The sequence below is a fragment of the Bolinopsis microptera genome, chromosome 7 (assembly GCF_026151205.1).
Source record: "Bolinopsis microptera isolate Bmic1 chromosome 7, MBARI_Bmic_1.0, whole genome shotgun sequence".
NCBI classification, from domain to species: domain Eukaryota; kingdom Metazoa; phylum Ctenophora; class Tentaculata; order Lobata; family Bolinopsidae; genus Bolinopsis; species Bolinopsis microptera.
Genome location: NC_087078.1, coordinates 10,213,447 through 10,357,625, shown reverse-complemented (window position 1 = coordinate 10,357,625; position 144,179 = coordinate 10,213,447). Strand labels below are relative to the sequence as shown.

At 38.5% G+C, this 144,179-nt stretch overlaps 10 protein-coding genes and 1 non-coding gene across 11 annotated transcripts; 10 read left to right on the top strand and 1 right to left on the bottom strand.

Moving 5' to 3' along the window:
• The first annotated feature begins 82,904 nt into the window (after positions 1-82,904).
• On the top strand, positions 82,905-87,197 carry LOC134818466 (2',5'-phosphodiesterase 12-like). The gene is made up of 9 exons (XM_063828036.1): positions 82,905-83,258; positions 83,349-83,525; positions 83,657-83,785; positions 83,982-84,124; positions 84,251-84,379; positions 84,615-84,687; positions 85,511-85,824; positions 86,022-86,174; positions 86,492-87,197. The coding sequence occupies exons 1-9, from the start codon at positions 82,940-82,942 to the stop codon at positions 86,615-86,617; spliced, it is 1,563 nt and encodes a 520-aa protein (XP_063684106.1). The 5' UTR covers positions 82,905-82,939; the 3' UTR covers positions 86,618-87,197.
• A 1,418-nt stretch (positions 87,198-88,615) lies between these two features.
• On the top strand, positions 88,616-102,117 carry LOC134818680 (zinc finger protein ZFP2-like). The gene is made up of 7 exons (XM_063828320.1): positions 88,616-89,606; positions 92,007-92,136; positions 92,322-92,474; positions 92,790-92,835; positions 95,159-95,386; positions 101,678-101,761; positions 102,014-102,117. Exons 1-7 carry the CDS (start codon positions 88,627-88,629, stop codon positions 102,115-102,117), a joined length of 1,725 nt encoding a protein of 574 aa, XP_063684390.1. The 5' UTR covers positions 88,616-88,626.
• LOC134818462 (E3 SUMO-protein ligase RanBP2-like) lies at positions 93,358-141,121 on the top strand. The gene is made up of 14 exons (XM_063828031.1): positions 93,358-93,387; positions 134,628-134,737; positions 134,860-134,987; positions 135,147-135,383; positions 135,526-135,660; positions 135,999-136,157; positions 136,292-136,402; positions 136,946-137,123; positions 137,262-137,522; positions 137,684-137,861; positions 138,033-138,662; positions 138,950-139,116; positions 139,240-139,388; positions 139,520-141,121. The coding sequence occupies exons 2-14, from the start codon at positions 134,635-134,637 to the stop codon at positions 140,684-140,686; spliced, it is 3,603 nt and encodes a 1,200-aa protein (XP_063684101.1). The 5' UTR covers positions 93,358-93,387; positions 134,628-134,634; the 3' UTR covers positions 140,687-141,121.
• Positions 100,174-104,261, top strand: LOC134818465 (2',5'-phosphodiesterase 12-like). The gene is made up of 5 exons (XM_063828035.1): positions 100,174-102,243; positions 102,468-102,542; positions 102,823-103,058; positions 103,253-103,405; positions 103,737-104,261. Exons 2-5 carry the CDS (start codon positions 102,521-102,523, stop codon positions 103,869-103,871), a joined length of 546 nt encoding a protein of 181 aa, XP_063684105.1. The 5' UTR covers positions 100,174-102,243; positions 102,468-102,520; the 3' UTR covers positions 103,872-104,261.
• On the top strand, positions 112,802-114,565 carry LOC134818463 (zinc finger protein 501-like). Its single transcript, XM_063828032.1, has one exon. It carries the CDS (start codon positions 112,813-112,815, stop codon positions 114,160-114,162), a length of 1,350 nt encoding a protein of 449 aa, XP_063684102.1. The 5' UTR covers positions 112,802-112,812; the 3' UTR covers positions 114,163-114,565.
• On the top strand, positions 115,047-117,455 carry LOC134817823 (uncharacterized). The gene is made up of 3 exons (XM_063827160.1): positions 115,047-115,205; positions 115,336-115,471; positions 115,733-117,455. Exons 1-3 carry the CDS (start codon positions 115,048-115,050, stop codon positions 116,156-116,158), a joined length of 720 nt encoding a protein of 239 aa, XP_063683230.1. The 5' UTR covers position 115,047; the 3' UTR covers positions 116,159-117,455.
• Positions 119,083-121,758, top strand: LOC134817822 (tetratricopeptide repeat protein 27-like). Its single transcript, XM_063827159.1, has one exon. It carries the CDS (start codon positions 119,086-119,088, stop codon positions 121,420-121,422), a length of 2,337 nt encoding a protein of 778 aa, XP_063683229.1. The 5' UTR covers positions 119,083-119,085; the 3' UTR covers positions 121,423-121,758.
• Positions 123,174-126,639, top strand: LOC134818464 (DNA replication complex GINS protein PSF2-like). Its single transcript, XM_063828033.1, has 5 exons — positions 123,174-123,263; positions 123,522-123,636; positions 123,784-123,880; positions 124,227-124,371; positions 124,638-126,639. The coding sequence occupies exons 1-5, from the start codon at positions 123,174-123,176 to the stop codon at positions 124,758-124,760; spliced, it is 570 nt and encodes a 189-aa protein (XP_063684103.1). The 3' UTR covers positions 124,761-126,639.
• On the top strand, positions 125,878-126,210 carry LOC134818679 (uncharacterized). Its single transcript, XM_063828319.1, has one exon. The coding sequence runs from the start codon at positions 125,878-125,880 to the stop codon at positions 126,208-126,210; it is 333 nt and encodes a 110-aa protein (XP_063684389.1).
• LOC134817814 (PCNA-associated factor-like) lies at positions 131,002-133,941 on the top strand. Its single transcript, XM_063827149.1, has 4 exons — positions 131,002-131,066; positions 131,557-131,738; positions 132,761-132,908; positions 133,257-133,941. The coding sequence occupies exons 1-4, from the start codon at positions 131,033-131,035 to the stop codon at positions 133,346-133,348; spliced, it is 456 nt and encodes a 151-aa protein (XP_063683219.1). The 5' UTR covers positions 131,002-131,032; the 3' UTR covers positions 133,349-133,941.
• Positions 141,122-142,112: 991 nt separating the features above from the next.
• Trnai-aau (transfer RNA isoleucine (anticodon AAU)) lies at positions 142,113-142,186 on the bottom strand. The gene has a single exon. It is a non-coding gene; the product is annotated as a tRNA-Ile (tRNA).
• Positions 142,187-144,179: the final 1,993 nt, after the last annotated feature.

Below are 144,179 nucleotides of genomic sequence, written 5' to 3'. Positions count from 1 at the left end.
CAAGCCACGAAAAATGCCACAAGTTTACCAATTCATTTAGAGAACAGACTGGTTCCAGTTGGGTGGTGTCCATTCTGAACAGGACGAGATGTACTGCCCTCTGGGGAATTGACATTTACGCTGATCCATACATGATCCCAGTGTGTAATAACTTCCTGGACCAGACAAACTGCACAGATCCCAACCGGTCAAAAGTGACGTGTGAAGTAGGCGGGTATATCTCAACCATATCCGAATATTTTGTATGCCATGGCCAGCTGAAGGTCCCCTCGTTATGTGACAGTGGCATAGACCAAATATGTGAAACATTATCTGCAACTTGTCAGATACATAAACACAGAATGTGTGATAAAATTGAGGATTGTCTTGATGGGACCGATGAGACATTAGCCATCTGCCGCACCATGACAAATAAGGTGTGTCATCGAGCCTACAAGCACGAGCAGGCACTGCAAATACCTCTTGAGTGGGTGGGGGACGGGGTGGAGGACTGTTTAGACGGGATTGATGAGAAGGATGGGTGGCAAACTTGTGGTATTGGTCGGACTGAGCGCAATGTAGTGTCAGTTAATCAACCCTGTGAGGAGGTCCTCCTTTGCAGGAGCGACCAAACAGCCTTCGTAGAGTTTAAAGATCTCTGTGATGGTATTGATACCTGTGGGAACGAGGAAGGGATCTGTAAGAGCTCACATATTATCACATCCACATTTAACAACGCATTAACTGTTAATAAAGCAGCGGGAATTGAGAAGTTTTTCTTGTATTGCTTGCCTGGTCTTGAGAGCCTGCAGGAGATTGCAGGGCAATGCGTTGTCAGTGAAGTCAATCTATCAGGCATGGAGGTCTTCGGAATCAAATCAGTTTTAACAATTTTCCGTCCTAATAAAACCATCAACTGCGATCATACCTTTGGAGAAATCTACGTGACACTGAGTTGTGCAGGGTATTGTGAAGACTCTATTTGCCCCTTGAAAAACAAGATCCAATACAATTCTTGTCCTCAGCAATATCGTAACAGAGTATATACTGTGGCTGACAATTCTTTCATTTCGTTCGTCACTAAATCAGGTAATCATTACAAAAAACGATTACTTCCGCTGTGAGAATAGCATTTGCTTAAACTATAACCAAGTCTGCAATGTGGTGAATGATTGTGGGGACGGCTCTGATGAAGAAAACTGCACTAACGTGTTTCAGTGTAAATCTAAAGATCAGCTGATCCCCATTACTGAGAAGTGTGATGGAAACACAGATTGTCAGGACTTCTCTGATGAATGTAACTCTGACTGCGGGAAGGATATCCTACAGAACATGTTTCTCAAGGTCCTATGTTGGGTTCTAGCTCTCCTGGCCATAGGGCATAGTTCTCAACCTCACTATAATATTCAAAACTCTAACTGATTTCAATGATAAAATGTCAAAAGCAGCTCTAAACAACAAAATGCTGATACTTCTCATAAACATAGGAGATCTGCTAACAGGAGTTTACCTGATGAATATAGCGGTAATGGACACGATAGTGTACGGGAGTAGCTACTGTATTGAGAGACTGGAATGGCTCACTAGTGCTCATTGTTCCTTGATTGGTGTTATCAGCACTGTTGGTTACCAGATCTCTCTGGTTACCATGACAAATCTCGGTCTAGCTAGATTGGCGGAGATAAAGAATGGGTCTATGATTAGTTGTAAAGTGAACAAGCGAGCCATCCTCAGAATCTTCCTCCTTGTATCTATCATCGTTCTGATGTCAGTCATCATAGCTGTAGCGCCGCTGCTAGAACAGTTTGAAGACTTCTTCGTCAATGGTATGACCTATGACCCTTCAGCGAGATTGTTTATTGGAGCTCCTAGAAAAGAAATCCATCTGAGCGTGTTGCAAGGGTACTACGGGAATATAAAGGGGGATTCTCTCAAGTGGGCAGATATAAATGACCTTGTGAACGGAATGTTTTCTAATGATTACGGAGGTGATACACTCGGCCGGAGGAAGCTTGAATTCTACGGAAATGAAGGAGTCTGCCTCTTTAAATTCCTAGTTAAAGAGGATGACCCTCAGCGTATCTACACGTGGACTATCTTAACAATGAACATAATCTGCTTTGTTATAATCTCTGTGTGTTATATTCTGATAAACACGATCACTAAAGCTTCTTCCAGGGTCCTTACCCAGGATACATCCCATACAGGCCAAGAGGTAAGGAAACGGAACAGACGGTTGCAGCAGAAAATATCCGTCATTATTTCCACGAATCTGCTGTGCTGGTTACCAGTAACCATAGTTTGCAGTCTGCATTCTGGTGCTATTATTGACGCAACCCCCCACTATCCTATCATATCAATATTATTTTTACCCATCAACTCTGTAATTAACCCTGTGTTATACAGTGAGTTTTTCAGTGGCTTGTGGAGTAGATCCTGCAGAAATGTGGCATGGATTTTCACCAGAAATAGAAAACACCCGAGGATATTGCCTAATCAACTATCTACCAAACCGAAGGGGAGAGTCGTTGAAATTGAAATGAGTAACTTGAACACTATTCAAAAGAAGTAGAACTGAAATGGACTTTACTAAATGAGTTTACTTTCCTCAAACTTACAGAATGATGCAAGTTTATTAGACCGATCAAAAAGTTCGTAAGATATTGATTTGTTATACTAAATCGTTCAGCTGCGTTGAAAAAAAGTTTTGTAGATATTTTCTTTGCTTTTTTTTGGGGAATATACTTAATTCATGTACAGTGGGCTGACATATGTTTTCGTCATTTCTGATAATGATAATACAAACAGTGTTACTGACTAACTAGATCAGACTCCCTACGATCGTCCTCAATTGAGTTTTTTAAATTAGTAACCATGGTACAACAACTGTTTTAATACTTTCAACTATATTACAAATAATTTGATATCGTTAATACGATGTTGTTACATTGAAACGTAGAACATTTCCTTATCCTGATAAGGGGTCGTTCACATATTACATAATCAGCCGAGGGGGGTGGGGGGAAGGGGGTAAAAGTTGCTAAAATATTGTTAACGTAATATGTGAACGACCCCTAATACGTTAGATGGTTACTGTGATAGCGCAATGCTTTGACAAATTCATAAATTTTACTTTACTTTACTTTAGCTAAATTCCATATTTTAATTACTAAAGTAACTTTACTTTCATTAGAGTCCTCCTATAAAGGAAGGCTTGCCAGAACATGTGAAGCGTGCTCTTCTAGTAGGAGAAAGTGCACACAGGTTGACTTTCTGCTCCATCGCCGACTGTTTGGGTGGAGGTAGAAATCAAATTGACCTGCAGAATGTGAGGTGTCTTGCCTATTTTATGCTCAAACAATGTGGTGCCACGTGACGCAGTGCTGTAAGTGCTCGCTTGCCCCGTTAGAGTTAGTTCTTCGAGTAACATTTGAGGTTACGGTTATAAAAGTTACCGCTGCCAAGAACACTGTCACGTGGCCGACGAGCTACTAGTTTGATTTGTTGATCAACATTTATTATTCTTACTTTCGAGACTTATTGTTCGAATATTCTGTTTCCTTTGTACATCCCTTACTTAGGATTCAAGTCAAAGTCACTCGATCGAATTGAAAGTAATATAACTGCACCTAATTGTGTATAAGAGTTGAGAGCGATACCCGTTTATCGTGTTCATAATCCCGATACACTTACAGTACTGACTGCTTGTGAAGTTTTGTGGTTCCATTATTGTACGATACTTCATATCGTACCTTTGTATTTAACTCCTTACGATACTACATATCGTATCTTCCTGTTGTACTAGCTAATATAACTATATAACTATATAATTATTGAGTAATCACATGGATGGCCTTAATGGATCTTTCAGCTCAGCCTGATTGATTTTATATCATATTACATTGCTTTTATAAATACAACTCCGTTGCTCTAACTTGCCATGTATTATTGAACAATATCGAGCTCGTTATTCACTTATATTGGTTGTTAAAATATGCACTGAAACAGTGGATTCTCATACAAATAGTAAAGTTATATAATAAATTGTTGTAATGTAATCAGGAGACAAATACAAAATAGAAACAATTCACATACACAATCAGTCAGCGAACCTGCTACACACACGGGTCACGCACAGACTTAGGTAGCGGGGCTGGTTATATTATCACAACTGACAAAAACAACATTACACTAGAGGAAAGATCATTCAAGCTTCCCGATTATTGCACCGTTTATCAAACAGAACTCACTGCTATCATCGAAGCTTGTAAATATCTATCAACTTATACCAACACACACATCATCATATGGTCAGACAGTCTCTCCTCTATAATTCAAGCTATATCCTCACCCTCAACGAGGAGTAGAACTACTAGAGACTGTTATGACACCCTCAATACACTCGGATCCACTAACACCTTAGAGATCAGATAGATAGCAGCACACATCGGATTGTGGGGTAATGAAAAGCAGACGAGCTGGCCAAAAATGGCACAACCAGTGAATCAACTTTGAATTGCCCAATTCCACAATCTTACATCAAACGCATGATCGACGACAAAGTCACCAAACTTAATCAAGAATCATGGATTACTGATGGTCCCAGACACACTAAACTGACACTCGGACACAAAAACATCAACATCATCAAAAATCTCAACACTACAGAACTGCAGTGCACCTCATCACGCACATTGTGGCCTCAACAAACACATACACACCATTCGCAAATCAGACAAAAGTGCTTGCCCTAAATGCGGCGACGAAGAGGAGACTGTCTCACTCTTTCTCGGACAGTGCCAGGCTATTTCCCAAATAAGAGGTCAAAATTTCTGGGACTACTACCTCTCTGTCAATGACAGAGAAGACCGTGAAGGACTATAATCTTATCGTCTGACTCTAATTTCTCTAAAGACCTGCAAACCACGACCTCCGTCTCGTAATCCTGCTGTCTCTGTCTGCTACTCCTGTTGCTTTTGCTGAGATCCTCTTCCTCATCGTATTTGTCTATGTAGGGTGAGAGGTTTGGTGCGGAAGGAATCATTACAGGATGATCTGAAATGGGTAGACTGTTGAACACATCCTTACCATCTTGCTGCAGCTCTAACTTCCTTTTTTTCTCTTGTAAGAGGAATTTTGATGATCAAGAGACATCGAATTCGCAGTTTCGGCAAACACTGACATCACCTTAGTTTAAGTGTATAAATAATATGATTAAAACTGTAAGCTCCCATTAATTTACCCGGAGTAAGTTTTCGCGATCTAGTGGAGGATCTAACCCTTAAGTGGTGTCAAGACTCCAGAGACTAAACAATCTTACTATATATAAAGCGAGACGATATATATCCATACCACTTTACTGACATCACGGCATCAACTTTAACATGACTTTTCGCAAAAACTGCCACGTCTCCTGTCCCTACATTAGTACTAAATAGGAATATCGTCAAACTTATTTGTTGGAATCTTTTGAACGTTTCAAACGGTTTTTACCATTTCTTTTTAAAAGGTTCGTTCTCACTGTACGCACATTTTTTGTTCCACAATAGCCATTGCACTCTAAAGCTTCAAATAAGATATATCTCTATTTCCTTCGTAGTGTATTATAGTACTAAAATCTAAATACGAATCTCAAGCATTGTAACGAATCTTTTGAACTTTTGTCCCATCCTCAAATGCTTTAAAAGCTGGGTGCTCACCGCTCACGCCCAGCTTTTGTCCTCCTAAGTATTTAAATACTGACAAATAGTATATATTCAGACGAATGGATGCGGATGCGTGGAAGAGACTGCTGTGTTCCAAACAGTTTGGTACTGCTGCTTCGGTACCTGCTACTAGTTTACTGATAATTCTCCTGGCCATCGCTCAATTAAAGCCTTATCAGCACAACACGCACAACACGCACAATCACATATCATCAACGTAGCTGATCTCAACGCATCATAATAACAACCACGCGCACACACACCCACTTACCACTACACAGTGTTTTATTGGTTAGACGGTGCAATGATAGGCAGTAATTGTAGTGTAAAAACAGCCCCACCACTCCTATGGAGATAGATGGTTAGTCATCTTAATAAATAAATAAATGAATATAAATACAAGTACAATTCATAATAGAAATAGAAACACTGCAGCGATGTGGCCCTCGCAGCTCAGTGAGAATACTAACATCTTACCCTAATTTCTAAAACAGATTAAAACTTTTCCAAAAACTATCATCACATTCTCAATTCTTTCTTCCTTCCTTTTTCAAAAATCATAATAATACTGTTCATTTCAATTCTTTCAGTCCTTTCAATTTCTTACACTGTACTAATCATAGTCTGTATCCCGTTCTCACAACGGCCATAGATAGCAGGAGAAAGTAAAAAGTCTGTCACGTTGAGAGCAAGGTGAGAGTAGGTACTAGCCAGTAGCCAAGAGGAGAGCCACACCACCACAGAGAGATCACAAGATCCAAAAACAAAGCAGAGATGCACAGGTACCAATTCCTTGTGAAACCCTGTAAATATTGTTAGTTTTTTTTTTTTTTTTTTTTTTTTTTTTTGATGGGCTGATTCTTGACAAAGTGTCACCGGAACTTCGGATTGTCTTTTTCTTTTAATAAGCTGATCTTGACAAAGTGTCACCAGGACTTCGGATTGTTTTTTTTTTTTTTTTTTTTTTTTTTGTTGCTTTTTTTTTTTTTTTTTTTAATTTTTTTAATTTTTTTAAAGGTTAATTATACATTAAAGTCATCGTCACTTGTAATTATAAACAATTTATAAACAATTAAAAAAAACAAATGCACACTGTTTCATTGGCGTCAAAACCTACCACTAATTAAAAAACCATTAAATATCAATTAAATTGAAACAATTTCTCCTTTATTTAGCATCACTAAAAGTTTATCACTGTTACTGGTTATTTTAGTAAAGGGATCCGCAAGCTGTTTAGCTCCCTCTTCCCATTTTACTTCAATCTCATCTTTCTGCTGCATTTGTCTAATGGTAGCCAGATCAACGTTCAACCTCTTTTCTTCAACATGTTTACTTGAACGCAAAGCTTTATCTAATGATTGATTGTCTGTAAAGCCTATTACTGGAACCATTGACTTATCAAATTGATCGAAGTAGATCTCACTTATCAGATGAGAGACATACATTCCATGATCTAATGTATCTTTGAATGCCAAAGTCTCTGCGCTCAAAGTGCTGCTTACAACTCGTTTACATTTATGACTTCCCCATGATAACGGTGATATCTTTCCTTCCTCATTCATTAGGACTATTAGATGACCTTTTCCTGTGGACACCTTGTCACCGAGGTTCATAGATGATGCATCAGAGTAGATCACTATCTTTAGTGTAGAAATGTCTCCTAACTTTGAGAACTTTGTGTTGTAACAACCGTTGAGCTCTTTCATCCGTCTGAATGCTTTATTGGCCTTCTTAACAGCTTCTACTGGATCTACACTCTTTGTTACATTTAAATCATACGTCATGAATGACAAATCTGGGCGTGATTGAGCAGCTACCCAGTTCAACTGACCACATATTGTTCTAAACTTCCAGCAATCAATTCAAATAACGCCTAGCTGATTTTGATAGAATAACATCGTGATCCAGCGTGATGAATTGTTTTAATCTTAATTGAAGTTAAACGGCTGCACCCCTGACTTTTTAACTAAGAGATAAGAGACGTATATATTAGGACATTAGTAATCTGATAAAATTTAAAGTTTTGGTGTGTGAATTAAAGCTTGGTGTGTGAATTAGTGTGGAAATAAAGAGATTCATTTTATTACATCATATATCTTAATTAAGTGACAGTAAGTATTATTATTTTAACTACAGATTATATTATTTCAGTTAGTATTGACATGAATGTTACGATTTCAGTTTATTTATATATTATATTGTCAATAAACCGGTTTCAAAGCCCTTAAGGGTGGCCCTCGGGTCTTTAAAACAAACAATGGTAAGAAGTGTGAGGATCTATGTAATGCCATAGCAGGGATAGCAAGGAAACTATGTGTCAAAGATTTGGATCCAACGCTGTTGACCTCATTAACAGCTTGTCGACTTGTTCCCCTGGATAAAAAGCCTGGAGTCAGGCCTGTAGGCATAGGTGAAGTCTTACGAAAGATAATAGGGAAAACAGTAATGACCCTCCTACAGAAAGATCTGGTTGGAGCCACTGCTCCTATTCAAGTTTGTGCCGGTCTTCAGGGAGGAGTGGAAGCAGCAGTCCACGCTGCAAGGGACTGCTTTGAAGACCCTGAAACTGAACCTATCATCTTAGTGGATGCAGAGAATGCATTCAACTTGCTGAACCGAGGGGCAGCTCTCAACAACATGTACATTGTATGTCCAGAAGTTGCTACTTACATTATGAACACCTACAGAATGCCTTCTAGACTGTTCATTGCAGGAGGAGATGAGCATCTTTTTAGTGAAGAAGGGACCACACAAGGTGACCCACCGGCCATGGGATTTTATGCCTGTGGTACAATACCATTGATTGATGCAGGAAACATTGAGAGAAAGGTGACTCAGATCTGGTGTGCTGACGACTCTGCTGCTGGGGGAAAACTTGAAGAAATGAGGAAGTGGTGGGATAACCTCTGCATTAAAGGACCACTCTTTGGATACAACCCTAAATCTTCTAAAACTTGGGTGATAGTCAAGCCTGAGCACCAAGAGAAGGCAAGAAACTTATTCCCAGATGTTAATGTGACAAGCATTGGTCGACGATATCTAGGCAGCTTCATCGGATCGGATCAAGGAAAAGAGGCTTTCATCGAGGAAAAAGTTAAAGAATGGTGTCGTGATCTTAATCAGTTAAGTGATATAGCATCAAGAGAACCTCAAATAGCATACAGTGCATACATGTATGGGCTTAGTAAAAGATAGAACTATGTGTTCAGAACTACCCCAGGAGTTGCAGATAGGCTCACTCCTCTGGAACAAGTAACACGTGATGAGTTTATCACAGCTATCATCAACAGGTTGTTTAGCTGCACTGATGAACTAAGGAACATAATGGCTCTACCACTAAGATATGGAGGATTGGGTATACCAGTTATGATGGACATGGCAGACCGAGAGTACAAATTCTCATGAAAAGCCACAAAACCCCTTAAAGAAGCTATTCTCAAGCAGGTAGACAACTACACAGAGGACTGGAGACATAGCAAAGGAGTGAAAACTGAGATAACGACTGAACGAAATCTCTTCTATCGACAAAAACAAGCAGAAATATGCCAGGAGCTCGAGTCAACACCACTGGCAAAGTTGATGTTCCAACTAGCTGCTGAGAAAGGGGCAAGTGCTTGGTTAACAGCACTACCTTTAAAAGAGTTAGGACTGCCCTAAGACATGTACGTATGGCCAGAAATACTCAGCAAACCATGCACTCATCTGCAAACTCGGTGGATATGTGTCACTGCGACACAACTCGCTGAGAGACACCTTTGCAGAACTAATGAGAACTGTGAAATGCAAGGATGTGCAGACTGAGCCAGTTCTTCTTACAGTTGATGGTCTAGAGATACCAAAGGGAACAGTCCTAGGAGACCAAACTAGGCTGGACATTTCTGCAAGACCGATTTGGAATGCTTCAGAGAGGGCATTTTTTGATGTAAGGGTATTTCATGCCCCAGCCCCCTCCAATGCAAGCAAATCAATCCCAGCGATGTACCAGTCCCATGAAAATGAGAAAAAGCGATGTTACAACGCAAGGGTTCTTGAAGTGGAGAAAGGAAGCTTCACACCTTTAGTTTTCTCGACTTCTGGTGGAATGGGTGGTGAAGCTGAAAGACTGGTTAAGAAGCTGGCCAGTAAGATGGAGTACCACACTGGCCAGAGGTACTCGGATGCTGTAGGATACATTAGAAAGCGTCTTCGCTTTGAAATCCTAAGAACAGCAGTGATTTCTCTCCGTGGAGACAGAGGTGCGAGAAAAAACATTGTTGATATAAACAGTCTAGATCTTAACTTGGAGCCACAAGGCCAAGGGTAATTTTTGATTGTTTGGGAAACTTTTTTAATTCTTAAAGGGTAGATTTTATATAGGGTCATTGCTATATTATGTGTATATTGTTTGAATAATTTTATATATATATATTCAGACGACACTTTCAAAAGTCTCTATTTCTTTCGTAGGGTTCCCTACTAACAGTGTCACGATCTGATTTGCTGCAAAAATACAACCGGCTTCCAAAAAAAGCCGGTTGTATTTTAATCAGAAAAGGAAGTAAGTCAACATTTTTCTCAGAAAAGGAAGTGAGTCCAAGCAGTATGAAAAATTAGCTCAATTAATTGCCATAAAAACGGTTGTTTCTAAAAATATGGTCGGCTCAAAGCTTCAATTTTTTTGACAAATAAAATTTGACTATTTATTGATAACTCAACGACCAACGTGTTTAATTTTGATCTTAGGCAAAATCTAATCGGAGAAAAAAACCCGCAAAAGTCGTAATATCTCGAAATGGCGACGATGTGACTTACTTCAGGCTTTTCTGAGAAAACGGCAGTAATACAGGTGACCAAACTAACATGTTATACCATAACCTATATTACACTACTACGGTTTCAGTTTATTATTTGTATTTGACAGCCCCAACGTTAATGTGGCCCTTGCTATGTGTTGGATCAGCCGAATTAATTATTATATAATCAAGTTTATTTTTCTTGTTCTTCTTAGTTAGTTATTTGTCATTCAGCCACGCATTAAGCAACTTATATAATTGCAGTACTATAATTTTATCAATTTGTATATAAAAATATGTCATTGTAATTTTGCATGGCTGAAATGTAATGTTCCTAGCAGGAACCCGTCTAACCCTTAAGTGGTGTCAAGAGTCAAGACTCAAGAGACTAAATAAATTATTACCTATTCAATTCGCGTTTTTGACACCACTTGGGGGTCAACATTTTGGGCACTGAAATTGTTATTTCTTGGCCAATTTTTTAATTTTTTCATGCTGATTTGGAGGCCATTAAAGCATTTGACCCAGTCAAAAAAGTTTCAGTTGTATATCTCTTACGGTTTTTGCCGTAATTCGCGTTAAAGTTGATGCCGTGGTGTCAGAGTGGTGTGACGTCATAACACGTGGCGTGACGTCACAACACGTGTTATGACGTCACATCTCTATCCCTGTTCTGGAGTGCTCTTAGAACGGCTCTTGAGTGGCTGTCAGTGTTTGACCCACTGAGAGCCGGTATGTCGGTTCCTACTTAACACACTGGTTTTGCTCTGCCTGGGGTCTCTTTGAGAATTTTGACTAGCTAAAAACGTGGTAAAATCGCACTATATAGTGACAACACTATATAGCGACAACACTATATAGTGACAACTCCATATAGTGACATTTCACTATAAAGTGCTTGTCATAATATAGTGTTGTCACTATATAGTGCGGGAATCTAAAAACGTACGATAAACGTGTGGGACTTATGTAGCTTGTATTTGTTTTGAAATTTTGTCCAGCGATCTACTAATCAGCTTGCGGCGCAGCTTTATTTTTTATTAAATACTTTTCAAATTGTACAGAGTACAGCAATGCATGATCATAAATTTATTCATGATCATAAATATATCCATCAAGTTATTCCTTAAAGTTGTTACTTTTCGCTTCTTCAAAATCTCTTGCTAATGCTTTTTTCGCGTGATACGTCAATTCGAAACTTTAAAATTTAAAAACATAGGAGAGTTTTAATGCTCTAAATTTATTGATATTATTATTCATGATCATAAATATATCCATCAAGTTATTCCTTAAAGTTGTTACTTTTCGCTTCTTCAAAATCTCTTGCTAATGCTTTTTTTCGCGTGATGCATCAATTCGAAACTTTAAAATTTGTAAACATAGGAGAGTTTTCAGTGCTTTATAATAAACAAGAATTGCGCCCGTTAGGTACACTAAATTGTGCAATATCAGGTCTTTTAGTCAGGCGAGTAGGAATTGGAGTCAAACACCCCAGTTGTTAGTGGTAGTTACTAGTTAGAGGTAGGAAGAGTGCTTAATAATTATTTAATAATTGAAAGGTCTAGCTGCATAATACCAGAACTCCTCTGTTAAATAGGTATCAATTTCACCATGTGCATATCCCACTAGGCACTAATTGATACTTGATAGCATACTATTATTATTTTGAGTTACTATTACTATTTTGCACAGATCCGTGTCGGGTGTCAGGTTGCATAAACAATAAGTATATGGTAACATAGAAATATACACGATTTTCGAATTCAATATGGAATTATATTAACTTGGTGGCGCTCGGCCTGTCACTCCGCCATATCTGCATGCTTATAAACGGTAAAAACTGGGGTCCCCAGGTTGTATGGAATATAATAAAATACGCCGTCACGGATCGGGAAATTGAGCGGTCATCCACAAAAAAAGCGGCCGCATTTATGGCGCAAATATAGCCCGCTGGTGGATATAATAATATAGCCCGGAGATATATATAATATATTTTATTTTTGTGTCCGGTAGGGCTGCTCATGCAGCTCGTGTGCCGATGATCGCGACATGAAACTTAGTGTAGTATCTTAAACTGACGTTAAACTCACCACAAACTATACGAACACAAAAAAACAACAAATTGAAATTCCCACACTGCTCAAATTTTGGGGCCTAAACTATTAATATTCAACTATTACAAGACACGTACACCATATTTATCATTATGTCACTGACACTACATCTTAATGGTTCCCACGGCTCAAGGAATGCACTATATCACTTATTGGCCTCAGTCCCTATACCACGCAGCGCAATATGATTGGCTGACATTCCCACGGTCCAGGAATGCAGTGCCAGTATGGATCACTTATCTCCAGCCCCTATATACGACGCAGCCCAAAATTTTGTTTAACTGAACTGTTTATAGTTGACTTTTATACAAGCGCCCGCTGGTGGATATATATGTATTATATATAACAAATAGTTGTTGCTTAGTTTCCCAAAAAGAGTGCTCGACTGCAGTTATAGCAGGAGCATTATAATTCGAACAATTGAAACAAATCAAAATGGCGGGCAAACGATCCGTTTCATGATATGTATAAAACAATACTGCACTTAAAGTCCCTTAAAGACTTTAAAGACCTTAAAGACTTTGGTCCCTTTTTCGATGTTTCATATTCCACAGCAGTTTCTTTTTCAGAGTTTCAGTTTTTATTTAGAAACTAACCATACTATCTTTTAGATTTATGTCACTTATGATGGCTCCTGCTGGAAGTACTATGACTCATTTTATCTAAAAGATCGTAGTTTCATTGCTTCTTAAGTAACTATCAGTTCGCCGGTCAATGTTGGGTATAATACTCTAATAATTATTTTACTAAAATAATTTTAGTCTCTTGAGTCTTGACACCACTTTAGGGTTGGCCAGGTTCCTGCTAGTCATTCTAAATACAACTCACTCAACAGCTGGGCCTGGCCTCTTAGTCAAATCATTCATCGAAAAATTGTCCTGTAACTTATAGTAATAGCACAATAGGTGGTAGCGAAATGGTGGTAGCGAAACTATTGACCCTACTGATAAACTGATTAATATTAGACACGAGAACAAAGGATACACACAATCTACAAATGATAGTAAATAAATAGTCAATCAATACAGTCAATAAACAACTTGTAACAACTGAGTTTATCTAGATATTAGTATGCTAGGGTCACACTGCTAACGCTCTTTCTCACATACACAGCTGACTAACACAGAGATTAACTATTAATATTTATCAATGTAACAACAAATAGTTCAAGGGGGCTATATTTATGAGTCGCATTTAAACTTGATTTTTCTTGGATAAGTTATTTTGACGTAGTTACGTGGAATGATTATTTCAATTCAATAAAGTTTCTAGCCTAAAGTCTGCTTCTTCATTTTGTTCGCAATCTTAAGAGTCAAAAGATAACTTCTCCAAGAAAAACTTACAACAAATACTAATTATAAAATGGTTTAATACAACAAGACAGTTTCTTCTTCTTCTCCAAAGCTTAATCACCGCACCCACAATTGTACTACAATTGTCACTAGTCACACCGACAGTTACTATCTATACACTGATAGTAAACTAGTCACACCGACCTTTACTAAAATAAATCTCTACACCGACAGTACACGTACACTGAGAAGAGTTCTTAAACACCGAACTTTTATCTTCTCCTCTGACTATCTCTACACCGATAGTACACGTACACTGAGAAGAGTTCTTAAACACCGAACTTCTATCTTCTCCTCTGACTATCTCTACACCGATAGTACACGTACACTGATTTGCTGCAAAAATACAACTGGCTTTCAAAAAAAGCCGGTTGTATTTTAATCAGAAAAAGAAGTAATAATTATTTTACTAAAATAATTTTAGTCTCTTGAGTCTTGACACCACTTTAGGGTTGGACAGGTTCCTGCTAGTCATTCTAAATACAACTCACTCAACAGCTGGGCCTGGCCTCTTAGTCAAATCATTCATCGAAAAATTGTCCTGTAACTTATAGTTATAGGATTTAAAGTAGTCTAATCGCACGGTGGTAGCGAAATGGTGGTAGCGAAACTATTGACCCTACGGTCTACCCGTATCCAAAACCCAACCCAAAGCATAAGCCCAACCACGACCTTGACAATGATCCGACTTAACCACTTTTGCCTTGCACACGACCTCACCTACTCGACTACTGCAGAACTCTTTTCCCGACCAATCTTTGATTGTGCAACAAGGCTGCCGCAACAGCTATATATTCGTGACAGATTTTGTCCATTTCGTCAACAGATTTTGTCCGTACTCTGGAGAGTGTTTACTCGTAATGTCACGTGTTTTTTCCGATACTAATGGTTTTTAGTTAGTTAGTATTAGTAAAGTGTTTCAGCTGAATATCCTTTGATCTTCATGGCAAGTCGTGTCATGGCAAGTATTAAAATGCAGCTTAAGTGCGTGGTACTGGTAGTACTATATACAATATAGCTTGGTATTTGATATTGCACCTTAACAATTACTGGGCGGCACTCAGCCTGTCATTCCGCTGAATCTCTATTCGGCGGGAAAAGAATTGAATGGGAAAAGCGAGCGACCGATTTCATTCTCGGTATCATTTTGCATTTGCAGACAGTCATTCAAATTAATATCATTTCTTTTTGTTTGGGAAAGAGAGACACTGGCAGCGGTCCACTCTGCCCATGATTCAGATTATGGGTTTTGGTCAAATCACAAATCAAAAATTTTTGAAATTGATCTCGGACAACCCCCCGGCCTGCACCGGCCCCCGCCCCCTTATCGCAGATCTACCTTACATGATTCAGGTAGCTCAATCACGCCGGTTTGCGGTTATTGTTCAATGTCCCCATTGTCATTAGATAGAATTTACTTTACTGCACTCGCACAATGAATGCCATCAGCCCATTTATTAGCCTTTATACTGGAGAAGCAACCAACTGTAACAATTGCTCCTCTAACTCGTTTCTTGTCACAGCCGCACGCATATGCTTACTATTTAAACTTATACACTTTTATCACCAGATATGTTATTTGAAGTTTGAACTGACAGCTGCACTCCCTCTGCCCACTGAAGAGTTACGGAATTATGCTACTGATGGGGATGCTACTGATGAGGATGCTACTGATGAGGATGCTACTGATGAGGATGCTAATGATAAACTCTTGTCCCACTGTATCCAGTAGTAAGTATACCTTATTATTGTTTTATATTTGTGTGGACATATAATTCCAAATTTCGGTCATTTTAGATCCAGTTGGTTTTGACCTCCATTCCCCCTCCCGCATTTGTATATCATTTAGCAATCCGCATAAAGCTGTTGTTAGGCCGTGCGCCATTGAATGTATTTATGTAAGCTGACCAAATGAAAGCTTACGTAAACACTTATGTTTTACTGAACCGAAATTAGTTTGAGCAATTTCGATGGTCAGAATTTGAGTTATCAACGAATTTATACCTATTTTGTCATTTTCAGACCTCTTATTCAAGGCCAATCTCTCCCAACTAATTTTGGTTCGGTAGTTAAGAATGATTGGAAGGTTCTGGCAAATATTCATTTTTTTTATATATTTTTTTATTAGAGAGGCTGGGCCCAGATAGCCCACGAGAGGATAGCATTGAGATGCTCTGCCTACCTCTGGGGTGTGGCAACCTTGGGGAAGGTTGCCGGTGAGATCAGAGTGATTGGTGGAGGATGGTGTAGGATGTTATATGAGTCAAAATGATACGCTTAAATGCCAGCTGGGTTTGGAAAAGTAAAACGAGACGAGACAGCATATGAGATAATACTTTAAGTCACCCCGGTCTGATCCAGCTCTTCCAGCACAATTAAGCGTTTGGTGCGGTTTGTGAAATTGACAATTGTGGTGATGTGTTGGTTGTCGAATATGTCATTGACAGAGAGGTAGTAGTCCTTGAAATATTGACCTCTAATTTTGGCAATAGCCGGACACTGTCCAAGGAAGTGTGAGACAGTTTCCTCTCCGTCCCCGCACATAGGACAAGCACTGGTGTTTGATTTGCAAATGGTGTGAAGGTGTTTATTTAGGCCGCAGTGACCCGTGATGAGGTGAACTGCAGTTCTGTAATCTTGTTTGTTGTTGCTGAGTGTAGTGTTGAGGTTTTTGATGATTTTGGCATGCTTGTGGCCGAGTGTCAGTTTGGTGTGTCTGGGACCGTCAGTTGACCAAGTTTCCTGATTCAGTCTGTTGACTTTGTTGTCGATTTGACGCTTGATGTAGGATTGTGGAATTGGACACTTCAAAGTGGATTCACTGATAGTGCCAAGCTTGGCCAGCTCATTTGCTTTTTCGTTCCCCCACAATCCGATGTGTGCTGCAATCCATCGTATATCTAGCGTGTTGTTGGATCCGAGTGAATTAAGAGAGTCGTAACAGTCTCTTCTAGTTCTACTCCGCGTTGATTGTTCATTGTTCAGCATGATTCATGATCAGGAACCGAAGATATGACAAAATAATACGCCAAAAATCAACGAATTTCGTCAAATTACGCGACTTTTACACTTAATTTTGCTCCTAAAGCCGCGCACCATCAAATATGGCACTTAGGCGAAACTCACTGATCATTCCAAAAAGGTATGACAAATTTGGTATTCTGAAAATTCTCACAGTCTCTAGAAAACAATGGTACACACATTTTTAAAATCCGAGCAAGTTTATTTTTATCGTGCACCCGGCCCCCTACTGTTTTGTAGATATAATTATAATACCTTCCGGAAATTATATCCACTAAAACTCGGGGACACCGAGAGCTGATAATTTGCACATTTTTTCCGCAAGGAAGCGAAGGTATTATCAGCATAGACTCAGACTGGCTGGCGGCAAGTTGTAAAACAAATAACACTGGCGTTCTATATACATCTATAATCTCTGAAATTTTGGTGCAATTTGGAGACGAATTACGTGAGTTATTAAGAGGTTGCGTGTGGGTAGTCACTTATGGGCCACCCTGTATTAGACACTATATTGTATCATGCGCACGTATCACATTACACCGGCTTTTACTAATTCGCTCGCCCAAAAATTTCACGTGACTTTGGTTTTTACGGTTTTGCAGCCGTACAAAACGGTTTTACATAAACCCTAATCCCAACCCTAACCCTAACCATAACCTCGAAGCTATCCATAACCCTCACCACAACCATAACCCTAACCCGAGCCCTAAACAATCGAATTAATGTTTTACTAGCCTGTCACGTGACCAAAACAGTTTTTTGCCCATAACTCTCCAGGGAAGCATTTTTACCCTACGTCATGGGGGTGATTCAGAATCAGCGTCCAAAAATACACCGATTCAGATCAATTTTATACCCAAAGGGCCTTTTCACAATAATTTTCTTAAACTTAAAGTAAGAGCGTATTACACCCCTTTCAATCGGAACCAGAATGTATTATAAAATATAATACCGTCGCTGTTTCGTGCCCGCGCGTTCCCTCCAGCAAGCTGTCGGGAATTATCGCGCTCAGCACTCAGCAGCGAAGGTATTATAGTATTATAACAAACCTAGGATGGCTTCTAATCGGTAACACTAACCGATTAGTAATGATTTTATGACATTTGAAGAACAAAATGTTTTGAAAATTTTGAAAATGTATACGTAGAAGGGGGGACAAATAAAATTGCATAAATTTCAATGGAGAAAATAGAAAAACCTTTGGGTAAATTGACATTTATGCTATTTTATGACATCCCCCTACCCTCATCGGCATGTTACTCAAACGTATACTCACTTACAATCTGCTGTTAGAACATGAGTAGTATATGATGCATTTACTACTAATATCCTACTAACAATTAACATGTTATCGGGAGTAAATTTGAGTAATCCGACCTTCTTTTTATCGTGCCGAAATAAAGAACGAAATCAATTTCCAAAAACATCTTCACTCAGGCAAAGCAAAGTTCTATTTGCTTAACAGCAAGGGGCTCCAAACAACGAACGGTTTTGGCATGCTGATCGTTCAGATGGACCAAAGCTGGGGGCCTGTTCTGAACGGCCTTGAAGCATACGGAGAGGACTGTTTGCCTGACCACCTCTGCCAGACAATGGGATACAACCACGCAATCAGCTGGCTGGCACAACCCAGCCCCTACTCTAAGTTTACGCTAGGTAACTCCATGTTCACTTTCAACAACATCTCCTGCCCAGCGGACCACAATGTAAGCCACAATGTTAACCGCAATGTTAGCCACAATGCAAGCACGCTGTATAGCATTAACAAGATAGAACACACTTATATTAAGAACCAGATACAACGAATTACATATTTGTTTTGCGGTACATTTAGTGGATCATGTCCGATAGTTGAGAGGAATAACTTCCTTAAGAGAGTGTGCTTTGAAGATCTGGGTATGACAGTACTCCAGTGCCCCTACTCTGACACTCTCTACATAACTCTTGACCAAACAACCAACTTTGCTAATTTCGATAAAGTCTGTGACAACGACCCTCATTTCTACCAGGCCTGTGGTTTTGGAAAATCCCAGGATATAGCAATGGACTCCGCAACATTTTGCAACAAATATGTTTGTACAACTGAACAGAAAGTGAAAGAGAAAGTGTGGTACACTGGAGATCTCCCCGTCTGCACGATCTCATCTGACAGGATTTGTTTTGATCAACCATGTAAGCAATACCAGTCAATATTGATACCTAACCAATCGAAATCTAGACTAGGCTGTTATAATCTAGATCTACCAGAGGAGTTGTGTGCTCGTACGAATGAAGCAAGAACCACAGTGCAGCTGAGGAGCGGCCAGGTAGTGTACCAGTCTACTGTATGCAATGGTAAGTGTGATGCCCACTACAGATGTGAAGACGAAGCTTTCTGTGGCGGTTACCTGTACGGTGTGTACTGTGTTGGTCACCGTCATAACTTTAATTACGTTAAACCAAGTGATGTGTACGAATATGTCTGCAACGGGCAGGACTCTCACCTGTGCTTAACAAAATATGAGGTAGAAATAAAGTGTCCAGATCTTGAGTCCTCGGCAAGCCACGAAAAATGCCACAAGTTTACCGGTTCATTTAGAGAACAGACTGCTTCCAGTTGGGTGGTGTCCATTCTGAACAGGACGAGATGTACTGCCCTCTGGGGAATTGACATTTACGCTGAGCCATACATGATCCCAGTGTGTAATAACTTCCTGGACCAGACAAACTGCACAGATCCCAACCGGTCAAAAGTGACGTGTGAAGTGGGCGGGTATATCTCAACCATATCCGAATATTTTGTATGCCATGGCCAGCTGATGGTCCCCTCGTTATGTGACAGTGGCATAGACCAAATCTGTGAAACGTTATCTGCAACTTGTCAGATACATAAACACAGGATGTGTGATAAAATTGAGGATTGTCTTGATGGGACTGATGAGACATTAGCCATCTGCCGCACCATGACAAAGAAGGTGTGTCACCGAGCCTACAAGCACGAGCAGGCACTGGAAATACCTCTTGAGTGGGTGGGGGACGGGGTGGAGGACTGTTTAGACGGGATTGATGAGGAGGATGGGTGGCAAACTTGTGGTATTGGTCGGACTAAGCGCAATGTAGTGTCAGTTAATCAACCCTGTGAGGAGGTCCTCCTTTGCAGGAACGACCAGACAGCCTTCGTAGAGTTTAAAGATCTCTGTGATGGTATTGATACCTGTGGAAACGAGGAAGGGATCTGTAAGAGCTCACATATTATCACATCCACATTTAACAACGCATTGACTGTTAATGAAGCAGCGGAAATTGAGAAGGTTTTCTTGTATTGCTTGCCTGGTCTTGAGAGCCTGCAGGAGATTGCAGGGCAATGCGTTGTCAGTGAAGTCAATCTATCAGGTATGGAGGTCTTCGGAGTCAAATCAGTTTTAACAATTTTCCGTCCTAATAAAACCATCAACTGCGATCATACCTTTGGAGAAATTTACGTGACACTGAGTTGTGCAGGGTATTGTGAAGACTCTATTTGCCCCTTGAAAAACAAGATCCAATACAATTCTTGTCCTCAGCAATATCTTAACAGAGTATATACTGTGGCTGACAATTCTTTCATTTCGTTCGTCACTAAATCAGGTAATCATTACAAAAACGATTACTTCCGCTGTGAGAATAACATTTGCTTAAACTATAACCAAGTCTGCAATGTGGTGAATGATTGTGGGGACGGCTCTGATGAAGAGAACTGCACTAACGTGTTTCAGTGTAAATCTAAAGAACAGCTGATCCCCATCACTGAGAAGTGTGATGGAAACACAGATTGTCAGGACTTCTCTGATGAATGTAACTCTGACTGCGGGAAGGATATCCTACAGAACATGTTTCTCAAGGTCCTATGTTGGGTTCTAGCTCTCCTGGCCATAGTTCTCAACCTCACTACAATATTCAAAACTCTAACTGATTTCAATGATAAAATGTCAAAAGCAGCTCTAAACAACAAGATGCTGATACTTCTCATAAACATAGGAGATCTGCTAACAGGAGTTTACCTTATGAATATAGCGGTAATGGACACGATAGTGTACGGGAGTAGCTACTGTATTGAGAGACTGGAATGGCTCACTAGTGCTCATTGTTCCTTGATCGGTGTTATCAGCACTTTTGGTTACCAGATCTCTCTGGTTACCATGACAAATCTCGGTCTAGCTAGATTGGCGGAGATAAAGAATGGGTCTATGATTAGTTGCAGAGTGAACAAGCGAGCCATCCTCAGAATCTTCCTCCTTGTATCTATCATCGTTCTGATGTCAGTCATCATAGCTGTAGTGCCGCTGCTAGAACAGTTTGAAGACTTCTTCGTCAATGGTATGACCTATGACCCTTCAGCGAGATTGTTTATTGGAGCTCCTAGAAAAGAAATCCATCTGAGCGTGTTGCAAAGGTACTACGGGAATATAAAGGGGGATTCTCTCAAGTGGGCAGCTATAAATGACCTTGTGAACGGAATGTTTTCTAATGATTACGGAGGTGATACACTCGGCCGGAGGAAGCTTGAATTCTACGGAAATGAAGGAGTCTGCCTCTTTAAATTCCTAGTTAAAGAGGATGACCCTCAGCGTATCTACACGTGGACTATCTTAACAATGAACATAATCTGCTTTGTTATAATCTCTGTGTGTTATATTCTGATAAACACGATCACTAAAGCTTCTTCCAGGGTCCTTACCCAGGATACATCCCATACAGGCCAAGAGGTAAGGAAACGGAACAGACGGTTGCAGCAGAAAATATCCGTCATTATTTCCACGAATCTGCTGTGCTGGTTGCCAGTAACCATAGTTTGCTGTCTGCATTCTGGTGCTATTATTGACGCAACCCCCCACTATCCTATCATATCAATAGTATTTCTACCCATCAACTCTGTAATTAACCCTGTGTTATACAGTAAGTTTTTCAGTGACTTGTGGATTAGATCTTGCAAAAATGTGGCATGGATTTTCACCAGAAATAGAAAGGACCCGAGGATATTGCCTAATCAACTGTCTACCAAAGCGAAAGGGAGCGTCGTTGAAATTGAAATGAGTAACATAGTAACATGAACACTATTCAAAAGAAGTAGAACTGAAATGAACTTTACTAAATGAGTTTACTTTCCTCAAACTTACATAATGATGCACGTTTATTAGACCGATCAAAAAATTCGTAAGATATTTATTTGTTATACTAAATCGTTTGCAGCTGCGTTGAAAAAAATTTCGTAGATATTTTTCTTAGCTGTTTTTTTTGGGAATATACTTAATTCATGTACAGTGTGGTGACACATGTTTTCGTCATTTCTGATAATGATAATACAAACAGTGCTACTAATTAATTAGATCAGACTCCCTACGATCGTCCTCAATTGAGTTTTTAAAATTAGTAACCATGGTAACAACTGTTTTAATACTTTCAACTGTATATTAAAAAGAAATGGTAAAAACCGTTTAAAACGCTCAAAAGATTCGAACAAATAAGTTTGCCGATATTCCTATTTAGTACTTATGTAGGGACAGGACACGTGGCAGTTTTTGCGAAAAGTCACGTTAAAGTTGATGCCGTGGTGTCAGTAAAATGGTACAGATATATATCGTCTCGCTTTATATAATATATATAGTAAGATTGTTTATTCTATTATCTCTATCTGGAGTCTTGACTAAGGGGAGATACACCAAAAACGTTTTTGCTCCGAACATCGATTTTATTTTATATTATGGTTAAATAGACAAAAAGAATAAGATTGCCCACCTTCAAAATTTTCTAAAAATAGTCACTCATTGAGAAAAAATATATTTTTCTTTTTCGAAAAATTTTTAAATTTGGAGAAGTCTGTCACTGTAATACCGCTAGTTCGGCTATTTTACAAGTGTTTTGGCTGAGATTTTTACTGATTATTACTTACACTCCATACAAGACAACTCTGTAAAGGATTATATAATTGAACAATAAATGACTAAGTTACAGACCGAACAAGATGAAAAAAAGAAAAATTGGGATTTTTGCCTACCACCAAAGTTGTACATTTTACCACTCGCCCAGGTCATCAGATATCGCTTTAAAATTATTGTGAGTGTAGCTGATGATCATAGCAAATTTTTTGGAACAGGATTTCTCTCAGTTATGACTTTTAAGGTATGAAATGTGGCCTAAACGACTTAGTAAAATTCATCGTAAAAAAGGGCCAAACATGGCAGATTTCAGGCTTAAAATGCATATAACTCAAAAAGTATCAGTTTTTTTAAAATACTTTTTTTTTTTTCTCGATGAGGGACTATTTTTAGAAAATTTTGAAGGTGTGCAATCTTATTCTTTTTGTCTATTTAACCATTATATAAAATAAAATCGATGTTCGGAGCAAAAACGTTTTTAGTGTATCTCCCCTTAGTCAAGACTCCAGAGACTAAACAATCTTACTATATATAGTAAGATTGTTTATTCTTAGTAAGATTGTTTAGTCTCTGGATTGTTATCGTCTCGCTTTATATATATATAAAGCGAGACGATATATATCTGTACCATTTTACTGACACCACGGCATCAACTTTAACGTGACTTTTCGCAAAAACTGCCACGTCTCCTGTCCCTACATTAGTACTAAATAGGAATATCGTCAAACTTATTTGTTCGAAACTTTTGAACTTTTTAAACGGTTTTTACCATTTCTTTTTAAAAGGTTCGTTCTCACTGTATGCACAGTTTTTGTTCCACAATAGCCATGTAGCACTCTAAAGCTTTAAATAAGATATATCTCTATTTCCTTCGTAGTATATTATAGTACTAAAATCTAAATACGAATCTCAAGTATTGTAACGAATCTTTTGAACTTTTGTCCCATCCTTAAATACTTTAAAAGCTGGGTGCTCACCACTCCCGCCCAGCTTTTGTCCCCCTAAGTATTTAAATACTGACAAATAGTATATATTCAGATGAATGGATGCGGATGCGTGGAAGAGACTGCTGTGTTCCAAACAGTTTGGTAAGAAGTGTGAGGATCTATGTAATGCCATAGCAGGGATAGCAAGGAAACTATGTGTCAGGGATTTGGATCCAACGCTGTTGACCTCATTGACAGCTTGTCGACTTGTTCCCCTGGATAAAAAGCCTGGAGTCAGGCCTGTAGGCATAGGTGAAGTCTTACGAAAGATAATAGGGAAAACAGTAATGACCCTCCTACAGAAAGATCTGGTTGGAGCCACTGCTCCTATTCAAGTTTGTGCCGGTCTTCAGGGAGGAGTGGAAGCAGCAGTCCACGCTGCAAGGGACTGCTTTGAAGACCCTGAAACTGAACTTATCATCTTAGTGGATGCAGAGAATGCATTCAACTTGCTGAACCGAGGGGCAGCTCTCAACAACATGTACATTGTATGTCCAGAAGTTGCTACTTACATTATGAACACCTACAGAATGCCTTCTAGACTGTTCATTGCAGGAGGAGATGAGCATCTTTTTAGTGAAGAAGGGACCACACAAGGTGACCCACCGGCCATGGGATTTTATGCCTGTGGTACAATACCATTGATTGATGCTTGAAACATTGAGAGAAAGGTGACTCAGATCTGGTATGCTGACGACTCTGCTGCTGGGGGAATACTTGAAGAAATGAGGAAGTGGTGGGATAACCTCTGCATTAAAGGACCACTCTTTGGATACAACCCTAAATCTTCTAGAACTTGGGTGATAGTCAAGCCTGAGCACGAAGAGAAGGCAAGAAACTTATTCCCAGATGTTAAACTTAATGTGAGAAGCATTGGTCGACGATATCTAGGCAGCTTCATCGGAACAGATCAAGGAAAAGAGGCTTTCATCGAGGAAAAAGTTAAAAATGGTGTTGTGATCTTAAACAGTTAGGTGATATAGCATCAAGAGAACCTCAAACAGCATACAGTGCATACATGTATGGGCTTAGTAAAAGATGGAACTATGTGTGCAGAACTACCCCAGGAGTTGCAGATAGGCTCACTCCTCTGGAACAAGTAACACGTGATGAGTTTATCCCAGCTATCATCAACAAGCTGTTTAGCTGCACTGATGAACTAATGAACATAATGGCTCTACCACCAAGATATGGAGGATTGGGTATACCAGTTATGATGGACATGGTATACCGAGAGTACAAATTCTCATGTAAAGCCACAAAACCCCTTAAAGAAGCTATTCTCAAGCAGGTAGACAACTACACAGAGGACTGGAGACATAGCAAAGGAGTGAAAACTGAGATAACGACTGAACGAAATCTCTTCTATCGACAAAAACAAGCAGAAATATGCCAGGAGCTCGAGTCAACACCATTGGCAAAGTTGATGTTCCAACTAGCTGCTGAGAAAGGGACAAGTGCTTGGTTAACAGCACTACTTTTAAAAGAGTATGGATATCTGATGAATAAACAACAGTCCTCAGACGCAATAGCTCTCACATACAACCTGAACTTATAGGACTGCCCTAAGACATGTACGTATGGCCAGAAATACTCAGCAAACCATGCGCTTATCTGCAAACTCGGTGGATATGTGTCACTGCGACACAACTCGCTGAGAGACACCTTTGCAGAACTAATGAGAACTGTGAAATGCAAGGATGTGCAGACTGAGCCAGTTCTTCTTCCAGTTGATGGTCTAGAGTTACCAAAGGGAACAGTCCTAGGAGACCAAGCTAGGCTTGACATTTCTGCAAGATCGATTTGGAATGCTTCAGAGAGGGCATTTTTTGATGTAAGGTTATTTCATACCCCAGCTCCCTCCAATGCAAGCAAATCGATCCCAGCGATGTACCAGTCCCATGAAAATGAGAAAAAGCGATGTTACAACGCAAGGGTTCTTGAAGTGGAGAAAGGAAGCTTCACACCTTTAGTTTTCTCGACTTCTGGTGGAATGGGTGGTGAAGCTGAAAGACTGGTTAAGAAGCTGGCCAGTAAGATGGAGTACCACATTGGCCAGAGGTACTCGGATGCTGTAGGATACATTACAAAGCGCCTTCGCTTTGAAATCCTAAGAACAACAGTGATTTCTCTCCGTGGAGACAGAGGTGCGAGAAAAAACATTGTTGATATAAACAGTCTAGATCTTAACTTGGAGCCACAAGGCCAAGGGTAATTTTTGATTGTTTGGGAAACTTTTTTAATTCTTAAAGGGTAGATTTTATATAGGGTCATTGCTATATTATGTGTATATTGTTTGAATAATTTTATATATATATATTTCTCATTTTCATTCTCATCATTTTACTCATTCTCATCATTTTACTTTACATTACGCATCAACATTTTTGCTCGCTAATCTTTTCACAAGTGCACTGACTTGCTGATAAGAAACTGCTTGATTTTATCATGTCCGGCCATCTTAACAAGTCGACCTCTGCTGCTAACAAGACTCCTGCTTCTAAGAAGACTCCTGCTAGGAAGAACAGTATCACTAAACCCGCTGCCTCCGGGTCACCCTCAGACACGGAGGCACCCTCCCTCGGTATGTTGGGCTTTGGTGTGCCATCAATTTACACGTTTTGCGCTAAGACATGTTTAAACGTTTTACCTACCCTCTCCAAAGAAGATATTGATTTCGAGTACAACAGGCTCCGTCTTATTGACTCCACATTTAATGGCAAGGCTACTAAGCCTGACACCAAACAAGCCGCCATTAAACAGTATCTAACACGTCAAATAGTCGTTGATTTAGATCAATCCATGAATAGTCTAACTGCGGCTGCCAACTTACTTTCATGTACTGTTAATGGGGAGTGCGAGAAGGCGGTGAAACATCTAACAGAACGTGCTCTGACGGCGATCGAAGAAGTCTCTGATGAAACGAAGAAACAGACCACCCTCATCACACAGCAGACTGCAACTCTCATCTCTGAAGCCCCCTCGCAGAACCTCGACATCTCCAGAGAAGTTGCAAGTATGCCTCATTCGCCGGTAAGACTTTTAGAGTGCGATCTTTCCGAGTTAACTTTTAATGAAGTTTCAAGTGAGCTAAACTTTGACATGCACCACCCTGGAGGCCGTATTACAACTTATTATGGCTCTGTCCCCTACATGTACGGCAGAACCTCGCATCCTGTCTCTGTTGGGCCACTTCCACCCACTCTGAAACGTGTGTACGAGCAACTGCATAAACTGGACGCTGACATAACCCCAGAGAACTACACTTGCCTTTGCACGTTATACAAGGACGGATCGGTCGGCATACCGATGCATAATGACAGCGAACCTAGCATAATGGAGGATAGTCAAATTTATACAGTGTCGTTTGGAGCAACTAGAAACCTTAGGATATCAAGTACAGTAGGCCCCTTTGTCGAGTATAACATTCCACTTGAGCACGGTTCACTTTACGTCATGTCACGAGCAGATCAGGACAACTGGCGCCACGGCATTGACCGCGATATCTCGGCAAGGTTTCCACGCATTTCACTGACTTTCCGCAAACTGAAACAACAAGAGTCATGCACTGTGCCTGCACCTCCAGCTCTCCATCGGATACCACCTGTTGCCCCTCCAGCTCAGAACTCCTCCTCTCAGTCTCGTCACTCCAGGGTCCTATTCATACATGACTATATTCATCGTGAAACACCTGAATGGTTGTTCGATCAGATACCCGGCCACCGCTGTCAGAAGCGTTTAAACTACCAGCTCATAGACTCTTTGGATCATGACCTCAAACATGCCAAAACTGTGATCATTTCATGTGGCATAAACGATCTTTCACGGTATGGAAAATCTGCCAAGAGTCTGGCTGATAACTTTTGTCCCCGCCTTGTCGAAAGCTGTAAAAGCAACAAAAGCACACAGTTTGTTTTTTGTGCTTTGTCTTTAACTAGAATTGGTTGGTTGAACAGAGAAATTGATGATTTTAATCTATGTATGGTGAATCTCGCCAGGGTGATTCCCAATCTGACATTTTACGATGCCCATGCCGTTATCAAGCGGGTTCATTCATACTACGTATAGGACCGCAATGATAAGCATGGCATCCATTTACATCACGATGTCAGAAGGGCTGTTGCAAATGAACTTGTCAACTGCGTTGGCAAGTTATGTGGATCAGAACTGCCACGCCACAGGAACTGTGCGTGGCTCTACCACCATGAGCCTAACAGTCCTTTCAGATATCACCGAAGTTGAATACTAATCCATGAATGAATTAATTATATAAAAATCAACCTATTCTGTAAAGCCCTTAAATTAAGCATATCATCAAGTTATTTTCATATCTTTTTCAGTACATCCTCACTCCTCAACCAAATTCATCATTTAATTGCTACCACGATCGATTTTTGAAGAAATGATCTGGTTGGTCGAAAATGCTTATCTCCTTAAGCCTATCAGATGAACTGATGAACATTCTTTAACTATCAAGCATTTTTGTCTCTTATCATCCCACCATACATTACCTAAAACATTTTCACATTACCAAACAAAACTGTGCACATTTTATCTAATAATTATAGAAGCTTCTCTGGTAAATCAGCATCAAGCAGTTTCCTCAGTCAAAGTTCAGTGCAACAGTATTTTCGAAAACTTCACAAACAACTAAATAGCAAAAATCACCACACAAAACTACACAATTTCACACAACAACATACAAAATCACAACGATTTTAATATACACTCTAGGTAAAGTCATATTATCATACTGATAAGCCCGAGAATCGAGATAAGGGCACTATATTGTTACATCTGATTTAGCGAATATTTTTAACAAATAAGTAGATAAGACTCGGATCACGATTCTGTAGCATACAGGACCTCCGGTTCTCGTGAAAGAATCTGATTTGCACTAGTATAGATATATTTTACGTTATTTATAAATTTATACATTTTTTATTCTCTAATTCTTCCACAAGCATAAGAGTTAATTTAAAATGGCAGCGAATGGAAATGTTGCTGATACTTCTGGTCATAAAATCAAAATAAAATGTGGTAGCTGTAGCGGTTGGTGTTATTCTTCCAAAAACATCCGCAGCTGCTCATGGTGCCATAACAACGTCCACGTCAAATGTTTTAAGGAAAATTTAGGTTGTACAAGCTGTTGTGAGAGTCTTATTCCTGGATTTTACGCGACTTACTATGAAATTTACGATGACTACAATAAGCTTAATGGCGCTATTTATAATCCATACGCTCAAAATAGTCGATGTAATCTTATTGGAGACGCCATGACCAACGAAGAGCACCATGATTCAACATGGAGTGACATTTCGGCTTTCCTAACTCACTGTCAGTATAAACAGCAACGTAACGTGAAAAGGTCGACATCCTCTCAACTTAAAACATTTTCCATGAACATCAGATCCCTTTTCAAAAATATTGATCAACTACGAGAAGATATAGAAATATATGATAAGTATGATGTATTGTGTTTTAACGAAACTAACTGCACTCTAGGAAAATTGCCCAACGGAATAAACGACATCACATTAAAGGACCAGTTAACTGAAAAAAAAGTTATCCTCATATTTTGACAGATTGTGACAAATAGCAAACTAAGCAACGAGTCGAAATTCCTAAATCTCTAACTGCTCTCTAACGCGTGTAAATAGCGTTTGTATTATTTTGGCGATGACGTCACAGGTAAAAAATGGACATAATACAATCTTTTCCCCCGAATAACTCGAAAAGTAAGTAATTTAGGGTACATGTTGCTTCATAAGTTGTATATAAACATGGCCATTCTGCACAATTTGCACACATTCAAAAACCTTTAGGGCCTTCATAGCCCAATTAACCAGATACCCATAGTTTTGCATGATTTCTGGAACCGAAAATCAGTTTTTCGCCAATAACTGAAAAAATAAGCACTTTAAGGCATATGTTTGTTCGTAAGTCATATATTAATATGCTAATTGCGGTTCTTTTGCATCCTGTCTGAAGACTCCATCACGATCATATCGAAAATGGGCTTAGCACCACGCCCAAAATGGTTTTTGGCGAATTTATCGAAAAGTAAGGATTTTAGGCCATGTGTTGCTCAATAACTCCTATATAAACATGCATATGCGGCTTCGTTCAAGCCTATTTTGAAGTCTCTACGACCTTCAGAAGCAAGGGGTCGGTTACGTTATTGGGTCAATATGGGCGTGGCCCTCCTGGGTTTTCTCCACGGTCAAAAAAATGTCTCCAAACGAAAATCGTTTAATCATAACTTCGGGAAGGTCTGTGCAAAGTTTCGTGAGTATTAGAACATTTGCAGGTTAATTTCCATAAATGTCCATAAATGACTGGACTACACAACTTTAGAGTTGACTTTAGAGAAACTCATAAGTCATTTATCTCAAATTAAGCTGTTAGTGTCCATGATCAACCTCTGGCGACAATGTTTTACGTGAAATGTAAAAATCAGGAGTAATATAAAAAAGGTATTTTTAGATTAAAGTGCTAGCTCATAGTTTTAGAATTGTATAGATTAACGTTGGTCATTTAGCCATCTAACAATCGATCGTGCCGTAATATATGGCCAGAGAATAATAGGGTCTTGGAAATTCTATAGTTGTTCAGTGGGTCGATCGACTGAACACGTTTGCACTTGGTATTTAAACTTACCAGTAGTTTATTTATGTTATGCACCGATGATAATGCAATTAGGATAACAACTAGGTAAGCCGGAAGTCTTATTCAAAACACACCTCACACCGTACACACCTCCAATCAGTAATTTTACTATTTGGTAGACGGGGTATTTTGGCGGGAATTCTGTTCCCACGGCACTGTTCTGATAGAAGCTACTTCTACTAATGGTCCCAGAGGAACGGCCGTAAAGTAGCCAGACTTCTTGTCTCCTGTACTGGCAGACACTTGCAGATTAAAGTTAGAAATTTCGCTATGCTATAAATATAATTGCTCTCGGAATTGAACAAACTCCTACTTATCTGTATCCTTTCTAAATTCGTTAGAGTTTCATGGACTGGGGAAAAATAATCGGTACAGTCTCCCTGCTTGTGTAATTAAGCAATGAAAACAATCCAAAATTATCACATATGACATAAGTTGTAATAGCAGAAACTTTCTAACCGTACATTCACCCGCCACTGTTCAAGAACCTATATCACTGTTTAAAATCATGACGTGAGCACTGTACATCCAATCAGCTATTCCTTTAGTTAGGATGATAGCCAAAACTATAAGGATTTTGGAGAACTAGGGTAATAGTCATAATTCTAAAATTTGAGTGAGTTACACGTGTTTTATTGACGATGATAAACATTTGTAATGTAAATTACGCTATGCAAGCGCGCACTGAGGGACTTTATGACGTCACGAGGCCACAGCTTATTATTACAATAACACGCGTTACACCTACGCTAGAGAATTGGTTCTTTCGGCGATACGATTCTTTACCAGTTTGTCACAGCTGATTTAAATCTTAGCCAAATTGGAGACTACAAATTTTTCAGTTAACTGGTCCTTTAAATGGATTCCATGAACCGCATATCCAAGATCCCATCCGCACAACGGGTAAAGGTGGGGGGCTTGCCATATACATACACAAACGTGTAGTTGACTCTGATAAAATTGATGTTTTCAATCCCAACCCTGAACCCTCAAATACTAGCGGCGAATTTCAATTTATCAAGATCCACCAGTGTAAAGGATATAATAGAACAAAGATAATTGGAAATGTTTATCGCTCTCCCGCTAGAAAACCTGAAGCATTTCTTGAGATTTTTAAAAGTACACTTCACAACCTGGGAAGACACTCTCGCAAACATATGACGTTACATGGAGATTTTAACCTAAATTTACTGAAGCACAGTAGCAACCAGGCATGTCAAAGCATTATAGATATTGCATCCTCTTACGGTTTCATCCAAATTGTATCACGTCCAACTCGCATAACAGACCACAGTGCCACGCTTATTGATCATATCTACACGAACAATCTTGAAGATACAATAAGCTGCAACGTATTAACGACAGATCTGTCGGATCACTTAGCGATAGTTACAACAATTAATCTTGATAATACATCCACCAGCAGTTACCGCTCCGCATCTTATAATCAAAATCCAACTCAAACCAACGTACGTAGTTTTAATGAGGCCAACAACCATAAATTTAGAGATTTAATAATGGAAGAAAATTGGTCTGTAATACTAACAAATACCCATGATGCTAACCAGCAGTTTGATTGTTTAAATTCGGCTTACAACAGGATTTATAACGCTGCCTACCCGACTAAGAGACAGTCCGAGCGCAGACAAAATGAACGTGTTAATCCCAAACCATGGATACTGCCCTGGCTTGAAGAAGCTATAGAACGAAAAAATCAGGCATATCATGATTTTGTTAAGGAACCAGTTGATAGGAACCAGCTAAAATACGACCGTTTGAAAAAGTTTTGCACTAAACACGTTGACAAAGCCAAAAACATATACTACAAAAAATTCTTCGAACAACACAAAGATAATTCTAAGAAGCAGTGGCAGATGATTAACGGTCTTCTGAATAGGAAACCAGCTAAACCTACATCGATAAAACTGTCGGACGAAAACGGACAAGTCAGCACTCCGCGCGGCAGCAGTAGCAGAAAAATTTAATGATCACTTCTCAAACATCGCTCCAAAAATTAAATCTGAAATTAGTAGTAGGACCACGTTCGATCCTGGTGGGGCCCAGGGGACACTTCGCAACCCTTCTCCAAATAGTATCTACATAAAACCAGTCACAACTACCGAAGTTCAAGACGTTATTAACCTATTTAAGAATAAAGCTACTCTTGACACCAAAATCCAACCACTCAAAATTGCCAACAGCTGTCATAATTTTACCACTGTATTGGCCCACGTTGTTAACAGCTCGTTCGAACAAGGGGTCTTTCCCCAAGCCTTGAAAACGGCAAAAGTAGTTCCTGTACATAAAGGTGGATCTAAAACTGACATCAAAAATTACAGACCGATATCTCTACTTGCCACTTTCTCAAAAGTCTACGAAAAGCTTATGCACAATCGAGTCATAAATTTCTTGGATACCTACAATATACTTTGTGAAAATCAATACGGCTTCCGCCCAGGTAGGTCTTGTGAACATGCCCTTCTTAATGCTAAAGACAGAATCTTCAATTCAATGTCCAAAAAGCAAGTTACTTTGCTCCTTTTGATTGACTTTAGCAAAGCCTTTGACCTTGTAGATCACTCCATACTCCTGAATAAGCTCGAGCACTATGGCATAAGAGGTCTAGCTTTAAACTGGTTTAAATCATATCTTATGAACAGAAACCAGTATGTATCAATTGGATCCTCTGAATCCTCAGCAAACCCCATTATTTACGGTGTACCCCAAGGTTCAATTTTGGGACCTCTCCTTTTTATAATCTACATAAACGATCTTCCTCAAATTATATCCGAAATAGCTAATTTCATCATGTACGCAGATGATGCAAACATTTTCCTAACAGGAGAAAATATAAACGAGGTTTATGATAAGCTCAAAATTCTTAGCGATGTCTTAGTAAAATGGGTAGATAACAACGGATTAGCTCTAAATCTTTAAAAAACGAATTATATGATCTTTTCTCGGCAAAGAAACCTTATTTATCGCGATGTAGTAATTTCTGGTGTCACAATCGAAAAAAAAACAGAAGCCCGTTTCTTAGGAGTTATAATAGATAACAAACTGAACTGGTCGCAACATATTTCTGCCATGAAAATGAAAATGGCCAGATACATTGGAGTCATGTACAAACTTAAAAAATATTTGCCTCTGGAAGCACGTTTACAACACACATAACCCCGGCATGCGCAGGGATTATATTTCAATTTTTCCCGCGACGCGCGGGAAAAATTTATAATAATTTCGAGTGCGAAGCACGAGGGATTATTATGAAAATAACCCCGACGTGCTTTAGCACGAGGGGTTATTTTAATATAACTTAAGCGTGCCGGTGTTATGTGTTATAAACCCCTCCGGGTTAGTGCTAGGACCAACAAATTTGACATTTTACTCTTAATTCTAGCTATATGAGATCATTATGGAAAATATGAAATGGAATTGGGGACATCCAAATAAATACAACTAAGGTACTATGACTTTTGAAATTGGCGTTATATCTAAACATTATTCCTCAGTCAGAACGTTGAATGAATATGAATATCGATAAGGGGCGTCGAGTTAAGCCTGGCAAGCGATAAAAGCTAATAATGATATCGTGTCATGAAGTTCATCAAAGTAGACGACTATAATACATGGCTTATATCAAACTCGACAAAATTAACCGAACCGGACAAAATCAAATGTAACCGTCGAGACAAGTTTTGGAACTGGTCCAATTAATGTAACAGTTTAAGTAATGTAGTGTGCTGGAGTTTTGCCAGCGCCTTCAATTAGACCGATACGTAGATCGAGTGTATTTATAGTTCTTACGTTAAGCCATAGGTCACGTGACATTTTTTACCAATGCGCGTCGTAGTAGTTAGTCACGTGATACACGTCATCAAAACACGTGACAGTACGCGGTTGAAATTCTCATGGAATATCAAAACAAAACAAATCTTGTTGAGCCAAATTAGCGGGGCGGGATTATAAAAGCTGTGCCGGGGTTATTTATTCAGCGGGAAAAAACTAACAGCGGGAGCCGGGATTATCAGAATCTATTTAGCGGGAGCCGGGATTATCAGAATCTTATTCTATCCCGGAGGGGTTTATAAATATATCACAGCTTTGTGCAGTCTCACCTTAATTACTGCTCCCTCGTCTGGGGTTTTGCAGCCAAATCCCATATAGAAACACTATTTGTAAAACAAAAAATGGGTCTTAGAGCAATACTACCAGGTTTTGTTAATTACTGGTACAAAGATGGTACACCACCAGCAAGTACCAAGTCTGGTTTCTATGTACACAAAATATTGACAGTTCATAGTATCATCGTAAAGAACGCATTAGTTTTTATACATAAGCTGAAAAACTTCCCAAGTTTAGTGCCTCCCTCTATAAAGAAAACAATACCTAACAGTGCACCAATATTTAACGTCGCCAATCCGGATTCAAGTCTTACAACTACATGGTCAGATGAATATGGTAAATACCCTTACAATAATTCAGTATTCTACAAAGGTCCACTACTAGCAATAAACAGATATAGTGTCGCAACAACTTCCTTGCCAAGTCTATTCAACCTTAACATCTACAAAAGGTGCATAAAAAACATGCTCATTGATCAACAAAACGAGGGCATTGCAGACGAATGGCCCAACTTCATGTTATACAATATAACGGGACTAAGGAAATCAGAGCGCAACATCAACCGCAATGCTAATAATATCTCTGTCTCATAAGCACGCCATCACAGAATCAATTTCACTGCATACCATCTCAGTTACACTGCCATCAATTCGCCAGCTAAAAAGGCATGACGCTATGCGACTGATAACAGTCGTTAAATTTAAAAAATTTTGGAATAGCTAGCTAGCCGTAGCTATGCGCCTGTTTCCACTCTACAACTATAAAAGGGCATTAATATGATAAAGGCAACTTTATATGTGCTCAGCTATGCTTTGTTCGACAAGCTCCATGATATACATATTAATCGTTTTAATGAGATCTAATCTTTAGTGAGTTTTGAGTTTTAATTGATAACACTTATTATATATATTATTTTTTGAGTAAAACTAAACATTGGCTGGTACTTCGGGCCGGTCCCCAACAAAAAAATATATATATTCAGACGACACTTCCAAAAGTCTCTATTTCTTTCGTAGGGTGCCCTACTAACAGTGTCACGATCTGATTTGCTGCAAAAATACAACTGGCTTTCAAAAAAAGCCGGTTGTATTTTAATCAGAAAAGGAAGTAATAATTATTTTACTAAAATAATTTTAGTCTCTTGAGTCTTGACACCACTTTAGGGTTGGACAGGTTCCTGCTAGTCATTCTAAATACAACTCACTCAACAGCTGGGCCTGGCCTCTTAGTCAAATCATTCATCGAAAAATTGTCCTGTAACTTATAGTTATAGGATTTAAAGTAGTCTAATCGCACGGTGGTAGCGAAATGGTGGTAGCGAAACTATGGACCCTACGGTCTACCCGTATCCAAAACCCAACCCAAAGCATAAGCCCAACCACGACCTTGACAATGATCCGACTTAACCACTTTTGCGGTGCACACGACCTCACCTGCTCGACTACTGCATAACTCTTTTTCCGACCAATCTTTGATTGTGCAACAAGGCTGACGCAACGGTAATGTATTTGTGACAGATTTTGTCCATTTCGTCCACAGATTTTGTCCGGACTCTGGAGAGTGTTTACTCGCAATGTCACGTGTTTATTCCAATACTAATGGTTTTTAGTTACTTAGTAAAGTGTTTTAGCTGAGGATCCTTTGATCTTCATGGCAAGTCGTGTCATGGCAAGTATTAAAATGCAGCTTAACTGCGTGGTACTGGTAGACTCAGGTTTGTGAAATACGTGTTTTACGTTTTTTTGAATTAGAGCGTTTTTACGTTTTTTAACAGGTTTTTGCGTATTTATTTAAAAAATGTTGTGATTTATATGGAAATTTACAATGTTTTGACGGTCACCGATTACCAGTAAACGAACCAGCGAAGTACGAACACTGAGGCCTGGGTGTCCTCCACGAAACAGTTACGATCAAACTTAGGCTGTAATATTTACGATCGTGAGACATCCACTGTCAAAGTTACTATCAATCTGTCCACGAAACGTTAATCGATTTAAGCCTTACGATTGAACTTTAGCTACTTACGATATAACTTTACGATCTACATATGATATCCTACTACCACCTTATTAACCCAAATAAGGAGCGTGATGGTTGCGTGAGGTGAATCACGCGATCGTAGATACAAAATTTGATCGTAAGTTGAACTTTTGGTTGATCGTAGAAATGGCCACTTACGATATAACTCACGACACCTATTTGTCAACTTTTAGGGACTTACGATCAACTTAGAGGTCGATATTACGCTATTACCGAATCTTCTTCCTATATTCTTAAACGTTTAATGACTTTAAATGGTACTGATCAAAATAGTCTGTGATCGGATAAAAGTGTTTATAGTTATATTATTTCAATAACAATAGAGGACATGCTAATATACCCATTGAACGAAATTAAAAATTATTACCATTCTGCTCATACGGGTAATGATAAAAATATGATGACCTCACAGTTAACAAAATATAATTGCGCATTTAACCAAAGAATAATCATTCTGACTCTGTGCTGTACTAATTGCTCAAGTATCAGTCTGCTGCACTGCCACTGTCGCTTTGTCACTGCCTGACCCTGCGCGTAAATTTATTAGTAGATAGTAAAAATTTTACCATGATTAATATTTTGTCGAATTTTCATAGAAATATGGTTATTTTGAACCATGTGATATGATGTGTTATAGTCATCAAATAAAATACAATTATATTAAACTTAAAGGTGTATTGAAATTAACCTTTTCTTGGAGCTGAAGTGAGTAACCATTAGTTTGTTTCTTGCCACGATCCCGCGGATGCTGAGCGTCTTATCGGATTGTGAGATAGTAGGTGGTGGTCGGATCGACACATTAGCAATGTTCTCAAGTTCTATGCTCTTCTTCACTTGCTCTGAAGTTGTCATCGGGAAATTCCGCTCAATGCAATAATTATGCAACACCATGCAGCTCACGATAATAGCGCATGCCATATCAGGTGCAAACATCAGGGCACCCCCACTCTCCTTGCAGAGGCATCTGAAGCGAGATTTTAGTGCCCCAAATGCCCGCTCAATTACACACCGAGACTTCTTGTGGCGTCCATTATATTTTACCTTTGCCGTGGAGTCCGGTTCAAGATACGGTATCATCATTTCTTCTCTCTGAGCATACCCCGAATCCCCAATGAGCCAACCTTGGTAGTCAGAGGGTTTTGAAGCGAGGAAAAGCCCCAGTTCTTCTCTGAAAGAGCAATGCTCCCATATTGTAGAATCATTTACGCTCGCAGGCCACCGAACAGATGCTTCCAAAAACTTTAATCTATGGTCACAAATTGCCTGACAGTTAATGTAGTGTCCGGGATGCCGACCCACATACGCATCTTCGTCAACTGACGGGGCTCTTATCTTTATCTTAGTCCCATCAATTGCCCCAAGACACCCTGGAAACCCACCATAATCCAGGAAACCTTGTTTAGTCGCAACAACCGAGCTTGTTTCCCACGAGTTAGTGATATACTCACTCGCCAATGACGACAAGGCAACCGAAACATTCTTTACACAATTCTCGACAGAACCAAGTGACAGTTTGAGGTCGGCAGTGCTGCGAAGTGAGCGAAGTGAGTTGCCAGAGGAATAGAAGCTAAGGGCAACCATGAGCTGAGTCTCAACAGAGCAACAGGGAGGCCAGATTGAGTCTTCCGCTCAATCAACTCGTGTTTTCTGATTTTTTCTGCGAAATGATGGATTCCGACTTTGTCTAAACGAAAATTATCTATTATTGAAGTATCAGTAGAGCGGTCAAGAAAGTCAGTAACAGACTGATGAGTTCGACTGACGACCGGATGGCTCTGGACGGTGACCCTGTTGCTATACCAATGATAAAATGCCATTATTGATTTCGTGAATTCCTTAAATGCAAATAAATTAAGTTGATTGTTGAGGGAGTGTGGTGTCATAAATTATAGTCATATGTGTATTTATTAGTTAAAATTCCTTATTATATATATACAATATATATATATGAAAGAGAAATATATATAATATATAATAATTATAATAGGTAATCAACTCAGAAAGTGCTGGAACTGATCCTGGAAGTAATGTAAGAATTCAAGTAATGTAAGCAAAATCACACACACTGAATTTGGTTTGGTTTGGTTTGGTTTAGAGAGCTTAGACGTGAGGTCTAAACTGGGTCGATTGAAAAGTACAGTATACAGATTAGCGGCTGGGAAAAACAAAGAGATGGAGATTAGTGATTAACTATGCTGGTAATCAGTACAGGTGCTGAGTGAACGTTTGGCAGACCATAAAAACCGGAAGAAAAACTGTTAATGACTTAAACATCCTAGAATTAAGTGCCACAACCATGAGGTTAAAGTCAAGAAGGTCTAAAATGGATCTAATTGTATAATGTGCTACCGAGAAAAGTACTTAGCAAAGTAACATGAGGAAATTAAACTACTAGAGGATAAATGGTGATCGTGAGATAATAACTACAAACCATGCCTCATGATAGACGATAAAGTGAGTATATGAATGGAAAGAGCTAAATAATTAACTCCGGTAATTAAATACTGGTATTACATAAAATAGTGAAGTCCACACGTTTAAAATTCTGTCCATTATAGAAACTGTGCCGGGGTAATTTAAGCGGGAAAAACTAACAGCAGGAGCCGGGATTATCAGAATCTATCCCGCCCGCCCGTTCTTCGCTCAAATTTGTTTTCTGTTATAATTATCAGTTATTAACCTTCATCATGCAGACCGTATCTGATATTACCGCTATTACTCCACCTTCTGATCCTATAGACCGGCCTTCCTCATCCAATACTGAACAGATCTCATCGGATTCGACAGGACCCTCCTTTGACACTGACCTAACTACTTTAGACGCTGACCTCGCTACTTTAGACACTGAACTCGCTAGAATTACATCAGATGGCGACCTCACTACTTCGGATAATGGAATAACCCCGCCGATAACCATCATCAATGCCTCACTAGGGAAAAGGAAAAGAAAGAAACAGAAGGCGGAGCCCGTAACTGCAGTTGTCAAGAAGGAACGAGCACGGAACTTCACCTCGGAGGAGGTGCAAGTTATTATGCAGGAAGCGGGGAAGAACACAGCTATTATCAAAGGCCGATTCACGCCTACTATAACCAGCGAGGCAAAGGAGAAATTGTGGTTAGCAATAACTAAGTCGGTGAACGCGATTAACTGTAAAGGAGACAGAGAATGGAAGGATGTTAGGAAGAAATGGATCGACACTTCATGCTCTGCTAGGTCCAAGCTTCGCAACATTGAAAAGGAGCAGCGAAAGACTGGTGGTGGCGCCAGCTCAGCCCCCCCTCTCAGCAAGGTGGAAACCCTTGCTTTGGACAGTATATCAGGAACAACTGTTCGGGGTATTCCAGGAGGAATCGACACTGCAGATGTGTCACGTTCTTTTGGAATCATTGGAAGTTTGATAGCTCACTCAAACCTGGTGCTAAACGACAGTAACGACTCGGAAATATCCTTTGACCTGAACAGAAACCCGAGATCCAGCACCCCGATTCCCTCCCCCGACTCCTCTATTCAGAGTCCCTTCTCTCTATCAACACCACCATCCTCCTTTCAACTGCAACCCTCTCCACTAGCCACACAAACCTCCTCTCAGAATCCTCCTGCTAGAGCTACAACTGGCTCGATCCGCTCAAGCAGAACGGTGACAAGAGACGTCCGAAACGACGAGTTTAAGCAGTTGCTGGCAGAACAGAAACGGACAAACGACATCCACTATCCAGGAAGGCATGCTTAGACTGCAACGAGCGAAAAATAAACGATCAGTGAAATACATTTCATTGTGGTAGTTGTACATATCTCAGTGACTGAGCATATAATTATTAACGTTCGATCTATTATGGTATATATAATCTTTAATCTTACAGTTAAGTTACATGGTACGCATGGAATTTATCATATTATTTTATATTGTTGTAACATACTTGTTTATTTTTTGTCTCTAGCTCTTGATGAATGATTTAAAACGATTTAAATTACATTTTATAACACATCAATAAACTTGATAGAAATACATTAGATACACTTGAAATAAAAGTAAGAACAAGAAATAAAGACCGCCATCAATTCTATTAACACAACGCAAAAACGAGTTCAATTTATGATTAAAATGGCGTTATACAAGAGCTGCGCGTTCCGACTGCGTGAATTAACTTGTGTTGCGAATCTCCTATTGGTCAATGTACCGCGTCACGTGATAAAACAATTTGCTCTACGATCAACCTTGAACTGAGTTTCGTGGACAAGATTCCGGAGGCTAATTAAATTGATTTACATGATCTCAGATTACAAAATGTTTCGTGGACACTTTTTAGGCGCGATCGTAAAGTTACGATCGATCTTAGAGTACACGATATAACTTACGATATAACTTTCGTGGAGGACACCCTGGGCCACAATCACATAAGCTGATTGCAGTCTTCAGTTACACTGTACACTTACATTCCTATTAAAACTGCAAAGTATCGAAACGATCCATCACATATCCTCATTACTCACTTTATTATTGTATTTAAGCAAACATTCCAGACTCTGCTATATTAGTAATTATACCGTCAAAAAGAATATAAATACAAGTACAAATCATAATAGAAATAGAAACACTGCAGCGATGTGCCCTCGCAGCTCAGTGAGAATACAACCCTTACCCTAATTTCTTAAAACAGATTAAAACATTTCCAAAAACTATCATCACATTCACAATTCTTTCGTCCTTCCTATTTTTCAAAATCAATAATAATACTGTTCCTTTCATCTTTCATCCTTTCAATTTCTTACATCGGTACTAATCATAGTCAGTATCCCGTTCTCACAACTGCCATAAAAGCAGGAGAAAGTAAAAATCTGTCACGTTGAGAGCAATGTGAGAGTAGGTACACCGTAGCCAAGAGGAGAGGCCACACCCCACAGAAAGCACAAGATCCATATACAAAGCAGAGATGCACAGGTACCAATTCCTTGTGAAACCCTGTAAATAGTGTAGTTTTTTTTTTTTTTTTGTTTTTTTTTTGATGGGCTGATTCTTGACAAGTGTCACCGGAAGCTATTCGTATGTCTTTTTCTTGTTAAAAGCTGATCGTGACAAAGTGTCACCAGGACCTTCGGATTGTTGTTTTTTTATTTTTTTTTTTTTTTTTTTTGTTGCTTTTTTTTTTTTTTTTTTTTTAATTTTTTTTAATTTTTTTTAAAGTAATTAGACAGTAAAGTCATCGTCACTTGTATTTAAACAATTATAAACAAGAAAAAAAACAAATGCCACACTTGTTCATTGCGTCAAAACCGACCAAAATTAAAAAAAACCATAAATATCAATTAAATTGAAACAATTTCTCCTTTATTTAGCATACTAAAAAAGTTTATCACTGTTACAACTGTTTATTTTATACAGGATCCGCAAGCAGCTAGCTCCCACTTCCCATTTACTACAATCTCATCTTTCTGCTGCATTTGTCTAATGGTAGCCAGATCAACGTTCAACCTCTTTTCTTCAACATGTTGAACTTGACGCAAGAGCATTATCTAGATGATTGATTGTCTGTAAAGCCTATTAATGGAGATCCATTGCTTATCAAATGATCGAAGTATATCTCCACTTAACAATGAGAAGACATACATTCCATGATCTAATGTATCTTTGAATGCAAAGTCTCTGCGCCTCAAAAGTGCTAGCTTACAACTCGTTTACATTTATGGACTTCCGCCATGATAACGTGATATTCTTTCCTTCCTCATTCATTAGGACGATTAGATGACCTTTTCCTGTGGACAACCTGTCACCGAGGTTCATAGATGATGCATCAAGTAGATCACTATCTTTAGTGTAGAAATGCGCCTACTTTGAGAACTGTTGTGTTGTAACAAACGTTGAGCTCTTTCATCCGTCTGAATGCTTTATGCCTTCTTAACAGCTTCTACTGGACACACTCTTATGTTCATTTAAAACAAACGTCTGAATGAAACCAATCTGGCTATGAGCAGCTACCCAGTTACAACTGACCACGATATTGTTCAAAACTTCCAGCAATCATTCAAATAACGCCTTGCTGATTTGATAGAATAACATTCGTGATCCAGCCCGTGATGAATTGTTTTAATCTTAATTGAAGTTAAACGGCTGCAACCCCTGACTTTTTTAACTAAGAGATAGAGACGTTATTTATTAGGACATTAGTAATCTGATAAAATTTAAGTTTATTTTTGTTTGTTGAATTAAACTTGGTGTGTGAATCAGTGTGGAATAAAGAGATTCATTTTTATACATCATATATCTTAATTAAGTGACAGTAAGTATTATATAAATTTAATAATTACTACAGATTAATATTATTTCAGTTAGTAATTGACATAATGGTTTACGATTTCAGTTTTATTTTATATATTATATTGTCAATAAACCGGTTTCAAAGCCCTAAGGTGGCCCTCGGGTCTTTAAAACAAACAATGGTAAATAGTGTGAGGATTCCGAGTGATGTAATGCCATAGCAGGGATAGCAAGAAACTATGAGTCAAAGATTGGATCCAACGCTGTTGACCTCAGTTTACAGCTTGTGACTTTGTTCCCGCTGATAAAAAGCCAGGAAAAAGGTCCCCCCCCCCCCCCCCAAAAGCCTGTAGGCATAGTGAAGCTTACGAAAGATAATCGGGAAAACAGTAAGACCCTCCTACAGAAAGATCTGGGTGGAGCCACTGCTCCTATTCGAAGTTTGTGCCGGTCTTCAAGGGAGGAGTGGAAGCAGCGTCCACGCTGCAAGACTGCTTTGAAGACCCTGTAAACTGAACCTATCATCTTAGTGGGATCAGAGAATGCATTTCAAACTTGCTGAACCGAGGGGCATCTCTCAAACAACATGTACATTGTATGTCCAGAAGTTGCCACTTACATTATGAACACCTGACAGAATGCCTTCTAGACTGTTCATTGCTTGAGGAGATGAGGCATCTTTTTAGTGATAGAAGGCCACACAAGGTGACGCCACCGGCCATGGGGATTTTATGCCTGTGGTACAATACCATTGGTTGATGCGGAAACATTGAAGAGAAAGGTGACTCAACTGGTGTGCTGACGACTCTGCTAGCTGGGGAAAACTGAAGAAAAATGAGGAAGTGGTGATAACCTCTGCATTAAAAGGACCACGCTTTGGATACAACCCTAAATTCTCTCTAAAACTTGGGTGAGAGTCAAGCCTGAGCACCACGAGAAGGCCAAGAAACTTATTCCCAGAGTTAATGTGAACCGAGCATTGTCGACTATCTCTAGCAGCTAGCTTCAACGGTTCGGATCATGGAAAAGAGGCTTTCATCCGAGGAAAAAGTTAAAATGGTGTCGGTGAGCTTAATCAGTTAAGTGCCATAATACATCAAGAGAACCTCAATAGCATACAGTGCATACATGTAGGGCTTAGTAAAAGATAGAACTATGTGTTCAGAACTACGACGCCCAGGAGTTGCAGATAGCGCACATCCTCTGGAACCAGTAACACGTGATGAGTTTATCACAGCTATCACAACAGTTTGATTAGCTGCACTGAAACTAAGGAACATAATGGCACGACCACTAAGATATGGAGGATTGGGGTATACGACAGTTATGATGGAACATGGCAGACCGAGAGTACAATTTCTCATGAAAGCCACAAAACCCCGTAAAGAAGCGTATTTCAAGCAGGTAGACAAATACACAGAGACTGGAGACATAGCAAAGAGAGAAAACTGAGAAACGACTAACGAAATCTCTTCAATCGACAAAAACAACGCAGAAATATGCCAGAGCTCGAGTCAACAATACCCACGGCAATGGTGATGTTCCTACTAGCTGCGAGAAAGGGCAAGTGCTTGTTAACAGCACGACCTTTAAAAGAGTAGGACTGCCCCTAAGACAGTACGTATGGCCAGAAATACGTCAGCAAACCAGGCAACACATCTGCATACCCGGTGGTATGTGTCACTGCGACACAACTCCGCTGAGAGACACCTTCAGAAGCTATGAGAACTGTGGAATGCAAGGATGTGCCGACTGAGCCAGTTCTTCTTACATATTTGATGGTCGAGAGATACCAAGGAACAGTCCTAGAGACCAAACAAGGCTGGACATTCAGCAAGACCGATTTGGAATGCTTCAGAGAGGGCATTTTTGATGTACAGGTATTTCACATGCCCCAGCCCCCTCCAATGCAAGCAAATTCAACCCAGCGATGTACCTGTGTCCCGCATGAAAAATGAGAAAAAGCATGTACAACGCAAGGGTTCTTGAAGTGGAGAAAGGATGCTTCACACCTTTAGTTTTCTCCGACTTCTGGTGGAATGGGTGGTGTAGCTGAAAGACTGGTTAAGAAGCAGCCAGTAAGATGGAGTACCACACAGGCCAGAGTACTCGGATGCTGTAGGATACATTAGAAAGCGTCTTCAGCTTTGTAAATCCTAAGAACACAGTGGATTTCTCTCCGTGTAGACAGAGGTGCGAGAAAAAACATTGTTGATATAAGACAGTCTAGATCTTAACTTGGAGCCACAAGGCCAAGTGTAATTGTTGTTTTTTTGGGAAACTGTTTTTATTCTAAAGGGAAGATTTTATATAAGGTCATTGCTTATATTAGTGTGTATATTGTTTGAATAATTTTATATAAATATATTCAGACGACAACTTTCAAATCTCTATTTCTTTCGTGAGGGTTTCCCTACTAACAGTGTCACGATCTGATATGCTGCAAAAATACAACCGGCTTCAAAAAAACCGGTGTATTTTAATCAGACACGGAAGTAAGTCAACATTTTTCTCAAGAAAAGGAAGTGAGTCCAAGCAGTATGAAAAATTAGCTCAATTAATTGCCATAAAAACGGTTGTTTCTTAAAAATATGTCGCTTCAAAGCTTCAAATTTTTGACAAAATAAAATTTGACTAATTTATTGATAACTCAACGACCAACGTGTTAATTTTGATCTTAGCAAAATCTACGAGAAAAAAACCCGCAAAAATCGTAATATCTCGAAATGGCGAACGATGTGACATACTTCAAGGCTTTTCTGAGAAACGGCAGTAATACAGGTGACCAAACTAACATGTTATAACCAAAACCTAAATTACCTACTACGTTTCAGTTATTATTTGTAATTTGACAGCCCCAACGTTAATGTGGCCCTTGCTAGTGTTGGCTCACCGAATTTAATTATTATATAATCATGTTTAATTTTCTTGTTCTCTTAGTTAGTTATTTTTGTCATTCAGCCACGCATGAAGCAACTATATAATTGGCAGTACTATAATTTTGATCAATTTGTAAATAGAAAATCTGTCATTGTAAATTTGCATGCTAGAATGTTATGTTCATAGCAGGAACCCGTCTACCCCCTCAGTGTGTCAAGAGCAAGACTCAAGAGACTAAAAAAATTATTACCATATTCAATTCGCGTTTTTTGACACCACTGGGGTCACACATTTTGGGCACGGAAAAATGTTATTTCTTGGCCAATATTTTAATTTTTTCATGCTGATTTGGAGGCCATTAAAGCATTTGACAGTCAAAAATAGTTTCAGTGTATATCTCTTACGGTTTTTTGCCCGTAATTCGCGTAAAGTTGGATGCCGTGTGTCAGAGTGGTGTGACGTCAAACACGTGGCGTGACTTCACATCACGTGTTTATGACGTCACATCTCTATCCCTGTTTTCTGGAGTGCTCCTTAAACGGCTTCTGAGTGGCTGTCAGTGTTTTGAACCCACGAGAGCCGGTATGGTCGGTTCCTACTTAACACACTGGTTTTTGCTCTGTCCTGGGTCTCTTGAGATTTGACTACTAAAAAAAAACGTAAAATCGCACTATATAGTGACAGTCAACAACCTATATAGCGACAACCCTATTAGTGAAACTCCATATATGGTCATTTCACTATAAAAGTGCTTGTCATAATTAAGTGTTTGTCACTATATAGTGCGTATCTAAAACGTAAAAACGATAAACGTGTGGGACTTATGTAGCTTGTATTTGTTTTGAAATTTTGTCCACGATCTACTAATAGCTTGCGGCGCAGCTTTATTTTTTATTAAATACTTTTTCCAAATTGTACAGAGTACAGCAATTCATGTTCTTAAATTTATTCATGATCATAAATAATATCCATCAAGTATTCCTTAAAGTTGTTACTTTTCGCTTCTTCAAATCCTGCTAATGCTTTTTCGCGTGATACGTCAATTTCGAAACTTTAAAAATTAAAAACATAGGAGATTTTTAATGCGCTAAATTTAATAGATATTATATTTCCCATGATCATAAATATATCCATAAAAGTATTCCTTAAAGATTTACTTTCGCTTCTCAAAATTCTCTTGCTAATGCTTTTTTTTCGCGTGATGCATCACATCGAAACTTTAAAATTTGTAAAACAATAGGAAGTTTTCAGTGCTTTAAAATAAACAAGAATGCGCCCGTTAGGTACACTAAATTGTGCATCTCAGGTCTTTTAGTCAGGCGAGTAGGAATTGAGTCAAACACCCCAGTTTTTGTGGTAGTTACAAGTTAGAGGTAGAAGAGTGCTAATAATTATTAAATAATTGAAAGGTCTAGCTGCATAATACCCAGAACTCCTCTGTTAAATATGTATCAATTTCAACCAAGTGCATGATCCCACTAGACAATTGAAACTTGATAGCATACTATAAATTTGAGTACTATTACTATTTGCACGATCCGTGTCGGGTGTCAGGCGCATATACAATAAGTAATGGGAACATAGAAATATACACGATTTTCGAATTCAATATGGAATTATATGAATTTGGTGGGCGCTTCGGCCTGTCAGCTCCGCCATATCTGCATGCTTATAAACGTAAAAACTGGGTCCCCCAGGTTTGTATTGAAATAATAAGAATATACGCCGCCCGGAACGGGAAAGTGAGCTGTCATCCACAAAAAAGCGGCCGCATTTATGGCGCAAATAAGGCCCGGCTGGTGATATCATAATAAAGCCCGGAGATAAATAATAATTTATATTTTATTTTTGTGTCCGGTAGGGCTGCTCATGCAGCACGAGTAGCCGAGATCTCGACAAGAAACTTAGTGTAAGTATCTAAAAACTGACGTTAAAAACCACCACAAACTATACACCCAAAAAAACAACAATTGAAAGTCCCACACTGCTCAAATTTTGGGGGCCTAACTATTAATATTCAACTATACAAGACACGTACACCATATTTAATCATTATGTCACTGACACTACATCTTAATGGTTCCCAACGGCTTCAAGGAATCACTATAGCAACTTATTTGCCTCATCCCCTATAACCACACGCAGCGGCAATATGATTTGGCTGACATTCCCACGTTCCAGGAATGCAGTGCAGTATGATCACTTATTCCCCCCCCCCCCCCCCCCTCCACCCCTATATACACGCAAGGCCCTAAAATTATGTTTAACTGAACCCTGTTTTATAGTATGACTTTATACAAGCGCCCGCTGGTGGATATATATGTAGTTATAATATAAACCAAAAAAAAAAGTTTGTTTGTTATTCCCAAAAGAGTGCTCGACTGCAGTTTAGCAAGAGCATTAAAATTGCGGACATTGAAACAAATCAAAAGGCGGGCAAACGATCCGTTTCAAGATATGTATAAAACAATACTGCACTTAAAGTCCTAAAGACTTTAAAGACTTTAAAGACTTTGGTCCCTTTTTCGATGTTTCTATATCCACAGCAGTTTTCTTTTCAGAGTTTATCAGTTTTTATTTAGAAACGAACCATACTATCTTTCGATTTCATGTCGACTTATATGGCTCCTGCTGGAAGTACTATGACTCATTTTATCTAAAAGATCGTAGTTTCATTGCTTCTTAAGTAACTACCAGTTCGCCGGTCAATGTTTGGGTAGAATACTCTAATAATATTTTTACTAAATATTTTTAGTCCTCGTGAGTCTTGACACCACTTTTAAGGTTGGCCAGTTTTCCTGCCTATCATTCTAAATACAACTCACTCAAGCAGCTGGCCTGGCCCTTAGTCAAATCATACATCGATAAATTGTCCTGTAACTTATAGGAATAGCACAATAGGTGGTAGCGAAATGTGGTAGCGAAACTATTGACCCTACTGAAACTGATTAATAATAGACACGAGAACAAAGGATACACACAAATCTACAAATGTTAGTAAATAAATAGTTCCAATCTATACAGTCAATAACAACTTGTACAAACTGAGTTTTATCAAAATTAGTATGCTAGGGTCACACTGCAAACGCTCTTTCTCACATACACAGCTGACTAACCCAGAGATTAACTATTATTATTTATCAATTAACGAACATAGTTCAAGTGGGCTATATTTAAGAGTCGCATTTAAACTGATTTTTCTTGGATAAGTTAGTTTTGACGTAGTACGTGGAATGATTATTTCAATTCATAAGTTTGCCTAGCCTAAAGTCTGCTTCTTCATTTTGTTCGCGAATCGTAAGAGTCAAAGAGAACTTCTCCAAAAAAAATTACAACAAATACGAATTATAAAATGGGTTAATACAACAAGACAATTCGTCCTTCTTCTCCAAAAGCTTAATCACCGCACCCAACAAGTGTACTACAATTGTCACTAGTCCACACCGACATTACTACTATACACTGATAGTAAACTAGTCACAGGCCGACCTTTACTAAAATAAATCTCTACAACCGACCTGTACACGGTACACTGATAAGAGTTCTGAAACATCCGAACTTTAATCTTCTCCTCTGACTATCTCTACACCGATATACACGTACCACCTGAGAAGAGTTATTAACACGAACGTCTACTTTCTCCTCTGACTATCTCTACCCGAAGTACACGTACACTGATTTGCAGCAAAAATACACCTGGCTTTCAAAAAAAAAGCCGGTTGTATTTTAATCAAAATAAGAAGTAAGAATTATTTTACTAAAATAATTTTAGTCTCATGAGTCTTGACACCACTTTAGTTTGGACCAGGGTTCCTGCAATTCATTCTAAATACAACTCACTCAACAGCTGGCCGGGCATCTTAGTCAAAATCATTCATCGAAAAATTGTCCAGTAACTTAGAGTTATAGGAGATTTAAAGTAGTCTAATCGCACGTGTAGCGAAATGGAGGTACGAAACTATTTGACCTACGGTTCTACCCGTATCCAAAACCCATCCCAAAGCAGGAGCCCCAACCACGACCTTGACAATGATCCCGACTTAACCACTTTTGCCTTGCACACGACCTCACCTACTCGACTACTGCAGAACTCGTTTCCCGACCAATCTTGATTGTGCAACAACTGCCGCAACAGCTATAATTGCGTGACAGATTTTGTCCATTTCGGCAACTATTTTGTCCCGTACTCTGTAGAGTGTTTTACTCGAAATGTCACGTGTTTTTTTCCGATAGTCTTAATGGTATTTAGTTAGTTAGTAATGATAAAAGTGTTTTCAAGAGCTGAATATCCGTTGATCTTCATGGCAAGTACCGTGTCATGGCAAGTATTTAAAATGCAAGCTTAGATTGCGTGGTACTGGTAGTACTATATACAATATAGGCTGGTATTTATATTGCACCTAACAATTACTGGGCGCACTCACTGTCATCCGCGAATCTCTATTCGGCGGAAAGAAGAATTGTATGGGCAAAGCGAGCGACCGATTTCATTCCCTCGGTAATCATTTTTCATTGCAGACAGTCATTCAAATTATAACTATCATTTTCTTTTTGTTTGGGAAAGAGAGACACTGGGCAGCGGTCCACTCTGCCCAAGATACAGATTATGGGTTTTTGGTCAAATCACAATCAAAAATTTTTGAAATTGATCTCGGCCAACCCCCCCGGCCTGCACCGCCCCCGCCCCCCGAGATTATCGCAGATCTACCTACATGATTCAGGTAGCTCAATCCCGCCGGTTTGCGTTATTGTTCAATGTCCCCATTGTCCTTAGATAGATTTACTTTACTGCACTCGCACATGATGCCATCAGCCCTTTTATTAGCCTTTATAACTGGAGAAAAGCAACCAACTGAACTACAATTGCTCCTCTAACTCTTTTTCGGTCACAGCGCGCACGCATGCTTAACAATAAAACTTATACACTTTTATCACCAAAAATTTTGTATTTGAAGTTTGAACTGACAGCTGCACTCCCTCTGCCCACTGAAGGGGGGGGGGGGGGGGGTGGGGGGGGTGGGGGGGGGGGGGGGGGGGGGGGGAGATAAAAATGTATAGAAGGGGGACAAACTAAATGGCATAAATTTCAAATGGAAAAAATAAAAATATAAAAAACCTTTGGTAAATTGACATTTATGCTATTTTAGACACCCCCCTCCAACCCTCATCGTATGTACTTTAACGTATACACACCTACAATCTGCAGTTAGAATAAAGACGCATTACTAACTAAACTCTCACTTTTTATATCTGGTCAGGACATTACCATTGGTAATTTGGACATTTGAAATCGTTTAAAATCCGTTTGGATACTATATAATAAAGCAGACGATATATTATGTGTTAATCCGTACCATTTTACTGACACCACGCATCAACTTTAACGAACGCGACTTTCTGCACAAACCGTAAAAGATTCACATCTGAAACTGTTGACTGGGTCCAAATGCTTAAATGGCATCCAAACAGCATGAAAAAATAAAAATTGGCCAATGAATAAGAATTTATGCCCAAAATTTGGACCCCAATATTGGGTCAAAAACGCTAATTAAATGGTAAATAATTATATTAGGCTCTTGAGTCTTGACACCATTTTAAGGTTAGACGGGTTCCTGCGAGTAGACATATACGTCTATAATTATAAAAGACCTACTTACTATCACATCTTCCTGATTTGCTGAACACCCAGAGATATCATGCAATTTCCTGCTTTACTACTAACAAGTTATTCAGGTAGTAAACTGTGAGTAAAACCGACCTTATTTTTTATTGTGCCGAAGATAAGAAACGAAATCAATTTCCAAAAACCCTCACTCAGGCACGCAAAGTTCTATTTGCTTAACGGCAGAGGCTCCAAACAACAACGTTTTTTGGCATGCAGATAGTACAGATGCCCAAAGTTGGGGGCCTGTTCTGAACTGCTTGAAGCTACGGAGAAGACTGTTTAACCTGACCACCTCTGCCGAACAATGGGATACAACCACGCAATCAGCTTGCTGGCACAACCCAACCCCACTCTAACGCGAGTAACTCCAAGTTCTCGTTCACAACATCTCCTGCCCACGGACCACATTAAAAGCCACAATGTTTTTTAACCACAATGTTGCCACAATGCAACACGTTGTATAGCATTAACAGATAGAACACACTATTAACAACCAGATACAACGAACTACACATTTGTATTGCGGTACATTTAGCGAGCATGTCGAATAGTTTGAGAAAGAATAACTCCTTAAGAGAGTGTGCTTTGAAGATCTGGGTCTGACAGTAACTCCCAGTGCCCTACTCGACACTCTCAACATAACCCTGAACCGAACTACCAACATTCGCTGAATTCGATAAAGTCGGTGACAACGACCCTCATTTCTACCGAGGGTCTAGTGGTTTTGAAATCTCCGGATATAGTAATGGACTCCGCAACTTTTGCAACAAATATGTTTGACAACTGAACAGAAAGTGAAAGAGAAAAGTGAAAGAGAAAGTGGGGAAATCGTGGAATCGATCCCGTCTGCACATCTCATCTGACAGGAATTGTTTTGATCAACCATGATACCCATCAATACCGATACATGAGCAATCGAAATCTAGACTAAGCTGTTATAAATCTAGATCTACCAGAGGAGTTGTGTGCTGGTTCGAATGAAGCAAGAACCACAGTGCAGCTGATGAGCGGCCAGGTAGTTGTAACCAGTCTACTGTATGCAATGGTAAGTGTGATGCCCACTACAGAGTGTGGAAGACGAGTCTTTCTGTGGCGGTTACTGGTAAACGTGTTACTGTGTAGGGTCCCGTCACAACTTTAATTTACGTTAAACCAAGTGTTGTGTACAATATGTCTGCAATAGGGCAGACTCTCACCTGTGCTTAACAAATACAGGTAGAATTTAAAGTGTTCAGATTGCTTGAGTTCCTTGCCAAACCACGATAAATGCCACAATTTACCAATTCCTTTTAGAGAACAGACTGGTTCCAGTTGGGTGGTGTCAGTCTGAACAGACGAGATGTACTGCCCTCTGGGGAATTGACATTTACGCTGATCCAGACTAAAGTCCCAGTGGTAATAACTTCCTGGACCATAACAGAACTGCACGATCCCAACCGTCAAAAGTGACGTGTGAAGTAGGCGGGTATATCTCAACCATATCCGAATATTTTATGCCATGGCCCAGCTGAAGGTCCCCTCGTTATTGTGACAGTGGAATAGACCAAATATAAACATTATCTGCAACTTGTCAGATACAGAAACACAGAATGGGGTGATAAAAATTGAGGATTGTCTTGATGGGAACCGATGAGACATTAGCCATCCTGCCGCACCATGAACAAAAAAGGTGTGTCATCGAGCCAACAAGCACGAGCAGGCACTGCAAATAACCTCTTGAGTGGGTGGGGGACGGGTGGAGGACTGTTAACGGATTTTTTTTTTTTGATGAGAAGGATGGGGTGCAAACTTGTGTATGGTCGGACTGAGCGCAATGTAGTGTCAGTAATCAAGCCCTGTGAGGAGTCCTCTCCTTTGCAGTAGCGTGACCAAACTACCTTCGTAGAGTTAAAGATCTCTGTGTATTGTATTGATACCTGTGGGAACGAGGAAGGATCTGAAGAATGCTCACATATTATCACATCCACATTAACGAACGCTTTAACTGTTAATAAAGCAGGCGGAATTGAGAAGTTTTTCCTTGTATTGCTTGCTGGTCACGAGAGCCTGCTGAGATTGCAGGGCAATGCGTTGTCAGTGATAGTCTATCTATCAGCATGGAGTCTTCGGAATCAATCAGTTTTAACAATTTTCCGTCCTAATACAACCAACAACTGCGAATCAAGCCATTTTGAGAGAAATCTACGTGACACTGAGTTGTGCAGGTATTGTGAAGACTCTATTTGACCCCATGAAAAACTAGATCCAATACAATGCTGTCCTCAGCATATCGTAACAGAGACTATACTGTGGCTGACAATTCCTTCATTTCGGTTCGGTCACTAAATTCAGGTAATCATTACAAAAAACGATTACTTCCCCGCGTGAGAAATAGCATTTGCTTAAACTATAACCAGTCTGCAATGTGGAGAAATGATTGGTGGTGACCGGCTCTGATTGAAGAAAACTGCAACTAACGTGTTTCAGTGTAAAATCTAAAGGATCTGCTATCCCCATTACTGAGAAGTGTATGGAAACACAGATTGCAGGGACCTTCTCTGATGAATGTAACTCTGCATGCGGGAATGATATCCTACAGTAACATGTTTCTCAGGACCTATGTTGGGATCTAGCTCGCCTGGCCATATGGCATAGGTTCCTCAACCACGACTATAATATTCAAAACTCTAACGTGATTTCAATGATAAAATGTCAACATCAGCTCTAAACAACTAAAATGCTGATACTTCTTCATAACCATAGGAGCTCTGGCGTACAGGAGTTTACCTTATGGAATATAGCGTAATGGACACGATAGTGAACGGGAGTAGCTACTGTATTGAGAGACGGAATGGCTCACATGCTCATTGATTCCTTTGATTGATGTTATCAGCACGTTTGGTTACAATCCTCTCTGGTTTACCATGACAAATCTCGGTCTAGCTAGATTGGCGGAGTATAGAATGGGTCTATGATTAGTTGTAAAGTGAACAAGCGACCATCCCTCAAAGCTCCTCCTTGTATCTAAATCATCGTCTGATGTCATCATCACATAGCTGTACGCCGCTGCTAGAACATTTTGAAGACTTCTACGTCAATGGTAGACCATGACCCTTCAGCGAGATGTTTAGTGGAGCTCCTAAAAAGAAACCCATTCGGAGCGGTTGTACCAAGGGTACTACGGAAAATAAATGGGGTTTCTCTCAAGTGGGCAGATTTAACTGACCTTGTGAGCGGAAATGGTTTTTCCTAATGATTTCTGAGGTATACACTCGCCGAGGAAGCTTGAATTCTTCGGAAATGAAAGGAGTCTGCCTCTTTAAATTCCTAGTTAAAGAGGATGACCCTAGCGTATCTACCACGTGACTATCATTAACAATAACATAAGCAGCTTTGTTGATAAACTCTGTGGTTATATTCTGATAAACACATCACTACAGCTTCTTCCAGGTCCTTACCCAGGATACATCCCTACAAGGCCAAGAGTCGGACGGAACAGACGGTTTGCAGTCCGAAAATATCCGTCCATTAATTTCCACGAATCTCTGTGCTGTTTACCAGTAAACATAGTTTGCAGTCTGCAATTCTGGTAGCTATTATTGACCGCACCGCCCCACTATCCAAATCATATCAATTATTATTTTTTAACCATCAACTCTGTTATTAACCTGTTTATACATTGAGTATGTCCAGTGCTTGTGGAGTAGAATCCTTGCAAAATGTGGCATGGATTTTTCACCAGAAATAGAAAACACCCGAGGATATTGCTAATCAACTAACTAACCAAACCGAAGGGTAGAGTCCGTTGAAATGAAATGAAATCTTGAACACAATCAAATGAAGTAGAACTGAAATGGACTTTACTAAATGAGTTTACTTTCCTCAAACTACAGAATGATGATTTTATAGACCGATCAAAAAGTTTCGTAATATATTGATTTGTTAACTAAATCGATTCAGCTGCGTTGAAAAAAAGTGTTGTAGATATTTTTCTTTGCTTGTTTTTGGGGAATATACTTAATTCATGTACAGTGGGCTGACATATGTTTTCGTCATTACTGATATGAAATTACAAGACATGTTACTGGACTAACTAATTCAGACTTCCTACGATCGTCCTCATTGAGGTTTTTTTAAATTAGTAACCATGGACAACAACTGTTTTTAATACTTTCAGACTATTATACAAATAATTTGATATACGTTAATACTAGTTGTTACATTTGAACGTAGAACATTTCCTTAATCCTGATAAGGGTCGTTTCAACATAGTACATAAACAGCCGAGGGGGGGTGGGGGAAGGGGGTAAAAAGTTGCTAAAACATAGTGTTAACGTAATATGTGAACGACCCCTAATACGTTAAATGGTTACTGTGATAAGCGCAATGCATTGACAAATTCATAAATTTTACTTTACTTTACTTTTAGCTACATTCCATATTTTTATTACTAAAGGTAACTTTACTCTTCATTTAGAGTCCTCCTATAAAGGAAGGGCTTCCAGAACAAGTGAAGCGTCTCTTCTAAGTAGGAAAAGTGCACCACAGGTTACTTTCTGCTCCATCGCCGACTGTTAGGTGGAGGTAGAAAATCAAATTGACCTGCAGAATGTGAGTGGTGTCTTGCCTATTGTATGCTCAAACAATGTGGTGCCACGTGACCAGTGCTGTAAGTGCTCGCTTGCCCCGTTAGAGTTAGTTCTTCGCGAGTAACATTGGGAGGAATACGGTTATAGAATTAACCGCTGCCTAAGAACAACAGTCTCGTGGCCAGACGAGCTACTATTTTGATTTGTTGATCAAGCAATTATTTTTTCTTACTTTCGTAGACTTATTGGTTCGAATATTCTGTTTCCTTTTACATCCCTTAATTAGGATCAAGTCATAGTCTCTCGATCGAATTGAAAGTAATATAACTGCACCTAATTGTGTATAAGAGTTGAGACGATACCCGTTTTTATCGTTTTCTATCCCGATACACTTACAGTACTGACTGCTTGTGAAAAATTTTGTGGTTCCATTATTGTACATACTTCATATCGAGTACCTTTGTAATTAACTCCTTACGATCTACAACGGTTCTTCCTGTTGTACTATCTAATAAACTATTAAACTATAGATTATTGAGTAAACAAATGGATGGCCTATGGAATCTTTCAGCTCAGCCTGATTGATTTATAATCATAATTACATTGCTTTTGATAAATACAACTCCGTTGCTCTAGACTTGCCATGTATTATTGAACAATACGAGCTCGTTATTCACTTATATTGGTTGTTAAAATATGCACTGAAACAGTGGATTCTCATACAATAGTAAAGTTATATAATAAATTTGTTGTAGAAGTAATCAGGAGACAAATACAAAATAGAAACAATTCCACATACACAACAGTCAGCGGAACCTGCTACACACACGGTCACGCACAGAGACTTAGGTAGCGGGGCTGGTTATATTATCACCCAGACAAAAAACAAACATTACAACACTAGAGGAAAGATCATTCAAGCTTCCCGATTATTTGCACCGTTTATCAAACAGAACTCACTGCTACCATCGAAGCTTTGTAAATATCGATCGCACTTATACCAACACACCACATCATCTATGTCCGAACAGTCTCTCCTCTATAATTCAAGCTATATCCTCACCCCAGACGAGGAGTAGAAATACTAAGACTGTTCTACACCCTCAATACACTCGATCCACTAACACCTTAGAGATCAGATAAGATAGCAGCACACATCGAATGTGGGGTAATGAAAAGCAGACGAGCTGGCCAAAAATGGCAAACCAGTGAAGATCAACTTGAATTGACCCAATTCCACAAATCTACATTCAAACGCAGATCGATACGACAAAGACCCCACACTTAATCCAAGAAATCATGGATTACTGTTGGTCCCAGACAACACTTAAAACTGACCACTAGGACTCGGACACAAAAAAACCTCAACATCGCAAAAGCTCTACACTACAGAACTGCAGAGCACCTCATCACGCACATTGTGGCCTCACCAAACACATACACACCATTCTTGCAAATCAACAAAAGTTCTTGGCCCTAAAATGCGGGACGAAGAGAGACTGTCTCACTCTTCTCGGACAGTGCCAGGCTATTTCCCAATAAGTAAGGTCAAAATTACCTGGGACTAGTTTACTACCTCTCCTGTCAAGACAGAGAAGAAACCGTGAAGGACTATAATCTTATCGTCCTGACTCTAATGTTCCTCTAAAGACCAGCAAACCAACGACCTCCTCCTCGTAATCGCTGCTTCTCTGTCTGCTACTCCAGTTAGCCTTTAGCTTGAGATCTCCTCTTTCCTCACGTATTTGATCTATTTAGGGGAGAGGTTTGGTGCGAAGGAACATGTACGAGGATGATCAGAACTGGGTAGACTGTTGAACACATCCTTACCATCTTGCAGCAGCTCTAACTTCCTTTTTTCTCTTGTAAGAGGAATTTTGATGATCCAAGAGACATTCGAATTCGCAGTTTCCGGCAACCCAGACAATCACCTTCGATAAAGTGTATAAAATAATATGAAAAAATGTAAGCTCCCATTAATTTACCCGAGTAAGTGTTCGCGATCTAGTGGGATCAAACCCTTAAGTGGTGTCAAGCATCCTGAGACTAAACAATCTTCAGACTAGTTTCACATATATAAAGCAGACATTATATATCCAAACCACATTTACTGACATAACTGCATCAACTTTAAACATGACTTTTCGCAAAAAACTTCCACGTCACCGGTTCCCTACAATAGTACTAAATAGGAAATATATCGTCACACTTAATTGTTGGAATCTTTTGACACGTTTCAACGGTTTTTAAACCATTCTTTTAAAAGGTTCGGTTCTCACTGTACGCACATTTTTTGTTCCACAATAGCCATTTGCACTCTAAAATCTTCAAAAAGATTATCTCTAGTTCCTTCGTAGTGTATTATAGTACAAAAATCTAAATACGGAATCTCAAGCATTGTAACGAATCTTTTGGAACTTTTGTCCCATCCTTACAAATGCTTTAAAAGGCTGGGTGCTCAACGCGCGCACGCCCAGCTTTTGTCCTCCTAAGTATTTTAAATACGACAAAATAGTAATATATTCAGACGAATGGATGCGATGCGTGGAAGAGACTGCTGTGTTCCAAACAGTTTGGTAACTGCTGCTGCGACCTGCTACTAGTTTACTGATAATTCTCCTGGCCATCGCTCAATTAAAAGCCTTATCAGGCACAACACGCACAACACCGCACAATCACATATCATCAACGTAGCCTGATCTCAACGCATCATAATAACACCCCACTCGCACACCACCCCCACGTAACCACTACACAGTGTTTTATTGGTAGACGTGCAATGGAAAGGAGTAATAGTATTGTAAAAACAGCCCCACCACTCCTCTGGAGATAGAAGGTTTAGTCATCTTAATAAATAAATAAATGAATATAAAAACAAGTACAATTCATAATAGAAAGAGAACCCGCACGAGTGGCCCTCGCAGCTCCAAGTGAAGAATACAAACGATCCATACCCTAATATCTAAAACAATTAAAACTTTTCCAAAAACTATCATCACCTTCTCAATTCTTTCTTCCTTCCTTTATTCAAAAATCATAATAAATACTGTTCATTCAATTCTTCAGTCCTTTCAAATTTCTTCCACTGGTACTAATCACTAGTCTTATCGTTCTCACAACGGCCATAGATAGCAGGGAGAAAGTACGAAAGTCTGTCACGATGAGAGCAAGGTGAGAGTAGGTACTACCAGTAGCCAAAGAGTAGAGCCACACCACCACAAGAGATCACAAGATCCAAAAACAAAGCAGAGAGCACAGGTCCCAATTCCTTGTGAAACCCTGTAAAGTTGTTAGTTTTTTTTTTTTTTTTTTTTTTTTTTTGATGGGCTGATTCTATGACAAAGTGTCACCGGAACTTCGGATTGTCCTTTTTCTTTTAATAGAGCTGATGCTTGACAAAGTGACACCAGACTTCGGATTTTTTTTTTTTTTTTTTTTTTTTTTTTTTGTTCTTTTTTTTTTTTTTTTTTTTTTAATTTTTTTTAATTATTTTTAAAAGGTTAATTATACATAAAGTCTTCGCACGGTAATTATAAACAATTTATAAACAATTAAAAAAAACAAAATTGCTCACTGGTTTCATTGGCGTCAAACCGACCACTAATTAAAAAACCATTAAATATCAATTAAATTGAAACGCATTTGCTTCCTTTATTTAGCATCACTAAAAGGTTAATTCACTGTTACTTGGTTATTTTATTAAGGGATCCGCAAGCTGTTTAGCTCCCCTTCCCATTTTACTTCAATCTCAGCTTTTCTGCTGCATTTGTCTATGGTAGCCAGAGCTAACGTTCAACCTCTGTTTCTTTCCAACATGTTTAGCATTGAACGCAAAGCTTTTTATCTAATGATTGATTGTCTGCAAAGCCTATTACTGGAACCATGACAATCAAATTGATCGAAGTCGATCTCACTTATCAGAGGAGAGACATACATTGCCATGCATTCTAATGTATTTTGAATCCAAAGTCTCTGCGCTCAAAGGCGCTTACAACCGTGTTACATTAAATGACTTCCCCCATGATAACGTGATATCCTCCTTCCTCATTTCATTAGGACTATTAGATACCTTTCCCTGTTGACAACCTTGTCACCGAGTTTCATAGAGGATGCATCAGATAGATCACTATCTTAAGTGTAGAAATGTCTCCTAACCTTTGAGAACCTTTGTGTTGTAACAACCGTTGAGCTCTTTCATACCGTCTGGAATGCTTTATTGTCCTTCTTAACAGCTTCAAACTGATCTACAACTCTTTGTTACATTTAAATCATACGTCATGAATGACAAATCTGGCGTGATTTGAGCAGCTACCGCAGTTCCAACTGACCACATCATGTTCTAAAACTTCCAGCCAATCAATTCAAATAACGCCTAGCCTTGATTTGATAGAATAACATCGTGATCCAGCGTGATGAATTGTTTTAATCTAAATGAAGTTAAACGCTGCACCCCTTGAACTGTTTTAACTAGAGATAAGGAGAACGTATATAATAGGACATTAGTAATCTTTGATAAAATTTAAAGTTTTGGGTGTGTGGAATTAAAGCTTGGTGTGTGAATTAGTGTGGAAAATAAGTGATTCATTTTATACATCATATATATAATATAAAGTGACAGAAAGTATTATTTATTTTAACCTACAGATTATATTATTTCAGTTATTATTGACATGAATGTGTACGATTTCAGTTTTATTTATATATTATATTGTCAATAAACCGGTTTCAAAGCCCTTAAGGGTGGCCCCTCGGGTCTTTAAAACAAACAATGTAAAGAAGTGAGAGGATCTATGTAAGCCATAGCAGGATAGCAATGGAAACTATTGACAAAGATTTGAATCCAACGCTGTTGACCTCAATAACAGCTTGTCGACTTGTTCCCCTGGATAAAAAGCCTGATCAGGCCTGTAGGCATAGGTGGAAGTCATTACGAAAGATAATAGGAAACAGTACGGACCCCTACAGAAAGATCTGTTGGAGCCACTGCTCATATTCAAGTTTGTGACGGTCTCAGGGAGGATGGAAGCAGGCCGTTCCACGGCAGTCAAGGACTGCTTTGAAGACCCCTGAAACTGAACCTATCATCCCAGTGATTCAGAGAATGCAATCAACGTGCTGAACCTAGGGGCGCTCTCAACAACATGTACAATGTATTCCACAGTTGCTATCCACATTATGAACACCTACAAATGCCTTCTAGACTTGTTCATTGCAGGAGGAGATGAGCTCTCTTTTTAGTGAAAGAAGGGACACACAAGGTGACCCACCGCCATGGGATTTTTGCTGTGGTACTATACCATGATTGTAGCAGGAAACATAGAGAGAAAGGTGACACAGATCTGGTGGCTGACGACCTTGCTTGCTGGGGGAAAAACTGGAAGAAATGAGGAAGTGGTGGGATAACCTCTGCATAAAAGGACCACTCTTGGATACAACCCTAAATCTCTAAACTTGGGTGATAGGTCAAAGCCTGAGCACCATGAGAGGCAAGGAAACTTATTCCCAGATGTTTATGTGACAAGCATTGGTCGACGATGATCTAGGCAAGCTTCATCGGATGGATCAAGGAAAAGAGCTTACCTCGAGGAAAAAGTAAAGAATGGTGTACGGATCGAATCAGTTAAGTGATATAGCATCAATGAGAACCTCAATAGGCACTCCAGTGCATACATGTATGGCATAGTAAAAGATAGAACTTGTGTTCAGACGACCCCCCCAAGACATAAGGATAAAGGAGTTGCAGATATGCTCACTCCTCTGGAAACAAGTAAACACGAGATGATTTTATCAGACAGTCTATCGATCAAGACAGTTAGTTTAGCTGCACTGATGAACTAAGGAAACATAATGGCTCTAATCCACAAGATATGAGGATTTGGGTACCAGTTAAGATGGACATGGCAGACCGAGAGTACGAAATTCCATGAAACGCCACAAAAACCCCCCTTAAAGAAGCTATTCTCAAGCAGGGAAGACAACACTCAGAGACTGGAAGACAAAGCAAAGAGTGAAAAACTGAGATAACGACTGAACAAATCGCTCTAATCGACAAAATCAAGCAGAAATAGCCAGGAGCTCCGATCAACACCACTGCAAAAGTGATGTTCCCCAACTAGCTGCTAGAAAAGGGCAAGTGCTTGTTACAGCACTACCTTTAAAAGAGTAGGACTGCCCTAAGACAGTCGTATGGCCAGAAATACTCAGCAACCATCACGCATCTGCAAAACTCGGTGATATGTGTCACTGCGCCAACTCGCTGAGAGACACCTTTGCAGAACTAATGAGAAGCTGGTGAAATGCCAAGGATGTGCAACTGAGCCAGTTTCTTCTTCCAGTTGATGTCTAAGAATACCAAAGGGAACAGTCCTAGGAGACCAACTAGGCTGGACATTTCTGCAAGACCGATTTGGAATGCTTCAGAGAGGCATTTGTTGATGTAAGGGTATTTCATGCCCAGCCCCCTCCAATGCAAGCAAATCATCCAGCGATGTACCAGTCCCCAAGAAAATAGAAAAAAGCGATGTTTTACAAACGCAAGGGTTTCTTGAAGTGGAGAAAGGAAGCTTCAACACCTTTAGTTTTCTCGACTTCTGGTGAATGGGTGGAAGCAGAAAGACTGGTTAGAAGCTGGCCCAGTAAAATGGAGTTACGCACACTGGCCAGAGGTACTCGGATGCTGTAGATACAATTGTTTTTAAAGAAAAAAAAAGCGTCCTTCGCTGTTGAAAGCCTACGAAACAGCATGATTTCTCTCCGGGAGACAGAGGTGCGAGAAAAAACATTGTTGATATAAACAGTCATAGATCTTAACTGGAGCCAGAAGGGGGGGGGGGGGGGTTAAATGTAATATTTGGGGGGGGGGGGGGGGGGGGGGGGGGGGGGGGGGGGGGGGGGGATATATTGGTTATATATATTATTATATATATTTGGGGGGGGGGGGGGGGGGGGGGGGGGGTTTATATCTAGGATTGGGTTAGTGGTGTTTGGGAAACTTTGTAAAATTCGTAAAGGGTATTTTTGTTATAGTATGCTATATTATGTGGTATATTGTTGGAATATTATGATATAATATAGTCAGACGTATAACTTTTCAATAGTCTCTATTTCGTTCGTAGGGTTCCCTACTAACATGTCCACGATCTGATTTGCTGCAAATATACAACCGCTTTCCAAAAATAGCCGGTTGTATTTTAACAAAAAGGAAGTAAGTCAACATTTTTCGCAGAAAAAGAAGTGATCCAAGCAGTATGAAAAATAGCGTCCCCATAATTTTTAATGGCCCTTATAAAACGGTTGTTTTCTAAAAATATGGTCGGCTCAAAGCGTCAATTTTTTTGACAAATAAAATTTTGACTATTTATTTGAAACTCAAGCAACGACCAACGTGTTAATATTTGACTTAGGCAAATTCGAATCGGAGAAAAAAAACCCGCAAAAGTCGTAATATCTCGAAATGGCGACGATAGTGACTTTCCTTCAGGCTTTTCTGAGAAAACGGCATTAATACAGGTGACCAAACTACATGTTATACCAATAAACTACTAAATTACACTTACTACGGGTTGCAGTTTATTATTTGTATTTGACAGCCCCAACGTTAATGTGGCCTCTTGCTCGTGTTGGAGTCACCGAAGTAATTATTATATAATCAAGTTTATTTTTTCTTGTTCTTCTAGTTAGTTATTTGTCATTCAGCCACGCACTAAGCACTATATAATTGGCCAGTACTAAATTTTATCAATTTGAATATAAAAATAGTCATTGTAATTTTTGCATGGCTGAAATTTTATGTTTCCTAGCAGAACCCGTCTATCCCTTAAGTGGGTCAAGAGTCAAGACGCAAGAACTAAATAAATTATTACCATTCAATTCGCGTTTTTGAGACCACTTTGGGGTTCAACATTTTGGGCACTGAAATTGTTATTTTCTTGCCAATTATTAATTTTTTCATGCTGATTTGGAGCCATTAAAAGCATTTGACCCAGTCACAAAAGATTCAGTTGTATACTCTTAACGGTTTGCCGTAATTCGCGTTAAAGTTGATGCGTGGTGTCAAGAGGTGTGACGTCATAACTCGTGGCCGTGAACGGCACTACACGTGTTATGACGTCACGAAGCTCTATCCCTGTTCCTGGAGTGCTCTTACAACGGCGCTTTAGTGGCTGTCCAGTGGTTGACCCACTGATAGCCGTATGTCCGTTCCTACTTAAATCACACTGGTTTTTTGCTGCCTGGGGTCTCTCTGAGAATTTTGATAGCTAAAAACGTGTAAAATCGCACTATATAGTGACAACACTATATAGCGACACACTATATAGTGACAACTTCCATATAGTGACATTTCACTATAAAGTGCTTTCAAATATAGTGTTTGTCACTATATAGTCGGGAATCTAAAAGACGATAAACTGTGGACTTATGTAGCTTGTATGTGTTTTGAATTTTGTCCAGCGCTCTAGCTTAATCAGCTTGCGGGCGCAAGCTTTATTTTTTATTAATACTTTTCAAATTGTTCAGAGTATAGCAAGCAATGCAATGAACATAAATTTAATTCAGATCAGTAATTATATCCATCAAGATTTATTCCTTAAAGTTGTTACTTTTCGCTTACTTCAAAACTCTTGCTAATGCTCTTTTCGACGTGATCCGTCTAATCGAAAGTTAAAATTTAAATCCCTAGAAGAGTTTTAATGCTCCTAAATTTATGATATTAATCTTCATGATCATAAATATATCCATCAGGTTATTCCTTAAAGTTATTACTTTTCGCTTCTTCAAAATCTCTTGCTAAGTGCTTTTTTTTTTCGCGTGATGCATCAATTCGAAACGTAAAATTTGTAAACAAGGAGAGTTTTTCAGTGCTTTATCATAAACAAGAATTGCGCCCGTTAGTACACTAAATTTGCAATAAATGTCTTTTAGTCATGGCGAGTAGCATTGGAGTCAAACGACCCCAGTTGTAGTGGGAGTTACTAGTTAGAGGTAGTAAGATTGCTTAATAATTATTTAATAATTGAAAGGTTCTAGCGCAATAATACCAGAACTCCTTGTTAAATAGGTATCAATTTCACCTAGTGCATATTCCACTAGGCACAAATTGACACTTGGATAGCAACTATTAGAATTTTTGAGTACATTACTATTTTGCACAGATCCGTGGTCGGGTGTCAGATTGTCATAACCATAAGTATATGGTAACATAGAAATAAGTCACGATTTTCGAATTCATATGGAAAAATATTAACTGAGGTGGCGCTCGGCCTGTCACTCCGCCATATCTGCATGCTAAAACGGTAAAAACCTGGGGTCCCCAGGTTGTATGGTATATAATAAAATACGCCGTCAACGGTATCGGGAAATTGAGCGGTCATCCACAAAAAAAGCGGCCAGCATTTACGGCGCAAATATATCTCCGCTGTGATATAATGAATTAATCCCGGAGAAATATATAATATATTTTATTTTGTGTCCGGTAGGGCTGGCCATGCACTCGTGTGCCGCATGATCGCGAGACATGGCAACGTAGGTAGTATCTAAAACTGACTTTAAACTCCACCACAACTAAACTACACAAAAAAACAACAAATTGAAATTCCCACACTGCTCAAATTTTGGGCCTAAACTATTAATATTCAACTAGTTAAAAGACACGTACACCATATTTATCATTATGTCACTGACACCTACTCTTAATGTTTCCCCGGCTCAAAAGAGGTCGACGAGCGCTAGAGTGGCGGATTAGCTGTGATGTTGGCGCAGCATCCTAGACCACGCAGGGGCGCGAGTAAGACACACGGTGGCTGCATTCCCAAGGTCCAGGTATGCAGTGCCAGTATGGATCACTTATCTCCATCACCTATAAACGACGCCAGTGCGGCCGAAAGGAGACTCATGTTTAACTGAGAGCTGATTAATAGTTGACTTTTAGACAAGCGCCCTGGTGGATATAGATGTTATTATATATAAAAAATATTTTTGCTTATTTCCCAAAAAGAGTGGCTTCAGACTGCAGTTATAGCAGGAGCCAAGTATAATTCGAACAATTGAAACAAATCAAAATGGCGGGCAAACATCCGTTTCATGATATGTATTAAACAAGACTGCACTTAAAGTCCCTTAAAGACTTTAAAGACCTTAAGACGTTGGTGCCCTTCACCCTTTTTCGATGGGTTTCATATTCACAGCAGTTTCTTTTTCAGAGTTTCTAGTTTTTAATTAGAAACTAACCATACTAACGTATCTTTTTAGATTTAAAAGTCCCTTATGATGGCTCCTGCTGAAGTACTATACTCTTTTATCTAAAAATCGAGTTTCCATTGCTTCTTAAGTAACTAATCAGTTCGCCCGGTCAATGTGGTATAATACTCTATTATTATTTTACTAAATAATGTTTTAGGTCTCTTGAGTCTTTGACACCACTTTCGGTGTGGCCAGGTTCCAGCTAGTCATTCTAAATATACAACTCACTCATCACTGGCCCTGGCCTCTTAGTCCAAATCATTCAGCGAAAAATTGTCCTGTAACTTATAGTAATAGCTCAATAGGTGGGAGGCGAAATGTGTAGCGAAACTATTTTTTTTTTTGGGAAAAACCCTACTGAAACTGATTAGATAGTTAACACGAAACAAAGGATACACGCAAGCTACACATGATAGTAAATAAATATTCAATCAATACAGTCAAATAACAACTTGTAAACACTGAGTTTATCTAGATATTAGTATGCTAGGTCACACTGCTAACGCGCTTTCTCACATACACACTGACTAACACAGAGATTAACTATTTATATTTAACAATGTATCAACAAATAGTTCAAGGTCTATATTTATAGTCGCATTTAAACGTGATTTTTCTGGATAGTTAATTTTTGACGTAGTTACGTGAATATTATTTCATACAATAAAGTTTCTAGCCTAAAGTTCTGCTTCGTCATTTTGTTCGCAATCTTAAGAGTCAAAAGATAACATCTCCAAGACTAACTTCCAACAAATTACTAATATAAAAGTGGGTTTAATACAACAAGACATTTGCTTCTTCTCTCCAAAGCTTAATCACCGCACCCACAATAGTACTACAATTGTCACTAGTCACACCGACAGTTACTATCTATACACGAAGTAAACTAGTCTCACCGACCTTTACTAAAATAAATCGCTACACCGACAGTACACGTACACTGGAGAAGAGTTCTTAAACACCGAACTTTATATCTTCTCCTCTGACTATCTCTACACCGATAGTACCCGTACACTGAGAAGAGTTCTAAAACACCGAACTTCTATCTTCCTCCTTACTGACTAGCTCTAACACCATAGTACACGTTCCACTGATTTGTGCAAAAATACACGGCTTTCAAAAAAAGCCGTTGTATTTTAAATCAGAAAAAGAAGTAATAATTATTTTACTAAAATAAATTTAGGCTCTTGAGTCTGACTCCACTTTAGGGTTGGATCATCCCTGCTATCATCTAAAGACAACTCACTCAACTGCTGGCCTGGCCTCTTAGTCAATCATTCAACAAAAATTGTCCTGTAACTTATAGTTATAGGATTTAGTAGTCCTAATCGCACGGTGTAGCGAATGGTGTAGCGAAACATTGACCCTACGGTCTACCCTATCCAAAACCCAACCCAAAGCATAAGCCCAACCACACCCTTGACAATGATCCCGACATACCAATTTAGCCTTGCACACGACCTCACCTCTCGACTACTGCAGAACTCTTTTCCCGACCAATCTTGGATTGTGCAACAAGGCATGCCCGCACAGCTATATACCGTGACAGATTTTGTCGCATTTCGTCACAGATTTTTGTCCGTACTCGGAGAGTGTTTACTCGAATCACGTGTTTTTCCGTACTAATGTTTTAGTTAGTTTAGTATTAGTAAAGTGTTTCAAGCTAATATCCTTTGATCTTCGCTGGCAAGTCGTGCATGGCAAGTATTAAAATGCAGCGTAAGTGCGTGTACTGGGAGTACTATATACAATATAGCTTGGTATTGGATATTGCACACCGTATCATTACTGGTCGGCAACTCAGCCGCATTTCCGCTGATCTCTATTCGGCGGGAAGAAAGATTGAAGTGGAAAAGCGAGCGAACCGATGTCATTCTCGTAACATTTTGCATTTTGCAAGCCGTCAATCAAATTAATATCATTTTCTTTTTGTTTGGGAAAGAGAGACACTGCCAGCGGTCACTCGCCCATATTCAGATATGGGTTTTGAGGTCAAATCCACAAATCAAAAATTTTTGAAATGATCTCGGACAACCCCCGGTCTGCACCGCCCCCCCGCCCCCTTTAACGCAGATCTACCTTACATGATTCTAGGTAGCTCAATCACGCCGGTTTGCGTTATAGTTCAATGTCCCCATGTCATTAGATAGAATTTACTACTGCACTCGCACATGAAATGCCATCACCCTTTATTAAGCCTTTATATCTGAGAAGCAACCAACTGTAACAATGCTCTCCTCAACTCTTTCTGTCCACTGCCGCACGCATATCTACTATTTAAACTTTAGAAACACAGGTTTATCACCAGAAATATGTGATTGAAGTTGAACAGACCCCGCTGCACTCCCCTCTGCCCACTGAAAGTTAAAAATGTATATAAGGGGACACACTAAATGGCATAATTTCAATGAGATAATAAAAATTAGAAAAACCTTTGGTTAATTGACATTTTATGCTATTTTTATGACACACCCCCCAACCCTCATCGGTATGTTTACTTTAAACGTATACTCTCCTACCATCTGCTGTTAGATTATAAGACCATTTACTACTAATATCTTACTATTTATATCTGGTTCAGACAGTAACCTGTAATTGGAGACTTTTGAAATCGTTTGAATTCCCGTTTGATACTATATATAAAGCGAGACGATATATATGTGTTTTATCCGTACAATTAACTGACACCACGGATCACTTTAACGCGACTTCTGCACAAACCGTAAAAGATACACAACTGGAAACTTTTATGACTGGTCACATGCTTTATGGCCTCCAAATCAGCATGACAAAATAAAATTGGCCAATGAATAAAATTTTATAGTGCCCTCCAAAATTTGGACCCCAAATTGTGGCAAAAACCTAATTAAATAGGTATTATTAGTTTTAGTCTCTTAAGTCTTGACACCATTTTAGGGTTTAGCGGGTTCCTGCAGTATATACCTAATACTCTATAATTATAAAAGACCTACTTACAATCACATCTTTCTATTGCTGAACACCCAAGATATTCATCAATTTCCTCTAAGTACTACTAACATGTAATCTTTAGTAACTTGAGTAAACCGACCTTATTTTTATTGTGGCCGAAATAGAGAAGAAATCAATGTCCAAAACCTCTTCACTCAGGCCAAACGCAAAGTTTCTATTTGCTTAACGCAAGGGGCTCCAATCAACGAACGGTTATGGGCATGCTGATAGTACAGATGACCAAAGTTGGGGGCCTGTTCTTACGCCTTGAAGCAAAACGGATAAGACTGTTTACCTGACCACCTCTGCCGAACATGGGAACAACCACGCAATCAGCTGGCGTCTGGCACTAACCCAACCCCTACTCTACGCTAGGAAAACTCCATGTTCACTTTCACAACATCTCCTGCCAGCGGACCACAAAAAAAGCCACAATTGTTAACCACAATGTTAGCCTCAATGATAGCAACGTTGTATAGCATTACAAGATAGAACACACTATTAACTACCTATACAACGAACTACACAATTGTTTTGCGGTCATTTAGCGGAATCATGTCCGATAGTTGAGAGGAATAACTTCCTTAAGAAGAGCTGTGCTTGAAGATCTGGGTCTGCCAGTACTCCAGTGCCCCTACTCTGACACTCTCTACATAACCTTGACCGAAACTACCAACTTCGCTGAATTCGATAAAGTCGGTGACAACGACCCCATTGCTACCTTGGCTGTGGTTTTGGGAAATCTCCGGATATAGAAGGACTCCGCATCATGTTGCAACAAAGTATGTTTGTACAACTGAACAAAAGTGAAAGAGAAAGTTGAAAAGAGAAAGTGTGAAAACTGGTAATTCTCCGTCTGCACGATCTCATCTGACAGGATTTGTTTTGAGCAACCATGTACCTATTCAATATCGATACTTGATCAATCGAAATCTAGACTAAGCGTTATAATCTAGATCACCAAGGAGTGTGTGCTGGTTTCGATGAAGCATGGAAACAAATGGTTCGGAACGAGTCGTTCGCGTTTCACTAAGTTAACGATACAGGGGAGCCGCGCACGAAGTGCGCGGCGGGTCATACAACGTATGACAAAAGATTCGGCGGGATGACAGGCTAAGCGCCGCCCAGCAACGATCGACGACGATCCGAAGCAATAATGCTAGTTCGCGCGGCGCGTCGAAGCAGTGAAGTCCTCCAAGGCGGAAATATAGACTGCACCATTGACGAATGTTACTAGTCTATATTTCTTCCAAGTAAATATATATTTTTCGTCAATACAGCTACGGGCATGAAACGTGAAACAAGCGCATCCCAATCGTGTATTGCGCTACAAATACAAAATATAATTAATTAAAAATTCTGGTATTTGGGTTGCTCTCGCCAGAGCTCTGTCGCTTGCAGTATAGTAGCGCGACCGCCGCTTTGCAACAAGCGCGTCACGCAGTACGCGTAGACACATGGCTATGTGAAGTATTGGGGTAAATATGTTTTTGATTGAAAAAGCTCATCGTTAATAAAATTAATTTACTCATTTAATATCGAAAAAATGTATTTTGTTCTCTGTGCACGGATTGGTTTTCTTTCAGAAGCACTTTCAGTTTTCTTTTTCATAATTGATGTTTGTTTTATTACACATTTGGTGTCTCTCATTATAGTTTGTTTTATATATTCCGTGACTCCTTTCGATAAAATGTAACATTAAGGTCAAGTATATTATATAGTAAAACAAAGATTATTGCATGGAAACAAAAAATTTGCTACGGGGTAGTAGGTTCGTTATATATTTTATAACTTCAGAATAAAACAAATATTCAGAATAAAACAAATATTATATTCAAATCTCTTTATTCAACAATATTAAATCATTATAGAACCTAATTTGTGGCTTGATCGTTATGTTAGGGCTATTCTGTTAGCTGATGCTGACAGGCACTGCATGGGGCAGAGACTTAGGACCATTACGCTGGAGGCTTACAATGACCCTTTTTGAACCCCATGGCAGTGCTAGTTTTATTATGGTACAAATTGTAAATCGAAGTTATGAAAACGATCAAGTCACTCCTGTTTTACACTATCAACAGCTACTTAAAACAACCTAGATTGTACAACTCACTTTGAAGATTAAACTGTTAAGTGATGAGTGATTGGGCTCATTAAACATTTTAGTAGCGGAGACATGCGGATCAGCTTCTTGAGGTTCTAATAGTTCATTCAGACAAGAAGTTTTACTTTTTCAAATTTAGTTGTTCAAGCTGCCTGAGTTCAGAAAGTTTGCCAAAGGGGCCCAGGTGTTCTTGTCACCTTTACCCTGAGACGAGAGAATGACTTTTTTAACCTTTGATTTGAATACACCATGAGTGATTTCAAGGTCGTTCAGTGCCAACATCTGACGGAATGAATTCCAAAGGCAACTAGATTTGTAAACGAAACTGTTTGAGGGCATGGTTGTTATAAGAAGAGTTTCTTTGCCGGGTCTTTTAGACAAACAGAAAAGTTCAAATAGTGCAATTGGTGTTCGATACTTAAAGACTTTAAAAAGTTCATTGCAGCAGTGATACGCGTATAAATTATGCAATGTCATGAGTGATTGACGGGCAAAAATTGGCTTGGTGTGCTCTCTCTCAAAGAATTTGCTAGTAAGTTTCTGTTCACTGATAGGTCTAGTCCTAGCACATGTCATAAATTTATTAAGGTATGCTTTTTTGTCACCAAACATGATACGAACACACTTTTTCTGGGCTACAAATAGTGGTTGAAGTTTATTATTACTTGCACCTCCCCAAACGGTAATGCCATAAGATAGGTGACTTTCAAACAGTGTGTGGTACAGGTCCTTATGGATAGATGATGGAATTTTATCCTTAATCATGTATAGCCTCCCAGAACAGGACGAGAGTTTTCTAACTAGTTTGTCTCTATAGGGATTGAAAGTTAGGCCTTCGTCGACAATTACTCCCAGGAATTTCGTTTCCTGCACCTTTGAGAGAGGTAGGCCATTGAGGTAAAGTCTATTTTCAATTAATAAAGATTGATCATCAAGTTTTCTTTTAGCTGTATTGAATTCTATATAGCAACTTTTCTTGGCGTTAACATGTAATTTATTAGCCAATGTGTACTCGTGGACTGATCGTAGGACCCTATTAGCATTATTGTAGGCCTCTGCTCTAGTTTTGGCAACTACAAATATGTTTGTATCATCAGCAAATAAGACATAGCTAGTGTTATCGAGTTGAGAGTTTGTTAAGTCATTTATGTATATTAAAAACAGGAGAGGCCCAAGGCAGCTCCCCTGTGGAACGCCATAGAGAACAGGAAGTCTGTCTGATACTTCGCCCAGGACAGACACACACTGCTCTCTGTCCGACAAGTAACTTTCCAGTAACTTAAGTGGCACTTCAGGTTTCCAAGATTGCAAAAATTTTGTTTCAGTAATATATGGTTGATCCTTTAACACATATTTTTTATTTAATATATAAAATTATTCAAACAATATACACATAATTTTTAAATACAGTTTTAATACAGTTTTAATACTTTCAACACTACTATATAACAAATAATTTGAGGACCCCGAAACTTCTGAGTTATACATCATAAAAGATTTTATATCTGTCTCCATCCTCCCAAAAGAATGGTAGATCACGATCAAAACTCAGAGGGGCTGGACTCCTCAAATCATGTCTTACAGGGGCAACATGACAATGGTAATGATAATGATAATGATGATAGAGCCAGCCCCCCTTGTTTTGTTGTGAACGATCCACGTATGTTAGCTGCTGATGGAATCTGCAGAAACTGCTCGTTCGATTCTAAAGGAGAAGTGGTATGTTGTTATGAATGTAAGAGCAATTTTCACGCTACTTGTTATGAAATAAAGGACGGTAAACGTGTTAACTTTCCTGATAATGTATGCTCCCCATCCTTACTGAAATCTTTCAATGCTAACACTGAATCAAAACAGAAAGGTAAACGTTTTGGAAGTTTCCTCTTCCATTGTGACTCTTGTGTTACATTAGCAAACCTGAGAAACGCTGCTGATTTGAAAACCCATGTACACACCCTTGAAACAAAAATGTCAAAACTAGATGCTGACATAGACACCATTAAAAATCTCTTGTTAAATCCTGCCACTCTTCATGGATTAAGTTTGACCGCAGGAAACTGTTCCATATCACCAACCCTTTCACCAGTTAATAATAACCATGAAACTGGTGGCTCTAATGGTGTTGTCGAAAATCCCTGGCGTGACAGCAGCAGAGTAGAAAAACTGAGGCATCCAGCTTCAGTAATAGTCTCTGAAGGGGGAGAAAAAGTTCCATTATCTGACCTTAAAACTATTATCACAGAAAATAACATTTTTGTAGATAATACCTTCGAAAACAAGAAAGGTGAGACAGTTATCACCACATCTAGTCAAGTTGATCGAACAAAGCTAGTTCAATCTATCTCCAAAAAATTTCCCAAATCTGATCTCAAGCAACCTATAACCAAATTGCCTACAATATCCATTTCCGGGATTAGAGATGAAATCACAACCGATGATCTCTTTGAAACCATTATGAAACTTTACCCTGACATCAAGTCCCTCATTGATTCTGGTGAAACATTCTCTGTACTCTCAGTCCGCAAACAACGAAATTATCAAACAGAAAAACCACTGTTTCAAGCTTCTGTTAGAGTGAGCAATGCCATAAGGAAGCTAATCGAAAATCGTGACAATTTCCTATCGATAGGTTTGTACCGCTGCAAGGTGTATGATCACTTTTACATCAAACGATGTAATAAATGCCAAAAGTTTGGTCATTACTCAGCCCAGTGCCAAGCATCTAACCATGTCTGTGCTCATTGCACTGAAGATCATGAAACTAACTCATGAACAAATAAAGACACACATTCCTTTCAACCCTCCTGTGCTAACTGTAAAAATTCTCAGAGAACTGATGAACAGTACACACACTCAGCCACAGATAGATCATGCCCAGCCTATATCTTTGAACAGCACAAGCTTAAGCATTCAATCTCATATTACACCCAAAAAAAACTGGTGAAGAACAAGACTGGAGTTAAGAGCCTTAGTATGAAATGTGCAAGCTGGAATGTTCGCTCTCTAAACAACAAAGTTGACCATGTTATGAACTTTTTAGAAGATAACAACATATCTATTTTCTTTGTTACAGAAACATGGCTAACTGATGAGAACAACAACACCACTGCAATAATAAAAAACTATGGCTATAAACTTTACCAAGTGTATCGCAAAGACAAATCAGGTGGAGGTGTTGCCATAATCTACAAATCATGTGTTCGTCTAATCAAAGTTTTTGCCAACAATGACGGATCATTTGAGGCAATTAACGCAAAACTGAAACTCGTTGATGGGTCTGTCGTCTTCTGCTCCTGTATCTACCGTCCACCTGGGTCCTTGGGAAATTTCCTCTCTGATTTTGAAGATTTCCTGGCGGATGCATTCTCAAAATACAAGCATTTCTTGCTATGCAGAGATGTTAATATGCACCTTGACAGAATCTCTGCCCATACATGAGCGAGTGGAGCACCATACTATCATCTTTTGGGCTTCATCAACTTGTCTACTCACCAACACATAAAAAAGGTCACATCCTTGATCCTGTTATTTCTTCGCACAAAGTAGTAGATCAAACTTCTGTTGAGGTAATGCAAAACATGGCCAAAAGCTTCCCATCCTGTGACCACTATCCGATTATATTTCAGCTTCATAAGCCTCCTGACATCGACAAATGTGAGAAAGTCATACGCTTTAGAAAGATCAGAGACATAGATCAGGAACAATTTAAAGGTGATTTATCTGTTGCTCTATCTGAGTTGGTTTTTGAAGAAAAGAGCTTCTCTGATGTTGTGACTCAATTTAACAATGGGTGTCAACATATACTAAATGTACATGCTCCAGAATATTCCAAAACCATCAAAGACATTCCCACTGCTCCCTGGTTTGATGGCGAATACAAAGTTGCAAGAGCCGACAGAAGAAAGGCTGAGAAAGCCTGGAAAAAGTCAAGTCTCGAAATTGATCATTATATCTTTGTTCATTTGCGAGAGCACTGTTCAGAGCTGACTCTCAAAAAGAAAAAACTGTTTTTCTCTAATACTTTCCAAAAATACAAACACTCACAAAAGAGCCTTTACAAATTTGTAGACACTTTCCTGGATAAAGAAAAGAACCTCACTTTACCATCTTCAGAAAATCTTCAGGAAACTGTAAATGCCTTTAACCAGTATTTTACTGAAAAAATTGAGAAAATCCGAACATCATTTCCCAACACTACTGTGACTAATAGTTCTCCAAACTTCAATGGCCAGGAATTATTTGAATTTAGAAAAGCTACTATTTTTGAAGTAAGAGAATTGATCAAAGAATCTGGCATCAAAACCTCATCGATTGATCCACTACCTAAAGAACTCTTGTCAGAGCACCTTGAGCTAATCCTCCCTACCCTTTGTGATATTATCAACGTTTCTCTTTCAACCGGAAGTATGGAGGGAATCAAGTTAGCACATCTCACTCCCCTGATCAAAGGAGATTCCCTAGACACTGAGAACTTAAAGAATTATAGACCCATCTCTAATCTTACATTCATCGGTAAACTCATTGAGCGCTTTGTATTAAAATGCCTCAATGAACATCTAGCCAAGAATAATCTCAACATCGACCACCAGTCTGGTTACAAAAAGCATCACAGCACAGAAACACTCCTCATTACCATAGTCAATGACCTCCTCATAGCCACTAATGAAAACACAGCAACAGTTGTAATGCTTTTAGACCTGAGTGCTGCATTCGACACAGTTGACCATATCAAACTGATCAATATATTGAAGTGTGAGATTGGGATTGCGGGAACAGCCTTGAAATGGTTCACCAGCTTCATCCGTGGTCGTTGTCAAAAAGTCAAGATAGGTGACCTAGAATCTGAAGAAATTGTAATAAAGTTTGGTGTCCCACAGGGCTCTGTCCTTGGCCCTGTGTTGTTCAATATCTACATCCGCTCAATTTACTCTTCTGTAAAATCAAAGCAATTTCTGATCCATGGCTATGCTGATGATCACCAGATCTACAAGTCATTTTCATCCGCTACAGAATATCAAGTCCTCAGCGAAGACCTGCCCTCCTGTTTTAGAGAAATCGAGACCTGGATGACGAATCACTTCCTTCTTCTGAATCCAACTAAAACTGAAATTATAGTTTTTGGTTCAAAACGTTTATTGTCAGAATTAGAAATTGGTGGTGTCTTCCTAAAATCTTCTGTCTGTATAAGACTTGTTAACGTTACCAAAAACCTTGGCTTTACATTGGATTCCTCTCTGACTCTAAATCCTCAGATAAAGAAGCTTAAAGCTGCAAACTGCCACAAGATGCGGAATATTGCAAAGATGAAACCATTCCTCTCTGAAGATCAAATGCAAATCATCGTACAATCTCTTGTTATTAGTTCCCTTGACTACTGCAATGCACTTTACTATGGTACTAATCATTCTGTTTTGAAACAGCTACAATCTCTGCAAAACAGAGCATGTCGCTTAGTTAAAGGTCTAAAGAGGAGAGAAGAAGTTGAGCCCTACATAAAAGAACTTCATTGGTTCAAGGTACAAGAACGTATTGAATTTAAAATACTCCTGCTAACTTTCAAACTGCTCCATGGACTAGCACCTTCATACCTGTCAAACCTTGTCAAGTACAATCCCAGTGGTGGCAGAGATGTGTCTCTTCATTGCCCTATAAACAGTCCACCAAGAGCCTTCTCTTCATCTGCTCCAAGATTATGGAACAACCTTCCTCAAGAAATCAGGAAATGTGTAAACATCAATGACTTTAAGGGAAAACTAAAAGCTCATCTGTTTAGAAAGTCCTTTGATATGTACTGAGTAAATAATACATTATCAGAAGATTTTTAAAATCTTCATCCTATAGCAGGTCATTTTACGCTTTAAATTAAATTATTTTAGGCTACTAATTTTTCAGGATTTTCGGGCAACATTCGAGATATTATTATTTTCTGTGTTTCACTGTGTCTGCCAACAAAATTGTAGTGTAGGTCAGAAAAGGAGGCTCTATCCCGGGACACCAACATTTTTTGGGTTGGCACCCAGGAGAAAGCTGCCTTATTCTTTGTATTTTGTCTCAAGTATTTTAGCATCTTCTACCACTCTGTTTATTTCACCGTCTCTAGACTTGTATGTTGCCCAGATAATTTGACATGACTGTATTGGATTTTCTGTAACATCAGTTACTGTTCTGCAGTAAGCTTTTTTAATAATTTTGTATTGTATATTGAAGTATTCAGATTGTTTGTATATTTGGAGTTCTATAGATTCTTACAGAAATTTTAATATTTTATGATTTTTCATCTTTATTATCTTGTATATCTTTTTGTTAGTCTTATGAGTCTCAGATGAATACATAGATTTCTTGTGGTCATCATCTATTTTTCATATTTTTTGTTAGAAAACCTGCTAACCTTTCTTGGATATCTTCTTGTTAAAGGTGTTTCTGCCTTATTTAGTCAGGATTTAACTTGCAGCTATAAACTTCCGTTTTTACTCCAGTCCAAGGCGAGATGCACGATCTCTACTGTCATTTAGGTATCATCTACAGCTGAGCATAAGGGTTAAATTTAAATTATTTAACCTTTTGGTGCTGTATCAAAATAACATTAATTTATTATTATTATTATTATAATATAGCAATGACCCTATATAAAAACAAACCTTTAAGAATATAAAAAATTCCCTAAACACTCAAAAATTACCCTTGGCCTTGTGGCTCCAAGTTAAGATCTAGACTGTTTATATTAACAATGTTTTTTCTCGCACCTCTGTCTCCACGGAGAGAAATCACTGTTGTTCTTAGGATTTCAAAGCGAAGGCGCTTTCTGATGTAACCTACAGCATCCGAGTACCTCTGGCCAGTGTGGTACTCCATCTTACTGGCCAGCTTTTTTACCAGTCTTTCAGCCTCACTACCCATTCCACCAGAAGTCGAGAACACTAAAGGTGTGAAGCTTCCTTTCTCCACTTCAAGAACCCTTGCGTTGTAACATCGCTTTTTCTCATTTTCATGGGACTGGTACATTGCTGGGATCGATTTGCTTGCATTGGAGGGGGCTGGGGCATGAAATACCCTTCCATCAAAATATGCCCTCTCTGAAGCATTCCAAATCGATCTTGCAGAAATGTCCAGCCTAGCTTGGTCTCCAAGTACTGTTCCCTTAGGCAACTTCAGACCATCAACTGGAAGAAGATATGTGATTGTATTCAATGTGAAGGAAAATGTGGACGATGGTTCCATGCGGCATGTAGTGGACTGTCGGAGTTGCAGTTTAAAGACCTAGCAGAAAATGAGGATTCTGAGTGGTCATGTCAAAGATGTGGCAAGGAGGAGAAGAGCAACGAAGACGAAGACGAAAACCCCATAACTGAAGCTATCCGAAAGTTGAGGAGACAGGTCGAAGAAAGTGTACAACCATCTACTCCAATATCAAAGGACCCTCATATTGTGGAAGAAGAGGGAAAGGAGTGCTGTTTCCCAGGTTATGAAAATGTAAGGGATCCATCTCAATTGAAATTAAGATCATGGAATAGTTGGGAAGTTCTAACACAATGTGAGGGAATATATGGTGTTGTAGTCAAATGGAGAAGAAACATATTTCTGCTTCCCTCAGGGGCTGCAGGAAAAGCATTCATTGAGGAAATGACTAAAGTGGCCAACAATTTTTCAGCAGGCAGTACTATGGAATCAGTGATCATGACCCTTTTGATGATAATGCCATCACTACTGTTGCAGAAACCCTCAAAGAGATCCAAAGCAAAGGAACACACTGAAGTGTTGAAGAGAAGGCTTGTTTTGTGGCAGGCAGGTAAGTTAGAAGAGTTGCTGCGAGAAGGACAGGAGATTCAGAGAAGAATGGGAAAGGGGAAACATGAACATGGCCATGTTGAGAGAGTCTTCACTCGACTTATGATGAAAGGTAAAGTCAGTGCAGCAATGAGGTGGATTGGCGAAAATGCCACCGGGATTCTTGAACCCACTCCAGATGTGATAAAAGTACTGAAAGAGAAGCATCCCAAGGCATCACCTGCATCAAAGGGAAGCTGTCAGAGTGGACCAGTGAGGAGAGTAGAGCCGGTTATCTTTGACAGTATTGACGGGGAATCGATAAGACAAGCAGCAAAGAGAGTACAGGGTGCTGCAGGGCCTTCAGGAATGGATGCGGATGCGTGGAAGAGACTACTGTGTTCTAAACAGTTTGGTAAGAAGTGTGAGGATCTATGCAATGCTATAGCAGGGATAGCAAGGAAACTATGTGTCAGGAATCTGGATCCAACGATGTTGACCTCATTGACAGCATGTCGACTTGTTCCCCTGGATAAAAAGCCTGGCGTCAGGCCTGTTGGCATTGGTGAAGTCTTACGAAGGATAATAGGGAAGACAGTGATGACCCTCCTACAGAAGGATCTGGTTGGTGCCACTGCTCCTATTCAAGTGTGTGCTGGTCTTCAGGGAGGAGTGGAAGCAGCTGTTCATGCTGCGAGGGACTGCTTTGAAGATCCTGAAACTGAAGCCATCATCTTAGTGGATGCAGAGAATGCATTCAACTTGCTGAACCGAGAGGCAGCTCTTAACAACATGTATATTGTATGTCCAGAAGTTGCTACCTACATTATGAACACCTACAGAATGCCTGCTAGACTGTTTATTGCAGGAGAAGATGAACATCTTTTTAGTGAAGAAGGGACAACACAAGGTGATCCACCTGCTATGGGATTTTATGCATGTGGTACAATACCATTGATTGATGCAGGAAACATTGAGAGAAAAGTGACTCAGATCTGGTATGCTGATGACTCTGCTGCTGGGGGAAAACTGGAAGAAATGAGGAAATGGTGGGATAACCTCTGCATTAAAGGACCACTTTTTGGTTACAACCCTAAATCTTCCAAGACATGGGTGATAGTCAAGCCTGAGCACGAAGAGAAGGCAAGAAACTTGTTCCCAGATGTCAATGTGACAAGTATTGGTCGACGATATCTGGGCAGCTTTATCGGAACTGATGAAGGAAAAGGGGCTTTCATCGAGGAAAAAGTTCAAGAATGGTGTCGTGATCTTAAACAATTAAATGATATAGCATCAAGAGAACCTCAAATAGCATACAGTGCATACATGTATGGGCTTAGTAAAAGATGGAACTATGTGTGCAGAACTACCCCAGGAATTGCAGATAGGCTCACTCCTCTGGAACAAGTAACACGTGATGAGTTTATCCCAGCTATCATCAACAGGCTGTTTAGCTGCACTGATGAACTAAGGAACATAATGGCTCTACCACCAAGATATGGAGGATTGGGTATACCAGTTATGATGGACATGGCAGACCGAGAGTACAAATTCTCATGTAGAGCCACAAAACCCCTTAAAGAAGCTATTCTCAAGCAGGTAGACAACTACACAGCGGACTGGAGAGTAAGCAAAGGAGTGAAAACTGAGATAACAACTGAACGAAATCTCTTCTATCGACAAAAACAAGTGGATATACGCCAGGAGCTCGAGTCAACACCACTGGCAAAGTTGATGTTCCAACTAGCTGCTGAGAAAGGGGCAAGTGCTTGGTTAACAGCACTACCTTTAAAAGAGTATGGATATCTGATGAACAAACAACAGTTCTCAGACGCAATAGCACTCAGATATAACCTAAACTTAAAGGACAGCCCTAAGACATGTACGTGTGGCCAAAAGTACTCAGCAAACCATGCGCTCATCTGCAAACTCGGTGGATATGTGTCACTGCGGCACAACTCGCTGAGAGACACCTTTGCTGAACTAATGAGAACTGTGAAATGCAAGGATGTGCAGACTGAGCCAGTTCTTCTTCCAGTTGATGGTCTGAAGTTGCCTAAGGGAACAGTACTTGGAGACCAAGCTAGGCTGGACATTTCTGCAAGATCGATTTGGAATGCTCCAGAGAGGGCATATTTTGATGTAAGGGTATTTCATGCCCCAGCCCCCTCCAATGCAAGCAAATCGATCCCAGCAATGTACCAGTCCCATGAAAATGAGAAAAAGCGATGTTACAACCTTGGGTTCTTGAAGTGGAGAAAGGAAGCTTCACACCTTTAGTGTTCTCGACTTCTGGTGGAATGGGTAGTGAGGCTGAAAGACTGGTAAAAAAGCTGGCCAGTAAGATGGAGTACCACACTGGCCAGAGGTACTCGGATGCTGTAGGTTACATCAGAAAGCGCCTTCGCTTTGAAATCCTAAGAACAACAGTGATTTCTCTCCGTGGAGACAGAGGTGCGAGAAAAAACATTGTTAATATAAACAGTCTAGATCTTAACTTGGAGCCACAAGGCCAAGGGTAATTTTTGAGTGTTTAGGGAATTTTTTATATTCTTAAAGGTTTGTTTTTATATAGGGTCATTGCTATATATTATGTGTATATTGTTTGAATAATTTTATATAATACTGGAAGAAGAACTGGCTCAGTCTGCACATCCTTGCATTTCACAGTTCTCATTAGTTCAGCAAAGGTGTCTCTCAGCGAGTTGTGCCGCAGTGACACATATCCACCGAGTTTGCAGATGAGCGCATGGTTTGCTGAGTACTTTTGGCCACACGTACATGTCTTAGGGCTGTCCTTTAAGTTTAGGTTATATCTGAGTGCTATTGCGTCTGAGAACTGTTGTTTGTTCATCAGATATCCATACTCTTTTAAAGGTAGTGCTGTTAACCAAGCACTTGCCCCTTTCTCAGCAGCTAGTCGGAACATCAACTTTGCCAGTGGTGTTGACTCGAGCTCCTGGCGTATTTCCGCTTGTTTTTGTCGATAGAAGAGATTTCGTTCAGTTGTTATCTCAGTTTTCACTCCTTTGCTTACTCTCCAGTCCTCTGTGTAGTTGTCTACCTGCTTGAGAATAGCTTCTTTAAGGGGTTTTGTGGCTCTACATGAGAATTTGTACTCTCGGTCTGCCATGTCCATCATAACTGGTATACCCAATCCTCCATATCTTGGTGGTAGAGCCATTATGTTCCTTAGTTCATCAGTGCAGCTAAACAGCCTGTTGATGATAGCTGGGATAAACTCATCACGTGTTACTTGTTCCAGAGGAGTGAGCCTATCTGCAACTCCTGGGGTAGTTCTGCACACTTAGTTCCATCTTTTACTAAGCCCATACATGTCCTTTAACACATATCATATTGCATGATTCTATTTATTTTAATTTAAAGCTGTTTTTATTGTTACATCTTTGCTAAAGTACAAAGTAATGTAAAGTAAAGTAAAATTTATGACATCACATCCATCTGTCTACTAAATATCATCGTACTATGTAATGTGAAAAAAATATATAATAAATATTGCCCCACCAACATTAATTCTTTATCGAATACAATATTGAAAAATATTTGATTGATGGCTAAGGAGGACATTGCCAAAATACCTATCTTTCTTATATTTATTGAAATAAACATATAATATCCATTACTCCAGGAGTGATGACAGGATATACATCTTTCTTAACAAACAAGTAGCAGTTGTACAAGTTATTTTCACCCTATTTTGTTTCATAAAAATATTACTGTGAGCCGTGAGGGTACTTTTCAGTACACAAACATTGTATTTTACTATTAAAAATGGTAATTTAATAATTTTACAGATACATGTACTGTAAATGACATCATGAACCGTCTTGTGGTTCGTACCTTGTCAAAGAATAGATTATGTATACTTCTTCACCTGCCATATCAAACAAAACGCTTTGATCGATCATCAAATGAGACTGTGGAAGCATTTGTCAACAGGATAAAATCAAAATTACCCACTGAAGTTAAAACAGTAGCTCTCACTGACTGTAGAGGAACTACTGTTAAGAAAACTGTCGAGTTGTGTGATGCTCTAATCCCAACCAACCAATTCGTTTGTAATGACATTGTTTATGAGATTTTGGTTGATCCTCCTACTATCGAATCTCTAAAGATTCCCAATACACCAGTCGCAGGTTGGTTACAAATCTTTTTTGTTTGGCAAGTTAAATTTCTACAGACTATATTGGTTGGTAGATTTTGGTCTTATTATTTAATGTTATCAGGTCTGGCGATCTCCCCCACAGTCAAATTGATAGATTTGACCTTAAATGACCTCACTTATACTTGGGAGACTAAAGCTAAAGACAGTGATTCATGGGAACAAATCTCAACTTCAGAGGTGCTATTGCTGTATCAAAAGCTGGTCGGAAATGTTATACGACTTTCGAGTAAAGCTGTGGGTAAGTCTTTATTTCTGTCATTGTTACTAGACATTGGTTATAATGTCTCCTTATGGTAATTGATGGCCAATGCACATGTGGAGCATGAGTTTATTTCCATTTCCATGTTGTAATCATCTATTTCTTTACAGGAGTAGAGACAGTTTTTTCTAATGTTATTGGTCCAGTAATTGACGATAAAGATACCAACATATTGCTCTCAAGAGCTGTTCCAATAGAATATGGTTATACAAGACTTATGTCCTACAACATTTTGGCTGGTGAGTAACATTATATAATACCCATTAAGAAATAAATTTCTCACAAGCATGGTGACTTTTAAACATTCCAGCTGTGTTTTTGGGTAACTTTTAAAGAAATAAAAAACAGCTGTGGTCCATAACAGGCCGCCATTACATAAGAACAGTCATTTAGCAGCCTTGTAAATTCTAGAATTAATGATTTCTAAGTTTGCAGATGTTTTTATGGAATCTAAGACAAAGCCAATCACAAACCATTTTCCTTACTGTTCAAAGAAGTACCAGGCCAGGGAATACAGAGAGCCAAGAATTGTGGCTGAAGTTTGGGCTCACAATCCTCACCTGCTCTGTTTGCAAGAAGTAAGTTAGTACTGCACTGGTCAGTATTGAATTGTATTCAGTTAAGTTATGATTTAAAAGAAGAAACTAATAATTCTGAATTGATATCTGCCCACCTTTCAAGGAAACCAATGTAAAACTGCTCAGGTTGAAGATAAAACATTTAGCAAATATCTGGTGCCAATGTTGCAGTCGTACCAGGGACACATTACAGTGAAAAAAGGAAGATTCAAAGCTGGTTGTGCTATTTTCTTTAAACTTGACCAGTATGAAGAAGTAAGTTATGTTGCAAATAGCAGTGCACATAATATTATAATCTGAACATTATACTGATTGTAATACCCAGTTACTCTTTTTTTAGATTTTTTTACATTAGATTAAATTCATCGTTTCTACCTCGCATTGTACTCTATTTGTACTAGTTTCCTGTTTATTTATGAGCAAATTTTGCATTCTCAGTCCTCAACAGAGTATGAGTAATTGATTTTTTAAAAAGTGCTTCACTTTTCAGTGCCAGTATGAAAGTTTCCCTTTACCAGATTTGTATCAAGAAAACTCTCAAATGTTGGACTTGATCGACCTTGGTAAGTTCAAACAGATTTTTTCCCGATCCATGACTCAAGTGCCGAAGGCACAAAAGAGTCAAGGACAAGGGTTAGCGATCGAGGTTTTTTTGGGATATGGTAGCTTTGCGACCGTACCTGCGTGCGAGCGTGCGTGTCTGCGTACGTTTCGCCCACGTGTCTGCCTGCGCAAAGTTATTTTGCGCGAAAATCTGAATTAAACAATTGTTGGCGCGCGGTGCTGAAATGTTCAAGTACATTGTTAATTTCATCATGTACGCATCCCGCTCGGGACTAATTGATAGCATATTATTATTATTTTGAGTTAGTATTACTATTTTGCACAGATCCGTGTCAGGTTGCATAAACAATAAACATATGGTTACATAGAAATATACACGATTTTCAAATTAAATATGGAATTATATCAACTGGGCGGCGCTCGGCCTGTCACTCCGCCATATCTGCATGCTTATAAACAGTAAAGACTGGGGTCCACAGGTGGTATGGAATATGATCAAATACTCCATCACGGATCGGGAAATTGAGCGGCCATCCACAAAAGAAAAGCGGCCGCATTTCTTGTTAATCGATAATATGCAACGATTATTAAATATACATTTGACATCGTAATTTAAAGTAAGTAATATCATATAATAATGCACACAACCTGTCTAGATTGATTGCTTCACGAGTGTAACCAGACTAAGCTGTGTAGAATTCGGCCCGACACAGATGTGGTTAAATTAGAAGGAAACCGTTAATATATTGACGGGTTAGTTGTATAAACTGGAAATTCTAAATGTTAATATTTGGATAAATTAGTTAACACTAGAAACTCCAGGTAACCAAATGAACAGCAAATTTCCAGAAACCTGGAGAGACATATCAATCAGATCGATCATGTCACAGATAGTCGTTTTAAAAAACAAAGAATCCAAGAAACTAGTAATAGTTGGCAACACACATCTGTACTGGAATCCTAAATACCACATAATAGCACTGTTCCACATACATGCCCTCTGTAGCAAGATCCAGGCTGTTAGGAAGGTTTATCAGAAGCAGGGGGAGGGTGTCAGTGTGGTTATTTGTGGTGATATGAACTCTCAGACAACCAGTTTAGTTCATGCTTATCTCACTGATGGAGTGGTCTCGCAGGTATCTGAACAATTCTTATTCTCAGCTACTATTTGTATTTTATTTATTGTTTTGTTTTGTTTTGCAATACAAGTTAGACTGTTTTGCTTATGCAATGGGTGTTCAGGTGGCGCACTTCTTCGAAACAATTTTCAGTTACTTCGATTTCCATACGTTAGAAAGGTACAAATTTTCACAACACAACATAATATATTCAGGTCGAGAATGGGGACGAATTGCAAAACTTCTTGCATAAAAATGTTCGGAATCCTTTAAAACTTACTCTGGCCCGGGGTGAACCAAACTACACAAACTATACTGCTGACTTTAAAGACGTTATAGATTATATCGTGTGTGATGAAAATTCAACGGTTAGTTGGAGAAGCTATAATAATCTCTATTTTGATCATAATGATTACAAATAAATCCTCACTTTACTATCTTGTTTTCGTCTTAAAAAGATAGAAGCTAATGTTTGGATTTTATATCAAAACTATTTTCACAACTAGAACTACAATTAAATAAATTTATTGAGGACGTTACAGAAGGAATATATTTAAATTAGTCCGAGGAGTCATCACTTTCATCGCGGCCTAAGATGGCGTTAATCTTGTCGCATATCGTAGAGATCGTAATTTTTGATTTGTGTGATTTGTACTTTCAAATTTACCCTTTTTCTAATTTCCAGGTTGGCCACGTGACTCCATCTCCAAATCTGTCTGATCTGGAGGAAAGTGAGGGATGTCCTAGTGCTATATTCCCCTCTGATCATCTTCCCATTATATCTGATATCTTACTTGCAGATACTGTTTAGATCTTAACAACTTTTAGCACTTTCTGTGAAATATTAATTCCATCTTTGACCGTGTATGGACTATTTTGTTGAATTTGTAAATTCGGGGATTAGTTATTATTGATATTATTCAGTATGATATCATATTACAAACAGTTTTGTTTTATTAAGTAAACAATTAAATGTGATTTACATTATTAATAATTGATGTGCTTTGGTTACGTGGTGTGAATATTAGTAAGTTTTAATTTTATATACAGGGTGGCCCATAAGTGACTACCCACACGCAACCTCTTAATAACTCACGTAATTCGTCTCCAAATTGCACCAAAATTTCAGAGATTATAGATATGGGTCAAACTTAGATTTCCTGAAAGTTTCGTAAGCCACGCCCAATTACAGTGGGCGTGGCGTGACACTCCCTCTTTTTCACTATTGTCTTCATAAAATGAGAACGCTTTAAGCTAAGAACTCCAAATTTTTTGCACACATTTGGCTTGATAATTGAAAACCTTTCCCAAAGTTTCAAGTTCATTGGTTAAAATATGGCTAAGTTATGACCATTTCAAAACTCATCGGATACGTGATCCGAGCACTCAGTCAGTGATCTCGTCACTTGGATAATGGCCTGTTTGGCTCACATGCACCGCTTGATTGGTTGCAGCCTGCTTATGGGCCGGCCTATACAGCTGACAGCACCTAAAAGTAAAACGCTATCACACGAATTTATGGTGGTGTCACCATTTCAGGGCTTGTTAGCCCTGCTATTCGCAGGTTCCTTACAATCAATAAAAATGGTTCACTATCCTCCCTTTACTGCAGAACAACGATTGTTCGTCTACCTGAAGAAAGAAAATGGGGAGTTCTACCCTCAGATTAAACGACAATTTCAGATGAAATTCAACCGACCACCCCCTTGCCGGAAAAGCTGCTTTGACATTCATCACAAGATCAAGTTTACGTTTTCTGCACACGATCGGCGAAGAGTCGGCAGAAGACGAACTGCGAGGACTGTAGAAAACATCACGATGGTTGTTGGTGACGTGATGGACACACCTAAGATTGGCACCCGGAAACGAGCTCCTGCCTTAGACCTCAGCAGAACAACCCTTCAGCGAATCCTAAAGCAAGACCTTTCTAACCGGGCCTACCGAATCACAAAGAAACACAAACTTTTGGACCGTGATTTCCAATCGAGGATAGATTTCGCCAACACATTCCTTGAACATCTTAATTGAAATTATTGAATTGTTTTTGTGTGGGAATTTTTATTAGTTGATTTCATTTATTGATTTATCCTAAAAATTTGTGTTTTCCTTTCTAGCAAAGACATCATCGGTATCCAATCAAAGCCTAATGAACCTCATTAATACACGATAACGCCTTACTCTTGATCAGATTGGGTGACGAGATCACTAATTGAGTGCAAATATCACTGACTGAGTGCTCGGATCACATATCCGATGGATTTTAAAATGGTCATAACTCAGCCATATTTTAACCAATGAACTTGAAACTTTTGGAAAAGTTTTCAATTATCAAGCCAAATGTGTGCAAAAAATTTTGAGTTCTTAGCTTAAAGCGTTCTCATTTTATGAAGACAATAGTGAAAAAGAGGGAGTGTCACGCCACGCCCACTGTAATTGGGCGTGGCTTACGAAACTTTCAGGAAATCTAAGTTTGACCCATATCTATAATCTCTGAAATTTTGGTGCAATTTGGAGACGAATTACGTGAGTTATTAAGAGGTTGCGTGTGGGTAGTCACTTATGGGCCACCCTGTACTATTATAACTTTTATTTTAGCTTGGTCGTTCCTTTCGAATATAATAAACTATTGAGCTTAAGTAAAATTAAAGACTGTAGTTAATGAAATAAGATTATACATTTTGGGATACTGTCCCGGTGGTTCAACTGGGAAAATATTTGTAATTTTCATTGGATAAGGCACGTTATCAATTCCAAATTCCTTCACGATCGAATTTTAAATAAATGTACTTTTATATATCTCTTATATTCCAATACCTCAGAATGTCTAAAGACTGTAAACAAGAGATCAAATCAGAACAAGTGGAGATCCCAGAAAAGTCAAACGGTTTCCTGTGCCCAATGTGTGGAGCACATTACTTTTCAGAAGACTACTTTGTTGAGCACATCAAAGAACATAAAACAAATTCAAATTATAGTACAATAAAACAAGAACTTACACCTGAATCAGATAAACCATATATTTTTATCTGTCCAGTTTGTGCTGAACATGTTTACTCAGAGAGTCTGTTAATAGAACATGTAAAGCAGCACCATGATCATAGCAGGCCAGAAGTACCTGACTACTTTGATACTTCAGATAACTTGACTGGAACTGATCCTCAGAGGACATTAGTTCTGTCTCTTAGTAAGAGTCCGCCTGTGAGACCATTTAGGTGTTCACAGTGTACATTCAGTGCAGCATATTCGAGAACACTTATAGAACATCAAAAGATTCACTCTAGCTCTGTAGAGAACCGTTTAAAATGTTCTGAGTGTTCATTTGCTACAAAACATACCGGTGATCTTACTGTACATATGAGAACTCACTCAGGTGAGAAACCCTTCAAGTGTTCTGAGTGTTCATATGCTGCAAAATATTCAAGTCATCTTACTAGACATATGAGAACTCACTCAAGTGAGAAACCCTTCAAGTGTTCTGAGTGTTCATTTGCTACAAAACATGCAGGTGATCTTACTGTACATATGAGAACTCACTCAGGTGAGAAACCCTTCAAGTGTTCTGAGTGTTCATATTCTGCAAGACGAGCAGATCATCTTACTGTGCATATGAGAACTCACTCAGGTGCAAAACCTTTCAAGTGTTCTAAGTGTTCATATGCTGCAAAACATGCAAGTCATCTTACTAGACATATGAGAACTCACTCAGGTGACAAACCCTTCAAATGTTCTGAGTGTTCATATGCTGCAAGACAAGCAATGCATCTTACTAAACACATGAGAACTCACTCTGGGGAGAAATGATGCAAATGTTCACAGAGCTCTAATGCTGCAAGAAAAATGAGTGATCCTACAAGAAATATTAGAATCCACTATGGTGAGAAACTAAATTGGCAGTCCTGCAAGATGTTGTTCAGTTCTTGATAATATGGTGAGACATTATGATTTGGAATTTGTTGCCTTTATTGACATTAAGGCCAGAGGGGGGGGTAAATGGCACTTTTCTAGTTTTCACATATTTGATAATAGCTGCTGGAGACGAACAAGAAGAAAAAAACCGGATCAAAATCTGACCTTGCGTTCCTGAGATATCGCGCGCTAAATTTTGAGGTTTACCTGTAATCACATGTTAAACTGGATATTTAAACGGCTGTAACTTTTTTGACCTTTCGATTCCTTAGTTGAGAAAACTGGCCACTCCCTGATCTTGAGGTTTGGTACAGTGGTTCCTTGGACAATTATCCTCATTTATGATGCAGCGATTTTTTTTATTTGACTCGGTTCTTGAATCATGAGGTTAACCATGTCAAAAATTCGACAAATTTAGCTGGTTAACCTCATAATTCGAGAAACGAGTCGAATAAAAAAAATCGCTGCATCTAATGTCTAGATACTTGTCCAAGGAACCACTGTACCAAATCTCAATATCAGAGGGTGGTTGGTTTTCTCAACTAAGGAACTGGAAGTCACAGAATGTGTTTTGAGATAGATGCAATTTAGTGTTTTCAAAATTTTGAATATTCACTGGAATGTATCACAGTTCGTTAGTTAGGACTTTTTATACACTTAATAACGTTTGCTTGATCAGACCTGGCCGTCCCCTGAATGATTTTAGCCACTTTCAGTAGTTAATGTCCTTGTATTGTAAAAAATGAGGTTAACCAAGACTTCCTGTAAACACTAACTGCTTAAAATTTGGTTGTTAACCTCGCTTTAGACCATATAACACTGGGATTGGTTTATCAATATGTTATTATATATGTAGTAAAACATTTGCACAGTATAACGATTAAGTTTTTGAGGTTAACATGTAATTGACTGGTCAGATATTCAAAAAATGAGAGGTTAACCTCATTTTTAAGCCATTTACGGGCAAAATCTTCTACTAAAATATGGTCAGTTCAAATCACCTTTGTCACGTGATTATAGTTGTAGGCATTGTGATACCAATAGATACCTCACTTCGATATTGTGGTACATTACAAAAGTAAGAATCGTATGTATATTCCCTACGGTACCAAAATGTGATGGTTAACCTCATTTTTTTCATTTTCCAAGATAAAAGAAAGTCATTCAACACGTCATCTATTTGGAAATGTGTATACCGTAAACTTACGATGAAAATAATAACTCTATCATGTGATCTATTCTCGCTATATCTAAAAGAAGAGGTTAACCTCATTTAATCACGTTTGGATATTAATTTTTCTGATAATTATGAACCTAAAGTTTAGAGTTTACATTTGCTGACCGAAATAACAAAAAATTATGGCGTGTAATAAAATTTTAACCTCAATTTTATTAACCTCAATGTTGTATAGTCAATTTTGTGAAAATCGGTTAACCTCAATTATGAAATAAAGTTAATCAGCTACAAATATGTGAATAGCAGCAATGTTTTTGTCATCCAAAATTAAATCGATTTAGAAAATAATATTTTGGTAGAAATTTTTGACCCCTTACCCCCCCCTCTGGCCTTAAGTAATGGAGCATTGTCGTGGCTGTATTTGTTTGAAATCCCCCGTAATCAGTTTTACAAATAGCTATGGTGTTAAAATTACACTACTCTATTTGCACTAGTTTTTTGTTTATTTATGAGCAAATTTTGCATCCTCAGTCCTCAACAGAGTATGAGCTATTGATATTGTTATAAAGTGCCTCACTTTTCAGTGCCAGTATGGAAGTTTCCCTCTACCAGATTTGTTTTAAGAAAACTCTCAAATGTTTGACATGATCGACCTTGGTAAGTTCAAACAGATGTTTAATCGATAATATGCATTGATTGTTGATTATACATTTTACATCGTAATTTAAAGTAAGTAATATTATAAAATGCACACAACCTGTCTAGATTGATTGCTTCACGAGTAACCAGACTAAGCTGTGTAGAATTCTGCCCGACACAGATGTATATGTGGTTAAAATAGAAGGAAAATGTTTATATATTGATGGGTTAGTTGTATAAAACTGGAAATTCTTGTTAATATTTGGATAAATTAGATAACACTAGAAACTCCAGGTAACCAAATGAACAGCAAATTTCCAAAAACCTGGACAGACATATCAATCAGATCGATCATGTAACAGATAGTCGTTTTAAAACACAAAGAATCCAAGAAACTAGTAATAGTTGGCAACACACATCTGTACTGGAATCCTAAATACCACATAATAGCACTGTTCCACATACATGCCCTGTGTAGCAAGATCCAGGCTGTTAGGGAGGTTTATCAGAAGCAGGGGGAGGGTGTCAGTGTGGTTATTTGTGGTGATATGAACTCTCAGACAACCAGTTTAGTTCATGCTTATCTCACTGATGGAGTGGTCTCGCAGGTATCTGAACAATTCTTATTCTCAGCTACTAAATTTGTATTTTATCTATTGTGTTGTACTGCAATACAAGTTAGGCTGTTTTCTTATAGTTCAAGTGGCTTACTTCATCAGAACAATTTTCAGTTATTTTGATTTCCATACGTTAGAAAGGTACAAAGTTTCACAACACAACATAATATATTCAGGTCGAGAATGGGGACGAATTGCAAAACTTCTTGCATAAAAATGTTTGGAATCCTTTAAAACTTACTCTGGCCCGGGGTGAACCAAACTACACAAACTATACTGCTGACTTTAAAGACGTTATAGATTACATCGTGTGTGACGAAAATTCAACGGTTAGTTGGAGAAGCTATAATCTTTGTTTTGATCATTATGATTACAAATAAATTCTCACTTTACCATCAATATTATCTAGTTCTCGTCTTAAAAAGACAGAAGCTAATGTTTGGATTTTATATCAAAAATATTTTCACAACTACAATTAAATATATTTATATTAACGTTACAGAAGGAATATATTTATATTAGTCCGAGGAGTCATCACTCTCCTCGTGTCCTAAGATGGCGTTAATCTTGTCGCATATCTTAGAGATCGTGATTTTCGATTTGTGTGATTTATACTTTAAAAACACCTTTTTCTAATTTTTCAGGTTGGTCACGTGACTCTATCTCCAAATCTGTCTGATCTGGAGAAAAGTGAGGGATGTCCTAGTCCTATATTTCCCTCTGATCATCTTCCCATTATATCTGATATTATCCTACTTGGAGATACTGTTTAGATCTTAACAACTTTTAGCACTTTCTGTGAAATATTACTTCCATCGTTGATCGTGTGTGGAGTATTTTTTTGAATTCGTGAATTCGGGGATTAGTTATTATTGATATTATTCAGTACGTATGATATTATATTACAAACAGTTTTGTTTTATAAAGTTAACATTTAAATGTGATTTACATTGTTAATAATTTATGTGCTTTGGTAATATAACGTGGTGTGAATATTAGTAAGTTTTAATTTTCTGTTACTATCAAATAACGGAGTAGTTCGCTGTTTATTAGTCTCATGATTGAAATACTGATATCTGGATATTATCCGGTTGGAAGAGACAAGGACAAGTGAAACAAGGAAGTTAGGAGTAAGGGCAACTTTTCGGCGTCAACGCCATCTTCAGGCTCAAATTATTTGTTATATAGTAGTGTTGAAAGTATTAATACTTTCAACACTACTATATAACAAATAATTTGAGCCTGAAGATGGCATTGACGCCGAAAATTTGCCCTTACTCCTAACTTCCTTGTTTCACTTTTCCTTGTCTCTTCCAACCGGATAATATCCAGATATCAGTATTTCTGTTACTATATTTAACTATTATTTTAGCTTGGTCGGTCCTTTCGAATATAATTAACTTTTGAGCTAGAGTCATCTTTTCTAAAATTAGAGACCGTAGTTAATGAAATAAGGTTCAAGATTATAAATTTTGAGATACTGTCCGGCATAGGTGCAGATTTCGTTTTGAGGTGAACTTTTATGTTCCCGAGAAACCTCTTAAGTTTGCTTATTTTTCTCCTCGGGCACATTCGTAGCCTAGGGGCCAGGTAAACCTAAACTACATATTGACCGTTATGTACGTCGGTATCTGTTGAGGAGCCAAATCATCTGAAAAGCCCTAAACCTATATTTTGCTCAGGCATGTAGCCAGGATTTTTCTTTGGGGGGGGGGGGGGGGGGGGCTGTCGGCGAGCAAAGGGGCGGACCCCAATGGCGGGGGCTAGGTGGGCGCAGCCCCCGGAAAAATTTTGCGAAATAGGGTCTTTTAGGCTAAATTGAAAGTTGAATGAATTTACAAAAATGTATGGTTTGGCATAATCATTGCCTACAATCCTGACCTGAGTAATTTCCCCCTTTGAGACTTTATTTTGGGTCGAAAATTGAGTTTATCGAGAGGAAGTGAAAAATCTCTGGTTCAAATTTGGATTTGAAGCCATGTTAACATTTTTCTGTGGAGGTCACTTTTTTGCGCAGAAAGCGCTCGATTTTAGGGGAAAAAATTTATGTTTGCTTTTAATTTTTATGGTCCTGTCGGCACCTGAAATCGACGAAATCTGCAGGGGTGCTGTCCGGCCGGTTTAATTGGGCAAATATTTGTGATTTTTATTGGATAAGGCAAGAAACTAAAAACTCATCTCTTTGAAAACGTATTTGTATAAGTATCATGTATTACCTTTCTCATAAAATCCATACTTCATAAAAATAAGTTCTTATGTACATGTTACTCATGAGTCGCTTTAGATGGTTTGAACTGAATCTTTGGGTTTTGAGTTCGTTATGGCTATAAAGCGATGTATAAATTCCTACTTATTATTATTATTAAGTTATTAATAATAACACATTCCTTCATGATCGAATTTTAAATAAATGTACTTTATATATCTCTTATATTCCAATACCTCAGAATGTCTAAAGACTGTAAACAAGAGATCAAATCAGAACAAGTGGAGATCCCAGAAAAGTCAAACGGTTTCCTCTGCCCAATGTGTGGAGCACATTACTTTTCAGAAGACTACTTTGTTGAGCACATCAAAGAACATAAAACAATATCAAATTGTACAATAAAACAAGAACTTACATCTGAATCAGATAAACCATCTATTTTTATCTGTCCAGTTTGTGCTGAACATGTTTACTCAGACACTCAGTTAATAGAACATGTAAAGCAGCACCATGATCATAGCAGCCCAGAAGTACCTGACTACTTTGATACTTCAGATAACTTGACTGGAACAGATCCTCAGAGGACATTAGTTCTGTCACCTAGTGAGAGCCCGCCTGTGAGACCATTTGGGTGTTCACAGTGTACATTCAGTGCAGCATATTGGAGAATACTTAAAGAACATCAAAAGATTCACTCAGTCGAGAAACCCTTCAAGTGTTCAGAGTGTTCATTTGCTGCAAATCATGCAAGTCATCTTACTGAACATATGAGAACTCACTCAGGTGATAAACCCTTCAAATGTTCAGAGTGTTCATATGCTACAAAACAAGCAAGTCATCTTACTGTTCATATGAGAACTCACTCAGGTGAGAAACCCTTCAAATGTTCTAAGTGTTCATATGCTGCAAAATATGCAAGTCATCTTACTAGACATATGAGAACTCACTCAGGTGAGAAACCCTTCAAGTGTTCTGAGTGTTCATATGCTACAAAACGAGCAGGTGCTCTTACTGAACATATGAGAACTCACTCAGGTGAGAAACCCTTCAAATGTTCTGAGTGTTCATATGCTACAAAACATGCAGGTCATCTAACTAGACATATGAGAACTCACTCAGGTGAGAAACGCTTCAAATGTTCTGAGTGTTCATTTGCTGCAAGACAAGCTATGCATCTTACTAGACACATGAGAACTCACTCTGGGGAGGAATGATTCAAATGTTCACAGAGCTCCTATGCTGCAAGAAAAATGAGTGATCCTACAAGAAATATTCTAGAATCCACTATGGTGAGAAAATAAATTGGCAGTCCTGCAAGATGTTGTTCAGTTCTTGATAAGATGGTGAGATATTATGATTTGGACTTTGGTGCTTTTATTGACATTAAGTAATCTAGTAATGGAGCATCGTCGTGGTTGTATCTGTTTAAAATCCCCCCGTTATCAGTTTTACAAATGGCTATTGTGTCAAAATTACACTACTCTATTTGCACTAGTTTCCTGTTTATTTATGAGCAAATTTTGCATCCTCAGTGCTTAACAGAGTATGAGTAATTTATATTTTTATAAAGTGCCTCACTTTTCAGTGCCAGTATGAAAGTTTCCCTTTTACCAGATTTGTATCAAGAACAAGAATTGCGCCGGTTAGCGGACGCTATATTTCCATCGACCGTAATTAATTCCAATTAACGATGCCATTGTCAATTATTTGAATCGAAAGTTAAACGACCGGACACCGTAGCGCAGCCTGTGCGGTGATATGCATGATGCAGTTAAAAGGACATCTGTCCGACAGCGACTCTTGTCCGGCTCAATATGTTACCAGAAAAAAAAGACATCTGTCCGAAATCCATACCGCTCTCCTGTGTGTAATGTAGGCTGTGATGTGATTGGCAGCTTGTTAGTGTACGGCTAGCATGATCCTGTCCTCAAATAGTCAATCACGTATCGATGGATCAGATCTCAATGGATCAAATCAGCATTATATTAGGACTGTGGGAGCAACGTCACAAGATTACACGTGAGCTTGTGAAATACGAACGTGATCCGAAATTACAAATGTGATCCGAAAGTTGGACAGATGTCGCCAAAACCGACTCCTATCTGACAGCGACTCTTGTCCGAAACCGGTAATTCGACTGTCGGACAGATGCCACCCAATCAAATCTGTGGTAGTTAATACAATGTGAATCATAATAAAATGTATCGTTCATTTCGTCTAAATATAATGAATCAATCTATTCGCAATCATGTTCAACATGATAGTCATAACATCATAATTTATACAACAACATAACGGATTACTAATATCGGGAGCCAAGCACCCACAACAAAATGAGAAGTTTGCATCGCATGAAGTTAACGAAAGCTTAAACGACAACTATCAATGCGAATCAAAATGTATAATAGCGAAAAGAGATATACATGCGCGACGTACACGATTTATTAGCTCGATTCTTGGTATAGAGTACACCTTGACATAAAAGCATTGTGAAATGCGCGCGCGCAACCATCACGTAATAATTTGTAAAGGAGCACGTGTTTGCGGAGGTTAATGCATGTTTTGCTTTGTGACACCACGAAAAACCTATACCCACTATACCCATTCTCAAATCCTACCACTTCTAACCATCTATTGCCTTTTTAGGCGATGGAAAAAATCTTAAATGTTCATGTTGGACTTGAACGACCTTGGTAAGTTCAAACAGATGTTTAATCGATAATATGCAATGATTATTGATTATACATTTGACATTGTAATTTAAAGTAAGTAATATCATAAAATGCACACAACCTGTCGAGATTGATTGCTTCACGAATGTAACCAGACTAAACTGTGTAGAATTCGGCCCGACACATATGTGGTTAAATTGGAAGGAAACTGTTTATATATTGATGGGTTAGTTGTATAAAACTGGAAATTCTTGTTAATATTTGGATAAATTAGATAACACTAGAAACTCCAGGTAACCAAATGAACAGCAAATTTCCAAAAACCTGGACAGACATATCAATCAGATCGATCATGTAACAGATAGTCGTTTTAAAACACAAAGAATCCAAGAAACTAGTAATAGTTGGCAACACACATCTGTACTGGAATCCTAAATACCACATAATAGCACTGTTCCACATACATGCCCTGTGTAGCAAGATCCAGGCTGTTAGGGAGGTTTATCAGAAGCAGGGGGAGGGTGTCAGTGTGGTTATTTGTGGTGATATGAACTCTCAGACAACCAGTTTAGTTCATGCTTATCTCACTGATGGAGTGGTCTCACAGGTATCTGAAGAATTCTTATTCTCAGCTACTATTTTTATTTTATTTATTGTTTTGTGCTGCAGTATAAGTTAAGCTGTCTTGCTTGTTAATCTTCAGGTGGTTTACTTCGTTTGAGATTTCATACTAGCCTATTTTTGACAAAATCATTTTAATGGAATATCCATTAAAACGCGCTGAATCGTTAATTAAATTAACAATTTATGAGTAACTTCGATCTCCATACGTTAGAAAGGTTCAAAGTTTCGCAACACAACATAATATATTCAGGTCGAGAATGGGGGCGAATTGCAAAACTTCTTGCATAAAAATGTTCGGAATCCTTTAAAACTTACTCTGGCCCGGGGTGAACCAAACTATACAAACTATACTGCTGACTTTAAAGACGTTATAGATTATATCGTGTGTGACGAAAATTCAACGGTTAGTTGGAGAAGCTATAATTTCTATTTAGATCATTATGATTACAAATAAATTCACTCCTCACAATCGAGACCATATTATCTAGTTCTCGTCTTCAAAAGACAGAAGCTAATGTTTGGATTTTATATCAAAACTATTTTCACAACTACAATTAAATATATTTATTGAGGACGTTATATAAGGAATATATTAAATTAGTCCGAGGAGTCATCACTTTCCTCGCGGCCTAAGATGGTGTTAATCTTGTCGCATATCGTAGAGATCATGATTTTCGATTAGTGTGATTTATACTTTAAATACCTTTTTCTAATTTTTCAGGTTGGTCACGTGACTCCATCTCCAAACCTCTCTGATCTGGAGAAAAGTGAGGGATGTCCTGGTGCTATATTTCCCTCTGATCATCTTCCCATTATATCTGATATCTTACTTGGAGATACTGTTTAACAATTTTTAGCACTTTCTGTGAAATATTACTTCCATCGTTTACGGGTGTATGTCCCACAGATGAATGGTGGTTTTTCAAACTTCTCTCAAAATTAGAAATAGAACTCATTTTACACAATATTGTTGCAAATTTATCAAAAATAGTCTAAAATTTTCTTCCCGGCAATTAAAATTTTAAAATTTCATAAATTTGTGCTCGAAAAAGTTTCCCAAAAATCACAGTGTACATTCAGTGCAGCATCTTCGAGAACACTTATAGAACATCAAAAGATTCACTCTGAAGAGAAACCTTTAAAATGTTCAGAGTATGTATGTCCCACAGATGAATGGTGGTTTTTCAAACTTCTCTCAAAATTAGAAATAGAACTCATTTTACACAATATTGTTGCAAATTTATCAAAAATAGTCTAAAATTTTCTTCCCGGCAATTAAAATTTTAAAATTTCATAAATTTGTGCTCGAAAAAGTTTCCCAAAAATCATCCTTGTTTTGACTATGCCCCACAGGTGCATGGTTTAAAGATTCTTTAAAAAACTGAAACGGTACTTACTATCCTGTATTTTTCTCTGGAGTATTATTGTCAGATATATATTACATAATAATAGCCAGCTTATATAGATTTTATAGATTTATACAACCATAAAAAATCGGTTTTTTCTCAACCATGCCCCACAGATGACAGGTTGAGAGTAGAAAAGTAGGAATATTTTCCTGAAATGTTACATTTCAATCGTTTCAAAGTGTCCACTACTAATAATCAGTGTATTTTCATGATTATACTAGAACTAAATATGTTATTTGAATAATTTAATAAGTAGTAAATCAAAATATTTTATACCTTGCATCTGTGGGGCATTTTATAGCTTTGTATATTAACATGAATTCTTTCAGGCATCATGTAGACCAACTTATAAATAATAAACCTTATTGATATACTTCTAATTTAAAAACCTTTAATAGTAATTAAGTTATGAATTCGCAAGATAGAGCTTGGAAATGTGGCTGTGGCACAATAATGCCACGCCTGACGTACCTGTGTTGTACAAGGTGTAATGCAGGCAAAGAAAAAGGAGAGTCCCTTCTATGTAAACGAGGAGACTGGAAGTGTCTGCTACAGATGTAACAAGAAGAAAGCAATATAAACTTTACGTTTTTATTTTAATTGTAAAGTTTGTTTTTTATTTTAGATGCAAGGTTTTAAAAAAAGTATGTCCTGTGATTCCAAATTTTGAAAATATTGTTAGATCTTTTCAATTTATTTGAAAAAATATAAGTCCTACACTTCCTGTTATTTGAAATAGTGGCATTTAATTTGATATGGATTTAGATCGCTGTTTTAGTTCAAAAGTCAACATTATGAAATCCTAGTCAGCAATATAAAATAAAAATATCTTAATGAGATTTTGTGAATCGCATGCATGCATAAAGTTATTAATGTAACAGCCAGTTTCACTGGATTATTTAATCAAAAACGTTAATTTTGAAGAATAAAATGTGAAAAAACTCACACGCCCCACAGAAGTCAGGTCATATGCCCCACAGATGAAAGGTTTCTCATTTTTCACTAATTATAATATTTATTTTCCATAATATTGGTCAAATGTTGCTGATACTCTCATAGTATCTCAATTGTACTTTATATATGTTTAGACTATTAAAACAAATCTCACAGACAAACATTAACTCCCAATTAGTGAAAAATGAGAAACCTTTCATCTGTGGGGCATATGACCTGACTCCTGTGGGGCGTGTGAGTTTTTTCACATTTTATTCTTCAAAATTAAAGTTTTTGATTAAATAATCCAGTGAAACTGGCTGTTACATTAATAACTTTATGCATGCATGCGATTTACAAGATTTCTTCAAAATATTTTTACTTTATAGTGCTGACTAGGATTTCATAATCTTGACTTTTGAACTAAAACAGCGATCTAAATCCATATCAAATTAAATGCCACTATTTCAAATAACAGGAAGTGTAGGACTTATATTTTTTTCAAATAAATTGAAAAGATCTAACAACATTTTCAAAATTTGGAATCACAGGACATACTTTTATAAAACCCGTTCATCTGTGGGGCACCTTGCATCTGTGGGGCATACACCCGTATCGTGTGGAGTATTTTGCTGAATTTGTAAATTCGGGGATTAGTTATTATTGATATTATTCAACTGTATGATATCATATTACAAACAGATTTGTTTTATAAAGTTAACATTTAAATGCGATTTACATTGTTAATAATTTATGTACTTTGGTTACGTGGTGTGAATATTAGTAAGTTTTAATTTTATGTTACTATAACTATTATTTTAGCTTGGTCGTTCCTTTCGAATATAATAAACTTTTGAGCTAGAGTCATCGTTTTTAAAATTAGAGACCGTAGTTAATGAAATAAGGTTCAAAATTATAAATTTTGAGATACCGTCCGGGCGGTTTAACTGGGCAAATATTTGTGATTTTCATTGGATAATGCTCGTGGTCAATGCCAAATTCTTTCACGATCGAATTTTAAATAAATGTACTTTATATATCTCTTATATTTCGATACCTCAGAATGTCTAAAGACTGTAAACAAGAGATCAAATCAGAACAAGTGGAGATCCCAGAAAAGTCGAACGGTTTCCTCTGCCCAATGTGTGGAGCACATTACTTTCCAGAAGACTACTTTGTTGAGCACATCAAAGAACATAAAACAATATCAAATTGTACAATAAAACAAGAACTTACATCTGATTCAGATGAACCATCTATTTTTATCTGTCCAGTTTGTGCTGAACATGTTTACTCAGACACTCAGTTAATAGAACATGTAAGGCAGCACCATGATCATAGCAGCCCAGAAGTACCTGACTACTTTGATACTTCAGATAACTTGACTGGAACAGATCCTCAGAGGACATTAGTTCTGTCTCCTAGTGAGAGTCTGCCTGTGAGACCATTTAGGTGTTCACAGTGTACATTCAGTGCAGCATCTTCGAGAACACTTATAGAACATCAAAAGATTCACTCTGAAGAGAAACCTTTAAAATGTTCAGAGTGTTCATATGCTACAAAACGAGCAGGTGATCTTACTGTACATATGAGAATTCACTCAGGTGAGAAACCCTTCAAGTGTTCTGAGTGTTCATATGCTACAAAACATGCAGGTAATCTTACTAAACATATGAGAACTCATTCAGGCAAGAAACCCTTCAAGTGTTCAGAGTGTTCATTTGCTGCAAGACAAGCAGGTAATCTTACTGAACATATGAGAACTCACTCAGGTGAGAAACCCTTCAAATGTTCTGAGTGTTCATTTGCTGCAAGACACGCATGTAATCTTACTGTACATATGAGAACTCACTCAGGTGATAAACCCTTCAAATGTTCTGAGTGTTCATATGCTACAAAACGAGCAGGTGATCTTACGGTACATATGAGAACTCACTCAGGTGAGAAACCCTTCAAGTGTTCTGAGTGTTCATTTGCTGCCAGAAACGCATGTAATCTTAATAGACATATGAAAACTCACTCAGGTGATAAACCCCTTAAACTCTTCAAATGTTTTGAGTGTTCATTTGCTGCAAGACAAGCAATGCTTCTTACTAGACACATGAGAAGTCACTCTGGGGAGAAATGATTCAAATGTTCCAGAGGTCCTATACTGCAAGAAAAATGAGTGATCCTACAAGAAAAATTAGAATCCACTATGGTGAGAAACTATATTGGCAGTCCTGCAAGATGTTGTTCAGTTCTTGATAAGATGGTGAGACATTATGATTTGGACTTTGGTGCCTTTAAGTAATGGAGCATCGTAGTGGTTGTATCTGTTTGAAATCCCCCGTAATCAGTGTTACAAATATCTATTGTGTCAAAATTACACTACTATATTTGCACTAGTTTCCTTTTTATTTATGAGCAAATTTTGCATCCTCAGTCCTCAACAGAGTATGAGTAATTGATATTTTTATAAAGTGCCTCACTTTTCAGTGCCAGTATGAAAGTTTCCCGGTTTACCAGATTTGTATCAAGAAAACTCTCAAATGTTGGACTTGATCGACCTTGGTAAGTTCAAACAGATGTTTAATCAATAATATATGCAATGATTATTGATTATACATTTGACATCGTAATTTAATTTTAAAGTAAGTAATATCATATAATGCTCACAACCTGTCTAGATTGATTGCTTCAGGAGTGTAACCAGACTAATCCGTGTAGAATTCGGCCCGACACAGATGTGGTTACATTAGAAGGAAACTGTTAATATATTGATGGGTTAGTTGTATAAAACTGGAAATTCTTGTTAATATTTGGATAAATTAGATAACACTAGAAACTCCAGGTAACCACAAAGAATCCAAGAAACTAGTAATAGTTGGCAACACACATCTGTACTGGAATCCTGAATACCACATAATAGCACTATTCCACATACACGCCCTGTGTAGCAAGATCCAGACTGTTAGGGAGGTTTATCAGAAGCAGGGGGAGGGTGTCAGTGTGGTTATTTGTGGTGATATGAACTCTCAGACAACCAGTTTAGTTAATGCTTATCTCACTGATGGAGTGGTCTCGCAGGTATCTGAAGAATTCTTATTCTCAGCTATTATTTGTATTTTATTTATTGTTTTGTTCTGCAATACAGGTTAGACTGTTTTGCTTATATGTAATGGGTGTTCAGGTGGCGCACTTCTTCGAAACAATTTTCAGTTACTTCGATTTCCATACGTTAGAAAGGTTCAAATTTTCACAACACAACATAATATATTCAGGTCGAGAATGGGGACGAATTGCAAAACTTCTTGCATAAAAATGTTCGGAATCCTTTAAAACTTACTCTGGCCCGGGGTGAACCAAACTACACAAACTATACTGCTGACTTTAAAGACGTTATAGATTATATCGTGTGTGATGAAAATTCAACGGTTAGTTGGAGAAGCTATAATAATCTCTATTTGATCATAATGATTACAAATAAATTCTCACTTTACTATCTTGTTTTCGTCTTAAAAAGATAGAAGCTAATGTTTGGATTTTATATCAAAACTATTTTCACAACTAGAACTACAATTAAATATATTTATTGAGGACGTTACAACTTACAGAAGCTCAAAAGGAATATATTTAAATTAGTCCGAGGAGTCATCAATTTCATCGCGGCCTAAGATGGCGTTAATCTTGTCGCATATCGTAGAGATCGTGATTTTTGATTTGTGTGATTTTTACTTTCAAATTTACCCTTTTTCTAATTTTCAGGTTGGCCACGTGACTCCATCTCCAAATCTGTCTGATCTGGAGGAAAGTGAGGGATGTCGTAGTGCTATATTCCCCTCTGATCATCTTCCCATTATATCTGATATCTTATATCTATATATTACTTGGAGATACTGATTAAATCTTAACTACTTTTAGCACTTTCTGTGAAATATTACTTCCATCTTTGATCGTGTATGGACTATTTTGTTGAATTTGTAAATTCGGGGATTAGTTATTATTGATATTATTCAGTATGATATCATATTACAAACAGTTTTGTTTTATTAAGTAAACAATTAAATGTGATTTACATTATTAATAATTGATGTGCTTTGGTTACGTGGTGTGAATATTAGTAAGTTTTAATTTTATGTTACTATAACTATTATTTTAGCTTGGTCGTTCCTTTCGAATATAATAAACTATTGAGCTTAAGTCATCGTTTCTAAAATTAGAGACCGTAGTTAATGAAATAAGGTTCAAGATTATAAATTTTGAGATACTGTCCGGCCGGTTTAATTGGGCAAATATTTGTGATTTTTATTGGATAAGGCAAGTTATCAATAACACATTCCTTCACTATCGAATTTTAAATAAATGTACTTTATATATCTCTTATATTCCAGTACCTCAGAATGTCTAAAGAATGTAAACAAGAGATCAAATCAGAACAAGTGGAGATCCCAGAAAAGTCAAACGGTTTCCTCTGCCCAATGTGTGGAGCACATTACTTTTCAGAAGACTACTTTGTTGAGCACATCAAAGAACATAAAACAATATCAAATTGTACAATAAAACAAGAACTTACATCTGAATCAGATAAACCATCTATTTTTATCTGTCCAGTTTGTGCTGAACATGATTACTCAGACACTCATTTAATAGAACATGTAAAGCAGCACCATGATCATAGCAGCCCAGAAATACCTGACTACTTTGATACTTCAGATAACTTGACTGGAACAGATCCTCAGAGGACATTAGTTCTGTCACCTAGTGAGAGCCTGCCTGTGAGACCATTTGGGTGTTCACAGTGTACATTCAGTGCAGCATATTGGAGAATACTTAAAGAACATCAAAAGATTCACTCAGTCGAGAAACCCTTCAAGTGTTCAGAGCGTTCATTTGCTGCAAAACATGCAAGTCATCTTACTGTCCCAGTGACATAAAGTGAGGAATCTAAGAATCTAATTCCTAGCCATATTAATTTCCATAGCCACGCCGACTAATTTTTGTCAACAAAATTATTAAATCAACTTTAAAATAGTCGCTCTCGGTTGTTACACACTGTAACGCCGCGCACTGTACTTTAATTCTATATTTATCCGAGAAGATGTTCGAATCGAGCGCAAATGCCAGATTCCTGTCAGGATCCTAGTTCTTGCGCTTAACTTGCGCGTTACCAAATAATCCAAGATATTTCTGTCAGGATCCAAGATTTTCCTACTACCAGTATGGTAGTATGGACTGTTTGGTAGTATGGTAGTATGGTAGTTGCAGGAACGCGCGAAGACCTATATGTCAATATTACGAAAGCGTGCATGAAATCGTAGCCTAGTCGGTTAATCCGTCGTTACTACATTAGCAGATCGCGAGTTCGAGACCTGGAAAGGAATTCTTTCACAATCTTTTGGCAATTATGAAGGGGGTGATGCAACGTCAATTAATGTCAGTATTCCATAAAAACCCCAAACTGACATTGACATTAATTGACATTAATTGACATTAATTGACATTAATTTGTCTTGAAATTTGAGATTATCATTATTCGATAAATATTCAAGATATTCACGTCTATGTAAGTTAGACCGGTTCAAAAAAACAAAATGTCCTTGAATAATTATGAGTACTAGCAGGAACCCGTCTTACTATAAAGTGGTGTCAAGACTCAAGAGACTAAAATAATTATTACCTATTTCGCGTTTTTGACACCACTTGGGGGTCCAAATTTTGGGCACTAAAATTCTTATTCCTTGGCCAATTTTTTATTTTTTCATACTGATTTGAAGGCCATTAAAGCATTTGACTCAGTCAAAAAAGTTTCAGTTGTATATCTTTTACGGTTTTTGAGGAAAGTCCCGTTAAAGTTGATGCCGTGGTGTCAGTAAAATGGCACGGAACCATATATATCGTCTCGCTTTATGTATAGTAAGATGTTCTTATCTGTTGATTCTTAGGTTCAAAGACCACCAAAAAAAATTTCAGCTTCCAACTCTTCCATCTTCGGTCCCCACCGGCCACGCCCATATTTTATTGGTTTCTTATACAGGTAAAATATCTAGAATCGGCTTTTTTAGTATGAAGGAGTAATGTTAGCTGTTTAAGATTCGTTATTCAAATATAAATGTCATGAAGGCATTTCGTTTAATGTGGGTTTTAAGTTCTGATGATGTTGAGAACCACGCCCTTGGATGGCCACGTCCATTTAAGAAAATTTAATTTCGGAAAACCGTATTATTTTAGTTTTATTATTTAATGATCTGAATTTTTTTCACATTTCACATTTCCATATGTGATAGTAGTGAATAAATTGATGATATAAACGTTCTAAAGTGCTAAAAATATGGTAGAACTACATAATCTCTGGTCGAAAAATATCGTGTCAATTAATGTCAGTATTCCAAAATTTTGCAAAACTGACATTGACATTAATTGACATTAATTGACATTAATTGACATTAATTGACGTTGCATCACCCCCATTATGAATAACTATACTAATGAATTAATAACTATACTAATGAATAACTAAACCTCTGTAATATAACTAGCAAAGTAAAATGAAATCGTTATCCGGCCGCGGAGCGGCCGAAAAATTTATGGTAGTCGTTTTAAAAATATATGGTAGCCGTTTTTTCTTTCCAGACTGGATTCCTAGTCCCTTTTTAAATTTATGTCACTGGGCTTACTGTACATATGAGAATTCACTCAGGTGAGAAACCCTTCAAGTGTTCTGAGTGTTCATATGCTACAAAACGAGCAGGTGCTCTTACTGAACATATGAGAACTCACCCAGGTGAGAAACCCTTCAAGTGTTCTGAGTGTTCATATGCTACAAGTAGAAATAGTGACCTTACTGTACATATGAGAAATCACTCAGGTGATAAACCCTTCAAGTGTTCTGAGTGTTCATATGCTACAAAACATGCAGGTCATCTAACTAGACATATGAGAACTCACTCAGGTGATAAACCCTTTAAGTGTTCTGAGTGTTCATTTGCTGCAAGACAAGCTATGCATCTTACTAGACACATGAGAACTCACTCTGGGGAGAAATGATTCAAATGTTCACAGAGCTCCTATGCTGCAAGAAAAATGAGTGATCCTACAAGAAATATTCTAGAATCCACTATGGTGAGAAAATGAATTGGCAGTCCTGCAAGATGTTGTTCAGTTCTTGATAAGATGGTGAGATATTATGATTTGGACTTTGGTGCTTTTATTGACATTAAGTAATCTAGTAATGGAGCATCAATTCATGGGCACATATTAGGTGCGATGGGTGCGGGATCGCACAATTTACCGTTTTCCGCACACTTCCGCATAATTTATTGTTTTCCGCACATTTCCGCACATTTTGTAATTATCTGCATATTTCCGCATAATCTTGCATTTTCCGCGTAATTTCGCATAATTGTGAAATTTTCGCGTTAAGATTTTCGAGTGTAAAAACCAAAATATGTTAAAAGTCGGGCCCTTTTAGGACCGTGACTCAGGCCCTTTCGGGACCCTGACTCAGGCCCTTTCGGGACCGTGACCCAGGCCCTTTTGGAACTCATACTTAGGCCACGTGACCCAGTTACCACGTGACTCAGGCCCTTTCGGGACCCTGACCCAGGCCCTTTCGGGACCCTGACCCAGGCTCTTTCGGGACCGTGACCCAGGCCCTTTTGGAACTCATGCTTACCACGTGACCCGGTTACCACGTGACCCAGGCCCTTTCTGGACCGTGACCCAGGCCCTTTCGGGACCGTGACCCAGGCCCTTTCGGGACCGTTATCCAGGCCCTTTCGGGACCCTGACCCAGGCCCTTTCGGGACCGTGACCCAGGCCCTTTTGGAACTCATGCTTAGGTCACGTGACCCAGTTACCACGTGACCCAGGCCCTTTCGAGACCGTGACCCAGGCCCTTTCGGGACCCTGACCCAGGCCCTTTCGGGACCCTGACCCAGGCCCTTTCGGGACCGTGACCCAGGCCCTTTTGGAACTCATGCTTAGGCCACGTGACTCAGGCCCTTTCGGGACCGTGACCCAGGCCCTTTCGGGACCGTTACCCAGGCCCTTTCGGGACCGTTACCCAGGCCCTTTCGGGACCGTGATCCATGAGGCCCTTTCGGGACCGTGACTCAGGCCATTATGGAACCCTCGTCGTTACCGTACTTCGATTATAGTGTATCAGTTATCATTCGTAGGTGATAATAGAAGAAGTAGGTGTAAAGGGTAATGAGCTTTATTCGTTGTAGCGTTGGCTTTATAGTGGGCTTAATGGATCTTGGATTAAATGGTTCACAAGTACTGACGATCAATGCCAACTTGAAGCGTGTCACATATTTGCGATCACGCGCATGGGATCTGATCGATTCTATCAAGAGGCGTCTTCAAATAACTGTATCCTGATTCCTGATCTCTACCAGATCAAGTCACTGTTCTCAGATAACTGAATCTCAATATAGGTTCAATCATGGTCTTAGTAAAGAACTACACCCTCAGTAACACATAAACAGACCTATTTTTGATAATAGCGGCGGTTATACGTTTAGAATTTCCAAAGTCCTTGAGAAAATGCAAAAAAAAACCGCACAATTCCCGCACAAATTTCGAAAAAATCGCCGCACATTTGCCGCATAATTGGTAAAAAATTACCGCACCTTACCGCACATTTTACCTTTATAGTCGGGTGCGGTACCGCATAATTTCGATTTTTTTACCGCACCTAATATGTGCCTCTGAGCATCGTGGTTGTATATGTTTAAAATCCCCCCGTTATCAGTTTACAAATGGCTATTGTGTCAAAATTACACTACTCTATTTGCACTAGTTTCCTGTTTATTGATGAGCAAATTTTGCATCCTCAGTGCTCAACAGAGTATGAGTAATTGATATTTTTATAAAGTGCCTCACTTTTCAGTGCCAGTATGAAAGTTTCCCTTTACCAGATATCAAGAAAAATCTTAAATGTTCATGTTGGACTTGAACGACCTTGATAAGTTCAAACAGATGTTTAATCGATAATATGCAATGATTATTGATTATACATTTGACATTGTAATACATTTGACATTGTAATTTAAAGTAAGTAATATCATAAAATAGACCTATTCTATCATACTGCTGTAGTATATGGATTAGAGCAACCCAAACAGACACCAACGCGAGGAAGTTCAAACGAGTTCAGGCATTGGCATTGAGAATGATGTCTGGTGCCATGCCTAGTACTCCCTTCATCGCACTGAACCACCTCACTAACACTCCAGATATCATACTTTTCCTGAGAGGTGAAGCAGCAAAGGGCACAGCCAGGCTTCAAGCTTATGGAAGCCTAACCCTCGAAACTATCGCCCCCAGAAAAGGTACCATCACAACTCACACCACTATCAACAAACAATTCATGGTAGATCTCAACATACCACCCAAAGCAGAGAGAGACCTATCTATACCAACCATGATGCTTGAACGACGCTTCACGGTCACCACTCCTGGAGCTGACAACATTGGATATAGAGGCTCACTCCAAAACACCATCGACAACATCCCCAGTGAAACCATCACCTGCTACACAGACGGGTCACGCACAGACTCAGGTAGCGGGGCTGGTTATATTATCACCACAGACAACAACAACACTACACTAGATGAAAGATCATTCAAGCTTCCCGATTATTGCACCGTTTATCAAACAGAACTCACTGCCATCATCGAAGCTTGTAAATATCTATCAACTTATACAAACACACACATCATCATATGGTCAGACAGTCTCTCCTCTATTCAAGCCATATCCTCACCTTCAACGAGGAGTAGGACTACAAGAGACTGTTACGACACCCTCAATACACTCGGATCCACTAACACCTTAGAGATCAGATGGATAGCTGCACACATTGGATTGTGGGGTAATGAAAAAGCAGACGAGCTGGCCAAAAATGGTACAACCAGTGAATCCACTTTGAATTGCCCAATTCCACAATCTTACATCAAACGCCTGATCAACGACAAAGTCACAAAACTTAATCAAGAATCATGGATTACTGATGGTCCCAGACACACTAAACTGACACTTGGACATAAAAACATCAACATCATCAAAAATCTCAACACTACACTCAGTAACAACAGACAAAATTATAGAACTGCAGTGCACCTCATCACGGGACATTGTGGCCTCAACAAACACCTACACACCATTCGCAAATCAGACACAAGTGCTTGTCCTAAATGCGGCGACGAAGAGGAGACTGTCTCACACTTTCTCGGACAGTGCCCGGCTATTGCCCAAATAAGAGGTCAATATTTCCGGGACTACTACCTCTCTGTCAATGACATATTCGACAACCAACACATCTCCACCATTGTCAACTTTACAAACCACACTAAACGCTTAGTGGTGCCAGAGGAGTTGGACCAGACAGGTGTAACATAGCGACTACTTTAACGCCGTCTTATTTCGCCTCTCTCTTCCACACTCAACCACCACTTAAGCGTTTATCTATGACACACCCCACAACACTTACCATCATCCTTGATTACACATCTTGATTCCACTGGCATCCTCCCACAGGACTGCCATACCCCAGAGGTATGCAAAGCATTCATATGCTATCCTCTCGTGGGCCAACCAGGCCCAGCCTCTCTAAAAAAAAAAAAAAAAAAAAAAAATGCAATGATTATTGATTATACATTTGACATTGTAATTTAAAGTAAGTAATATCATAAAATGCACACAACCTGTCGAGATTGATTGCTTCACGAATGTAACCACAATAAACTGTGTAGAATTCGGCCCGACACAATTGTGGTTAAATTGGAAGGAAACTGTTTATATATTGATGGGTTAGTTGTATAAAACTGGAAATTCTTGTTAATATTTGGATAAATTAGATAACACTAGAAACTCCAGGTTACCAAATGAACAGCAAATTTCCAGAAACCTGGACAGACATATCAATCAGATCGATCATGTAACAGATAGTCGTTTTAAAACACAAAGAATCCAAGAAACTAGTAATAGTTGGCAACACACATCTGTACTGGAATCCTAAATACCACATAATAGCACTGTTCCACATACACGCCCTGTGTAGCAAGATCCAGGCTGTTAGGGAGGTTTATCAGAAGCAGGGTGAGGGTGTCAGTGTGGTTATTTGTGGTGATATGAACTCTCAGACAACCAGTTTAGTTCATGCTTATCTCACTGATGGAGTGGTCTCACAGGTATCTGAAGTATTCTTATTCTCAGTTACTAATTGTATTTTATATATTGTGTTGTACTGCAATACAGGTTAGGCTGTTTTGCTTATAGTTCAAGTGGTTTACTTCATCGGAACATTTTTCACAACACACCATTATAGAGCGTTTCAGACTGTTGCTCCGAAAATCTGGAACCAACTACCTATACCAATTGAAATTAAGACTTGTTCTGATGTTGATCTGTTCAAAACATTATTAAAAACTCACCTGTTTAAGAAAAGTTATGGCTTGAGCGATTAATTGACAATATAACTTTATGTTATTTGCTTTAACTGTTTAGGATGCAACCTTTAATGTCATGATCTTTTTGAACTTATTAGCAATTAGACTGTTAGCTCGCTTCATAAGCATGTCATCTTCGTTCCAAAACTTTTTATGTCCTATAGCTATGCATACACTCCTTGATAGTTATCTTGATCTAGTATCTTTGTTTCACACAATAGAGCATAAGTTTTGTGGTTTATCCACTGGGCTTAGAGTTTGTGTTTAAGCTACCAAATTTTATTATTATATTTATTATATACATATCAATCCAGGTCGAGAATGGGGACGAATTGTAAAACTTCTTGCATAAAAATGTTCGGAATCCTTTAAAACTTACTCAGGCCCGGGGTGAACCAAACTACACAAACTATACTGCTGACTTTAAAGACGTTATTGATTATATCGTGTGTGACGAAAATTTAACGGTAAGTTGTTAAAGCTATAATAATCTCTTTTGATCATAATGATTACAAATAAATTCTCACTTAATACTATCTTGTTCTGATGTTCTCGTCTTAAAAAGATATAAGCTAATATTTGGATTTTACATCAGAACTATTTTCACAACTATAATCAAATAAATTTATTGAGGACGTTAAAGAAGGAATATATTTAAATTAGTCCAAGGAGTCATCACTCTCCTCGCGGCCTAAGATGGCGTTAATCTTGTCGCATATCGTAGAGATCGTGATTTTATACTTTAAATACCTTTTTCTAATTTGTCAGGCTGGTCACGTGATTGCATCTCCAAATCTGTCTGATCTGGAGAAAAGTGAGGGATGTCCTAGTGCTATATTCCCCTCTGATCATCTTCCCATTATATCTGATATCTTACTTGGAGGTACTGTTTAGATCTTAACAACTTGAATTGTAGTCCTTTCTGCGAAATTTCATTTCGATCATGTGCAGTATTTTGTTGAATTTGTAAATTCGGGGATAAGTTATTATTGATATTATTGTATTGAGTATGATATCATATATTACAAACAGTTTTTTTTTAAAGTTAACGTTTAAATGTGATAATTTACATTGTTAATAATTTATGTGCTTTGATCATGTGGTGTGAATATTAGTAAGTTTTAATTTTATGTTACTATAACTATTATTTTAGCTTGGTTGTTTCTTTCGAATATAATAAACGTTTGAGCTTGAGTCATCGTTTCTAAAATTAGAGACTTTAGTTAATGAAATAAGATTATAAATTTTGGGATTCTGTCCCGGTGGTTGAACTGGGCAAATATTTTTAATTTTCATTGGATAAGGCACGTTATTAATGCCAAATTCCTTCACGATCGAATTTTAAATAAATGTACTTTATATACCTCTTATATTTCAATACCTCAGAATGTCTAAAGACTGTAAACAAGAGATCAAATCAGAACAAGTGGAGATCCCAGAAAAGTCAAACGGTTTCCTCTGCCCAATGTGTGGAGCACATTACTTTTCAGAAGACTACTTTGTTGAGCACATCAAAGAACATAAAACAATATCAAATTGTACAATAAAACAAGAACTTACATCTGAATCAGATAAACCATCTATTTTTATATGCAAGGTTTGTGCTGAACATGTTTACTCAGACACTCAGTTAATAGAACATGTAAAGCAGCACCATGATCATAGCAGCCCAGAAGTACCTGACTACTTTGATACTTCAGATAACTTGACTGGAACAGATCTTCAGAGGACATTAGTTCTGTCTCCTAGTGAGAGCCCGCCTGTGCGACCATTTGGGTGTTCACAGTGTACATTCAGTGCGGCATATTGGAGAATACTTAAAGAACATCAAAAGATTCACTCAGGTGAGAAACTCTTCAAGTGTTCAGAGTGTTCATTTGCTGCAAAACAAGCATGTAATCTTACGGTACATATGAGAACTCACTCAGGTGAGAAACCCTTCATGTGTTCTGAGTGTTCATATGCTGCAAGACAACCAGGTCATCTTACTGTACATATGAGAACTCACTCAGGTGAGAAACCCTTCAAGTGTTCAGAGTGTTCATTTGCTGCAAAACAAGCATGTAATCTTACGGTACATATGAGAACTCACTCAGGTGAGAAACCCTTCATGTGTTCTGAGTGTTCATATGCTGCAAGACAACCAGGTCATCTTACTGTACATATGAGAACTCACTCAGGTGAGAAACCCTTCAAGTGTTCAGAGTGTTCATTTGCTGCAAAACAAGCATGTAATCTTACGGTACATATGAGAACTCACTCAGGTGAGAAACCCTTCATGTGTTCTGAGTGTTCATATGCTGCAAGACAACCAGGTCATCTTACTGTACATATGAGAACTCACTCAGGTGAAAAACCCTTCAAGTGTTCAGAGTGTTCATTTGCTACAAAACAAGCATGTAATCTTACGGTACATATGAGAACCCACTCAGGTGAGAAACCCTTCAAGTGTTCTGAGTGTTCATATGCTGCAAGACAACCAGGTCATCTTACTGTACATATGAGAACTCACTCAGGTGAAAAACCCTTCAAGTGCTCTGAGTGTTCATTTGCTACAAAACAAGCAGGTGATCTTATTAGACATATGATAACTCACTCAGGTGAGAAACCCTTCAAATTTTCTGAGTGTTTATATATGCTGCAAGACAAGCAATGCATCTTACTAGACACAAGAGAACTCACACTGAGGAGAAATGATTCAAATGTTCACAGAGCTCTAATGCTGCAAGAAAAATGAGTGATCCTACAAGAAATATTAGAATCCACTACGGTGAGAAACTAAATTGGCAGTGGACCACTACTGCAAGATGTTGTTCAGTTCTTGATAAGATGTTAAGATGGTGAGACATTATGATTTGGTACCTTTATTGACATTAAGTATTGGAGCATCGTCGTGGTTGTATCTGTTTGAAATCCCCCCGTAATCAGTTTCGCAAATAGCTATTGTGTCAAAATTACACTACTAGAGCGTAATAATTTGAAAGTTACTAGATATGATGTATCTTACTCGCCATGTTCACTATAAAGTAACCGATTTTGATTTACCTTACTCGCCATGTTTACCAAAAGTTTCCTGTATCAATGTATCTTTCTCACTGCACCATTTTCATTTAAAGTTACCATTTTCAATGTACCTATCTCACCATGTTCAGTGTTCACTATTTTTTATGAAAAATGGCACGATTGATAGTTTTGGTTAATCGAGTTTCCGAATTGTAAAACCTACACTTACTTTAAAGTTAATGAAGTAAGTGTAGGTTACTACACTTGTTTAATTATTTCTTTATGTCCTCAAAATCTGAGTTAATAAGCAACAAATGGAGTGATACTGATAACTCCAGGTTAAAACGAAAACTAGAACGCAATTAATATAATAGTCATCAAAAAAATGGTTAAAAATGGCGAAAAATGGCAAAATGTTACAATTTGAAACCTGATTCACCATAAAAATCAATCACCAATTTTCACCATTTTACACCATTTTTCACCATTTTTCACCATTGGATACTTCCATCCGGGCAGTATCCAAGAAACCAAAGTCATTTTTAAATAATCTCTTGAATGTCCACAATATAATGGCACAACAGTAAATAAAACGTCTAACCTTGTTCCTATAGGAAGGATGACCTCCCCTGACGTGGAGTCAGCGCCACCTGCCATCAGGTCCCAGTGTACCCGGGCTGGTGTTATTGCTAAGTACTACCGCCGCAACTCCGGGGATGTGGAGTCTTCTCCCCTGTATAGTGCCTGGTTCAGGGAGGAGATCATTGCTGATCAGAGGTGAGGGGAATTAGGAACAACTGTGATCCTGAATCCTGATATTGTCGAATTAGGTCCATTAATTGCTAACTTTTAGATTCAGATAACTAATATCCTCGTTTTTCTTCAACTAAAAAGTTCTAATTTCTAGGTTCGAGAGGAGGAGGAAGCTACTGTCATTGAACAGAGCTAGGGATTGTTACAATGAAATGGAGGTTGAATATTCTGATAAGTACTGGTCTAATGCTAGACGCAACTCTCGACCATCTCTTCGTGGCAAGAGACAGGTAAACACTTTCAAATATCTCAAATAATTTAATTTTAACAGTTTTTAGGGTTAGACCGTGCATTGTGCTTGATCGACCTTTGGAATTCAATAGGATTAATGTATTATATCAAATGAATATGTTAATAGTATAATTTTAATTCGTTTTCTTAATGTTAATGGAATACGCATTATTATTATGTAATAATTTAATTCTATAATCACTTTCGATGCAGCATGATAGATCGCTCTATAAATAAAGTAAACAACAACATAACTTCAGGCGGACTGTAAGATCTGCCACACGGAGCTCACAGACTGGTCCCTCGTGACCTCGCCCTCACACGTGACTCCCCCCTCCCTCGTGACTCCCCTCACCTGCTTCCATCTCTTCCACACCTCCTGCTACCAGTACTGGCACACCAAGTCCAAGTCACCAGAAGATGGGAGCTGTTGTCCTGTTTGTGTCAAGATTAACACAAGTTTCAGTGAAGCCCCTACTCCTGATGACAAAGAAGATGACACGGTGGTTATATCCCCTGTGGTCCTCCAGCCGATACCTCTCGTCCTCAGAGACTCTCTGTTGTTGGTTACAAGTGAGACACTCCAAGAGGTCCTGACTGAAACGGAGGGTGCCACTATTGAAGTTACGGGTGTTACACAAATTAAAGAGAAGGAGGAAAAGGAGGTTGTTGTCCTGGAGATCTGAACGGATTGTCAGTTAGTGCAGAAATGGATTTTGTTGCGGACATGTAAGCTGGATTTTGGGGCTCACGTTTTTGCTTGACTTATAAGTTGGAGCTTCCTTATATTATTTACTTTATACTCAATGACTAACATCACTGTAATTTGAACTAACTATTAAGTTTATAATTTCTCGATATTTCTTACCCGACAATGTTCAGTGGGTTGCCAATTGCAATATCTTTTTTAATAGGTCCTAAGTTAAGTCGGCTTTATCATCATATTACGGACATTTTGAGTGACAATATGTAAGCTGTGTAGAGTGTTTGGGACACGGAATACTTGTTTGAATCAGACAGTTAGTGTTAGTTTGTAGTGAACCATCGCTGCTATGTCACTTTGGGAATGTTGTCGGATAAGAAAATAATTATTTGATTTTAGATGAACTAATAAAATTGGTCTCATAATTGATAAATGATACTTGACAGTTTCAAATTGTTTCTCGTTCGATTTGCGGTTTTTACTAAGACTAATATTAGAGTGTTCAGTGTATAAAAGATAAAATAACCTTCGCCTTTGTACATTGTCTGATGCTGTTAAAAACAAGGTTAAATTGAAAGGGGTTGACATTATACTCGTCAGTAAATATTATGTTAATAATAATTATCATTTTATAGATTTATAGCTGCTATGGTTTATTCTAAAACTATGAAATAAGATGCTAAGCCTAAGTATGTCTCACAGTTTTTATTATGCTCAATTTTTTGGAGTTTTTATGATCTATGTTTATCGTGTATTTGCCATATTTATTAAAACTTATTTACTTAATTTTTGATCTTTCAATCAAATTCTATAAGATGGTGCAGGTCTAGTACTGTTTAACCATAACTTTTCATTAAATTTGATAGCTTTTAATTGACATCGCAAATTCCTCTAATAGTGCTGGGGATCATATTTTGGTGGGTGTATTACTCAGAGAAAATGTTATAATGTTTGCTTTATCATTCTAACCATATTTAATGCTGTATTGCTATACGGGTTTGACTTTTCAAAAATACAGACACAGTAGTTATAATGTTTTAAATTATAATCAAACAAAATAATGAACAAAAACATTTATCAAATGATGTAGAGCATGCCCAAATAAATATTTGCTCATTGTAGCGAATTCTTGTTTAATCTGAATCTGAATAGTTTTCCGAAATTCACATCATCCAAGTTTGAAGTTCATGACGTACATATTATTATATTATTATGGAGTTGAGTGTTCAGTGTTCAGATAGCTAATTCGGTATCATAGTATAGACATGATTGATGATATCATACCAAGCCTTCTCCTTCAGTTGATACTTCTTCTTTACCACCTCTATCACAGCCAGACAATCATGGTAGTCCATCCCCTCCGGTTCAAATGGGTTGGGATCTATGTAAGTTTGTCTTGCCACTTCGTCAAGTATCTTGAGAGTAGCACCCACTGGTGTTTCTTTCATCATATCATCAGCTTCCTCTTCAACTTTCTTCTTCTTCTCCACTTTTGTGAGTGGTCTTATTGGAAATATGTGCACCAGCTCTGGTTTACAGCAGGCTCTTTGGGAGATGTTAGATTTCACTTCATTTACCAACTTTTGCGTACTTTCATCCGATTCGTCAGCTATTTCAATGAGGAAGATGATTGAGTTGAATACTTCCAGAGTAAAGACTGACACTAAAAGATCTATCATACAGTCGCTCACTTTGTTTAGTTTCCCACTAAAATCCAAGATGAGCAAGAAAGTATTCATTCCAAAACCTGACTTGTATCTCTTCTTGAATCTAAGGTAATTGGCCATCACCTGGATCTGCTGTTGAGCCACGCTAGCTGCAATCTTTTCGCTCTTATCAATATTTCCAGCAATGTGGAACCTCAATCCCAGACCATACACTTTGAGGACGTTTATCAGTGTGTACCGTATTTTGTCTTCTTTGACTGAGAGCATGTCTTTGATCATCTTAGTTTCCTCTGTGTTGTCCAGATTGATAATAAGATTTGCCTCTGCCCTACCTCTGGCGTAAACGTTTCCAAAATGATCCTCGATCTCCTTACCAAGCGGGTCCAGAAAACATTTGAACATCATGTTTCCCAACATGGTGTTCTTTGCCTGATCGTTGCCCAAGATAACAATATCAAACCGGGTCTGAAAGAACATCTTCAGTTTGGTAATTATCCTATGCTGCAGTGACATTGGTTTGTTCATGTAAGTATTCCAATCCAGATCCTCCTCTGACTGCTTCATGTTCCCTCCCGCCCCAAAGTAGTTGGGCACATAATACTTTCTAAAGGCCAAGGTGTGGTCTCCAGATTGTGACGTGGTTCCTGCCACTGAATTGGTTGTCTTGTTAGGACGGATCTTTTCTCTTGATTTGTCACCTGTAGAGGTAGCTGCTACGGAGCCTTTCTTTAACGTGGCCATACTCACTCCTTGAGTAGACTGTCGACGACGTGAAGCTATAACTGTGAAGTCTAACAGAGATCTAACAACAACGCTTCCGAGAAACTTGCTTCAGTGAATGACCATATTACTGTTCGGAAGTTCACCTGGTAATAGCTCACTTTTGTCACTTTGTGATGGCTCCTCAATTAGACTTTTGGTGAGAGCTCATCAATTTGGCTTTTGTTGATAGCTTTAGCCCATCAATTTGTCTCCGTAGATCTGTATTTTGCTGTTCTATATTATATAACACAAGGTCACACACGTCCCCTCAAAGTTCTAATGGTACCAATTTAATTGAAATGGAGTAGTTCTTAAGGAGTTGGGTTTTATAAAATCCCTTAATCTGTCGTGATATTATCATCAAAACGTCCACAATAATATCAAATGTAAACTATACATCATGACCACGTCTTGCTAATTATATTCACCAAATTTGCTTTTAACAGAACATAACTTAATTTCTCCCCGTACTAGGTTCGCCATGCTTGGATCAGAAGTGACACTAGTTTCCCTGTCTCTCCACGAACTAACGGACAATGAATACTCTGATAACATAAAACGTGGTGCTTACTGGGAACTAATGAAGCAAATCTGCAAGGTAGAAGATGATCAGGCTTGTTATGCCAACATTTTGGATTCTTTTACAAATCTGAAGTCGGACCATGAGAAATTAGTGTTGGTGGTTTCAGCCCTGAATGTTTTTATACAGAATAACTTTACTGGACCTCTGCTTTCTGCAGATATTCTTAAGTCAATTGAAGATGAGGATTCTGCTGCTACTAAACGTTTGAGTACCATTAATAATGCAATGTATCCTTTAGTCAAGTGCACTAAGCTTTTTGAACTGTGTCGTGACTATTTTTCATCCCAAGATTATTCAGTGTTGACCAATCAACTGTTTAAATTGCGATGCATATTCATCGAGCAAATGTTGATGGATGATTTATCTCCAGATCTCTTTGATAACATCGAAAAACTTATTAGCATTATAGAGGATCATAGCGAATTTGCCGCATTATCAAAAGAGGTTCGATGCAAGATTTTGGTTGAGTTTGGATTTGTATATCTAAACTTTCAACACATTTCGAAATCACGGAGGTACATGGAGATGGCTAAAAAGCTGATTAGTTTCAGCTTTAATCTCACTGGTGCCTTAGGAAAAAGAACGAAATATCAGGAGACACCTTTAGCGCAACTTAGAGTTGAGACCATCATTGAGGAAAACGTTGTCGATGTGACTCCTTTAGAGAATGAACCCCAGATCATTGATTTAAATGACGACACTTTGCTGGACAAAATCTCATTCGAGGACGAAAATATTAAGAACTCAGTCTCAAACCTGACTGCTCCATTTTTGTTGCACATGGCCTCACTCAAGTTGAAGGACTTTGCCATGGAAGACATGTTACGTGAGGAAGTGATAGCCTTTCTTGAGGGAATTATAGAAGGAAGGACATTTTCATATTGCATTGCCACACATGCCTACTTTCTGAGGAGCAAACTTGAAAAAACATCCATTAGAAGGCTCAGCCGTTGCATGGAACAGTTGGAAGAAGTGGTTCTTGGGTTCGACTGTAAAAAGGTTTGCTCGAGAACAGGGAGTCTATTCCAATCCGGACTTCCTCCAATGTGGAAACAACAAAAAGTACTTGCAGAGATGTATTCAGGTATTGGGTCCCACAAGAGTGCTTTAGATCTCTATGAGAAGTTGCAATTGAGAGAGGAGCAGATAAACTCTCTCATTGGTTCTGGAAGATATGAGGCTGCTGAGAAGCTGACTAGATCACTAATTGCTCAAGGTGAAACCCCCAAATTGTATTGCATCCTAGGGGACACAACTCAGGACATCACTCATTACGAGAGAGCCTGGGAACTGTCAGGCGAGTCGTCAGCTAGAGCCATGAAGTCCCTGGGATATCACTATTTTAACATCAAGGAGTACCGGAGGGCTTTAGTCTGCATGCAGAATTCTCTGGAATGCAACTATTTGCAGGGAGGTTTGTGGTTCACAGCTGGATGCACAGCTCTTGCCATACCAGAATTTGAGACTGCCATCAAGTGTTTCCAGACCTCTCTACATATAGATGACGAGTATTCTGAAGCATGGAGCAACCTGGGAGCTTGCTTTCAGAAAACAGGACAGTTGCGTAAAGCTTTCAGCTGTTTCAAAGAGGCTACACGGCGATCTTTTAACAACTGGAGAGTTTGGGAGAATTTCCTGACTGCTGCCGCTCAGATAAAAGATTTTGCAAGCATGATATTTGCTTATCGGCAAATCATAACAACCGGACAGAAGTACTGTGATAAAATAATACTGAATAGTCTCGTGTCTGCAGTTAGAGATAATATGACGTCAGTATCTGGGGAAGAAGGAATCAGGTACTACGACAAGATTATAGATCTCTTCAAATTTGCTAGCTCAAAAGTCACAACAAGCTTTGATCTGTGGAGGTCTTATGCTGCCATGTACCTTGATGTTCATGGTAGAGAGGATGTTGGTATGGGTATCGGTTACCTTATCAAAGCATATCATTCAGCTTCTTTGCACATTGAGAAGTCAATGGAAGACTTCTTGAAGTGCACCGAGTGTTCCAAAGTTCTTCATAAGTACGTCATGGCAGAAGCAAAAGATTCTCCTACCTACACTCAACATCTTCAGTCCTTGAAATCCATCCTTCAAATATTGATAACAAAAGGTCACAAACTATCCGAATCTATGCCTAATGAAGAGGCTGAGGAAAGGAAGTTGATTTTGGAGTATTTGAAAAACGCTTATCAGCAATTAGAAGAAGTCGAGGAAGCACAGTTATTTGTGTGAAATTCTTTGTATTTCTTGAATTTCTTTTAACATTAGGGTAATTTTTAGTTGTTTTCAGCGTTTTAGGTCGGTAGTTAATTTATTAAACTTTATCAAACTATCCTTTCTGGGATATATCAGTTTTATGGTGACGACAAGTTTTTATTATTTCGGTCTGTGGCTGTCTTATTCTACAAAATGATCATGTCAGTTGTTGTTGTAATGAATGAAGATAATGAGTGCAAGTGTATGATTTGAAATGTCATTCCTATATACGTCTGTCATACATAATTGTGTTAAAACATACCATTGGTATACCAATAATTCCAAGATCTACATTTTTCAACTTTCCTCACTCTCTCTCTCTCTCTTTCTATGTGTTTCAACTAAAATATCTGAGTTCAGGGGTGTAGGAAGCGGGGGGCAGGGGGGGCCATCGCCCCCCCCCCCCCCCCCCCCCCATGAAATCTGGCCAAGGGGCCAAAAAGGGCCAACTTTTTAATTTAAGTTTCAAAAAATTTTTCCCCCGAAAATTTTTTAAGTCGAAAATTTTCTCAGTCAAAAATTTTCAAAGTTTTCTTGGAAACTACTTTTGTTCATGTTTCATGCTACCCTGATCATTATGAGCCAAAAATATTTTTGTTGTTTTCGAAGTTCGATATACGATTTTGGACTCGAGGGTTCCCCTTTGTAATACGAGCTCGGAAGCGGGAGCTCTGCTTTCAGAGGTACGTATCGAGAATGACTCGGACCGAAATTTTCTAAGTCAGAAATTTTCAAAGTTTTCTTGGAAACTACTTTTGTTCATGTTTCATGCTACCCTGATCATTATGAGCCAAAAATATTTTTTTCGGTTTTCGAAGTTCGATATACGAATTTGGACTCGAGGGTGCCCCTTTGTAATGCGATCTCGGAAGGCAGGCCTCTCCTTCGCAATACGAGCTCGGAAGCCGGAGCTCTGCTTTCAGAGGTACGTATCGAGAATGACTCGGACCGAAATTTTCTAAGTCAAAATTTTTCAAATAAAAGTTTTTCTGGAAATTACTTTTTTTCATGTTTCATGCTACCATGATCATTCTGAGCCGAAAATATTTTTTTCGGTTTTCGAAGTCCGCACCTACCCTTCGATATACGATTTTGGACTCGGGGTGCCCCTTTGTAATGCGATCTCGGAAGGCAGGCCTACCCTTCGCAATACGAGCTCGGACGCGGGAGCTCTGCTTTCAGAGGTACGTATCGAGAGACGAGAATGACTCGGACCGAAAATTTTCTAAGTCAAAATTTTTCAAAGTTTTTCTGGAAATTACTTTTGTTCATGTTTCATGCTACCCTGATCATTCTGAGCCGAAAATATATTTTTCGGTTTTTTGAAGTCCCGTACCTACAATCGGAAGGTTGTGGATGTGATACTGATTGGTTTCATGTACTATTTACTAATTATAGAAAACGTAATATTTGGCCCACAGATTTGAAGGAAAATACGCGAATTTGGTCCTCAGATTTAAAGGAAAATGCGCAATTTGACGCGGGAACTGAAAAAATCGCGATTTGTTGTGAGGCCAGGATTTTAAAAATCGCGATTTGTCGCGGCAAATGTGAAAAATCGCGATACCGCACATGCTGCAATTTCCTTTTGTCCTTACCCTCGAAATTCAGGCTTTGGCGCGAAGCGCCAAAAAATATTTAGAATTTGGCCCCCCCATGAAGAAAATCATTCCTACACCCCTGTCTGAGTTCGTTTGTAATTGATATCGACTATTCCCTCAAGTTTTATGGATCCAGCCCAGATCGAATTTATATCAGAAAAGGAAAGCATCTCGATATTACCAAACTTTACCGAGGACAAACTCTATCTAATCAGCGTGAGTTGTATTAATGATAATATAATATCTAATTATATAATATGATAATATAGCTTAAATACTGATGAGTTATTTAATATCTACCCTCCCAAATCTATTTGACCTTATATGTTGAGCAAGTAGGCTCGTCTCTCGAGAACCTAAAAGACTGAATATCTAAAAATAGAATATTACTCACATCACTCAGCTGCTTATTTGTATATTTCTGTAAATATTTATATGATTTATAAATCTATTTATAGCACAATGTTAACCCAGGGAGAAGTCGGCCCGTTTCAGCCCCAAGTACCGGTAAGAGTGCCACTGTGGTTAGCTGCTAATCTGAAGCAGAGACAGAAATGCAGGATTATAACTCCTGAGTGGATGGATGTAGGTGAGACTATGATAATCACTACTTTTATCCAATAAAACCTTGGTTTATTTCAGTTTAAGTAATTTAATAAATAATGGCTACATAGTTCAATTATAATGGTGATCAGCACAATTAATGAGACTGACTGTGATCTGTAATTATCTTCAGAGCTACTGAAAGAAAAGAAAGCAGAGGAACTTGAAGGACACTTATTTTCAATACCATTACACCCTCACTTTCTGGAACTCAGCACTATTATTCTCGGGTGAGCTGCAAGACTAGTAGCAAGACTAGTTACAAAACTAGTTACAAGACTAGTACCAAGACTAGTACCAAGACTAGTTACAAGACTAGTTACAACTATCTAGATACGTGTTATTTAATATGATTGTCACATCCTTGATCTCGTATTTTTTAGGTGTGATTTAACTTAATTCACTAGCGCATAGTTTCCCATGAAGAGGTGTGGTGAATTGAAATACGTCCGTTTATTCAGCTGTAATTTATAGAACGTTTCACTGAAACAGTAAAAATAGAAACGGCGTTTCAATGTTTACTGTTTAGTTATAGTGAACATCTGCACAAGACTAAAACTCTTCCCCCCTCCGCAGAATATCGGATGAGGTGAAAGATGCTGACGAAGTACGGACTCTAATAAAAGATATCTGGGATGTTAGGGCAGCCAAGTTGCGGAAGAGTGTAAACAAGATGATAAACCACGACGGAGGGGGCGGGAAACCGCTCACACATGTTGAGGTATAGGTTTACCTGTTATTATTATTAGACCAGCATTTGGAACGTTGAAATAACAATGGTGTAGACACAGCGCACGATATTATAGACAATTAAATATCATTGATTTTACAATATTATACTTACGTATATAATGACTTAATTTGCCGAAGGTAAAATGTATTTCAGAGCACTATTTTCAAATATTTACAATTAGGACCATCGCCAGTAATCTTTTGATCTTTTAATCTCGCCAGTAATCTCGCCAGTAATCGCGTACCCCTCCGCAGATAAACAACATAACAGTTCTGGAACTGAACACGATACGGGGTTTCTTCACCGCCTCCCTAGACCACCTACACAACCTTAGAAACCACGCAGAGTTGTGTCTCAACGATCCTAGATACAATTAGTCAATTAACTAATTGGTTGAATAACAACTTCAGATTTATAAGTGTATAAAGCGCTCGATTAGGAATCGCTCGATAATTCCACAATTTAGCTCGTAACACACTTAATGACCACGCAATTCAAATTATCTAGAGTATAGAGAACTCGTTAACCCTCACTAGAACACACTGCTCCTCAGTCCTCATGAGAACAATCTGAAGTGCTAGCTGTATAATAATACCCATAATAGCTAACAGCTTTTAATATGTAACCGTCACTCGTTAACCATGCCATTTGCCAAGTAAAGAACATTAGACATTCTTCCATATCCCAATTATACACGGTGTATATTTGTGAGAACCCCTTGTTTTTAGAATGGCCCATGATATTACTATTACTATTACTATGATAATTGATATGAACTTGGTGTTTTAGAAGAATGAATAAAGCGGGGAGAAGGTGTTATTTTAAGTGATCTCAGAGGCTAATTTAAATTGGAAACACTCTAGTGGTACAATGGCAGAGATTCTTTTAATTGAACGCTTTTCAGTTCTAACTTAATTGTCAATACCCTGGTCCCTGAAGGTTTTTTTTTTCTGCCATTTCAAGATAATATCTCCAGCAGTAAGGAGTGGTTTGGTGTGGATTTTACTGTCTTACTGTAAAAATAGAAGCAGTGAACATTTTTTTAAATTTTAAGGCCGTGATTATGCCGAGCTCGACTATCCACTGTGGGAAAGATTATGCTGTTTAAGGTTAATTTTTATGAACAGATAAATGATTCACGACGCAGTGGAAGCTCACGCTTTAAATTTTGCATGGTTGAATCGGGGCAATTTTAACCTAGTTGATATTTTACGTTCTTTAAAAGTTTGAAGATTCTGCTAGCAGAATTATATTGTACTGAATTTTTAATATTTATGTTAATTTATACAATATTTAATTTCAAAATTTGTGTTTTTGATACTTTTCGAGTCGACGAAATGCTAGGATTTTGTTATGTTATCTATAGACCATACCGTTACCAAATAGACACTTCCACTCTTTCACGTTAAACTTTTGGAATTTTAGTTCAGGCTAAATTTAATTAGCCTATATTTGCAAGTTCGACAGTTGCTAATTGAACTTCAAACACTAGCCATGGCAAACGAACGGCCGGCTGATCATGCCAGTGACGACGAAGAAGACAACGCCGTCAGACAAGCAAAACCAAAACAGCACGACGCCGGCAGATCTGACCTCGAAGGAATCAGAGACTTCCGCGACGAAGAAGTGGATGTTGGTGCCATCGACACTTCCATGCTGATCAGCAACCACAACAACGCAGAGGCACAGATCAAGATAAAGCTGAATAAAGAAGATATTGATATGATAGCAAGTGAGATGATGGTCTCGGTTACTGTTGCTGAGAAATGTTTGAGAGATCACAAGGGGGATGTTAAGTCAGCACTTGTTTATTTAGTCAACTGTTAGAGGCTGCTGGTGTTTTGAAATTGCTGCTTTGTTTGTAGATAAAGAGTTCATTACTGCACTCTGCTTAATATCGGGTAGGCTACAACTTTGCTCCGTTTAAATTTCTGATCTGCTGGAGCAGTTTCCTTCTATTTATAAGTTCCTTAAGTTTTAATTCTTTAATTTTCGCTTTTTTGAAAAGAGCTTGGGCGAATTTATTTTCATACCTGAATAATTGATGGATTAGAAGCTTATAAATCATATATCTTTGAAAGTGCGGCTGTTAATGATGTTTATTTTAGAAAGGTTTTTATAACGAGGTCCGCATCAGGTCAAATTTTTATTTGTTGAAATTGAAGAAACATGATGGTACGATATTTATTGTTTGTCATCTGCAGTATTGTTATTGATTCATTTTTTATTTAACCATGTACCCTCTGATCTGGGAAATTCACAGCTTTGCATTGGGTGACAGTTGATGAAATAAGAATATAACATAATATGAAATATTTTTGAGCTCACCTCGAGCCAGAATTTTATATGAAATGCATTGCCTTTAGGTCTCAAACATTGTTCATCGTGATCGGTTAACATACTGAAGTCTAATTTTTGATTCGAACCTCTTCCCGAATCTTTGCCTTTGTTCGTATTATAGCTTTATAGAAGTAATAAGAATGGTAAAGGAGTCACCTGGCTATCGATATTGTAAACAACTTATTGACATGAGTGCAGAGAGGAGCCTGTATGAAAAATGAACATTTCATTTTGGAATAACTTGAATCATTTAAAAAATATCTCAAATAATTACAATCTAATCTCAAATGCCTAGGAGTTTCTCGTTACATTTTCAATGTTCATGGTTAAAAGCTAGGAAATTTTAAACTCGGTTTGGGATGTCTTCATTGGCATCTCTGTATTTCTTGCAATCAAAATCAACTTTTCCTTGTTTTATACACTTGAACAGTTTCTTTTCTATCGTCTGAAATGGTTCAGAAAGTCAGCGGATTTCAGTTTAATCATCTTAAAATATGTAAAATTGGAATTGAAATTGATTGTAAGATGATCGCAGAATAAAACTTGTATTGTAAATGTCACTTTAGCATTTAGACAAGTCATCAAAACAACCACAATATGGCAACTATAAAGATACAAATGTTACTATCATGGAATTTCAACCCCGTAACTAAACAGTGAAGTGTACACCTCACCATCAAGATATCAAACAAACTCACCGTGCAACACTCTGTATCGTAGGGCAGGTCCAATACAGTAGGAGGTTGGCACTTATCCTTAGACTTGAATCCCTTCACCAAACATACCATATAGTTCCTAGCCAATGTACTCTTACACTTGAGGTTACTATTACTGCATTGTGAGTTGGATATAGCAGAGTGTAACATTACAGCTACAAGCAGGATGAAGATAGCTTGGTTCATTGCTAGCCGCTAGGCACCTGTGATTATCAAGTCGAAATTAAAACTTATTGACGAATTTAGATACACTAACTGTACCAGAACTTTTCGGTTATTAAGACTAGTGGAAGCAGGAAGACTAGTTTCCCGATAAATCGAGGTTCACGGTGAATCAAGGCACCATAAATAAGGGTTCGATTGTATCGATATTACGAAACTGTAATTCAATTATGTAACTTTTGCAACACAAATGTGAAATGTGTTTAGTAAGCGAATACAGATCACTAGAACTATTATAAAGAGCAATAATCATCTTCAAACAAACGTTATCTTGCGAAAAGCAACCCTATTCCTAACACCACTGCAGTTAGAGTCTCTAAATAGAATAGAATTATGAAGATAAAAGATATGTGAGCTACCGCTAACAAAACAAATTGTGCACTGAAATGAACGATCTGGAAAAATAATATCCTCAAAACTGCAGCTGGTGGTTGAGCTACGCAATTTAGTTTTACGTACGGGAGTGTGACGTGCCTTATAAGATATCGTCATGTTTACAACCAGATGGTGGCTGTGATACGTTTCATCGGTTGTAAATATTGCCGTAATTGGTGATTCGTGAGACATTTTATGCCATCTTTCCATACAGATCTAGCTTGGACACTCCTTGATGTGCTAAAAAAGTCCCCATATAAAGATATCAATTGGTTATTGAGATAATGTAATGTGGGGCGCTCCTCATACCCAAAAATGAGCCACATCTAGCTCAAGCGCAATTTCTGTCTTAAAACCACAAAAATTACCATAATTTATCTTAATCTTATGGTTTTAGTTGTAAAATGTATCAAGGAACACAGTAGTGAAGTCTGTTTGGTGTCAAATTTAATAATTTGACCGCCACGCCTATTTTATTACGAAAAACCGCCCATTTTGACGATTTTTGCCCGATTATCGCCCTCAGAAACTTCTACAATTTTACAGGATACTTCTAATGGCCAACCCCATATGACCTGACATTCAGAACACCATATATTTTTATTTGGAGTCCTAATTAGATAGCCGAATATTAGGGTAAAATTGAGAAAAGCAAGGATTTCTTAATGGGTATTCCAGGGAGTTGCCGATTGTGGAAAAAATATTTGGCCGATTCCAAAAAACTCTGCGGCTACTATCAGGAAAAAATCCAGATTATTGACTAGAAATTTTCAGAAAGATTGAGATAAACTTTCTAATTTAATTAGAAAGTTAATTATTAAACTACAAAGTGTATAGTTTTTTACTCACCGTGTATTTGCAGCACGAATAGAATTATGAATTAGGGGTATACTGGTTTGTAGGGTAATGACTTGCTAGTTGGTTTGTGTGTACGACTTAGAGGTGGCTACTTAGAGGTTGCGGCATGTTGCCAGCATTATGGCATCCTTTGTATAAGTTTTTCACTATCACTATGTTCGTAGAAATATTTCCTTTACCCTCATGAGTTTTTGTCAATATTGTGTTCGCAAAGGCGATTCCGCACGTGCCGCGATTTCCTTTTGACCTTGAATTGGCTGGAGGTTTTTTGAAAACAGTAGGAATTTAATTATTGAATTAGTGAAAGTTTAGAAGCAAGAACGGCAAAACTTCCTGAATTCTTATCAATTATTATAAGACCATAAAAATAAAAATGCGATACATTGTCTATTAAATGTTTAAAAATATCATATAACATATTGTGTAACACCGAAAACCATTTAATAAACGAGTCAAAATGTCAATTAAAGTTGTAACAATTAAATCACATTTCCAGCAAGTCCCACAATGTTCAGTTTAAGATCATGGCAAGGTGATACTACTTTAAACTCTGCTTGGGATATCTTCTAAGATTAATAATCTTCTTTCTCATCCTTGTAGGCGTTGCAGTTAAACGTAACCTGTCCTTTGCCCATACACTTGAACAGTTTCTTCTCAATGATCTGGGATTGATATGAGAGTTAGAAAATTTGCCTTGATGTTCAATAAATTGATTAAATTGGAACAGTTCAACAAAAGTTAGCAAATAAGGAAAATGTAAACTTGCATTTTAGTAGTTTAGCTGTAACGTTATAAAATGATGAACTAGATCTAAATAATGTAGTAGATAAATCGTAGATAATAAGTTGACTCACGGTGCAACAGTCTGATTCAAAAGGCAGGTTCATAACAGTAGGAGGCTGGCAATGACGTTTAGACTTGAACCCCTTCACTAGACATCCCATATAGTTCCTAGCCAGTGTGCTCCTACACTTGAGGTTTTTCTTACTGCATTGAGGGTTGGAAGTAGCGACGTGTAGGAGGGTTGCTAAGAGTAGGGTGAAGATAGCGTATCTCATTGCTGCTGTGAGTTTATGCAAATAAAATAATTAGTAAGAAATAAATAGGTGCCACATTGATAGGATATAATCAGACTAGGATATAATCAGACTAGGATATAATCAGACTAAAAGCTGTAGAATATACGATCCTTATCATGGCATGGGCACATCTGTTTCGAGTTTTTCTGACAGTCAACATTCTAACTTCTCCAAGTCACACAATACGACTAGAAAATAATGAAAGTTAAATTGCTAGAAGTCTGTCAAGTCTGAACGTTTCTCAGATCACTCGGCCGAAATTCAACATCTGGTCCCTAACTTTTAATCCATGTGATTGATTTTGTAATGGAATTCGCAACCAAAGGGCGGAGCGGCTCTATTACAACTCTGACGTTCATTATATTAACAGTTAACACGACAAATAATATTAAGTTTAATACAAGTTAAGTTAATACAGTAAAGGCTCCTGGCTCATTGCGTAACAATGGCACCTTACAGAAACTCTGCTAGAATAATCAATAGACGTACACCACAACTAATAACTAGAGATAATAACTAGAGATCCACAGCGGATCAAGCAGAAAGTTCCACCCTTTACAGTGCTGCAAAGAGCCGAGTGCTGCTGCCGCCAGTGCTAACATTGCACACCACCCTTTAAAGTGCTGCAAAGAGAGCTAACAAATGAACATTGCACACCACCTTTATCTCATGTGTTTGGTCTGCCATCTTTCCAGGCGGAATTAGCGGAATTTGTTTGATCATCACTCAATATATGGTAATTGCTGAAAGTAACTGTGGGGACTGGGAACTATATCAATGGTGAAATAGTTTACTTAAATTTCACGGATGGCTGAACACGCTGAAATAAACATTGGAGTTTGTGCAGTAAATAATGTAAAATTACGGTCCCCAGTTTCTAGGATTATTTCAATTATAATAGCCCCTCGCGGCGTGTTGGTGATGGTAATTTCTGGGTTAAATATTATACAATTTAGAGAAATATTAACACAATGTGTCAATGTAATTGTGTATAACTCTTGTGATAGAACTTACACTGACTAACTAATTTACAATTTTTAGGAAGGAAATCAAGACAAAATGGTCAGGACTATGGCAGGAGGGCAACGCAAAGGTAATAACATCAAAGCTCCATCACTAATGCAGGCTGGTCACATAATTGTAATGTCAATAACTACATGTTACGTGGTTACGTGTTCATTAGTTTGGGTTTCATGAGGCGAATGTTGGTTTGTTAGTGAACACATTCAGCGCTTTGAAATCATTGTCACATACTCACATCATCTTTACTAACAACAGGGCATGCACATGGGAACAGCGATGTCATGTTCACCTCGAAAGGCCACTTTTTAAGAAATGATATTATAATAGACTTGTACATCAGATATATTACCTTCACTACAATATTATAGAACATACCCTTCAAAATGGATTTGTGCCACTTTACTCAGATGTTCTCACATCACTTTCACACAATTCCGTAAAAGGCTGGTTCACATTTTTAACTGAGACGATTATGAATCATTATCTTTCAAGTATAGAACTCTTTATATTAAAAAGCAAATAACCCACAAAACCTCTCCTAAAACCTCCTCCCCTGCCAGCGGTAGCAGCTAAAGCTCCCCGGAAATCAGTAGGCTGCTCCTCCTCCTCCTCCTCCAGTGCAGCTGTCTCCTCTGTTTTCTCTCCTGGTAGAGCGGGTAAAGCTAAATCTAGAGCTAGTGGGGGTAACGCAGCTACTCAGTGGGATGCCCCCAAGTGGCAGAAGGGCATTACCTGCTTCTTTGTGAGTATTATACCTGTGCCAGTGTATTTTAATGTTGAGGCTAAATTGAGATTCCTTCTTGTTCCCTGTACTATATAGCTTAAGGGGGCCGGGGGGGGGTCTTCATCAAAATTCTCTCGAAATCGACTTCATAGTTGTTTCTGATAGAGGGGAGTGATATCTTTCAGCTGCTTTTGGTCCCATGGAAAAATATTGTCCCTAGCCGAAATTATCGCTGGTCAAAGGTCAGCGCTTATGTGTAATTGTATTGCGCGAGCGATTTTCAATCGCGCGTTCTGAAAATCGAGTCTAAAAATCTATCTCATCCTACATTTTTTGAGCGATCACCCTCAAACTTTCAGGATATGTTCTTAGGATCAGTAAGAAGAGAACTCTAGAGCCAGAATTTTGAGATAGGCCTTTAAAGATTTTTAATTCGATTTTGAAATTCTTGGACCTTAATTTTTAGAGGTCCAAGAATTTCAAAATCGGATTAAAAATCTTTAAAGGCCTATCTCGAAATTCTGGCTCTAGAGTTCTCTTCTTACTGATCCAAAGAACATATCCTGAAAGTTTGAGGGTGATTGCTCAAAAAATGTAGGAGAAGATAGATTTTTAGACTCGATTTTCAGAACGCGTGATTGAAAATCGCTCGCGCAATACAATTACACATAAGCGCTGACCTTTGACCAGCGATAATTTCGGCTAGGAACAATATTTTTCCATGGGACTAAAAGCAGCTGATAGATATCACTCCCCTCTATCAGAAACAACTATAAAGTCGATTTCGAGAGAATTTTGATGAAGACCCCCCCCCCCCCCCCGGCCCCCTTAACTACAAAGTTTACATAAAAAAGCAGCAACTGCCAATAATAAGCCTATAATTAGCCATGATTTTTAGCTTTTCAGCTTATTTAATACCGATCTTTATGTGTGAAACAGTAACCTTAACAGTGACCTAAACAGTATTGTAACCTAAACGGTATAGTAACCTAAACAGTAACCTAAACGGTATAGTAACCTAACCTAACTAACCCCTTCAGAAGAAGGAGGTGGAAACTAAAATAACAAAGCTAGGAGAAGACTCAGACAGTGTAACTGAGGAAGGGGAGGCGGTGTGTTCTCAGAGCAGTACTCATACTATAGATCTCAATGAGGCTCCCATCACTGCTACTGTTCTTAGCATATTCGGTAACTAATTGGTGGATATATCAAGTTTAATTCAAGTTAACATTTTAAGTGTAATTTAGGTTTTATTTAATATACAGTCAGTTAGTCTGTGGTTCATTTCTGTGAGACTTGAAATTTAACAGTTGTTTTCAGTCATCAGTCAGCCCATCAAATATTAATTACACAGCATGTTCCACCGGTTTTTACAACTTAACCTATCGACTGGCTGACCAAATGACTGATGACTGATAATGTGTTATAGCTTTATAGGGACCGACAGAATTGCTAGGCCACCAAAATCCACATTTATGTAAAATATTCAGTGTTCACCTGAGTTGAGTTGAGTACACTTACCTTTAAACCCCTCAGATGCCGAAGAGAGTGGTCCCAGTAGTAGCGGTAGTGTTTGTAGTGCGGGGAGTGATGATGGTGAACAACCTGGCCCCAGCTCCAGAATGTAGCTACAAGGCTATACGACTTGTGTGGGGTGTCGTGGCTACATGCTATATGGTTGCTTTCGGGTTGAAACACATGATTTCGGATCCTTGACATCGTTATGTACGGAACGGAATTCTATTAAAATATTTACCTGAATTGTGACATTTTTGACTAACTTATTACCGTACTCTATGAAATTATTCGGTTTGATATGGAAACTAACTCCTATTTTCTTATCGATCATTACTTTATAATCGACATTAGAATCATTGAATTTTTCATAACTGACAGAACGTTGTCCCGTTGAATATATCAAACCACAAATCTTCATTTTTAATTAATTTATTAACTAATAAATTACATTTCTATTTACATAATTGTTTTTTGCATCAATCGCTGTTTTTACAATTGATTATTTTCTTGAATAACTTACTGATTATAATAACTACCATTTTACTGGTTATTTTTATATTTCTTTTGCGATATTGAATAAAATCTAAGTTTTCAGAAACCAGTTTTTAGAGTTATTACTTATTAGAGAATAGTGATAGAACCAAGATCTATGTAATTCAAAACTTAACTTATTAGAATTTTGTAGTTGCTAAATAAAATAAAACTCCTTATATTACTAGTGATTGATATTTTAATTGAGTAATACTCAGATTAATTGTCAATATCCTATTACAAGTTAATCAATAGTGTTTACAAAGTAAATTATAAACCCTTTTTTGATTTGAATAAAGTTATACAATATTCTAATTTAACTGCTATTTATTTGCCTTCCCGAGATCGGTATATCTCGATACTTCTTTAGCATGGTATACGTATAATTAGACTGAACATACGAAGGAATAGCTAGCAATTAGCTCACAAAGTGATGCTTCGATATGGTGAAGATATTGTGTGTTGTTCTTCGCAGAATGACTGTATTTTTAACCTATCAGCGAATTTGTTTGTTCGAGTTTCCAATATGCTAAGACTTTTTAAATCAAATTAGCTTCCTTTTTTACAATTAAATATTTCGTTATTCAATTGAACCAGTAAACTTACAGTTATTTCATACAAAAAGAGTATTACTCTGGTGTTTATCTGTGTTTTAAAGTGTTTGATCCTAGATTCCGGGATATACACGGATCACTAAATCTTGCTAATCCGTATTTTATGTTATTTTGTAAAAACTCAAACTAATGAACTGTATTGTTAATCATATTCAACTATCCATTCAATGTTGGTATGAATATCTTGAAAAGTAACTTGAAAAGTAACTTGAAAAGTGTGTTATTCAACCCTGACAATCTCAGCTGTAGCAATGGCCGATAATCTAGCAGCGAACTTGGCCAAGTTCAATGTCAAGGACGACAGGATTGTCTCATTCGAGGGGCAGGGCCTCAAACTAGACAATGCACAGCTTGGTATGTACAGTGCAGTTTTTCAAAGCTTGTTAAAACTCAAACTTCTGATAAAAATCATAACTAACAACCAAAAATGTAACATTTCATTTTTATTACAAACGTAACAGATGTAAATTTTACAGCTGAAGATATAGTGAGAGCAATAGAGACATGTGCCAGTATGGAGATCCTGAATCTAGCTGGTAACACTCTCGGTGTTGAAGCCGCACAAGAGATAGCTAATGCTTTACAAAGCAGACCTACATTCAAGGTAGGAACATTTCCTGCTTCTTTTCAGCATATTTATTTTAAAACAGTACAGAACATCATAATAATATTCTTTAACCGAATTTAACGTGTTACCAAGAACACCGGAACCCTGCTTACTCCCTCCCCCAACCCTGCTAACCCTGCTAACCCCCTCTTTCAGTTTGCCCTGTGGAAGGACATGTTCACAGGTAGACTCCGCTCAGAGATCCCCGCAGTCCTGCGCTCCCTCTCGAGCGCCATGATAATAGCTAACACACAGCTAGTAGAGCTGGATCTGTCTGATAACGCGTTCGGTCCTGACGGTGCGGAAGCGATCAGAGGGTTGTTGACTAGCCCTGTAGCGTACACTATACAAACGCTGAAGTTCCAGAATAACGGACTGGGTGGTGGTGGCGTGGTTAGTTGTTAATGTTTAATTTTTGGGTAATTGTGGATCTTAGAGCTGTGTCGATGGTTAGTTTTGATAGTTGATGAAAAAAAGAGACAGTATTTGTGTGTTAAAAATGTCTAATTTAATATTTACTCGACATATTTTTTAGATAATAGCGGATTGTCTGACAGCAAACCATGCTCGAGCAAAGAAAGCGGGTAAATCACTTGATCTGAGAACGTTTATCGCTGGTCGAAACAGACTTGAGAATCCTGGTGCTAAAGCGCTGGGAGCCGCTTTCTCGGTGAGTCGGCACTTACCTCTTTAGTAGCTTGTTATTACAATTAACAGCACTTTAGTTCTCTCTTTCATAGCTTACTAGTACAATAAACTGGCAGTGTTTAATATCTCTATTTAGCTTGTCAGTACAACAAGCTGACTATATTGACTCCGTCACTCCTCACACTAAAAGTCAGTTGACACAGCTTCAACCCCAGAAACAATACCTATCGTCACAGCTGTGCTGTGTCAATATCTCTCTTAGTACAACTAACTGACAGAAGCATCTTCACCCCTAAAATAAGCTAGTATTAATAATTAATTAATTAACTAATTAATGTCATTAAAACCCTCATCCCTCAGTTGCTAGGTACATTGGAACAGATTGAAGTTATCCAGAACGGTATACAGTATGAGGGTATTGCAGCTCTAGCAGACTGTATCAAACACAGCCCAAATCTTAAGATTCTCAATCTAAACGACAATATTATGACGCCTAGAGGAGCTATTGCCATCGCTGAGGTACTGTGACAATTAACTGATCATTTTCCTTTCATTGATCTTTGTTCAATATTACCAGCCCCCTGGACGTTTGGTTTTGTATTGCCGAACTTTACAATCCCATCTTAACTCCTCAAACAATTCTTCTATTTCAGGCCCTTCCCTCAGCAACGATGCTGGAGGTTCTAAACATTGGTGATTGTCTTGTGAAGAGTAAAGGAGCTCTTGCAGTTGCTGAAAATATAAAGGGTCTCACTAAATTGAAGGTGCCCATTTTCTGTTCCGGTTTAAATGTTGTGTGTATGGAGCGCGCTGCGATACAAACTCATGACAAGATTTAATTTTGAATGGCGTTTCGCGCTTTACGCCTGTTTTTGTTGCTTGGCTGTAAGAATTCATGTGATGTGCCCGCCCAAAAACGTGGGCCGGCCCCGTATAACATTTACATTTGAAACCAAGCCTATCTAATCTCATAATCTGCCCAATAATATGCGTGCAGCATTCATCCTGTAATCTGGATTCTTGGCAAAACTATAGAATTGGCAAGTCATCCGACATTTCTGACGAGGGAAAGAATAAGCGGCTAGCCAATTATTACATTTAATTATTAATTAAATGAGATAAACGAGTTTAAGTGTTTAAAACATTCTGTGATGTGAGTACGCTGCTTGAGTCATCCTAATGTGCATTGCGTTCACTTTTTAAGCTATGTGTTATACCGTGATAGTAGAAAGAAGTACTTACTGGCATTCAGCCAGAAAAAGTCAAATAGATCCGAAATCAAATTGTAAGACATAACTAAATTTCAGGAACTGATACTCAGCTACAACGAAATACAGTCAGATGGTGGCGAAGCTATCGCCAAAGCCTGCGCAAAACTAGGGGCTCTTACAACATTAGATCTTGATGGGAACCACTTTGGAGATGACGGCAAGACGAAAGTTTCCGACGCTTTAGGAGTCGCTAAACTTTCTCTGCTGAAGCCAGGTATTGGATTGTTTATGTCATTATAGTTGTTTATAGACAGAATGTACGATGAACGTGGCCCATCTTTACATCTCCAGAAGTAGCAGTTCATTCTAATTGTTATACTTGACATTGAAACTTAACGAACTTGTACACCAGGTCTCGATAACGATGAAGGAATACCCTCTGACGATGAAGGAGAAGCAGAGGAAGGAGAGAAAGAAGAAGAGAAGGAAGAAAAACAAGACTCTCCAGAAAAAGCCAAAGCAGCTCCTGCTCCGTTTGTATTCGGAGCCCCTGCACCAAAATTAGTTGGACCTGACGATCCGAACAAAACATTTGGATTCGGGGCTCCGGCCGGGGCTGACTTCTCGTTTGGAAACGTGGGTGGAACTAATATCTTCGCTAAAAAGGACGAAGGTATGTTGATAAATACTTCATCAACTTCAGCTGATCTATAATTAAATTATTCTCCGCAAACTGTTCAAAGACTTAAAGTTTAGATATATGTATATTAGAAGTCAGTAGATATTAGGTAAGTTGTAGACGAAGAGATCAAACCTTCATCACCTATATTTCAGCTGATCACTCGTTCAAGGGGGTTGGTACAGCGCTCTTCTCAGCCCCTGGAACCGATGGCAATCCTGAAGGGGAACAGGATGTACACTTTGAGGCACTTGTTCATCTGGAGAAAGTAGAGGTGAAGACAGGAGATGAGGATGATGAAGAACTGTACAAACATCGGGCCAAGCTGTTCAGGTGTTTTACTTTAGTCCCTTTAAACTAGGAATAATGTCTTGTGTAACATCCGGACATGGTTATTGGGCGTATATAGATTATAAATTGATGATAATTTTTGACAAGGTATGTGACTTTTCGACACAATACGAAGTTAAGATACTCTAAAGAACTGACTGTTTATATCTCCAGGTTTGACAAGGACGTTGGAGCATGGAAAGAGCGTGGTGTTGGAGACATCAGGGTACTCCAAAACAAGTTCACTAAGAAATCCCGGCTTCTCATGAGACGAGACATCATCCTAAAGATCTGCTGCAACCACCTCATCACCAAACAAACAGAGATGAAACCCAATGCTGGCAGCAACAAATCCCTCGTGTGGTTCACCAGTTCAGATTATTCGGAAGGAGAACCAAAACCTGAGCAGCTGGCAGTCAGATTCAAAACCCCTGCCATCTGCGCAGAGTTTCTGGAAGCATTCACCAAAGCGAAAGAGGAGTCCCCCGAGCCGGGTTCCACTCCCACAAAGAAACCAGAACCTGCAGCCGCACCAAAACCTGCTGCACCGAAACCCGCCGAACCTGCAACACCTGCACCCTTCTCCTTTGCCTCACTGGCCGCTAATGCTGAGAAAGCTGCATTTGCCGCCAAAACCTCTCCCCAAAAGACTCCAGTGAAAGTGGGTGACGGTGACGCGTACAGAGAGGAGGCATATGAGCCAGACGTGCAGTTCGACCCCATTGTGAAGTTGGATAAGGTGGAGACTAACACAGGAACGGAGAACGAGGAGACCAAGTTCACGCACCGCTGTAAACTGTACAGGTTTGTACTAGCTGTCAAATTGTGTTGCACCTTGTGCCAATTTCAATGGTGGCTGACTTGAATAGAGAGAAATTGAGAAACTGAGAAATTCCTACGCAGAACATTATGCATATGTATTCTTGTGTAAAATTGTATTGATCCCGTTTGATGCGACAAGGAAAAATGCTCTTACCAGGAAAGGAATTTAATTGCAACCATGCGATTTTACATTATATGCATATAATGATATGCCTGTTTTATTTAGCATAGTTTCCATTTCCCGAATTCTTAATAAATTTTCCTTGTAGGTTTGACAAAGATGTTGGCGCCTGGAAGGAGAGGGGTCTGGGTGACATATCAGTATTGTGGAACAAGAAAGAGGGAAAAGGCAGGGTTCTTATGAGACGAGAGCAGATCCTAAAGTTGTGTTGCAATCACCTGATTACTCCGGAGATGGAAATGAAACCTCACCAAGGTTAGGGTTACTTAAACTCTTCTTGAGAAAATCACAGTTTGCTTCGTGTATTATTACAAGCTTTATTTATTCCGTTGCTTCGTCAATACGTCTAATTGAGTTTTATGCCTCGAAATTTTCCAGGTAACGACAAGTTTTGGGTGTGGCACACGTTTGCTGACTTCACGGAGGGAGAACCGAGATTTGAGCAGCTCGCAGCAAGGTTCAAAACGGCTGAGGCGGCCGCTCAGTTCAAGGCTGCTTTTGAGGACTGTCAGAATAACCTCGGAAAGGTGAGATGCGGGAGAGAAACACGAAAATGTTCTAAATCTGCAATCTTTTACATGTTATTTACAAATCCTGTAAATTACATAAGTTGTTGTTGTTTTTAAATTGCTCAAATATCAACACACATTCGTCACAGGTGGATTTGTCAGAAGACCCAGAAGCTAAACAAGCGGAAGAAGCTATCGAGAAAGTGAACCTCTCAGAGCCCGCTGCCGCCCCAGCTAAGGCTGGAGGCATGGCGGCATTTCTCTCAAAACAGAAGGATAACTGGACCTGCAACACGTGTGATCTGTCCAATGAGCAGAGTGCTAACAAGTGTATAGCTTGTCAGACCCCGAACCCTGATGCTCCTCCAGAAGCAGCTGATAACAACACTACAGATTCCGGCACCGGGTCCAAGTTTAATTTTGGAATGCCTAATTCTGCCATAGGAGGTTTCACATTTGGAACCCCAGCTGCCACAGTTCCTGCAGCAACAGGAGGGTCTGGGTTCAGTTTCGGACCACCGACTTCCGGGTTCTCATTTGGCAACACAGCTGCAGCCGTCCCAGCTCCAGCAGCAGCTGCTTCTGCCTTTTCCTTTGGTACTCCAGCACCAGTAGCCACTCCAGAGGTTCCTAGCTCTGGGTTTTCATTTGGGACTGCTGCCCCAGCATCAGCAGCGCCCACATTCCAATTTGGCTCAGGTGCAGCGCCTACCCTTCCCCCAGTGGATAAAACTCCTGCTAAAGAGGAAGAAAAACCATCTCTATTTGCTGGGTTCTCATTTGGCACCGTTCCAAAAGCAGACTCTCCCGCTTTAGAAGCAGTACAAACAGTCGGAGCATCAAGTGCAGTGGTAGAAATAACAGTCGACTACCCAGAGTTTGTAGCAGAACCTTCTGAAGCAATCTTGGAAAAGATCACCAAACCAGAGAGCGTCGCAGAAGCAGTCGGCTGCTCTGACCCCGGCAACGTAGCGTCCTTCGTCGGGAAACTCTCCCAGGTGATGAGCAACAAAACCACCAACACATCCCACCAGATCGTAGATAGTTTGCTCTCGTCCTGCTTTGCTCAAAACAGTCCCAGTATGTTGACCAACGAGCTTCTCGTCACCATGGGTCTCATCAAAAGCGAAAAGAAGAACTTTAAACCGGAGTCTGACGTAGAGAACATGTTGAGATTGATGGCACATGCTGTCGGGCAGGAGTACTTCCCTCCGTCCAGTGCTAAAATTATATCTGCTTTTGTTAAGAAGGACAAGGAAGTGTTAACTAATAAAATCAGTGACTGCGCCGATTTGTTCAAATCTTTCCAAATTTGAGACGATACGAGTGATAAAATGTTATTAAAGATTGATTAATTCCGATGGTACATAATATATATTTCGATGATTGCAGGTTCATTAATCGACGAGGTAGATTTTGTGAATTTGAATTAATTATTCATTATTTTAAGTAACTAGTAAATACAATTTTAAAATTTGTTGTTTAACTTTATTGGACAGGAAAGGGCGTATTTATTTTTCTATAGTTTTGGGAATACTGCCGCTTTTCGGCTGATATAGCTCGTTTTATTTGCTCATGCTACTTAAGTAGAAATTTTCCAGAATTATGAGACCCGGGAGGAATTTAATTTAAAAGTTGAAATTATCATGACTCTAATAAAGTTAAAAGTAAGACGACGTTCTCATTCACTATGACAAAATAATGATATTTTTAATTACATTTCTATCTTATTAAAATTTCGTATTTTATTTCTATTGGTTTAAGTCGCCACCAATACATCAACAAGAAACCAAGTTGGAAGGGAAGCTTCAAATCGAGTATATCCACTCAGAATCCAGGTCATTTCACTGATTAGGACGGTTAATTAGGGTAATGTTAAGGTAATTGCTAATTAATAAGCAAAGTATCTTGATACCACAGACACATTAGTACAGGAGCTCCAACTGCAGCAGGAACTGAGTCATTGGTAGTAAGCGCACGGTTACCATGACAACAGTATCTAGGAGCCAGTGCTGAGCATTTCCCGGTCTTAACAATTGACGTAAGGACGCTCAGTAAAGTTGCTCTGTTTACTTTCCTACTGTAAGCTTGTATCCTGGACTAGGCTTGTAGTTTTGTTGTTGGAGATTGTTTCACAAGTTTGTTTGGAAGGTGACGTAATTAGTGAACGAGTGCAAGTTTCCAACTCCTGTTTAAACAGTTTGAGTAGTTATCACCAGCGGTTATAATCAGTAGTTGTGAGGTGGAACCTGGCAATGGCTCAAGCTGTTAAACCCCCGCTAGCGGCACCTGATCTGTGGATTATAATGGACGCCACAACGACAAACAAAGAGTCCGTTCAATTATTGGAGGATTGGTGAGTAAAATAGTCGCCAAGATGTTAAAGATTGTTCAAGACAGATACGATTTCATTTACTACACGAATAATATACACTTTTATGACGTATTTTCGTTTGACAGATACAATTACAAGACAAATAAACTTTGTATGTTCGTCTAAGATCACCTATAACAGAATATGTATAACATGGATAATAAGGTGTGTTTTCATGGAAACTGTACCCTCAGGTTGAGGCAGCTGCCATTTCCAATGTGCAAGCCCAAGTCAGGAACCCACTCACCTGAATCTTATAGAGACTCTGTTCTAAGAAGGTATACTGTGATGATGAACAGTTTTCTGTTTTGTTTTGAAATACGAGAACTATACTAAATTGTGTTTCGAAAAACTGGAGAAAAAAAATTTGGCCATGCAGGGGATCGAACCCTGGACATTCGCGTTATTAGCACGACGCTCTAACCAGCTGAGCTACACGGCCATGTGAAAGAACTGCATTATTTTTCGTGCTTTCACATTTCAGAATCGTATTACATTTACAAAGCATGTGATATGGTATTATCGTTTTTTAAAGCTGGTGTATATTGAACAACATTTCAGGTGCTGCATATGTTTCGACAGAGTTAAGTGGTGCTACAGCGAAGTAGTCTACCAGTTTTACAAATCAGAGAATGTGATAAAGATCAGTGGTACCTTCAGGAATCCTGAAAAGGTTAAGATGTGGCCTACTGTGTTTACTGACGTCATTAAAGGTATTTCGGTTCATCACCACAGTTTACAGTAGAGTGACCGCGTAAACTCATTCTGCTTTCGGGCTTCTTTCGGTTGCAAATAAGTAATAACAACTTTACAGCTTACAACTTGCAATCACTTTCGGAGATAACGTTCTGCATCATGTTCTGTTAAAATGACTGTTCCAGTTTGATAAGCAACGAGCCCAGAACATGACTGGTTCTAAAGCTGTATTACAATAACTGGAATTGTACCCAGGTTGGCAGATAAAGAAGGATCTAGCATCACGCCAGAACTCATCATGTCGTGCTCTTACAGAGACAGATACTGAGTATTTCGAGTTGGAACCGCGCCAAATTGACGAACTTCATGCTACTAGCGAGGTGAATTTAGTAGTCAGCTTGGTTATAAACGCACTATATTATCATTGAATTATAACCAATCATTATCTATAATGTTTAAAGGTGTTCAATGGCCTTATGTTGGTCATATTATGTAGGTCATGCCTAATCGCCACTTATCCTATTATTTAGTTATAATTAACCATGATTCATCACACAATTTTATCTGATTGTTATTTATAGACTTCTCCCCATATATCCAGTGATTTATAACCACTTTGTAGTTTGTAATCGTGTCTGCGTTTAGATATGTTTCTGGTCGACCCATTTTCCGGAGAGTAAGAGGTTCAGGCAGTGTCTGCTGCTTACTGACGGGGAGAGGAACTGTTCCAAAGAGGAGTTTTTTAATAGAATAACAGGTACTTTCTTTAATTTTTAATAGAATAACAGGTACTTTCTTTATTTTTAATAGTATAACAGGTACCTTCTTTATTTTTAATAGAATAACAGATACTTTCTTTATTTTTAATAGAATAACAGGTACTTTCTTTCTTGCCAAGACACTGTTATGCTATCCATAGTTAACTGACTAATTGGTTACGGGTGACAAATTCAGCCAAAACTGTAAAATTTCGGTCTGGAAACTTCATCTTCAAAACTTAAAATGGGACAATATGATTTTTGACTTCCAGTACCTCAATTTGGTTTCATACCATCATCAATTAACTGACTAATTGGTCTCTAGACAAAAAGCCATCCAATCTGTCAAATATGTGTTCAGACATTTTCGTATTTGAAAATGGGACAGAAATTCGAAAATAGGAATTTTTGGTTTTGTTAAGATTTCTGCTGTGGGCTTCCTCCGATCGAAATCAAATTTCCAGCCTGTTAATTTTGTTTTTATACCATCGTAAATTAACTGAATAATCAGTTTTTGGGCAAACATTTAATCCAATCTGTCAAATTTGTGCTCAGAAAATGTCATATTTGAAAATGGGACAGACTTTTGAAAATGCAACTTTTGGTTTTGTTAAGCTTTCTGCTGTGGGCTTCCTCCGACCGAAATCAAATTTCCAGCAACTCAATCATGTCGTATGGGGTCTATAGTTGACTGACTAATTGGTTGCGGGTGAGAAATTCAGTCAAAACTGTAAAATTTCGGTCCTGGATATTTCATCTTCAAAAACTGAAAATGGGACAGAGTTTTGGACAATATGATTTTTAAATTTTCTTCGTGATTTTAACATTCAGTAGCTCAATTTGGTTTCATACCATCATCAATCAACTTACTAATTGGTTTCTGGGCAAACATTTCATCCAATCTGTCAAATTTGTGTTCAGAAAATGTCATATTTGAAAATGGGACAGATTTTTGAAAATACAACTTTTGGTTTTGTTAAG

Excerpts from the sequence above, each read along its gene's own strand:
- LOC134818466 (XM_063828036.1), top strand. The coding sequence starts at position 82,940 with ATGAACCGTCTTGTGGTTCGTACCTTGTCAAAGAATAGATTATGTATA. Across the intron at positions 84,125-84,250 it reads ACCTGCTCTGTTTGCAAGAA|GTTGAAGATAAAACATTTAG; the intron begins GTAAGTTAGTAC and ends AAAACTGCTCAG. Across the intron at positions 84,380-84,614 it reads AACTTGACCAGTATGAAGAA|TGCCAGTATGAAAGTTTCCC; the intron begins GTAAGTTATGTT and ends TTCACTTTTCAG.
- LOC134818680 (XM_063828320.1), top strand. The coding sequence starts at position 88,627 with ATGTCTAAAGACTGTAAACAAGAGATCAAATCAGAACAAGTGGAGATC. Across the intron at positions 89,607-92,006 it reads ACTCACTCTGGGGAGAAATG|CAAGATCCAGGCTGTTAGGG; the intron begins ATGCAAATGTTC and ends TGCCCTGTGTAG. Across the intron at positions 92,836-95,158 it reads TCTGTCTGATCTGGAGAAAA|AGTGTTCATATGCTACAAAA; the intron begins GTGAGGGATGTC and ends TCAAATGTTCAG.
- LOC134818465 (XM_063828035.1), top strand. The coding sequence starts at position 102,521 with ATGTTGGACTTGATCGACCTTG. Across the intron at positions 103,059-103,252 it reads CTGATGGAGTGGTCTCGCAG|GTCGAGAATGGGGACGAATT; the intron begins GTATCTGAAGAA and ends TAATATATTCAG. Across the intron at positions 103,406-103,736 it reads TGTGTGATGAAAATTCAACG|GTTGGCCACGTGACTCCATC; the intron begins GTTAGTTGGAGA and ends TCTAATTTTCAG.
- LOC134818463 (XM_063828032.1), top strand. The coding sequence starts at position 112,813 with ATGTCTAAAGACTGTAAACAAGAGATCAAATCAGAACAAGTGGAGATC.
- LOC134817823 (XM_063827160.1), top strand. The coding sequence starts at position 115,048 with ATGACCTCCCCTGACGTGGAGTCAGCGCCACCTGCCATCAGGTCCCAG. Across the intron at positions 115,206-115,335 it reads GAGATCATTGCTGATCAGAG|GTTCGAGAGGAGGAGGAAGC; the intron begins GTGAGGGGAATT and ends TCTAATTTCTAG. Across the intron at positions 115,472-115,732 it reads CTCTTCGTGGCAAGAGACAG|GCGGACTGTAAGATCTGCCA; the intron begins GTAAACACTTTC and ends ACATAACTTCAG.
- LOC134817822 (XM_063827159.1), top strand. The coding sequence starts at position 119,086 with ATGCTTGGATCAGAAGTGACACTAGTTTCCCTGTCTCTCCACGAACTA.
- LOC134818464 (XM_063828033.1), top strand. The coding sequence starts at position 123,174 with ATGGATCCAGCCCAGATCGAATTTATATCAGAAAAGGAAAGCATCTCG. Across the intron at positions 123,264-123,521 it reads ACAAACTCTATCTAATCAGC|GGAGAAGTCGGCCCGTTTCA; the intron begins GTGAGTTGTATT and ends ATGTTAACCCAG. Across the intron at positions 124,372-124,637 it reads AACCGCTCACACATGTTGAG|ATAAACAACATAACAGTTCT; the intron begins GTATAGGTTTAC and ends ACCCCTCCGCAG.
- LOC134818679 (XM_063828319.1), top strand. The coding sequence starts at position 125,878 with ATGGCAAACGAACGGCCGGCTGATCATGCCAGTGACGACGAAGAAGAC.
- LOC134817814 (XM_063827149.1), top strand. The coding sequence starts at position 131,033 with ATGGTCAGGACTATGGCAGGAGGGCAACGCAAAG. Across the intron at positions 131,739-132,760 it reads AGGGCATTACCTGCTTCTTT|AAGAAGGAGGTGGAAACTAA; the intron begins GTGAGTATTATA and ends TAACCCCTTCAG. Across the intron at positions 132,909-133,256 it reads TACTGTTCTTAGCATATTCG|ATGCCGAAGAGAGTGGTCCC; the intron begins GTAACTAATTGG and ends TAAACCCCTCAG.
- LOC134818462 (XM_063828031.1), top strand. The coding sequence starts at position 134,635 with ATGGCCGATAATCTAGCAGCGAACTTGGCCAAGTTCAATGTCAAGGAC. Across the intron at positions 136,403-136,945 it reads AGGGTCTCACTAAATTGAAG|GAACTGATACTCAGCTACAA; the intron begins GTGCCCATTTTC and ends ACTAAATTTCAG. Across the intron at positions 139,117-139,239 it reads GGAAATGAAACCTCACCAAG|GTAACGACAAGTTTTGGGTG; the intron begins GTTAGGGTTACT and ends GAAATTTTCCAG.